Source organism: Microcebus murinus, chromosome 13 (assembly GCF_040939455.1).
Source record: "Microcebus murinus isolate Inina chromosome 13, M.murinus_Inina_mat1.0, whole genome shotgun sequence".
In the NCBI taxonomy this organism is placed as follows: Eukaryota; Metazoa; Chordata; class Mammalia; order Primates; family Cheirogaleidae; genus Microcebus; species Microcebus murinus.
In genome coordinates, this window is record NC_134116.1 from 27,840,096 (window position 1) to 27,984,274 (window position 144,179).

Consider the following 144,179-nt stretch of genomic DNA (forward strand, 5'->3'; position numbering starts at 1 on the left):
ATTTTAAATGTTATTTAAATGCTCAAAGAAATAGCTATCTCAAGTTTATGAATCAGTAAACTTATTTTTATTTTAAATAACAATGGTTTTATTTTTACATAATAAATAGCAATTCAAATTAAGAAATTTGTAATGAATAATTATAATAGGCTTTGGTATTAAGAAATGAGAGAAAATAAGAGAAAAAAGATCTTTCTGATCTTTCCTTCTGATTATAATAGTTATTAAATATTTTGAAAAGATGCTTAATATTTATTCCTCATTGTCCCACATAAGGATAATATACTTAATAAGGTAGAATTTATATTTATCATCAGATTTCCATTAAAATATTTTAATATTAATATCTTATGAAACAATATTACTATAGTTGTAGTTATCAAAGTGTCTATTTTACAAATATAAACACAATATCAACAGATCTTAATGTATTAACATCATATGTTTAATATATGATTTATTATTACTTTGGAAAGAAAATTACAAAAGTTTTTAAAGTAAAAAATAGCTAAGTATTTTAAATCCAAGGCCTTTTTTAGTAGTATTCCAATATTCTTAATGGGCATAAGTAGTGATTTAACAGAATTTTGAAACATCTGAATCTTAAATATAATGTTAAGGAATTCAAAGATGCAGCTACAAAGTCAAACAGTTTCACAATCTCAACTTATAAACTCTCCAAAATATTCAAAGTAATGACAGTAAGTAAATAACTCATCATCCATGAGCAGCTCATCAAGGTTAAAATAAAAAGGTTTGGAAGAAGAGAATGAAGAACCTATATTTTAGTACCAAAAAAGCCTAAAGAGTTCTAAAATTGTGCTGTTTGGGGTTCATAAGTGAAACTCAAAAGACATTTTTTACTGAAGCCTCCTGTTTTCTATCTCTAAGTTTAACAAAACATGCAAACTTCAAGGTAATAATTATTTTATTTTACCTCAAATATGAACAGCTAAAATTAGCACAATAAATAAAAGTTCCCAAATTATAAGTGATGTATAAAAAGCTTAGAAAAATATGTCAATATATATTCAAAAATACTGTATCCTATAGTCATGGTGCCTTATGACAAAATGCAACGATATCTTAAAATATTAAAACTCTCCCACTGAAATATACATGCAGTCAGCCCCAGAGAAAAATATGTCCCTGTGTAGGCAACTGCCCTGAGGAATGTATTATTCCTTCTAGATTACTATTTCCCTGGAGGTAACATTCTCATTAAAAAGATGAACTGATTTTCTCACACCCAGGGGAAAATACATAGTGCCCAGAAAAGCTTTCTAAATAGATAAACACCTCACCAGAATTAAAAATACCAGCTGCATATCTGTTAAAAATGTCTGAATATTTCACCAGCATCTCCATTAAGGCATGCCCTGAACTTTAAAAGAGTAATCCAAGTGCAGAATAGCAACAATTACTTTTCTTATTTTTTGTAATAAAACTGAGCCAATTATACTAACAAATAAAATAATTAAAATTAAAAATTGGCACAGGAGTTTTGTGCCCAAGTGTTCTAATTTTATTTCCATGTTCTCTTAATTATTTCAACTTTTGCTCTTGAAAACATAAATTAAAAGAAAGACATTCAGAAAATATTTTCAGTGTTTATTATAAATATATTTAAAATTCTCTAATAACATCCTCAATGGTTTTCTACAAATGTTCATGCCGAGGTATTATACAAGACTCACCTAATATTCTTATTGATATTTTAGTCATCCTTGCAATTTATGCCAAGGTAAATGGTGTGATGGAGCATTCAGGAAGATTATGATATTCACTAAATTCACCTTAGCTTGTATATATCTATAAATAAATATTTTTTAATTAATTAGGTCAATGCCTACTAAATGCCAGGCTAGGATCTGATGATAGATACAACCATTATCACAACTATCTCTCATTCCTACTATATTTTCACAGTAAATATTAATGAAAGTATTTCCAATTTTATTTAGATGATTTTTGGTCAGTTAATTAGAAAGAAAAAATTATGTTCAAAATAATTCTGTTAATTTTTTGCATGGCATAGAAACATTTATATAGAACAATGCAAATATTGTAAGTTGTAAGGTGATATTCACTAAAACCATTTTTTAGGTGTGAGGGTCAACTTGTTATACTTCCATACATTAGTTTTATGGTACTTGAGTTTCTGTTCATCAATAGAGAAGGTGATGATTTAGTATTATATTTACAGTGAAATTGTCATTGTTACCATTTTAAATTTTAATCATTAGAGTTCTCTGTTTATTATGCTCTATAAAGATTGCTTTAAGCATTTAATGAGGAACTCAGATTGTCACTGAGACTAGTAAAAAGTTGTAGTAATGACATTTGAAAATATTAGGGATAAAAATAATTTCATCATTAGATTAAAAGACAAATATCTGCCACAGAAAATAAAAGGAAATTAGAACTGTCCATATTATCAATCATTATGTAGGAGAACATCTGCCAAGTTTAGAATATTAAAATGTTGAACGATGTATCATGTATCTATTGTATCTTTTCCTACTACTCTGTAGAAATAGGCCAAATAACCTAAAATATTTTAAGCAGGCTCAGTGTTGTTTGAATTAAAACCAAAATAATAATTACCTCATACATAATTTCAAAGTGTCTTAAAGTCAAACAAAACAAGAAAATATAAGAAAAGCAAATTACTATCTAATTTAGAAATAGCTCTCAATTTTTTGATAAATACTGGTCACATATTTTTTTTAAATATACTGAAAGCTCAATGCTACCATTTCAAAGGGTAAGAATATGTGATAACGTTAACAAATCTACACTACTAATAGATTCTTTCCTTTTCAAGGAAGTCTTACCTTTAAATTTATGGATAATTGTCTACAAGTTAACCATTTAATTATTTAAAAAATGGAGAAAAAACCATTTTGAACTAATAATGTTTTACAAATATTATACACATACATTAAGAGAAAGATGTTTTCATCTGAAAGACATAATTATACCTTGTGTAGGTGCATAGTGTAGATAGGAATAATTATTTTCGTGTTGCTGATTTTATAATCAACAGTTGACATACACCGAATAGAGAAAATGTAAAATCTAAATTTCTTTAGCTATTCATAAACCAAGTTGATCGTATTCATATTTACAGATTGAAATTAAGGCAGAGACACAAGGAAAGTTGCCAAAAGACACATCACTAGTCTATGATGTCAAAAGCAACATATTTTAGAATAACAGAATTACTGTTTTAGCCATTGACTACCATTTAGTATAAAACAATAACAAATAATTTGAAACTATTTTTTGTTATTTCAGATACAACCTATTTCACCTTCAATGAAGCAAAAAGTTAAGATTACATGATTACTAAACCAAATCATCAGTAAAAAAGGAATCCAACTAAGAGTATATTTAGATAGCAAAACTAACATTTTGTTAGAAAATGATACAGAAGATAAAACCTAAAATTCTGTACATAGTTTGTCAGTTTTCAGTCTCAGAAAAATGCAAAACATATCCTTAAAAGAAAACAAGCATATTTGGGGAGTTTGAGCATTTCATTACATTATCTCATACTTCCTCCAGGTATACATCAATTTACAAACAGCTTGTCATGAACAAAGCAATAGCGAAGAATAAATTTCCACTACCCATTATTTTGTTCAAAAATATTTAAACAATAGTTTGGGCAAATCTTTTTTTACTCTTTTAAAAAAGTTTTGGTCCTAATTTTAATGGATCAGATTTTCCAAGTTATATCTTTCATCTTGGAAGTGACTGTCATAATATTTGATGTTTGACATATTTTGATTGGATTGATGTTTTGCACTCTTTTCAAGTACATGAGTAGTTAAAAATTTGGGGAAATGATGCTGGCATAAGCTGCAATTATAATTTTCCTTCTGTACTAATCTACTTCTTATGTTACTGCTGTCACTTCCCTTATGATGTCCAGGGGGTTGTAGAAATAGTACAGTTTACAAAATCACATAAATAGTAATAGTATCTTCTCTGGGAGACTCCATGCCACTGTAAATAGTTAACTTTAATATTCATAATCATAAGAGAATATTAATATACAACAAACCAGTTCCCCCTTTTAACATAAAATTATTCATTCTAATTTTTCTTATAAAATTTTAATTATTTAATTATAGAGAACTATAATATAAACCTACATAGAATCTGCTACCTCATAAATTAAAAGGAGCGTATTGAGCTCCCAAAGAACAATACCTGATAAACTCTGAGCTTCCAGATTATGATACACAAATTTTAATATTAGAAAGCAAAATTTTATTTAAACATGGTTAAAAGCTCAAATGCCCTCATGGTCTAGAAGATAATATAAAATTATATGAAGTTGCTAGGTTAAGACAATATAGAAAATGCTCATCCACCCTAAGGGCATATAAATTGAAATTTGTTTTGTTAACAAATAAAAGAAATAAACAAAACAGAAATAAATTTGTTCTGATCAGATTTTCCAGGAGTTAACATGTATGTCATCACATGGCAAGCACTGCCTTAGTGCTTATAAAACACACAATAGTGGCATTTTTGTAAACTGTATGAGCTATTGGTAACCAAAGGGTGTAATTTTAAATACATTGAAAAAGAAATTGTCACCTTGATTTTTCAGATGTTGCATATTTAGGATTATTAAGAAGTGACAAGTCTTTAGTGACAATTTAAAATTTGCATCCTCTTACGTTAAGTCCTGTTCACCATAGTATTTGATTGTTACATTAAGAATAATGTAGGGTAATCATATTTTTAATTTAACAGGATGGACATGTTTGAACCTCTGACTCGTACCCTCGTAATATGCTAAAATACAAAAATCATAATAATAGTAAGTTAACAGTAGGGGGAGATGTCATTAATTTGACTTAGGATTCATACTCTTAAAATTCATGTAAGTCAGGAAACTAGAGAAATAGAACAATTTTTGGGGGGGAATGATTCGAGTTGTGAGAATTAAACATAATTATAGAGACCATTTTCCATATGTCTAACCTTGGACATAGAGCTTCTAAATGAAGATCGAGCGTAGGCCAAATCCATAAAGGGACAACAGAGGATACAAGTGGATGCTATACAAAAATATCTTCCCTTGGGTAAAAATTCTTGAAGACAGAATTAGTTGTTAAAATAAAAGTCAAAGACTATATTTTAGCTATATGGAATTGGCAATTTTCATAAAATGTATAATTTTATCCAATGATTCTTTGTAAATGGTTTTCTGTATATACAATTTTATTCATTTTGGAAAAGGCATTTTGGATTTAGAATCCACTCACTCAATTTATCTTTACATTTAAAAAAATTCTAGTGAGATACTAAGTTTTCATCTAAGAATTGGGGATCTTTGATCATAACCAGGTAACAAAAATATCACTATACTGATTGAATAAGTTTAAATAAAAGTTTAATGAATGACTTTAAATGTTTTCTGAAATATGAGTTATTTCTGGATTTCAATGTTCTTATTTGGAAGCACCTATAGGCTCATAGTCACTGGCTTTAAAAATTTTTGGATAATTATAAAATTGAAGGATACTGTTTGAATGAAAACAAATTAATTACAATTTAGACAGTGCTAGTTCAAAACTGCATATTTTAATATTTGACACCCAAATGCCAACCAAACAGAAAGAATATGAAGAAATTATAATATGTGGATTTGTCTATTTTTAGAGGACTTTAGCAAGAGCAGAGTTCAGTAATATCAATTTAGAGTTGATTATTAAAGCACAGGATTTAAATAAAATTGATAGCTATAAATTTTCTATTATTAATAATATTTTCAGAATTGAAACACCCTTTTAAATTAGGACTTACATATAGCAAAAAGTATTCTATAGTTGTAATGCTAAAAAGCATGATTTTGCATGATAATTTATTTAAATATATCATTACAAGTGAGATATATTTATTGATCAAGTATTCATTTCTATAAATCGATTTTTATGTTTAATATTTAAAATTTTATTCTGCATGACTCTGATGACTCTTTCATGTATAAAACGTGGCCAAAGTATGACAGTATCTGGAAAAAATTTTGCTAATCAGTTTACAAGGGGTTACTGCCACCTTTTATATTTTATTTAAAAAGTCACATACCAAATTAAAAACATACAGCAATTTTGGTTTCCATATCCAATAATAAGCTTTGATTTTAATGAACTATACAATAATATTCTTAAAAACTGTGTTAGATAGTAACGCTAGAAATTATCACTGCTAATAGAAATGAAATGTGAGTAAAAATCTAAAGTATGCATATTCCACAGAACTAAAATGTAACAGAGCACATGATTATAAATATGATTCAATACTGAAGTATCACAATTAAGTTTGAAGTGAATTTATATGGCGATATGTTGAATACTTTCTTAAAATGTATGATTTACAAATAAATTGGTCTAATGTAGATCAAGATATTAATGATCCTTCAATATAAAGCCACAATTCTATCAGTGCATATGTTAAATTTTTAAGAAAATCAATAAACCAAAAATCTCCACTTTCAAAACAATGGTTCACAACTTCCACTTTTAGAAACATATGTAACTTTTAAAGATAAACATGTCATTTTGTAGGAGAAATATATAATGTCCCTTCATGTTTCCTAATAAAGATGCCTAATTTAAAAAACTCATTTTAAGATTTCTATTCAACATATCTCTATGAATATTACTTTCTTTTATAAAATGACTTTCCTAATATCTAATAAAAATGTTTCTGACTACTTAGCATTATGTAATATATCATTACATTTTTATTTTTAAATTAAACAGAAAATAAGAAAGTCAAAGTATTTCATATTTGCATTACATTAATTCTTTATGAAATATTTATATTTGAGTCTTCAAAAGTTTTTTGTAAGATATAATCTCATTTAAACTTAAAGTTAAATGTTGTTTTTTAAAAAAATGAGTACAAAAATTATTCATTTTATAATACTAGTAAAATTACCATGAGAAATATTTGACCTTTGTATTATAAGCCAAATGGTCTGCTAAAAACAGAGGAAGGAAAAAAAAGTATTATATTATTGTCACATTCAAAGATTATACTGCATCAAATTCTATTCTTTCCCCCAATATAACATTTCCAAAGCATGGAAATAAAAGTAAAATTTGAAATTTTTAAAAATATTAACATACAAAGAACCCTGGATAACATTTGTGTATGCAAATTGTATATGCAATGACTCTTTAATAACCTATCTGTTTTTGTATGTCATATATACGTTACATATACTCATGAAAATATTTATAAGTAGTCATAGAAAGGCATTCAATTGAATTAAAATGAAGGGTAAAAATGTACAGCTATCAAATGCAATATTAATGCATATAAGGTTTATCTGCATATTGATGTTAGATGATTATTTTTAGGCAGATGACTAATATCTAATCAACTAATTTAGTTTTATTATCCCACATAATTTTCTAAATAGTGGAGAATTTCAAAAGGTTTGAGGAACGTTTTCCATAAGTAAGATAGTTAATTTGATAACAGTTTAACTACCACTTTTGCAACATTTTAAAATTAATTAATTAACCGTGTCTGGCTTCTAGTGTTTAAATCTTTTCTTTTGCTGTTTCTAGTTCCTTTACTTAGTGTAATTTATCCTTGAAAGTAGCCATACCAAACATTTTGTCACACCTGGAAATATCTTAATTTGGAGCCATCTGAAAAGTGCAAGAAGAGCATATTTCCAAATGAATTGGACAGCATATTCGTGATTTGCTTTATTTTCCTTAATTTGGAGTCATTTGACTTTGGGAACCATCTATGGAGCTCTTGAAATTAAATAGCCAGTTTTTGGCATTACAAACAAGGACTGAACTATTTTCACTTTCCCTTGCCCTACTAAAAATAATGAAGAGAAAAGATAAGAGAGAAAAAAAGAGAGAAGGAGGAGATGCAAGGAAAAGGGAAGAGAGAAATAATACATAATACATTAGAAAAAGAAAATTATACCTATTCATTTGCATATTTTGCCAACAATACAAGGTATTAACAAGAATAGAATTAATGTAGAAAGCAACAAACTGCAATCTTAAATTCTTAAATTATAACTTTTTCAACATTATGTGTAGATGTTCTCATTATACACTATTTTGATTTTTGGGGGGTTGAGGAAACAGTGGTGAGGGACAGATATGGACACCCAGGACATTTGCCAAAATTTTCTACTTTTCATATGTAGAGATTCTAATTTTGCCTGAAAAAAAGATGTGCTCTGAGTGTGATATTTATGCTAAAGTTACTTAACCCACAACTTCAATCAATAGCTTAGCTGTAAATGATTTTGTATATTAGCATACAAATTATCTACATTTACATGGAATATATTTATTTTCTCTAAGATCATTTAAGTATTTACACTACAATCATATAGAGATAAAAATAATATTTTGTAATATCTACCTAGAAAATATTTATATGAAATTATGCAACACATTATATAGAACAAGCACAAAGAGTAAGATTAGTTTGCATCCAAATTTTAATTGATGCCTAAAACATTACATTCTGTTGCGCCCCAAAATTCTATGGAGAGAATTTGCAGGGTTCCTTAATCCAATCATATACCACTGATATGCCCAGTCTAATTTACTCAGTGAACAACCTGAGATACCGAAAATCAAATATTCAAAAACACACAAGCTGTGTTCTGTGTTAAATGTTAATGTATTGGCAGGAAACCATTTATAAGGACAAAAAAATTCATTTTTAACTCTATACATTTTCATGATTCTGACATGGTTAATTTTGTTCAAGTTTATTAGAGCCAGGATGAATTTACTTTTATTCTCTTAATACAATGAGAAAATACAATTTAAAAATTAGAAATAATTTTTGCAAATAAATCATATAATTGTCACTTTAGACATTAAAATATATGTTGAACACCTTAAGAAGAAAGAGTAAACGTAGAAATGAACCACCAAAAGAAAGTACACGTGACAGGATTATATGAATTAATGCTGGTTTGAAAAAAATAAAATTTTGTAAATCTTTGAAAGATACATCACTGAACTTTCTTTGGAAGTTACTCATATTGTCCAGAACTATATCTCGAATTTCATGTAATTCTTATCTTATTGTTTTATGCATCAATTAATAAATAAAACTTAGTTACATGGAGGACTCCACTTTACATTAATATCTTATAATTTCTGAAACACATATCTACATATAATAAGGTAGAGGAAGTGATACTGACATTGTTAAAAGTAAAAAAAATAACTGTCATTGTGAAGAATAATAACAATCCCAATTGTGAAGTCAAATGCTAGCATTTATTTTTTTCTTTTCTAATCCTGGATCTAATATAGAGGAGGTAGATGAAGAGCAAGAGATACATTTTTTTCTCATGATAATATCATGACATTATTAAGCTTATTCCTTCCCCCTTTGAAAGAAAATGGAAGGGAAAACGTTGCAAAGAATATTGATAGCTTACTGCACTTGGTCAATGTAGCATTGCATTTATTTATTTTTTTTAATCCTCTGGGAAACTGTTACCACCTGTTCAAACCGAATTCAAGTAGTTACTGTCAATTTACTCATGGGTGAATGCTGCCTCTTTGTGGCAGAATGCCATGGAAATTAAAGTTCATGAACAGCCCTTGATATTGTACACATTTCAGGTGAGATTACTGGGAGATCCACCAATAGCAATGACGCACATGGCCCTTTAAGATCAGCTCAAACATTTCTTATCCTTCAATACTAACCTAAGTTCAACGGGCAAACCTTATTCGGAGGCAAATAGCTCATATCCAACAACATTTTGAGTACTTAGGATATAGATCAACTTTAGATAAAATATCCATCGTAATTGTTGAAGGTAGTTTTACACAAGTTAAAATATGTAAACTATGGAAAATTGTAGACTAAATAAATAATACTGATATGACAAAATACATAATATTGAGAGAAAAATGAATATGCAATAGATTACTTACCATGCTCCATGTATTAGACGAATACTTCAGTAAGGAAACAATGTATATAATTGAAATATAATTAATAAACATATTAAGTGGCACATTCAGAAAAACATACTTCCCTGAACCAACAAAGGCATAAATTACATATGTATATATGTATATTTTAAAATTTTGACAATTAGGGGGAAAATGTTCTCTATTAAGAATAAAGTTTAGCTACTATTGTTAAATTGTTAACAATGGAGATTCCATCAAGCACACAGTTAAATCTTTTGCACTTTTAAGTAATCATTACTTCAATCCCTCATATTTGACATAGTTATCAAGTGTTTATTCAGAAACTATTTAAAAAAATTACATGTGCTGGGATACATATGAGACTGTAACAACAGTAGCCCCATCTTACAGAGATCCTGGTTGTGGTTATCATCATTGCTTGCTGCCCACAGGAATAAAGAAAGACATTGTATAGAGACTTGTTCAGTCCATCATTTGGTCTTCTGAGGTGCCAGTACATGTGGATCTGTACAAACGCAACTGGGTTTGGTTTAATAATGGAAAATTGGCTACAATAGTAGTCAAATCAATATATAATTTTGGTTCACTAATAAAAATACTGTTAAATCTTCGCTAATGAAACCAAAAACTTGCACACAATTCTCACTCACATGGCCCAATTAATTGCCCTATTTTTATACATTGGGATACTATCAGCTTTTTTTTTTTTTAAATTACAGATCCAATTGGGTGGGTTGCATCAACTTACAAAGATTTTGCCATTAAGTACTCCACATTTTTAATGATTTAAAATGTCTTCCTAATATCACTTCAGTTTTGGAAATGCAGCTCCTAATACAGTGCGACACCTCTGCGAAATCATAGGCTAAATAGTGAAGAAAGAGGAATGCTAAATGTGCATATAAAAATAGGTGCTACAATAAAATATTTGTATATTTCATCAATAAGTTATTTTGACTAATCAATTATGGATCATATAGCTCTGTAATTTTTAATGATTTGTCCACATCTATGGTGATCCTTTTCAAGATCACAATACTTTTTTTTTTTTTAATTCAAATGTCCAGAATGCATACAAACACATCCTTTAAAAACAAAGCAAAGGAATGAGAAGGGAGGAAGGGAGGGAAGCCAAGGGGGAGGGGAAGGGTGAAAGAGAACAAACTTCCTATTAAAGTTGGGGTGTGCTAGTCTCTCCACAAAAGCCATTTAGACGCACCCATGGCTTAAAGAAGGAGAAAGGGAGGTGGAAGGGAGTAAAATGAAGGAAGAATAGAATCTATGCGCTGCCATCTTTCACCATTCTTAGCACTTTCAACATCTACAAAAAATGACTGCGACCTTTAACAAGTCACCCGCGCAGCAAACTGCCCTCCGTAAAGCCCTTCTCCTCTCCTCCCCCACACGCAAGAAGAGAAAGTGATGTGCCCAGTTTACGCAAATGTTTCCCACGTGTAAAATTAAAAGGAAATTGCACACCCTTTCCGTATCTTCCGCCCGAAGCTGGGAAATCCCGTGCCAAGGCACTTCACCCTAAACGTTGAAACAACACAATTAATCAAGTGTGTTCACCGTGTGTGTTTGCTTGCTTGCTTGTTTTAAGTGCAAAAGCTCCAAGGGAGTTTCTTTGCTTTTAGAACTGGCTAAATGTGGTCTGTTTTTCCAGCACTTCGAGGTAGTCCGGCTCAACGTTTAGTTTTGCTTTTAACTCCAGATACTCGTTCCGGTTGGGTTCTACAAAGACAGCACTCGGGGGGCTGTAGAGCACCGGTTCCCGCAGCCTGCTGTCCCCTGCCCCCGGGTGCAAATACTGATGGGGGCGCCTCAGGTCATAGTTGGGGGAGAAAGTGTAAGCAGCGGGGCTGCACGGGAATTTGGGATATTCCGGGAGACTACTGCCGGCCGGGGTGGTGGAGCAGTGTTTGTCTGGTTCTAAAATGCCCCTGTAAAATCGGTCGGCGTCCTGCACCGGCGACAGCAGGTCCTCCCGGGGCTCGATGGTGCTGACGCTGTAGGCGGGGCTGCGCAAGTGGTGGCTTTCCCGCCTCTCCTCCTCCCCCTGCTGCAGCTGCAGCTGCGGCGGGGGCTGCTGCTGGGGCTGCGGCGGCGGCGGCGGCGGCGGCTGCTGCTGCTGCAGGTGGTGGTTGCTGCTGTAGGTGACCTTGAGCTCGTGAAGGTCTTTGTAATCCTCCACGGAGTTGCCCTCTCGGGAGCGGTAGATGGGGTTTTTGCACATGTGGCCCAGCGGATGGGGGATGTACTCGTATACGTGGCCCGCCGGCGTCTTCACCTTGGGCAGCGCGGGCCCGCGGTGGTGCACGTGCGCGTGCGGGTGGCCGCCTGCTCCGCCGCCGCCGCCGCCGCCGTACACGCTGTACTGCATGTTGAAGGAGCTCACGTCCGAGTTGTTGGCGCTGGTGTGGTCGCTCTGGTTCTTCTTCCTGCGCTTCATGACCAGCACGAAGAGCCCAGCGGCCACGAAGACGGACATGATAAAAACCAGCAGTAGGCTGAGGATTAACACCGACAAGGGCACCGACGACGCGCCTCCGCCTGCCCCCAAACCCGCAGGAGCCCCGGTGCTGTTCAACCTGACGGCAGGAGTCACGGCGCTGGTCCTCGCAGGAACCTGGATGGAGGAGGGCGTGGGCGTGGGAACCACCACATCCGAATAGTCTGGGCACAGCAGCTCGGACTTGATGGAGCGCATGTCGGTCTCAGCGAATTTCTTCGGCGCCTTGCAGATCACCTCGTCCACCAGGACGCCCACTTTGAGTTGCTCGACCCACAGCTTCATGCCCACCACGTCGCAGGTACAATCCCAAGGGTTGTCATGCAGGTCGATTTGGATGAGCGACTTCAGCTGGTCCAAAACTCCACTCACCGGCAAGGAGGCAAAGTGGTTACTCCTCAGGTTTAGCCTGAGAAGGGTCAGGCCAGAGAAAACACCTGAGGGCATGGCCTGCAGGAGGTTGTTATTCAAGAATAGCAGCTGGAGGTTTGGGACAGGGTCGAAAGTCCCAGACTGAATCTCCCGTATGAGATTGTACTGGAGGAAGAGATACTGCAGGCTCTGAAGGCCATAGAATAACTCTGGGCTCAGCCTCTCGATCCTATTGCCATTCAGGTAGAGGCGCCTCAGGTTGGTGAGATCCCCAAAAGCGCCGTCCTGGATCATGGAGATACGGTTGTTCCCCAGGTGCAGGAGGTCCAGCCCTGTGGCCTCCAGGAAGTCTGTCCTGCGGACGACAGCAATGTAGTTCTCCGTCAGATACATTTTCTTGGGATTGTAGGGCTTAGGCTGCAGCTCAGCGATGCTCTCAATCTTTCGCTCCTGGCAGTTTACGTTGAGGCCCAGATCAGAGATCTGCAGGTTGCAAGTGCACGCGGTGGGACACTCCAAAGGCACCGGGGATTTGGTCTGGTAGGCGATGCTGGGGCCATAGTTGCTGTAGCCCAAGTCCTTGGAGGGCTGCCGAGAGGTGGGGCGCACCCTGGGCTTGTTGGGTTGGCGAGTCCCCTTAGGGAGCTTCAAAGGGGGTTTGTAAACAGCAGAGGAAGAAGTAGCCACGGAGTTCACTGAGGCCGGGGTGGTGTGGGAATACCCCGTGGTGCTCAAAGGCGTCTGGGGCCTCATCTCATAGTCAGAAATAAGTTTCCTTGGGCAAAGTTCCTGCTTGGATATCTCATCTAAGTCCCTGCCGTGTAAGCGGAAGGGCGTTTCACAAACCACATCCCCCACCAGGGCAGAGTAGGAGATGCTATCCAACCAGTCCTTGAGAGAGATCAGCTCACAGGAACAATTCCAGGGGTTTTCCTCCAGCTGCAACTCCACAACTTTATCCATGTGCTGCAACAGCCCCACATAGGGCAGAAGTTTCAGCCGGTTCCCCCGGAGGTCCAAGTGCGTTAAGGGCACAAAACGGAAAAGATTGTTGGGTAAACTGGACAAGAGATTGTCATTGAGAATAAGCACCTGCAACAAATGCAGTTTCCCAAAAGCATTGGGTTCAATGACGCTGATGTAATTGTAATCGACCTGTAGGTACTCCAGGTTCTCCAAGCCAAGGAAGGTATCATCTCGCAGAAGTTCCAGTTTATTATTGTTCAGATGCAATCTCCTCAAACCCCGAAGTCCATGGAAAGCCCCAGTCTCAATGTCCTGGATAACATTGCTACCCAGATGCAAAATTGAAGCCCCAGTGTAATTGACAAACTCATTGGGATAGAGACGGCTCAGAAGGTTTCCAGACAACAAGAGGTGGTAGATTGGAAAACGAGGAGGGCTAATTTCAGAGAGACTGATGATCCCACGGTTCTCACAGCTCACAGTTAAAATGCCGTCCTTTTCCTCACAAGGACATGCATTGTCACAGATTTCCCCATAATAATCGATGGTTTCTGCACAGGAAAGGACGAGAGATGTTACAGCAAATGCTAGAGTCTGCAGCATCCAGCTATGCATTTTTCTGTGAAGGTCCTGTTCCAAAGTTACTGGGGGACAGCAAGTGTGCATTTTACCTCCTGTAAGGGAGAGAGGAAACAAGGAAACAACAGAATATGACAAAAATTTCAGGAATCAGTTAGATAATCTGTCTCTCTGCCTTAATACTATGACTCTGAAATCCAGAAGAAGGGGATATAAATGACACCCCCCCACACCAGTGGAACATTGACATTCTCCAGATTTTATTAAAATCTCATATTCATTTTGATTTAAAGGTTGATTTCATTTTATAATGAGCACACCACAAATATGCTGCTCTTTATAAGATAGGGGCAGGTTAAATAAAGTCCCATTTTCGTGTTCTTCTCTGCTCCCCCCTTTTCGAAATCAATCCATAAATATACATAAAATGGCTGTCAGTTTAGTTTCATGGTTCTAATTTAAGAGAAAAGAAGCACCATTTTACAAGGTTTCCCACCCTCACCTATACCCGGCCCCCCTTCCTTTCTGTCAGAACCTCTTCAGTTAACAGTTCACCATTAAGGACTCCCATTTTCACAGAAAGGCAAGGAGCTACAATACTTGGGCTATTTTAAACCCTCCCTAGAAATGTCAGGGTGGGAACCTAAAGAATACTTTCCAGAGGCAAAAAGGGTGTAAGATAATGCATCAAAAGGAGCCTGAAGAAGCTCTTAAATCACCAATTGTCTTTTGGTGCTTTGAGTGTGGAGAAAAAGGAGAGCGCGGTTGCTTTGATGGTGGACTTCACTAGCACGCTGCTAAGCACATCAGCGTCCTAATTGCATGCACGGTGCCACTTAGCAGCGCTTCCCTGAGAGCGCCCCGCGACTACTTCTCATTGATCATGTCAGCGACGCTACCAAACCGCATCTTTAAGCCACTGAAATAGTTCTGCACCATGGATTACAAAGAACTCAGCGAAGGCATCCGCAATCTCAGAGCACCTCCTGATACCTTGAGTTTGAAAAGGACGTTCCTGCCGCTTACTCGGAATCAGCCAAAAGTAAACCAAGGACCAGCGCCAAAGCCTCCCTTACCTTGGGTTCCGCGTCTACTTGCCACGGTATGCGAAACTAACCCTCCTAAATTAGCAAGGTTCGGATTCAACTACCACCACAACAGCATCCCCATCTTTGGAGTTGCTTATTATTACATTTAATTTTCAACGCTCTTTCCCCCCCCACCTTCTTTTTTATTTTCTCAGGGAAAGGGCACCTGAGCTGATTAAGGGGCAAAATAGACAGGCGGAAGGGAGGGAGGACAGCAAGTGACTTAGGTCAGTGCTTTAATATCCAAATTTCATTTTCTAAGGAATCAGTTCGACCCCCTCCCCCCTTTTCTTTCTTGCTTTCTTTTTGTCCCCCTGAAGGCTTCCTTCGACTTCCTACTTCTGGTCAACAGCAGCACTCTTAAAGGAAGGACAGAAATGGAATAAGTGTCTTAAAGGAAGGACATAAATGGAACGAGCGAGTGTGTGTGAGTGTGTGCTGCGTTGGTTAGCGGGGCGGCGGAGTGGGGGGTGGGCACTGGATATTAATGCTGGGCTCTGGGAACCTATGCCGTTTCTCTGGTCAACCTTGCATTTGCCTCACCACCGAAGTCTGATGTCGAAGCACAAGCCCAAACTAAAGCCAAGACGTTTCTGAGGCAACGGGTTCAAGCCTGGAGACCTCGCTCCTGATCCCCAAGTCGACTCCAGCCTGCGTTATTAAACGCCCCTGCAATCACACGCACATGTGTAAGCGTGCCTTGGAATCATTCACGTGTGGCCACCCAGACGTGTCGAGACGAATCGGAACCACAGCGTATAAACCTCGCCAAGTATCCTCGACCTCCCGATGCAACAGCAAATGTCTCCCAGCTTAAAAGCGTCAAAAACATCCCTTACTGAAAGCAAAAACGTTTACCTTGAAATTTCGGTTCTCCGCTGGATCAAATCTGCTCATCCATTCAGCGGGGTTGGGTCCCCTTCCCCTCCCTCCCTGTGCTTCCCCGCCCCCATTCGCTTCCCACCCCATCTGAGAGCCCATTGCAAATTGTGTCCAGCCAGTATTAAACTCGAGCGTTTACAACTTTAATTCAGTTCTGGTTAGCAAGGATTGAAGAGCTTCCTCTCACCCCACTCCCTTTCCCCTCCTCCTTGCCATCAAATGAGACCAAAAATTTGAGAAAATAAAGTTGAATGAGCCAGGGAAGGCTGACATTCTGACTGGGAAACGCACCTCCGATGCAAATGCGAGACTGCGCCGCACATTCTCAGATTATCAGATTTTTTTTTTTTTGGAGGGCGGGGGCGGGAGACTGTATTTGTTTTCCCCCAAAGAATTTAGACACTGGATCGCCTCCCTGAACATCCCTGCATTAAGCAGAATGGAGCCGCTGGGGCTGGAGCCCAGCACCCAGGCCGGACCCGCGGCTCCGGGCACAGCTGCTCCTCGAACGGCCGCCCAGGCAGAAGAAGCACCCGGAGTTCCAGGACGCGAGGCTTCCCCCTCCCCCAGCCCGCCCCAAAGAGAAGGAAGGGAAAAGCGAGGAAGAAGGGGAGGGAGGAGAGGGAAAGAAAGCCACCCCGTCACACACACATACACACACACGCGCGCGCACACACACGAACCTCTTTTGCAAAGTAAACGACAGACTTACCCCGTCTCACATCTCCAGGGCCCAGTCATCATAGCCACCCTTAAAAAAAAAATCTCTTTGGGGTGTGCACTGGGTTTCTGAAACCCAGGCGGGGCGAGCAGGCAGGGAACAGTGCGGTCCGAGCGGCTGGAGGAAAGAGGCGCCTGGACACCGCCAGCCCCCGGCCGCCGCGGCGGCGACCGCGGGTTCCGGGGCTCCCCACACGGCTCTCCCCGGCTCTCTCCGCGGGAGTCGGAGCGGGCAGCAGGGTTGGGGGGGCGGGGAGCGGGGGGCGAGGGAGAGCGGCGGGATGGGAGCGCAGGGGGAGGGGGCGGCGGAGGACCTGCTCCAGAGGCGCCTCGCGGTAGGGGCCCGGAGCAGGAGCCGGGCGGGGCGGAGAGGGGGAGCTGCTGGGAGGGGAGGCACGGAGCGGGAGGAGGGGGACGTGGAGAAGACTGCCTGGCACCGCCGGCCCCACCAACGTGACGGTCAGCCCCGCCGAGCGCTCGCACCCGCTCACACTCACGCCCGCTCGCACACTCGCTCCCATCCGTGCTACGGCGCGATCGCGGGGCCCCCGGCACCCTTCGCTGCAGCCCCCCCAGGCGGGTACTTACAGTTCCCATCTGCACAGGGGGCAACTTTCTCCGACCCAGCTGTGGCCGCCGCCCCCTCCAGCCACCTCCGGCTCCCCGCGCCCTCGGGCCTGGGTTCGCGCGGGCCGGCCGGCCCTCCCCTCCCCCCTCGGCTCTCCTCCTCGCCGTCTTCACCACATTCCCCCCTGGTCAGTGGCGCACGCCCGGGGACGAGCCGGAGGAAGCGGGTCGCGTGGGTGTGCATGGATCTCCCGCCTTCTTCTTGCAGCGCACACTGTACATGGTAGTGAGGGGGCGAGCGGAGGTGGCACCGGCCCCTCGACTGCTACGGCGGCGGCGGCTGCAGCTCCTGCACTGTCTTCGCCCCCAGTGCGGCGGCGACCACCGCGCCGGGATCCCGCCACCGCTGTCCCCGCGCCGAGCCCGCCGCCGCCGCGGCCCCTAATTAGTATTTGAAAGGCTCTCGCGTCCTCTGGCCGTTTCCTCCCTCACGGTCTTTGCAGGGTTTTTTCTCTATCCCTTCCCCAGATGCGGCGCACGATCGTCATTATTTGGAACTCTCTATCTCCGACATCCTTTGGGGAGTCTGGGGGGTAGGAACAGCGTTCTACGCCTGTGGCGTGTCCTGGCAGCCCGGTGGCTCAAAAAAAAAAAAAAAAAAAAAACTCAGAGAAAGTCGCGTCTTCCTCCCCGGCGCAGAGGAGGTGGCGACGCGGTAAGCATCACCCGGGTCTCTAGGGCGTCTGCTCCGGAGCGGGTGCAGGGCCCGGTCCGGGGCACTTGTTTATTGTCGCGCCGCTGGTGCGAGCCAAGCTGCAGCAGACATGATGGGCCCGGGGCGAAGCGGGCGCCCGGTGGCCGATAGATGGCAGCCGAGGGCGAAGATGTCCCTTGGCTAGGGCGGCGCAACCGGAGCCCCCCTTGGATGTTCACAGCCGTGGGAGACGGAGGAGTCTTGGACCTCGTGCGTAATACAAGCGTGGGACGGTGCAATCTTCGGACTGGGAAAGGGAGGAGTGGAAATAACCCCGACAGTGCCAGGCTTGGTGGTGGTCAGGGACGGATGATTCCAGCCCTGTGCTGCTCGCCTGCCGTCCTGCTGCCATTTAGAATAATAGAGCCCATGCTGCTGCTGCTGTCTCATGTACTTACTGTAAAGGACCCTGGAAGAGGGAGTGGTTCATCTTAGCTGCAAACAAGGGCTCTACTTTTTTTTTTTTTTTTTAAGAATTACGTTTTATAGGTATGTCTGGGCAATACAAGGGAATGTGAACGACTTTTTAGAGAGAATGTTTGTGAATACATTTGGTGTGTACTAAAAAGCTGGAAAACCCCCAAATAAATGCAGTTTCGGTAGCGAGTTTCTTGAAGAGTCACCTGCTAAACTCCACTAGCGTCATCTCTACAGTAAGTATTCCTGGTTCTTTCTGTGAAATCAGACACCTTCCTCCCCAAAAGGAGGTTTCTACCCCCATAAAACATGTTTTTAGTGTTTGTACTATTAAAACCTGCATTCTATCCCAGCTACAAAAAAGAAAAGTTGATCATAAGTGGCCCAATGCTGGCTGAGTGCACATGTGCCTGTTTCCTTGATAACTGGGTAGTTTCACAATGTAAACGTATTTTATCCATTTTGTTTTGGAATTAATTATGTCTTAAACATAATTGATATTGTCTTATTCTTAGTAATGTTTAGGATATTGTTGTGGTTATAATCTTCTGGTTAAACATATGGTTAATCTTAATATAGATTCTTATTTTATATATATATAAAATCTCAGTGTGTGTGTGTATAAGTATCTCCAAGAAATTCATCTTTCTACATAATCTATATATGTTAAATCAGAAGTATTTATCTAGAGGTGGTGTATATTGCAGTCTTCTGAGGTTTTGCAACATTTTTGGTATTTCCTCTGAATCTGCGGTGCAAATATTTTTTACTTATGCATAAATACTTTATTTAAGAATAATTGTTTAAGTTTTGGTCATGTACAAGGGGAAGGGAAAAAAGAAGTAATATGTAAGGTCAGATAATGGAAATTAAATTCTGTATTAAAAGTTTCTGTTACATTTAGAAGTGTCTGGCCTAGAAATGATATCCACTAGCTACAGGTACATTATATGAACAGAAATAACTAACTTCATCCATAAAAGATTTGTTACTGTATTTTTCATTTGTACATGACCTTCTAACATGATATAAACATTTTACAAAATTTACTTTTAAGTGTAAAATCACTTTTATTTCTTCAAAACGAAGTATAATATTTGAATTAAAAAGTACATATTAATTATACCTAGAAACCTTTGACATATAAATGTTGAGTCCTATAAGAAAGAAATTTTCAATGTTGGTTAACTGTATAGAAGTTCTAAAAGCTCATAAAATGTCTTAATCAATTTTTGGAATTCTCAAAATAGCTGAGACATCGTTATATTTCATTATTTTATTATTTTCCCAAATCTTCACAATTGCATTTAATATCAAAGTTTAATTTTGGGTTTTGTATTATTTATTTTAAATATTTATTGCCCTAATTAAAATAAACTTAATTAAAATAAGAATTATTAAATGTATTTGAAATTAACTTAGGTTATAGTTTTGTTAGAAACACTTATGCTAATATTCCAGATTATCTTTTGTGTTTCAAATAAATAAAAGATGAAAACTTTCTACCATTAACTCAACATTAAGGATGGCTTGAGAAGTCACTACCACTTTTTACCACTAGGTGTCTCTATAAGATGCTCTGCAGGAAAGTGAATTTTGAGAAAACACTGTGATAAGAGACCAGAACAGAACAACACAGGAGGAAAAACATCATAGAAATAAGAAAAAGCCTCATTTATTAATCTATAGCCTCTTATTTTCTTTGAATGTTGACTATAGCCTAAAAAATACATAAACAAATCATGTAATTGTGATAAAACTTGAGCCAAACCTTTTATCCACATGAGCAAACAGATTTCTGTTTTACTCTACTAAGCAACATATAGTCATATGTTGTATATACATGCTTTCATGCTGTACTCAAGTGCATGCACATCATTACATAAACACATTTGGGCACTAGAAAATTAAATTATTGATCAAACAGATCTTCCCAGAATTAAGGTTATTAGTACTAAATTAAACATTATTTGACTGAATTTGATATGAAGAGCTGAGAATCTTTGTCTAAATGTGTGTGAGTACATTTATGCATATCATAATTATCTCATATCATCCTAAATAAATATCATTTATGGAAATATATTTGGAAATAATTAGTCCAACTTATGGCCAAAATTTGATACCTACATATTAAAATTTAAATTTAAACCATAAGTAGCATACATGTCACTTGGAATTGACCATATATTTTTGTGAATTCATATTTATTATTGTCTTTAATTATTGTTTTAGTGCTTTAAGAACACTTGGAATGAATTTTTACATTAAATGCATTTCATAAAATATTATATCCTGTTTGTGTACCACTATGTGGTATGTTTAGAATATTAAAATTCTTAGTCAAGAATTAGAGGTCCTCATGAAGCAACCTACTGGGGATTATAAGGAAGGAAATTCTTTGATAATAATTGTCCAACTTCCTAGGTACCGATCAACTACATTGAAACCTAAATCCAATAGAGATTTTATTTCTTTTTGTTAGCCTATCCAGTGAGTTAAGATTATGGAACTCTAATGCTAGATTTAGAGATTCCTCTAAAATTAGATGCAATAAATTACTTTGGGGATGGCAATGTCTAAGAATTGTGTACAACTGATTTTATTTAATAAATGACACATTTTCAGATCTAAATTAAAGGGTATATGTTTTTAAAGTCTTTGAAATTGAAATTATACACATACACACAATGAAAGGGGAAAATGAGTCATCATTTATGATTGTTTTTCTATGCAATTGCTAAACTAAATAACTGTATACCATATGTCATTGACATTTGGTCTGATACATTTGGAATTTAAACAATCAAAAGTATCATGCAGTGATACTTATCAAATCCAAAATAGCCAGATAAACTGATTAATTTCACTGAAGTTATTTACTAACAGAATTACTTAACTGTCTTAGAAATATTCGCTCATGGGAATATTGTATGTGCATAAAATAGATAATTTTCTTCCTTGCCTCATGTAGTTCTTTGTAAATACACTTTGATTTTTTGATAGAATTATATATTGAATCATCCTCTTTGGGGAACCAATTGAAAATACTAAAATTTAAAATGCATTTATTTTTTGAGCAATTGCTTTTTCAGAATGTACACTGAAGGTGTATCAAAGTAAAATATGTAAAACTATAGGTAAGAAGATATTGTTTGTAACAGATCCTTGCATGTGAAAATAACTAAGACCAAGTTAAATGCCTCACTAAATGAAAAGTGGTACACATTCATCTATACATTGGAATACTCTTCTCTCTTAAGTAATAGTTTGTATAGAAATACTGTTTTGGCATTATTGATAGGGTATATAGTGTTACCTGTGTGTGTGTGTGAGAGAGAGAGAGAGAGAGAGAGAGAGAGAGAGAGAGAGAGAGAGAGAGAGAGAGGAGAAAGAGAGAGAGAGGAGAGAGAAATTATTTCTGGAAAGATGAACACATACAAATCCAGTAATAGTGGTTACCTCGTGGAAGATGACTGGAAGTCTTGAATAGAATGGAGGTTTATTTTTCATCATATACTCTTTATTCTACTTTAAATTTTCAATTTTTGTGCATATTTCCAATAAACATTTTTAAAACCCTGTACTTGAAATACAAGGATAGCATTTGAAAGGATAATGTGAGTGAGAGCTGATGAAAAGTTGAAGATGACATCCCTAAATTAATCTCTATCCCATAGTTCTCAAAACAGTTTTATTTTATTTTATTTTATTTTATTTTATTTTATTTTATTTTATTTTTTTGAGACAGAGTCTCGCTTGTTGCCTAGGCTAGAGTGAGTGCCGTGGCGTCAGCCTAGCTCACAGCAACCTCAAACTCCTGGGCTCAAGCAATCCTGCTGCCTCAGCCTCCCGAGTAGCTGGGACTACAGGCATGTGCCACCATGCCCGGCTAATTTTATATATATATTAGTTGGCCAATTAATTTCTTTCTATTTATAGTAGAGACGGGGTCTCGCTCTTGCTCAGGCTGGTTTCGAACTCCTGACCTCGAGCAATCCGCCTGCCTCAGCCTCCCAGAGTGCTAGGATTACAGGCGTGAGCCACCGCGCCCGGCTCAGTTTTATTTTTTATAAGACACATTAATATCAATGGAAACACTGAATATGTTGTTTCTAAACAGGAGTTTAAATTAGTTAAAATGATTTGTCTTCATAATTCATATATAATATTTAATTCTAGCTATCAGTATCAACTCATAGAATGGTAATTAATGGCAGCTAACTTCCATTATTTTCACGACTCAGAACCCTGCTGTGTACTGGGAACATTGGTTTTATTTGATACTCTAGTGAATGAAGGGGAAGATCAAAATGGTTCTGTAGGGAAGATAAGTTGTGCTTGAAATTGTCAGCAGCAGTTCTTTACTGCTGTCTACAGGAAGATGAGTGGGTGTGCAATTGTGACATATTTTAAATATACATACTATCATCAGACCTTGTTAGAACAAAGGCTGTTCCCATCTGGCTTATACTAACATTGAAATATGCACATTCCACTGGAAAAGAGGCAGTTTCATTATGTGGTCACGTTAGCTTTTTTGTGTATCTTTCTATTAGAGTTACGATTAGTCTCTTGGGACCCATTGGTTCTTGGTTCTCACATATCTCTAGTTGTTTTTTAAAAAGCAAGTCCAAACAGGCATTATGTAATGCCTATATTTTCTATGTTCCTTCTGTTTTTTTTTTTTCCAGAGCAAAACAGTTAATCATTCTAAAACAGTTTCATCACAAATATTTCAGAAGACTCAGTGCTTGTATGAGAATGTCTAAATTGACTGTACTCCATTCAACTTTGTCAACTAGAATACTTCATTCAACAGGAGATTCTGGTAATCTCTCTATTCCCTCAAAATAAATTAACCTTTTTCCCAACTCCAAAACTTTGGTTTGTACTGATCTTTTGAATATCAGGCTTTTCACTTTTTAAAAAATCTGTTATTTTAGAGAATTCACCTTAAGTCCTTTCCTCATGAGAAAAATCTTCCCTATTCCTTATAACTAACATTGAAGGCCTGTTTATCTAAATATTCTCTTGCATTTATTAGCAATTGATCCAGGACAATGTTCTATTTCTGGCTTAATGTATTTGTTTTCTTCCAGACAAGGTTATCATTTTTTTACTGAGAAAATAATTTTATTGTTTTTGTTATTCTCTGAATTGCAAGAAAAATGAACTCCAGAAATATGTTTGTATACACAAAAATACTTATACATTTATGCATTTATTGATTCAACAAATATTTATTTAGTAACTATCACGTGCTAGAACCTATCTCTGGTAGTTGAGATAAAAATAATTGGATGATTCATATCAGGATGATTATAGAGGTATTATGACTTTCTGTTGAATAATCTACATTTTCTAGTAAAAATTAAAGAAAAATAGTATACAGAAATACTATTGCATAAGTTATATTCATGAATAACATTTACTGTAGCATATATGTGCCAAGCTGCTACAAGGAGCTGTCCAACAGACAGCTGTGATGATGGAAATAATCTATATCTATGATATTTAATATGAGAGCCTTTAGTCACAAAGGGATATTGAACAATTGAAATATGGATGCTATGAGAGAGGAACTACATTTTAATGTTTTTTTGTTTTGTTTTGTTTTTGAGACAGAGTCTCACTCTGTTGCCCGGGCTAGAGTGCCATGGTGTCAGCCTAGCTCATAGCAACCTCAAACTCCTGGGCTCAAGCAATCCTCCTGCCTCAGGCTCCCAAGTAGCTGGGACTACAGGCACACGCCCCCATGCCCAGCTAATTTTTTCTATATATTTTTAGTTGGCCATTTAATTTGTTTCTATTTTTAGTAGAGACGTGGTCTCACTCTTGCTCAGGCTGGTTTTAAACTGCTGACCTTGAGTGATCCTCCCAACTCGGCCTCCCAGAGTGCTAGCATTACAGGCATGAGCCACCGTGCCTGGCCCTTTAATGTCATTTAAATTTAATTTATTTCCATTAAATTAGCCACCTGAGGCTAGTGGCTACCATATTGGACAGTGTCGGTCTAGAATATAAATTCCTAGAAAACCGAACCTGTGTTTCTTGTGCAATTTCTGGGGACACCTTGTAAATTCAATCAATATGAACAGCTGCACTCAAGTAATGATGGTGATTATGGCACCCTCAATAAATAAAGACAATTATGATTCACATTTGGCAAGAGACATGATTTGCATTCTCTTTAGGATCTCTACTCAATTCTTTCAAAATTGCATTCTATTGAGGGCTTTACCATTCTTTTCACAATTTCAAGGCATTTTAGAGGCATTTCAACATTCTTCATTACAGTCTCATTATACCACTTTAAAGAAGGAAACGTAGATTATTTTAAATCAATAGAATTTTATTAGAAGATAAGTGCCTTTTTATGCAAGGTGAAGTACTCTTTAAAGTACTTTTCTCCAGATCACACATTGGGATGTTAGTAGAATTGGAAAAGAAAGTCCTATATATATATTTTGCTTCAGGAATTATCTAGGATAGGTTCTGTGTGCAAAGAAGTCTGGCAGTCAGTAAAAGAAAAAAAAAACAAAACAAAACCTGTTTGCATGCTATCTATTTAAATACAAAAATTTGATTTTGAAGCTTTGTGGTATTTTGTGCAGAGTGGGTAAATTTTGAGTACCAAATTATAATTAATTTATATAATGTAAATATGGTCTCTAATTTTCATGGAAACCTGAGTATATCTCAGTTTAAATAAAATAATATTTATATATTTGATACAAAGATGTAATAATTTTGTAACCAGTCCCAGTCACACAAATTATTATGATACCTTAAGATTAAATTTTGTTTGTTTTTCATCACTCTATCTAAAATGTTAGTAATATAATTGACATATATTTCCAATATTATAGTTCTTCCATAGACAAAAATTAGTGTAACTTGAAGGAATCATTAATCGCTTAAGGGCTTAAGCACAAAATAAGTAGGAAGCCATCAGGTCCAGCACAGTAGTGTTTCTTAAAGATATGAAACCCATTCTTGACTCTGGCTTTGTATCAAGTGTGCATTTACATTTATGAAAACACTTCCTCTAGGCAGATGACAAAGTTATTGCACTATCTCCTTATTGGACCATATGGCTCGCACACTGGTGAATAAAATGATAGATATTAAAATGTAATCTCCTTGGGAAAATATTATATAATTATTATTCTCAAAATATAGATTTTAATTTATTCATTTTATCCTATTAGTTATCTTTATTTCAACAAATATTGGTAATCGCATGCTACCTTTTTGAAAAGTTACCTCTGTGAAAAACAAATACGTACCAGCTCAGCTTTTAATATTAAATGATAAATATTTTTATCCTGTGATTAAAAATATTGTATCAATCTAGTGAACATTTTATAGTGACATGAAATTCATAGTTACTGTCATATAAATTACAATGTATACACTACAATTTAAATTGATTCTAACATTCCAATGAACAAATAGTCAGTTTGGATTTGGATCACTAGTAGATAGATATACATTTCATTTTAATCAATCCAGGTCTTTAATCACTGTATTATAAGAGTAGTGAGTGTTCTGCAGACATATTTTATCAATGGCTACCACTATCACTGACTTATAAATTTGTTTAAGAATATTTCATTACATCATTGATATGGCAGTCTTTAGTAGTATTCTACTACATAGAGAAAGGGAGGCCTAAATTGATTTGTCTCAAAGAATAGGAATTCATTTGACTAGATATTTTACATATGTAATGTGATTTTGTGGCCACAATTAACACAAGTTTCCACAGGAAATTTGCATTTTATTTATAATTCAAAATCAAAGATAAATGAAACATACATACATACTTATATAATCATTTACTATTTGCTAATCATTTTATGTAGATTGTCTCATTTCTTATTTAATTATTAAAATGATTTCATGGGGTTTTCTCATTACATACAGATGAAAAAACAGAGTTTCAAGGTAGTTGGTGATATTCCATATTTCATAAAGACAGTAGAAAGCAGATCTAGGCTATGAATTACAAAGACTGTAGCTATTTATTTGACTGAACTATACTAATTCAAATTAATACCTTTGGTCTTTTACCTCAGTTTAAACAAAAATAAAAAATAATGTGTATTAATTTGCAGTAAGGAGCTTCAATAAGGACACTTTCTAAGTGATTCACCATTTCTATAATGTCAAATGTATTTTGAGAAATCAGTTAAAATATTTTCTAAAATACTAATACATCATATTGCTCTTTTAATTATTTAGAAAAATATATCTAAAACTGATCATGAAACATATATATATATATATATATAGTCTGTATATTGATCTAATTTAGGAATAATATCAAGATTAACTACCAGAAACTATTGTCACAGTACTCAAACACATAGAGTTAATAAAACAATGCTCATTGGCATACACACAGTATACTTTTTCCTTAAGTAGAAAATGTCACTAATGAAATATTTTATCGTCTTTGAATTTTTCACTAATTATTAATAATTATTTTACATTTAATAAACCAGGAACCAAAGAAAGCATTATATATCTTCTAAAACACTTTCAAAAAATCCCATAACTGATTAAATTTCTAAATAAGTGGAAAATTACTAATTTACAGAAATATTTATCACAAATGACAAATATATACTACAAATAGCTAATTTTATTTCTTATTTTTAAGCATCTGGCAATTTTATTGAATATACATGTCAAATAATCTAATTTAGTTATGAATGCAATGTGTTTATCTCAATGAAACTCAAAAAAAATTTGTGTGTTTGTGGATGTCAGTATTTCCTCAATGTAAATAAAATCATTCATGGAATGATTTGACATACATATTTGAAAGTTTATAAATATTAAATTCATCATTGACTATCACTTCATCTATTTATAGCTATGCTGAAATAAATATGTGTGTAGAAAAATACGAGTATCTGACCACCTTAGCAATTCATGACGTTTCTGACCACCTTCTCCTAATATGCACTCAGTGAGCTGCAGGGGCACTTGAGAATGCATCTTGGAGTTCTTCCAGAAACTCTGAGTCAAAGAGCAATGTCTGCATTCACAAAGAAGCATTCACAGCTGTCAGAAGTTAAATGTCCATGAGACTCATAGTACAGCTGCAGTCCTTCCAGTACACTGACAATATCTGTAGAAACTAGAATTTGATAACTATTTTTCCATAGAAAAAATATCACAGAATGATTAATCTTTGCCTGACCGATGATAAATAATTATGCATTCACAGCACATGAAGTGTCATTGTCCTAAAACATTACTTTGCCTGAAGTGCCTTTGGAGATAATTTCCACTGCCAGAGAAAGTACTCTTGCTGCAATAAACTGTCAATGAACTTCTTGTAGGCAAACACCTGCAGACACCTGCTGGCAGTTGGTGCATAATATTTAGGATTTTAGAAACTGCAGCATAAACCAAACGTGCAAACCAATACTGGGCGTGAGTGAGTGTGTGAAAGCATGCATGACTGAAGAAATGCATGCATGAACAGGTATTTTGTGTTTCCATTTATACTTGATGAAATGAATAGACTGAATCTTCTTCTGAAATGTGTAGTATAGCAGATCAGAATAATCCAAAAGCAATCTACATTTGCAAATAAGGTTTTCAATTTGAGATTATCTATCCCAATTTATTATCAGGTATTTTCAGGAAAAATGATTACTATGATAAAAATATTTACAGCCACATGCTTTTTATATGTCCACAGACATAACAAGTCATCCAGACTTTGAATTACTTTTTATTAAAAAATGTTTAATATACCTTTTGAAAATGTTTGAAAAATTCTAAATGAGATTTTAAAATCTCTGTTTCTTTAATAGTTTAGATGTGAGGTTCAAACGGATGTACATAGATTAGGTCATGTTGGATAACTATTCAACTTTATGGCTGAATGAAGGAACCCATTTGAAAATGTATTAGTTTTTAATTGTTATATCACTTAAAGGATCAATAGTCCCTGAATATAGAGATCAATTTCCTAAAACTTAGTGAAGTTTTGAAGAATTACATCAAGGAATTTTTTTTATCATGTCTTAAAGTAAAAATAATTAGCAGCCTTTTTAAATGTCAATTTTTCAGTATGTTTTGGAGTCATTGGTATGATAAATGAGGAAGAAAAATGGAAAGCCAGTTGCATTGAGTATTAGAAGTGGCAGGGCCCTTAGAGATCATGGAATTCTACACCCTAACTTAAAGGAACCAGACAGTATGAAGGTTTTAAACAAAATCCCACTGCTAATTATTGGAGAATTGGATGAATCTCCCAATTTTCTGACTCCTTGGTCAGTGTACATTGAACTGAAGGAAATGTGTAGATAAGTTAACTTGATAACTTATTCTGACAAGCACTATAATAAAAATAAAACATGAACTACATCAGGTCCCATGCTATTTTTGGAAGCATTCCATATCATTTGCATAAGACCTTCAGATACTGAATGGATTATCATAATAAATTCAGCTTAGGTTATTGAAGAATTTTCTTATACAAGGTGAACAATAAGTAAGCTGTTAAATTGTAGTCTTACCATGCATGTTCATTGACAGGATAAAATCAACCCAATAGGTTGGTTAACTTTGTGGAAATAAATAAAGTTTCCCTGTGATTAAAGTGCCCTACAAGTTTGTTTTCATGTACGTTAATTCATGCATGTTAGTTAGATCATGTTTAGGGTATCCTTATTTTTATTATTATACTCATGTGTATACATCTGATATTAACTAATGCACTATATGGACATTTTATTTTGGATTATTTTGGTGAATTTGACAATATTTTAACAGAAGACAATTAAGCAGACTCTTTCTTCCAAAAGGCATTCCAGAAAAGTACTTATATAAGGAGGTTGACTAAAAGTCTAAAATATATGGTGTTTTATTTTTCTTTCAAATCATTATTTAGGAAAAAATAGTTTAAACTAAGAAATATTTTCACTGCACTTTCTACTCAATAATTCTTTATCAAAATATATGTATGTAATGTTTTCAAACATAGTGGTATGAGTCATTTTTTATTTTGTTGTGGCTTTTTACTGTGCATGATGGACTTTTGCAGAGATAGTGCAATGATTAAAAATAGAAGTCTGAGTAAACATTCCCTAGGATCCCAACCTCATTTCTACCTTTTTGTAAATGTTTAAAATATTGGTTAATTTATTTAAATCAGTGCCTCTGTTTCCTCATCTATAATTTGTGTATAATAATAAAACCTAATTTTGTGTGAAGATTAGTTGAGATAATCCACACAAAATGCTTAGCATACTTCCCACCACACTGTAAGCACTAAATAAATGTTAGCTGCTATTTTTGTCTTGATGTTATACTGTTAGTTGTTACAGGCACCAATATAGTTTGAATCTATTTGGTAAAGAAAACAGTTGGAGAAGGCAACATGTGATCTCAGCAGAGGTTTTTTTTTTTTTTTTTTTTTTTTTTTTCCCCACCCAGAATAGAAATTATTCAGGATAAGTTGTATTCATTTTCAGCCGATCCTGATTAGTTATGGATTTATAGCACCAAGAGTCCTCAATAAGATTAAGTGCTTGCTGGCTTGCAGATTTCCAGAGCTCTTTTTGGCTACTGGAATAAAAAAATGGGAGTGCTTGCCAGACAGCACTTCCTAGTGATGAATTTTATGAAACTCATGCATTCACATTGTTCCAAAAGATCTGGAGGACAGAATAGAGGAGAAACTACATTTTATAATCTTGCATTTACAGTGTCATAAATAAAAATAAAAATATAAAAAATTATTGAAGTTGTATGGAAAATTAAGTCAAGTTTGGGTATGAAACATTTTGATACACTAAAGAAAAATTATAAAGCTATTCTGAAAAATGTCTTCATGATGAAGATATAATTTGGCTATATTTAAAATCAGTCTGCAACATCATAGTCAATATTTAGATATGAAAGTGAAGGCTACATTTATTGAAAAATAAAGGAGAGTAAATTCAAGTTCTTAAGGATATTAAGCTCCAGTGTAAAATACTTAATTTACCTTGCATGTAGAACATTATATGTGCATATACATTAATTCAAATTATACTCAGTTGTATTATTTATTAATTTTGTATATATACATTTATATATATCATAAATGTTGTAGATTATGTGCTGCTTTAAATTTAAGTGTGTAGATATATTTACACACTTTAAGTACGTTTATTTTAAGTACGTTTAAGTACATTTATTTTTGTTTAAGTACGTTTATTTTTGTTTTTATATTTTGAGTGATTCTGTAGCTTCTGAATTTGTATTTTAAACACACGATCTTACTATGTTTGAATTCTATTTAAGATACTTTTATTATTGTTATAAATGTCTCTATTGAAGAAATACTTTTGTTGAAGTATAATTTTGAAACCAAGATAATGACCTTGAATGTCAAATATAAGAAAAATATCTTATTTCTTCTGGAAGAAAATATTTTAACCCCTGAGTATTTTGTTTGATTCCACAAAGATTAATTTTGGTACATTTGAATTACATATGCTATTTTTCACATGACAAGAAGTTGTGTGGTAACTTCATTCTTACAGCCAGCTGTGGAGATGAATGGCCTAGTTTTCACACACACACACACACACACAACACACACATATACATGGAAAGAGTGAAAATGTATGTATATGCCATATGTGGAATATACAGTTTTGAAATATCAGAGCATAATAAAATGCACTCACCATGAATGTCACCCTGAAACTGTCTTTTTCTCTCGCTGTCAATTTCAAAAGACACTTGCCACATATATGAAAATAAACACTTCATGTCCTCTCTCTAATATGCAATTTCCTTGATGGTATCAACTGTATTGTACCAATATTTATATCTCCCAGTAGTTAAACCATTTTTGACAGTATTCACATGAAGATTGTGATTTTGCCATACCTGTACATTTTTTCAAATAAAAAATTTAGTATGTTCAAATATTAGTAGACACTTTCTATTGTAAGAATGTCCAATGATTCAAATTTTACTGCATTTGGGGAATTTAGATGTTTATATAGTATTTATTGTCTTGATTATATATACATCAAGGTCATGTTGTTCAGGTAGTATGTTTAGACATAGTTCCTAAGCCTATTTTATCCATTCCTTGCTATTAATATTTTCTGAAACCTAAGTGGAAAGATTCGTGTATTTGTTTTTATTTTTTAAATTTTATCCTCAATTCCATTCTCCCAGCCATATTCTTGTAGAATGCAGGATAATACATTCCTTGGAGCTTGATCACACCAAGGAGAAACAGCCTAGCAGTCACTGTACCTGTAGTTATTGAAACTCAAGACCTTTTCCAATCAAAAAGTGTTCCTGACAGGAAACACAAACAAACAAACAAAATAAAACAAAAAAGAAAAGAAAAAGAAAAAAAGCCTTTAGAAATACACATCATGTGCATGAATATCTTTGTAGTTGAGCATTTAAACCACTCTGTGCTAGCTTAATAGACTGCAGAAACATGGAAGCTGTTAGAGCAATTATTTTTATTTTCTTTACTATGAGCAATAGGTGACTCTAAAGTGCTTAGTGTTTTTTCCTCTGGAGATCCTTAATTTGCAGTGTGAAGTTTTAGGATAGTCTGTTGCATGCTTTCATAAAATAGAACACTTTGTAATCTGTTTTTTTATTTGTTCATTTGTTTTGTTTTATTTGTTTTAGATCTTTTCCAATTCTGATTGTATTATACAAAATAGGAGCTGGGTGTCTATGATGAGATGCAGACTATATAAAGATATTTACACTTAATAGAAAGCATGGTTAGTAGGCAAATTTTTATTATTATTAAAATTAAATTTTTGCTATTATTAAAAAACTATCTTATTCATATCAGCAAAAGATAATGTAAGTTTAAGAACAATAATCATCATAGAAGAAATATAAATTTAAATATAGATCCTTTGGGCAGCAAATGATCAATAGATTGAAGAGATAATCTATAAAATAGGAGAAAATATTTGCATTTAATACATCAAATAAGGTGTTAATATCCAAAATATATAAGGAACCCAAACAAATCAGTAGAAAGAAAACAACCAGATTTAAACACTGAGCAAAGGACCTGCACAGACTTTCTCAAAAGAAGACATACAAAGAGTTAGCAGATATATAAAAAAGATGTTCACCATCACTACACATTAGGGAAATGCAAATCAATCTACCATAAGATATTACCTCATTCCTGTTAAAATTGCTATTATTAAAAAGACAAGCGATAAAAAAATGTTGGTGAAGATATGAGAATGGTAACCCTTCCCTGGTGGGAATGTAAATTAGTACAGTTATTATGGGAAACTGTATGGATGTTCCCAGAAAACTATAAATAAAAATACCAGATGATCCAGCAATTCCACTACTGGTTATATATCCAAAGGCAATAAAATCAGGACATCAAAGAGATAACTGCACTGCTATGCTTATTGCATCACTATTCACAGTAGGTAACAAATGGAAGCAACCTAAGTGTCCACCAAGGAATGGATAAAGAAAATGTGGTAGATAAACACAATGGAATAATATTGAGCCCTAAAAAATGAAACACTGCCATTTTCAGCAACATGGGTGAATCTGGGAAACATTATGTTAAGCGAAATATGCCAGGCACAGAAAAAAAAAAAAAAAAAACATACTGCATAATCTCACTCACATATGGAATCAAAAGAAGTTGATCTCATAGGTATAGAGAGTAAAATAGTTATTACCAGAGGGTGGCATGATTAAAGACAAAGAGTTTTCAGGAGATGTTGGTCAATGAATACATATTTACAATTAGATAAAAGGAATAAGTTCAAGAGATCTATTGTACAACAGGGTAACTATAGTTGATGACAACATATTATATTTAGAAAAATATCAAGAGAGTGGATGTTAAGTGTTCCATCACAAAAACAATAACTATGTGAGGTAGAGCATTTGTTAGTTAGCTAGATTTATACATTTCACAATGTATGTATATGTCAAAACATCATGTTGTCCATAATAAATAAATACAATTTTATATGTCTAATTAAGAAATGAAGCGGATCTAGAAAAAATAATTCTAGGCCTCATATGGGACCAGAGAAGATCTCATATAGCCAAAGCAACCTTAACCAAAAAGAACAAATTAGTAGGCATCAATCTATCATACTTCAATGTATAATGCAAGGCTATTGCAACCAAAATAGCATGATACTAGCACAAGAACAGAGACACAGACCAATTGGAACAGGACTGAGAATCCAGATATATAACCATCTTCATATTGTCATCTGAGTTCTGACAAAGCACACAAAAACATACATGGGGCGGGGGAGAGGGGGAGAATCCCTATTCAATAAATGGTGCTGGGAAGATTGGGTAGCCACATGTAGAAGACTGAAACAGGATCTGCACCTCTAACCTATCACAAAAATCAACTCACTATGATTAACAGACTTAAACCTAAGACATGAAACCGTAAGAAATTTTGAAGAAAATGTTGAAAAATTCTTATAGGTGTCAGCCTAGGCAAAGAATTTATGAAGAAAACCCTGAAAACAATCACAGCAATGACAAAAATAAATAAATGGGACCTGGTCACATGAAAAAGCTCTGCACAGACATGAAAACTATCACTAGAGTGCACAGACAGTCTACAGAGTGGGAGAAAATATTGGAGTGCTACATGTCCAGCAAAGGGCTGATAACTAGAATCTGTATAGAACTCAGGAAAATCAACAAGAAAAAATCCAACAACCCCATTAAAAAGTGGGCAAAGGACATAAACAGAAAGTTTTAGAAAGAAGACAAATGGTCAATAAACATGAAAATTTGCTCAACATATGTAATCATTAGGGAAATGTAAATCAAAACCAAAATGAGATATCACTTAACTTCAGTGAGAATAGATTTTATTAAAAAGTCTCAAAACAATAAATGCTGGCATGAATGTGGAGAGATAGGAGCACTCATACACTGCTGCTGGGAATGCAAATTAGTATAACATCTAGAAATCTGGAAAGTAGTATGGAGATACCTCAAAGAACTAAAAGTAGAACTACCGTTTGATCCAGCAATCCCATTACTGGATATTTACCCAAAGGGGAAAAAAAAGACATTCTATAAAACAGACACCTGCACTCGAATATTTATAGTAGCACAATTCACAATTGTAAGATGTGGAAACAACCCAAGTGCACATCAATACATGAGTGGATTAATAAAATGTGGCATATGTATACCATGAAGTATCACTCAGCCATAAAAATAAATGTTGAACTAATACCTCTTGTATCATCCTGGATGGAATGGGAGCCCATTCTTCTCAATGAAGTATCGCAAGAATGGAGAAACAAGCACCACATGTACTCACCATTAAATTGGTACTAATTGATCAACACTTAGGTGCACATATGGAAGTAATATTTATCAGGTTTCAGGCAGGTGGGAGGTGGATGAGGGGGATGGGTAGATTCACACCTAATGGGTGCAATGCTCATTTTGTGGGGGGTGGGCACACTTGTAGCTTTGACTCAGGTGGTCCAAAGGCAATATGTGTAACCAAAGTATTTGTACCCCTGTAATATTCTGAAATGAAATAAAAAATAGAAATGAATAAATATGAAATAAATAAATAAATTTGGGTAAATTCCTTGGTCAAATTTAACATATAGTAAAAAATTAATTGCTTAAGGAATGATAAATATTAATCTTTTTAAACTGATATTGCTAAACTTCTGTATGTACTTTGCCTAACCTAGGACAGTGAGTATTGTAGAGATTTTATTTTTGGTTTCATCTGGTTTTAAGATGAATCTTTTAGGTTAATCCTTCAACCCCACAGTTCACCCTTAATCTGTCCTCATTTTTTACATTTGCTTTTGAGGGTAAATAATTCAGCATACTTTTCTAGCACCTGATGACATTGTACATGTCTCCTCCAAATATAACTAAGTACTTTATTATTGCATATTTAATTACTTCATTTTATTGATGTAATTTTATTATCTTTTAAATTAACCATTATGTGAATACTACAAACAGGTTTTATTTATAATTTTTTATAAAAACTATGTCAAATCCACATAATCAATGGTTCATGTACTATATTTTTGTAATTTTGTCTTCTTCTTCATTGTTGTATTTAATTAAAATTTGTGCAAGTATTAAAGCTTAATATTTTTGTATTTGATTACTACTTACATTTGAGTCAGACATCTTGAAATAGCTTCCAGATTAGGTTATTTGATTAGATGTATATACTGTTAACATGTTCATCGGTATTATTATTATTTAATGAGACAGAGTCTTGCTCTGTGGACAGGGCTAGTGTGCCATGGCATCAGCCTAGCTCACAGCAACCTCCAACTCCTGGGCTCAAGCAATCCTCCAGCCTCTGCCTCCCAAGTAGCTGGGACTACATGCACATGCCACCACATCCAGCTAATTTTTTTCTATTTTTATTAGAGATGGGGTCTTGCTTTTGCTCAGGCTGGTCTTGAACTCCTGACCTTAAGCAATCCTCCTGCCTCAGCCTCCCAGATTGTAGGGATTACAGGCATGAAACACTGTGCCCGGCTGGTATTATTTATGAAGTAAATAAAAATACTTTATTCCGTTTTGATTTATAAGTCTCTCAATTTCTGATATACACTTTATCAAGTAACACTGGTTATGTGTTTTTATATCTTCAGAAATTAAATTTTATAAATCATTTAAATACTTAACAATTATTTACTTTTATAAGTTTGGTGTCATTTTCATAAATAAATCAAGCCAACAAAGAAAATATCTCACCTTTAGGGAGCTCATGTTCTATTGGAGAGACCTACACAAAAATAAATATATAAAATGTAGTGAATTATATATGCGTAGTTCAACTAATATGGACAAAAACACTAATTTCATAAATACTGTGAGTTAAAAGTAAATCTTACTTAGACCTCCTCTAATCATTAAAATGTCTTCCAATAATTTTGGAACAGATAGAAACAGAACATGAATTTGTACATGTTTTTGTTTAAGTGTATTTCTGTGTGTGTGTATCTGTGAGAAAGATAGAATATATACGAAAATTCAAAAGTGATAATTAACATGAATCTTTAATTATCCTGGCTATGACAGAAGAAAATGAAATCAGAAAATTCTCTTCTGAAGGTTTAAAAATTTATAAGCACAGTACATGCTCTTTAAAATATATAATATAAAACAAAAATGTTGAAATAGAAAAATATTAATTAATTTTTTTTATTTCAGCATATTATGGGGGTACAAATTTTAAGGTTTCAAATAGTGCCCTTGCCCCCCTTCCCCCTGCAAGTCTGAGCTTCAAGCGTGCCCATCCCCAAGACGGTGGGCATCTCACTCATTATCATCTCACTCATTATTATGTATATACCTGCCTCCTCCCCCCTCCCGCTCACTCAATACCCAATTAATGTAGTTCCTATATGTCCACTTAGGTGCTGCTAAGTTAATACCAGTTTGCTGGTGAGTATATGTGGTGCTCATTTTTCTATTCTTGGGATACCTCGCTTAGTAGTATGGTTCCAAAAAATAGAAGATGTGCTATATCACCTTTGTTTCTTAGAGTTGAATAGTACTCCATGGTATACATATGTCATATTTTATTAATCCACTCATGAATTGATGGGCACTTGGGTTGTTTCCATAGCTTTGCAATTTGTGAATTGTGCTGCTATAAACATTTGAGTACAGGTGTCATTTTTGTAGAGTGTCATTGGATCTTTTGGGTATATGCCCAGTAGTGGGATTGCTGGATCAAATTGTAGATCTACTTGTATCACCTTAAGGTATCTCCATATTGCTTTCCATAGAGGTTGAACTAATTTGCAGTCCCACCAGCAGTGTAGGAGTGTTCCTATCTCTCCACATTCCCACCAACATTTATTGTTTGGGTACATTTTGATAAAGGCCATTCTTAGTTAAGTGATATCTCATTGTAGTTTTGAATTGCATTTCCCTAATGATTACAGATGAGCATTTTTTCATATGTTTGTTAGCCATTATTCTGTCTTCTTTATAAAAGTTTCTGTTCATGTCCTTTGCCCACTTTTTCATAGGGTTGTTTGACTTTTTCTTGCTGATTTTCATCAGTTCTAAGTAGATTCTAGTTATCAGCCCCTTATCAGATGTGTAGGATGCAAAATTTTCTCCCATTCTGTAGGTTGTCTGTTAATTTTCATGACAGTTTCTTTGGCTGTGTAGAAGCTTTTTAGTTTGATCATGTCCCATTTATTTATTTTTGTTGCTGCTGTGATTGCCTTTGGTGTCTTCTTCATAAATTCTTTGCCTAGGCCAATGTCTAGGAGAGTGTTTCCAACATTTTCCTCTAGAATTCTAATAGTTTCATACCTTAGATTATTATCTGTTGTTATCCAGTCTGTTATCCAGCATGAGTTGATTTTTTGAGAGGTGAAAGGTGTGGGTCCTGTTTCAGCCTTCTACAAGTAGCTATCCAGTTTTCCCTGCACCATTTATTGAAAAAGGATTCTTTTCCCCAGTGTATATTTTTGTCTGCTTTGTCAAAGATTAGATGGTTATATGAGGATGATTTTATATCAGGATTCTCATATCTGTTCCACTAGTCAATATTTCTATTTTTGTGACAATATCAGATTGATTTAATTACTACAACTTTGTAGTATAGTTTGATATCTGGCATATTAATACCTCCCATTTTGTTTTTGTTGCCTAGAATTGCTTTTGATATGCGGGGTCTTCTTTGGTTCCAAACAAAGCATAAAACTATTTTTTCTATATCTATGAAAAATGATGATGCGATTTTAATAGCTATTGCATTGAATGTGTAGATCAATTTGGGTAGTATAGACATTTTAATGATGTTGAGTATGCTGACCCATGAGCATGGTATGGATTTCCATCTGTTTACATCCTCTATTATTTCCTTCCTCAGTGTTTCATAGTTCTCCCTGTAGAGGTCTTTTACCTCCTTGGTTAAGTATATTCCTAGGTACTTTAATTTCTTTGTTGCTATTGTGAAGGGTATTGAGTCTTTGATTTGGTTCTCAATTTGATTGTTGTTAGCGTATATGAATGCCTCTGATTTCTGTGTATTGATTTTGTATTCTGAGACTTTACTAAATTCATTTATCAATTCCAGGGTTTTCTTGGTTGAATCCCTGGGGTTTTCTAAATATAATATCATATCATCAGCAAACAGTGAAAGTTTGATCTTTTCTGCCCCTATTTGGATACCTTTAATTCCACTTTCCTGTCTGATTGCTATAGCCAGGACTTCCAGCACTATGTTGAATAGAAGTGGAGATAGTGGGCAGCCTTGCTTGGTTCCCGTTCTAAGTGTGAATGCTTTCAATTTTTCCCCATTCAGTATGATGATGGCTATGGGTCTGTCATATATGGCTTGTACCATTTTTAGGTATGTCCCTTCTATGCCTATTTTATTAAGTGTTCTTATCAGGAAAGGGTGTTGAATTTTGTCAGAAGCTTTTTCTGCATCTATTGAAAGAATCATGTGGTCTTTGTTTTTGCTTCTGTTTATGTGGTGAATTGCATTTATAGATTTACGTATGTTGAACCATCCCTGCATCCCTGGGATGAAGTCCACTTGGTCGTGATGGATTATTTTTTTGATAAGTGTCTGGATTTGGTTAGCTAGGATTTTGTTGAAAATTTTTGCATCTATACTCATAAGGGATATTGGTCTGTAATTTTCTTTTTTTGTTGCATCCTTTCCTGGTTTGGGTATCAGAGTAATGTTCGCTTCATAAAAGGTGCCAGGGAGGTGTCCATTCTTCTCGGTGTTGTGGAATAATTTCTGCAAGATAGACACCAGTTCCTCTTTGTAAGTGTGGTAAAATTCGGGTTTGAAATCATCTCAGCTGGGACTTTCCTTTTTAGGAAGACTTTTAATTGCTGTTTCTATTTCAGCTCTTGAGATTGGTCCGTTCAGGAATTCTATTTCTTCCTGGTTGAGCCTAGGGCGGCTGTTTGTTTCTAGAAATTTGTCCATTTCCTCCACATTTTCCAGTTTGTGTGCATAGAGGTTTTTGTAGTATTCATAAATTATATCTTGTATCTCCATGGCATCAGTTGTAATTTCTCCTTTTTGCTCCTGATGGAGCTTATTAGAGATTTCTCTTTTCTGCTTTTTGTTAGCCTAGCCAAAGGTATGTCAATTTTGTTTATTTTTTCAAAGAACCAAATTTTTGTTTTATTAATCTTCTGTATAGCTTCCCTGTTGTCAATTTCCTTTAGTTCTGATTTGATCTTGTTAATTTCACTTCTTCTGCTGGGTTTGGGGTTGGTCTGTTCTTCTTTTTCCAGCTCTTTGAGTCGTTTCATTAAATTGTCAATTTGTGATCTTTTTGACTTTTGGTTATAGGCATTTATGGAGATAAACTTTCCTCTCAGTACTGCTTTAGCTGTGTCCTAGAGGATTTGATAGCTTGTCTCTTCATTATCATTTTGTTCATAGAATTTTTTTATTTCCATCTTGATTTCTTCATTTATGAAGTAAGCATTTAGTAGAAGGTTGTTTAATTTCCACTTTTTTTGTGTAGAAATGTGAGTGAGTTTCTGTTAGAGTTGATTTCTACTTTTATTCCACTGTGATCTGAGAAGATACATAGTGTGATTTCTATTTTTTTAAATTTCTTGAGGCTTACTTTGTGTCCTAGGGTATAGTCAATCTTAGAGAATGTCCCCTGAGAACTGATGAGAAGAACATATATTCAATGGATTTTGGGTAGAATGTTTTCTGTAAATGTCAGTCAGACCCAATTGTTCTAGAGTTTTGTTTAAGTCCATTATTTCTTTATTGATTTTCTGTTTGGAGGATCTCTCCTGTGCAGTCAGTGGGGTGTTGAAATCTCCAGTAATTACGGAGTTGGTGTTAATCAATTTGCTTAGATCCAGTAAGGTTTGCTTTATGAATCTGAGTGCACCTAAGGTGGGTGCATATATATTTAAAATTGTTATATCTTCTTGTTGAACTGTACCATTCACCATTATATAATGACCATGTTTGTCTTTCACTGCTTTTGTTGGTTTAAAAATTAAATCAACTGAGATTAGGACGACCATGCCAGCCTTCTTTTGGCTTCTGCTTTCTTGAAATACTCATCTCTACCCCTTTACTTTTAGTCTATATGCATCCTTGCGAGTTAGATGTGTTTCCTGAAGACAGCAGATACTTGGCCTGTATTTTCTTATCCATTCAGCCAGCCTATATCTCTTGAGTGGGAAGTTTAAACCATTCACATTTATTGAGAGAACTGATAAGTAAGGCAAATTACTGTTCATTCTGTTTGGTTGGATGTTGTTGCTTTGATTTCTCTCTTGAGTCATTGTGATCTACAGCCTTTTATCTTTAGGTTTTGGGTATTTTTATGTTCGTGAGCTTTTATTATGCTGTTCTGTGCTTCTTGTAGGGCTTGTCTTGTCTTGGTGAATTCCCTGAGACTTTGCTTATCTTACTTTCTCCTTCATATATAAAACTTAGTTCTGCAGGGTACAATATTCTAGGCTGGGCATTATTTTGTTTCAAAAGCATGAGAATGGGGCCCCAGTCTCTCCTTGCTTGTAGTGTTTCAGTTGAGAAATCTGGCGTTATCCTTCAGTTTTCCCTTGTATGTAAATTGCTTCTTACAGCTCGTAGAAGGGCCTCTTTAGTTGATATTTTGGTCAGTCTGATGACTGCATGTTGTGACATCTTCCTGTTTGCATTGAATCTCCCAAAAGTCCTTTGAACTTCTTGAACTTGTATCTGGAGATTTTTAGTAAGGCCTGGGAAATTTTCCTCTATTATATCTTTAAATAGCTTGTCCAACCCTTGAGTGTTTTCTTCTTCCCCCTCTGGTAACCCTATGACCCTCACATTAGGTTTCTTCACATAAGCCCTCATCTCTTGTAGACTTTGCTCTTTTCTCTTGTTTCTCTGCTCTATTTCTGTGACTTATTTAATTGGAAAGTGTTATCTTTAATCTTTGAGATTCTTTCTTCTGTTTGGTCCACCCTATTTTTGAGGCGTTCCACTGTGTTTTGTATTTCCCTGAATAAATTCCTCATTTCCATGAGATCAGATTGATTTTTAAGATCTCAATTTCCTTAGTGAATCTTTGTTCCAAGTCCTGAATCTTCTTCGTGGTTTCTTTGTGTTGGTTGTCCATTTTTTCTTGCATATCATTGATCTTTCTTACAATCCAATTTTGGAATTTCTTCCAAATTTCTTCAGACAATTTCTTCTGTCATTTTAGTGTTTTGGGTTTGTTCAGTCTCCAATTTTTGAGAGCTGGTGTATCTCCTAGGGTTTGATTTTTTGAAGTTCCAGAAATCTTACACTGAGCCCTCCTCATATGGATCAGCTGATGGCGCCCAGGCATCCTCTCTTCTGTAGTTTCTTGATCATCCACTGGGGAGAGCACTTCCACCACACTTGGAAGGTACCCCTGATGGGAGGGTTACTTGTGGAGCCTATAGTAGCTGCTTGTGGAGGATTTGTTCCTTGCCTGTCACTGACCGGGGAAGGAGATCTAGCCCCAGCATTTTGATCAACTGTGTGACCTAAACTGTTCTGGGAAGCAAAGTCTTTTATACTGCACACTTAAGCACTGCACACAAAGCCCAGTGGATTCTCCCTAGATGTGGGGGAGAGTGGGTGTTCTTGTATCATCCCACTTCCAGGGGTGGAGCCTACCACTTTTGGCAGGAGAGATGCGGGCTGGGGGAGGAAGTGGCTCCCCAGTCTGCCCTGCGCCCTGGTGCCCCAGTGGCTGTGGCTCCCATTGGTGTTAGTTTTCTCAGTAGTTCGTCCATCAAGCCAGGCCTGGCAAGCTGATCACAGATTGTGTAGGGGCAGAATTTGTCAGGAGAGTCTCTAGGCTGGGTGGAGGGGACCTGCCCTCCATGCCCTATCGCACTGCGGTGGCTGGGCTGTAGGCCCCCTCAATGGCAACAGCTTGCCCACTTGCAGGGCACCAGCACTGGGGGTGACTGTTTAGGTGGTGGCAGGTGCCGGGTTGGGGGTCTGGGTCATCAGGACGCCCTGTTGCCTTCTCTATGCCGCCTTCCCAACTGCCAGTTCAGCCATAGTTCTCACTCTTCCTGACGTGCTCTGAGCAGCAGTCTTATTTGCCCAAGGCAGTTCTACTTGGAGCTCCCAACTTAATGAACGGCTCTATAGGACTGGCCCCACTCGTTACCAGATGCAAGACATCTAACTGCCACCCCTATCAGCTCAGTTTGGTTTCCTCCCGTCTTGGAGCACTCTTAGCATGGGGCTGCAGGGAATTTCCACTAATGACCGTACTCTCCAGCACCCTCTTCTCCTGCCGCGATTTTGCACCAACAGACAGGTCCCTGGCTGGGTGGGTGTGGAGGTTGATAGGGAAGCAAGGAGTTTTCCTGTGGGTCTGATCCCACTTCACCCCCTGGCCCAGCATGCTGGCGCCCTCCCATGCACCCTATTGTTTGTTTTGCACTCTCCAGAGAATGCAATCTTATCTACCGATCATCTTGTTTTTTCCTTTTTTGAGAGTCTCGTGCTGAACCTCTGCAGATTCTCAGTGCTGTCCTTGTAGGGGGGAGACCCACTCGCGTGTAGGAGACCAAGATCTATGTCTCCTTCTCTGGGAGCAGGAATCCAGGGGGGTAGCTTTACTCTGCCATTTTTCCTCCCTCAGGAGAGGAATCCTCAAAAACATTGAATTAATTTACAGTAGATATAAATGGTTTTCTCTGAAAACATTCAGATCAAAACTTAAATATTTTTGAATACATTAATTTTTGAAAGCAAGTTATGTTTTTTCTGAAATGGCTAACATTTACTTAGCGATTGGTAGTATTTTGACTTTACAATTTACTCAAAAGACAAAGAGGCAACTTCCTTAACTGTGCAAATAATGGAGTAATATAATCTAGAAACTATGTTCCCAGAGTACTTCAATTTATAAGAAAAACTTTGGAAAAAAAGCTTTGAAAAAATAACAAATACTTGTGCTCTATAGACAGGTGGTAATATTTCAGATGGGAAATGAAAATAATACTTTTATATTATTTTTAATGGCAATAAATATTAGAAAAATTGATAGTTCTGATTTGAATGTAGTTCAGATTTAGGAGATATTTTATAGTACTATTAATATGGGCTGAAAGAAATTCTCATTGATGAATGCAAATATTATTATAGCATTTGTATTTGCTTTTTGTAAAGTTATGGATGCAAACAATACATAATATTAAAATGGATAAGCAAGTGTTATGAACTGAACTGTATCACCACCACCCCCTATTTCTATGTCAAACCATTAACACTCACTTTCATAAGGGTTGTAACATTAGCCTGGTTTGTCTTTTACAAATTAATACCCATGAGTTAATAATACATTTTTCAACATTGATATAATTAAGTCTTACCATTAATCTGAGCAATATTATTACTATAAAAATTATAAAATGGCCTGGCAAAGTGTTTCTGAAAATGCTATACTTTATTAGCTTTCTCAATTTTGGATGTTTTTTGCCTACTATATGACTTTTAAAAAATCAAAACAATCGTTTATTCAAAATTTAAAAATATATTACTGCCACAAACATGTGTAATCACCAAAACAAGTAATTCCTATCAGTGCACATTTTTGTTTATCAGCATTACATATTAATTCACATTTTTGTCAGTTTGTTTCATTTAAGAAATCATATGAAGATGAAACATATAAATAAGCTGTTAGTGAATCAGAAAAATAATAATTTAGAAAGTTTTTTGTAAAAGTGAAACTTTAATGTTTTTTTGTACATAGAAATGATTTATTTTCCTCTGAAAACATTTCTGAAAACTATGCAAGAATTTAAGTAATAGAAAGAAAACCAAGTTGGCATTTGTGTACTAGTAAATATCTAGGTCCCCAGGGAATCCCATGGATTTTTATTGAATGAATGTGAGTCAAAATAAAAATGTAACCTTTCTTGTTTTAGTTAAGTACACAGCTGTGATGCCAATTTATATCTTGAAGTATTGGTAGTTATATTCTAACTTTTAAAAAGTTATATTCTAACATTAAAAGTTATATAGTTATATTCTAACAGTATAATAAGGACCTTGGGTTTTTCAAAGCCAGAGTTAATTAAGTATAAATAGAGTAACAATGGAACAAATAAAGAAGACATGTGAAAGTGTGTTTGCTACATGATCAATGACATATAAAGTGCTCAAAATGGTAAAGATAAAATTTCAGGACCCTGTAAATTTGTCAAGGTGGAAGTTTAGTCCCAGAGACTGCATCTCATAACATGTGCAACTTCTGTTTCTTAGATTATAGATTAACTCTCTTCCTCATTATTCTTGTTCTGTAAATGATGAGAAGAGACCAGAAACCAGATCTCCCACTAATCTTTGTGGGGAGATCTCCCAGATCAGTCACTAATTTTTGTTATAGATTAAGTGCACCCTTTATTGTCCTGTACTTAGCTTTACTAGATGGTAAAAAGATCCCATCACTGTTACATCTTCAGTGTCGAACGTTAAATTTACCTTTACTTAAAGAAAAATACCACTTTGACTAATCCGATTATTATAACTATTCATGAAGCCTTATAAAGAAAAATGTTGAAGTTCCGTTAAGCTTCCCTAAAATTTATCTGTATAAATGACACCAAATTTTTACACTTGAGAATACTGACTTCCATTCTCTGGAATCTGTGCTTCCAAGCTACTATCCACAAACTTTGCACTTAAATAAGCTCTCTTTAAACCAGTTTCTAACACTTTTGACTATTTTGATTATTTTAATGTTGATGACTCTTGGCCTTTCATAACTTTCATAACTTTTATAAGTCCTTCTTTCATTTCCCTACCAATCCAACTGTCAGCTGTTTTTCAGGTAAATATCACACATCATTTCATTTTACCCACAAAGATTTCAGCATGGATCTCTAAAATAGAAATTCATTTTTAGAAGCATAACTATAAGATCACTTCACACTTAAAAATCAGCATTAATTCCTTAATGCTTTCAAGTGACCAAAGTTCTAATTTTCTTGATTGTCTCACATATTTGTATTTGTATTTCGAATTAAGATCCAAATAATGTCCGTATATAACAACCTATTGACATTCTTTTTAAGCATCTTTTAGTCAACATGTTCCTTAGCCTAGAGCTTTCTCTCTTTCTCTCTCCCTCTCTCATTTTCTCCCTCCCTTCCTGTCATCTCTCTTTCTCTTTTCCTAGCAGACTATCTGATGAAGAATCTGAATCATTCTTCTGATCTAGATTGTGCTGATTGCCCCCTGTGGTATCATTTAAGATGTTCCCTGTTTCTCTATTGTTTGTAGGTTGCTAGTTAAATTGAGAGTTCGGTCCAGACATTTTTTAATTTCACCAAAATAACGCAGGAAAGAAAGGAGAAGTACTGCAGATTCAAATAATTATCAAATGTAAATGGGATGATGCATAGTTCAATCATATTTTACAGATGATGAAACTGACATCCAGAGATACATCAAAAGTCATCAAGTTTGTCGACGGCATAGTTTCTGATAGAATCTAGGGGTCCTGAATAGAATGGATAGGAATAGAAATTTCAGTACACAGAAAATGCTCAGCACCTAATATAGAGCAGCAGGATATGTTATTAAGAGAGTAGCAATTAGTGTTTGAAGATTTGTGACTTCAATATCCTATACTGACCACGTGATATCATTAGGCAAGCTCTAGATTCTCTGAACCTATGGAAGGCACTAGAATGGTTATGAGTTTTTTTTCCATAGCAAAAACATAGAGATGCAAATATTTAATGGGATAACATTCAATTGACTGTTAAAGAATGCAGCGAGTTAATCTGGACTGCCAGGTTCCCAGATGGAATTTAACCACTATTCTTTGGAAGTGCAGCATTAAGTGTCTTGAAAAACAAGTAGGAACCAGAGGATCTTTTACAGTGGGTTCTTCTGAGAATCTGGAGATTCAACTATTTTTGGTTTTTGAGATGTACTCTGGGGAAAGCTTCTAGCTAAGTTTCTAGATACAGGTTTTATCCTGTCATTCCTCTCTTATTAAATATATTTGTAACAGGAAAGCATTTGTACTAAATAGTATGCTACAAAAACTGTCACTTAAAACTCATGGAATTTCTCCTTCTAGATTTCTTACTGGATAAATTTTCTTAGCTGGGTGGTTATCCAGAAAGTTGGCCATCCTAAGGACATATCCATTGTATGAAGCTCTCCCCTAAAGCCTCAGTTTCTTAATTTAGAAATGAGGTAAGAATGCAAACTGAACACAATATGAGACATCTAGTTGTTAAAATACCTCTGATTTTCATCAAGAGAAGAAAATCAGTCAAAAATTACAGAATGCAAAATAAGTCAATCAAGGACCATTGCTGTAAAGATGAACACTGGTATTTGTAAGGTCAAAGAGACCATTGTCTCCATATATTTCCCCAACCTTCTTAGATTGTAAGATCAAAAATTCAATGATTTATGTTAAGGTATTCCTTCCAGAAAACCTCTGTTATATAAAAAAAAATCACCTAGTGCTTCTTGCCACCCTTTATATCACATTAACATTATAGGATATAACAGATTAATTAAATATTATAACCTTAACCTCTGGAAATGCAGAAGGACAAAAATGACTAAAACATGAGCTAATCTTACAGCATGAGTTCTCCCTGTTTACAGGAGAGATGTTAGGGATGGCAATGGGAATGTGTAAAGTGGATTAGGTAGTGTTGCCAAATGGTTGGCAAAAATTTGCAAAGACAAGGAAAATATGTTATTTTAATCAAATTTGTCTACTTTAAACTAGCATTTATTATATATCCAGCCTTTGTCTTTCTAGGATCCCTCCAGTTAATCAGAGCTGACTTCATCGACAGCTTGCTCCCGTTAATTACCACAGTGTTTTGACTGAATGCCCCAAGGTATTGATGTAGTCAACAACCAATTCAAGCCTCAGAACGCTAGAAATCTTGGCAGAACTATGGAGACAGTTTATCAATATGTAAGGTATTTATTATTTTTGAAAAACTACACTAAGTCTATGGGTAATGGATAATGACAGAGCAGTATTTAAACAGTATGATTAACAGAAGATTTCTTAAAAACCAAAAGGAATTTCCTTGCTAATGCCCATTATATGTATTTTGAACAACAATTAACATATGCTTTTTACAAGATAAATCTCAAGTGACTATTTTATATAATAATATTTAGAATTTTAAGGTAAATGTGATACTTTAACAGTTATGGGTTTTGAATTGGGAATTAAAATTCCCATAGTATAGTAGGTAAATCCTTATTAGCCTGGGCATCAGGAAACATAAACTTGTATTTCCCAGTTGATTACCTGGGATTTATGTGACCTTGGTGAGATAGCCTGATCAGCATGAGAGGTTCCCCATCTGAGAGAGCAGTATGGTCCCCTTCCTGCCTATCCAGGTTCATCTCATCTCATGCCCCTGCCACCTGCCACCTACTGTCCTTTAGGCTATGGTTCTATAGTCTCATTGCAAGACTTGTAGTTGCCTGATCTGGTAATGCTATCTCTTGCTTTTAAGTCAGACAATGGATTCTCAATGGAAAGTTTTGAGGCAAGATCCTGAAACACAAACCATATATAGGAATTTCCTTAATAAGATCTTCAAGAACTATAACAGAAGAAATGCTTGAAAACTTTTTTCTTCTCTTTTGACCATCCTCCCCATTTTCACAGATCTAACTCATTTTATATCCTAAACACCAAATGGAACCATAAGGTATGCTACAAGGCATCCTAAGAATGCCTTGCTGGTTTGAGGGAAAGAAAATAGCATGTGCTATGGTTTGAATACATCCCCCAAGTTTGTCTGTCACAAACTTAATCCTCACTGCAATATTGTTGGGAGGTGGGCAGAATGAGAAAAGTTTAGTCAAGAGGGCTCCACCCTCCTAAATGGATTAATGCTGATTATAAAAGGGCTTGAGGCTGCTTGTTCAATCTCTTGCTCTCTTGCATATGCACTATATCTCTCAACCATGTGATATCTTCTGCTGTGTTATGACACAACAAGAAGGCCCTCACCAGATGCCAATGCCACGTTCTTGAACTCTCCAGCCTCCAGAACTCTGAGTTAAAAAAATTTCTGTCCATTATACATTAACCAGTCTCAGATTTTCTGCTATAGCAGCATAAGCATAAAACAGACTAAGACAGAGTAAATCATGTTTTTTTCCTCCTTTTGCAAGGTTTCCTGAAGTTTATTTTAGTCTGATTTTTCTCATGAGGAAAGGTTTTATTTATTATTTATGTACCCAATAAAATGGCAGTCTATGTCTTACTTCATTGGTGACTCACTTGCACTGAAGTCTGGACAGATGTCTATGTTATGAAAATTATGTCTCTGCCTTGATAGAGTAAGAGGTTGAATTTACATTGAGAAAAACATTGAGAGTTATCATCCAAAAATTTAAAAGTGAGGTGTTTGAACTTGAACAAATATTTTGCTAATCATTCTTAGTTGAGAAGTTTTTTTGTAATCCAGTAGTTTTCATAACTTCAATAGATAAAAATAAAGCCAAATTTAGTATAAATTAATTTAACAAATTATATTATCTTACTATTCATTAGGCTCTAGAGTCATAGAATAAATGTATTAAATGTTAAGTTTGTCCTAGAGAAACACATATTAACTTTAACTTAGTTAAAATTGAATTCTTTAATAACCCCAAACCTCACGTAAAGGTAATTTTCAAATACTAGATTTGTTAATACTGGCTACTCATTCAAGTTTCTAATTCACCTCAGCTGTATATAAACTAAATGTTAAATCATCACAGAGGTTCCATGAACCACCCTATCTAAATAACCTACTATATTCCTCCCACATCATTCTCTAATACGGCTTTGTAGGACTCCTCACTATTTTAAATTATTCGATTTCACTTTTTTAGATCTCATTACTAACTTAAACTATTCTATTTTTATATTTATCAAATACTATATTTTATCCTTTTACTAGAATATAAGTCAAATAAAAGGAGGAACTCTATTTTTTATGACTATAATCACATAAAAGGCACCAAATGTTCCTCAGTATGTTCACGTTAAATGGTAAATGAATGAATAGATGAATGATTAAAAATTATTTCAATGAGTTTGAAGTAATGGAAAAGATGGGATTTGAAATCAGATAAATCTAGATTTGGATTGTGGACAAATTAATCTCTCTGTAGCTCAATTATTAGGACAACAATAATGTATATAACAGAGATCAAATGAGGCCATTAAAGCATTGATATTTGCTTTCTAATGATAATGAGTATTTGTGGGTTTCTCTGCTTGCTTGTTTCCTTTAAAGACACAGTACAGAGTAAATAGTAAGAACATGTCTTGTTAGACTGCTTAGAATAAAATGTCTCCATTATGACTCAGAATGTCATTGCCCTTACATAATTTATCTAATTTCTGTATGCCTCCACTTTTTAATCTGTAATAAAGATATGTATTTCCTGTCTTATAATGTTTTAAAGGAAGAGTTTATTGTTCAATTATTAATTACTTTTAATTATAACTATTAATAATCTATTGTTTATTATTAGTGTATTACCCAGGAACTATGTCAGTGCTTATTAGTAGTAGTATTTTTATTTTCCTTTTCTCAATGAATTTCTTCAAGAAAGTAGTGAGTTCAATTGGAATTTGTTGGGTTTGCAGTGCTTATAGAAATCTCAAATAACTGCGCCTAGGGACAGACATTGTTATATGACTAAATGCTCAGGAGAGTGGTTTATTTCAAAAATCTTTATTTGAAGATGCTTAGTACATTCAGGCTACCATAACAAACACCATACACTAGGTGGCTTATAAACAATAGCAATTAATTTCTCAAACTTATGGAGGTTGAAAAGTCCAAGATTAAGACACTAGCAGATTTGGTGTCTGGTGAGGGCTGCTGTATGATTCATGGATTGCACTTTCTAGCTGTGTCCTCACAGAATTTAAGAGACAATCCAGCTCTCTGGAGCTATGTTTATAAGGGCACTAATCGTATCCATGAGAATTCTATCATCATCATTTAATCACCACCCCAAAACCCCAGCTCTTACTATCATTACATTGGTGATGAGCTCTCAACATAAGAGTTTGGGGGGTGGGACACAGACATTCAGATCATAGCATAGGGTGATAATCATAAAACTGTAGATACAAACATGGGTGGACATTAAATTTTATGTAAAAAGGACATCCAATGAGAACACAAAATCCTGACAGAATTGAAAAAGTAAGAATTTTGAAAGAGAGCAACAAGAATCTTGCACGAAACTGAAGAGTTTGAGAGTAGAAAGGAGAAACAACAAAGTGTGGAATCATGGAAACCAACAAGACAAGTTTAATGAGTGGAGAATTGTAGAAATTGGCAAAGAGAGGTCAAGTAAAGGATGCTTTGAAGTGTTCAGTGCCATGGACAGTAAGAAAATCAGGATTGTGTTGAAATTAGAAACTATAATATGAAGGGATGAAAAGTGAGGGTGATATTAATATGAATATATAGCAGCAGCAAGACAACAAAGGGGAGATGATAGGAAAATAATAAGGAAGTGAGGCTTGCTTGAGTAGAATGTTTAAAATTTTCTATTGTTTAAGATGCAGCACATATGAGCTCACTTCTACACTTATGGGAATGACTCAGCAGTGAAATTTCACATAATTGACTAAGCATAATTTGAGGGAGTGTTATCGAAAGTGCAATTAAATGTTTACCCTGATTGACCCTGATCAAATCAGAAAAGAGATCTTTTATCTTTTAGACAAGGGGCAAAGAAATAAGGATGGGAATAGATATTTTCATATATTGGCTAAAGGTGACTAAAAGTACATGTCTTGTAACATCTCACTCCTAACATATAGAAAAATCAGATGTAGTCTCTTAGTTTTTTAACTGCCTTCCTTTAAACATCAAGTGCAATAATTCTGTATTATGTTTCTTTCCCACTTCCTTTATTCTGCTTCCTCTTATTTTTAATCTTGTTTCTTCATTTTATTTTATTTTACCCTGAGAAAAAGGCCTTGAGGTAGATTACAGAGATAAATGAAGTGTTCAATATAGCAAAATAGGAAGAAGTGCAAAAGGCAGAACAGAATTGAGGATATAAAATGAAGATAGAAATGAGATTAACATTAACATGTACATGTAAAATTCCCATGCCATTATTAAGTCCAGACTCAAAATCTGGCATTAAATTTTCTTGCCACTAATTTGAAGGAAAAATAACCATATGGTAAATAATATTATAAAATTATAAACTGTTTCAAGATTTTAACTTTGTAAGAATAATAAGAATAATTATTCTAGTAATTATTAGATAGTAGAGCTAGTTTTCTTTGAAGGCCATTCAAATACCAAATTCTATAAAACAAGTTGTTTTGGTATCAGAATATGGTTGCTGTCTATTCTCTATAGCAGGAAATACAACTTCAGATAATTTTAAATTGTGTTAAAGAAAATAAGAAGTAGGCCACAGGCCTGAGGTTGTCTCCTTACTACACAACTTTTTACAAAAGCAAACTAAAACTTAATGTGTAGGAATTTCTTGTAACTGACTTAAAAAATAATCAAGCCTCATTTAATCATAAATAGACAACCAGCCAATTAGTTGTATAACTAGGGACTTCCCATCTTTCCATACCCAAATAAGACAAATTCCCAGCTGTAGCCAGTCAAGTAATTTCTTTGCTTTATTTCCACATTTAGCCTGTAAAAGTTCACTGTTCACACTGCTGGTGGGAGGCTCTCTGAACCTTTTTTCAGCTGTCCAATACATGAACTGTTGTTTTCTCAAATAAACTTAAATTTAATTTGTCTAAAGTTTTTTTTTAAATATTCATGATGAAAATAAAAAGCATGTTGATAAATCTAGAACATAGGCATGATTGGAGGTTAGTAACACATGCCTAAACTCCATTCATATCTATGTTCCTTTGATAGAGTGTTAAAAAGCTGGATCTGTATGTACCTCAATAACAGAGAGCTATCCTGTGTTTATCTGGTATATCTTCTTACTGCTTGTTCACAGCATTGGAGGCTTCAAAAAAGGCACTTTATCTACAAACAACCTTATTTATTCTTTTCATATTTCTTTGCAATCATAGATACTGGCACAATGTTCTATAATGCAGCAGCTTAACCTAAAGGCTGGCAGATCTTTGTATAAAATGTTAGCCTGAATAACATAAAATGGAAGTTTATCACACAGGAAGCTATCATCCCATTTGGGTAGAATGTCTGTAATTTGAAAAAGTCAGCTTTGTCTTTACAAATGAGGCAGGGTGATATAAACTATATCGTAAGTCAAAACAATCAGTTCATGTCTATTGCTTAACATGTAATCAAAGACAGGAACTCATAATTCAGAATGATCCTGGAATGGTTTTAAGACCATTATATGCCTTTGCTCATTTAATCTTCATTATGTTATGATCTTTTCAGAGATTTATAATTCTCATTATAATATGACCAAATTGAGAATAGGACACTAAGTAACATCCAAAATTACATATTATTTTTTTTAAATCTTGCTATATCACAGTGAGATTTGAAATTAACCTGAATGTAACTCTGGCTACAGAATCTATGCTCATAAGCACTAAACAGCAAATCTTTTCATATACAAAACTTATCTTGCACTGTCTATACTGTGTAATGCTGTAGGCATTAAAGTGACTATGAGGATTTGAAATGTGGCAAATCAGAATTGAGCTATGCTTTAAGTACAAAATAGTCATCCTATTCTGAAAGCAGTATAAAAAATAAAATTGTAAAATATTTCATTAGTGCCTTTTTATAATGATTAAATGTGAAAATAATATTTGGGATATATTGATTTAAATATGATATCATTAATATTATTAAAATTAATTTTACCTGTTTCACTTTCTCTCTTTTTATGATGTGTTAACTTTTTTAACATGATAAGTGGAAAGTCAAATTGTAGGATCCAAACAAATATTTGATAAATGAGTAAACTAATTGAGGGTTGATACATTATAACTACTCTTCTTATTAAACTATCAAAATTCTAGTTCAATGTAGATGTACCAATATTTTTGCTTTGGTGAGAGTCCCTGTCTGCAGAACAGGGATATTTAAAAAAAAAAAAATTTTAATACTTTTTAAAACCACTTTATTGAAGTATAATTGAAATACAAAAATTGTATATACTTAATATAAGACAAATCAATGTTTGAAGATAAACATACATCCATAAAACTATTACCACAATCTGTGCTATAAACATATTCATCAGTGGCAGTCTTAATGAAATAAAATAATATAATAACGGTTATGAATGCTTGCTCAGTGCCAGTCACTCTTCTAACCTTTTACCTATATTATTTCATTCAATATTTACAACTACATTATGTGGTTATTATTGATATCCTTACTTCACAAATGAGAAACTGGAGCCAACAGAGGTTAAATAAAATTCTGAAGGGTGAACTGGGGCCAACAGAGGTTAAATAAAATCCTGAAGGGCAAACAATTAGTAATTGATGGAAATGGATTTCAAACCTAGTCAGAGTGTTGGTATATGAGGATGGGGAATGAATAATGGACTGAATTTGTCATAGGGAGATCCATTTTCTAATGTTCTAATCTCATCCTTTAGCTTCTGGGGTAATTTTGGGCAAGGCAAGAAGCCATTTGAGTTAAGAGTTTGCTCATCAGTGAAATGAAAGGATCTAAACAACCTTTAACACATTTTTTTAACACCATCAAAGTTTGAAAATACAATATGGATGCACTTTTCTCTCTAGGTTTTTATCCCAGCATCCCCCATATAAATCGTACAGCATAGCCAAAGTGAACTATTTATTGGTTTTTGAACACACCAAATATCTTCTCTCTTACACCTCACCCATCCTTTCCTCCTTATCTGCATTTATTCTTGTTCATTTCTCATTGTGGAAACTATTTAATTTTCAATGCTCATATTAGTCTCTGTAACCCCCTTTGTTATTTTTTATTATTCAGCTGCACATAACTTCTTTGCCTTTTGAACAATCATTGTTTTTTAATTTTTTTTGGAACCTATCTCACTTCACATTATGCTTATTGGGTATTTGCCTAATTATTTCTCATTTATAAGCTATATCATGCTTTATTTCTGCGTGTATTTTTGACATTTCCAGTGATCATAAATGCTTTAATATATTTCTCAAGTTAAATGGCATCTTTACCTGACTACTAACAAATTCAAAGTGGTAATTTCTCTCTCAGGAGATAGAAATATAGATAGATAGATAGATAGGTATAAATAAAATTACTCTCACAAGAAGAGATGACAGTCAAACTTGTAAAATTCACTGTAACAATTTTGAGAAAAAAACATAATTATGGAGTTTATATATCTTCTTTTTTTTCCTAACCTGAAGAAACATTGAATACACACAAATATTTTTACAATATGCACATAATTTTTCTTCATTTAGCATCCAATAATATATTTCCAATGTCTAATCTTAATGCAATTGAAAGTAGTTACATATTTTCCATGTTCAGGGGTTTTCTGTATGATAAATTATACCATCAAATATTCATTTTAAACTTTTTTCTGTTCTATATATTAAGATATATCGGAAAATTTTCCAGAGTAAAAGTCTAGTAGATCCATATGTTAAGCAGTAAAATTATGAAGTGATTCAAAATGCAAAATTATTTAAGTGGAAAGAGTCATTTTGAAATTTTAACAGAGACTTACAATTCATATTCTAATAAAGAGACAGGGTACTTAAAAATAAATTAACAGTTAAATGTTCTGTGGAGAAGCATTGAAAAATTATACATAGCCTTGATGCTATGGTCAAATTTGATTATTAGGTAGAATACTGTTGTAGCAATGCCCAAAACAGATGAGATACCAGGAAAAATAGAGAAAACTAATTCAGAGTATGTTAAACTAATTCTCACAGTTAATAAAAGGGACTTGAACTGAGATAGATCTGGGAGTGCTTTGAATTAAATTGATTAGGGAACAATGACAAAGATAAAAATTTTAAAATTTCTAGCAGATATGAAAATGAAGGTTATAAAAGAAGAACTTCCAGATTTATGACAATGGCTATTTACCCCCATATGAAATACAAGAAAAGGGACAAATTTATCCATTTCAAGGAAAAACAATGAAATCAGTTTTGTGCATTTTAACTTATTTTGAATATAGTATATGCAAGAGGATATATGCTAAAAAATGTAAAAATACAGCAATATATAGGTTAGGCAAGGAGTTTAGAGCTATAAAAATAAAATTTAGTAATTATGATTCGGTCAAATTTAAACTTATGTTTTGTTTGAGATATAGTACTTAACCTCATCATGCTTCAGTTTCTTCATTTGTTATCTAGTAAAATCATAGAGAGAAATATTAATTTTATTTATACAATTAAAGTACTTAAAATAGTTGTTGGAATGTATTCAATGAATGTAGCTAAAACAAACAACAAAAAAGTGTTATCTCTATTTATGTTTTACTTGGGGTAACATTTGTTTTCTAATAAAGTTACTTTGAAACCAGATGATTTTGATGGAATGTACAGCTAGCACAGAGGAAAGAGAGAAATTATCATAAATTTAGGTGTTTTGCAAGAAGGCCAAGTTCTCTGCTTAATAGTTGGGAGAGAGTAAGAGTGGTTAATGAAATATATCTATAATTTGTTCAATCATTCAGTGAATTCAAGTCCAAAGATAGCGCATTTGATTGAAGATCTATTCTGATATACTTTAAAACTTTTTTTGATTATTTATTAATCCAACTATCTAACACTCATGAACCAGGAGATTTATGTGTACTAAATATTTCTGGACTCTATATTATGCTTTATTGATTTTTACATCTATCTTATGCCAATTCTACACTGATTTGATTGAATATTGTAGTTTTAGAGGTGTCTAGTATAAATTTTACTAAAAAATACAGAAAAAAGCAAAGATGTAATTTTATATGTACTCCACTCAATTTAAGTTATATTTAAAAATTATATACATGATAGAATCTCATTGTCATAAATAATACATTTTTTTAAATTTTGACCTATATAAATATATGGAGCCATGTGGCCACAAGGGAAAATTCTGAATTTTTTGTATCTTACTGTTAAGTCTGAGTAAGTTATTAACCTTACCAGGTGAGAGGACAAGGTGACAAATAGATGAGAAACAAAATACAAATTGTGTAAATCATGTTTGCTCCAATCAGTATTTATTTCACATATATTTTAACACTTAGCATGTGTCACACATGGCTTTGAGGAATATGCAGAGAATATAGGCAAACAATGTGTGGCTCATAGATGTTAAAATCTAGTAATTGAGCCAGATAATAAACACGTGGCTAAATGTAGTTAATTGCAATAGGAATAAGTGTTGTAAAGGAATAAAACTGTTACTGTCAAAGGTAAGAATACTAAGGGGAACAAATTTAAGTAAAATGATTAGAGGAATAGACAACAACAACAAAGTCCCTGAGTTTGAAGTAAATTAGATTGATTTGAAGAACATAAAGTTATCTTGTGGAATTGCAAAATAGTAAGAGATGGTGAATGCAGAAGGAAATGAGGTTGAAAATGTGGTCTGAGATGAAGAAGGACCTATTAGGTCCTTCTATTAAGTAATAGGTCCTTCTATTAAGTAATCTGAGCTTGTTTTTTTTTTCTAATTCATTGGGAAATCTTTGGAGGGTTAAAAGACAGGAATTTATGTATAATTGGAATTTGTATTATTTAACAGACTATCCCAAGCTTTTTGGTATAGAACAACAATATTATTTTTTTTGCTCATCTTTCTGAAATTTGGTGAAATGAAGGCTTATCTTTGCTACATAACATCACCTGGGTCAGCTCAACAGGGAATTGGAGGATCTATTTGAGAAATCTCTTTCATATGGGCGAAAATAAATGGTGGCAATTGGCTGGAAACTCAGTTGGTGCTGAAAGCCGGGAACCTCTCTTCCTTTCCATGTAAATTTCTTCAGAAACACTTCCTCACTGGGCTGCTTGGGCATCTTCACAACAAGGTGGCTGGGTATAAGGTGAGCATCTCAAGAGACAGAAAGTGGAAACTATTGATATCTTTGATACTTGTTCTGGAAACTGGTACATCATTTCTATTATGCACTCTTGGTTCTGTGTACAGAGTCCAGATTTCAGGGAGAGACACAGCCTGTATTCCTCAATGGGAGGAGCTTCAAAGAATTCTGGTGCCACATTCTTCTTTCTGGCTACCAATTATTTACATTTCTCCCACATGTAATATATAGGTACTCTGTTTTAGAAACCCCAGAATTTGTGTGACATTAAAGCATCAGAAAAAGATTAAATCCTAAGACCTCGTCATCTAAATCATGTATAAATATGGATGATACTCCTTATGTGCTTTTCTTTTGATATGTCTTCTCAAGTGCAGCTCTTCTTGGTATTAAGACCTGGGAAATAAAGAGGCAAGTTATCTGCCATCAACACATCAAACATTTATTTATTGAACAGGAATAAGACAATTACAATAGTCATTGAAGGAGGCGGGTGGATAGGAAGCACAATGCAGTCACTTATCTGTAATAATTATTAAATCCAGCTGAAAAATGTTGCTCGTTTTTCAATTGTGTCACAGTGCTGTTATAGGAATGATTATACTTCTCTCTTTTGGATTTTTGTTCTACCCTTCAAAAGATCCTTCATTTTCCATAAAACGTAACTCCTGTTTGCTGCAGAGTAGTTTTCTCAGCCTGTTTTCTGACCATAAAGGTTTAGGATTTTAAAGACCTGCTTTATATTTTGTATGCCCTCTGCTCCATTCAGTCTAATCCAGCAGGGCTTCAACCAGAATCATTTATAGGCATTCTGTGAATTTTATTGCTGTTCACTCCATTAGGTAGAAGCCACAACCACAAATCTCATTGAGATAAGTTTTGCTATAACTTGAGTTTCTTGTGAGGCTACTATAAGACAACAACAGCTATTTGAGCTTGGGGTTTATTATGCATGGGCAGTCATATATGGTTAGAGCTAAAGCAACAGATAAACAGGGGCTGGCCATTTCTTTCTTCTTAGTCTTAAGACCTCCTCACTCTGATATCTTCATGTGGGCTAGTTTGGGCTTTGTCACCTCATTGTGGCTGAGTTCTAAAAGTGAGTATCCCAGTAGAACCATGTGAAATCTGATGACCTATCCTTGTCAGTCACATAGAATTATTTCTTTCATAGACACAAGTTTTCCAAGATTAAAATGAAGGCAACATAGACCTCTATCTCTTGTTAAAAGGATTGCTAAAGTTGTATTGTAAGAAGAGCATGTGGAATAGGACATGGTATTGCAGTCATTTTTGAGAACATACAATAAGCCACAGTTAGAATTTAGACCAAACTACTTTAAAAAAGAAATCAAATATGCAATAGTTTTAAAATCTTAGATTTTTTTTTTTCTGATTGTATCAGTCCACAGATAAGTGTGCTTTCTCCGGTACCAAGACTCTGGAATTCTCAAAAAGTGTCTTCTATCTCTGGGCCACTCTGGAAGATACTTCCTCCCTGCCAGTGAATAAAGGCCAAGGGAATATATGTCTCATTCCTTCTAAGTGCAACCTGCCATAGCACACATCACTTCAGCTCCCCTGTAGTTGGGTGACACTTAGTTATATGTTATACTAAGCTGCAAGAAAAGATAGAACATGCGGTTCTTAGCTGGGCAGTGATGTGTTTAACAGAAACTGAATGGTTATATTATTAACAAAAATAAAATGAATGTTGTTGGAAAATTAGTAGCTTCTTCCAGAAGTGTCATAATCTAATTTTTTGTTTAAAGCTGTAAATTTGGTACTGTTGGAAGAATTGATTGGAAAGTGGTGAGTAAGAGCAGAAGCAGATCCCCATGTTAGAAGGTAAGTGCAGCAGTCTAGGAAACATTTGATGTTGGCTTGGGCAAGCTAGTAACTTTAGAGCCTGGGCTTAGATTTTTGGATGGACTAACTAGGTATATAGTGGTATGATTAAAGACAAGGAGAAAAGGTTTTATTGTAGGGTGGAATTGAAATCTAGATTTTTTATTTTCTGACATGTTAATGTTCTTTTGACTCCTTGATAGGTGGAATGGCAAGTTGAAAGTTGGCTAAATTAATTTAGAACTCAGGAAAAATCATGGATAGAATTTTTCATTTGGGGTCAACACAATATAATGCTATTAGTTGAACTACTTAAAACTATAAGCTTGCCTGGGAAATATCAGGATACCAGAAAATCACTGAATAAGAAAATGATGCAGAGAAGTGAAGAGCAGCAATGTGGCTGTTGGTTTAAAGAATATAAAAAGTCATCTGGGAGGGAGAAATTCTAAAGGATGAAAGATGGAAGGAAGACTGATGTTGAGCTTTTTTTTTTTCTTTTCTTAGACATTAAATTGTGATTACTAAGGTAAGTAATGCAAAGATATTATTTGGTTAAAATACTAGAAACTTCTTGATTAATTTTCTTCCCCATTTTGTGCTTCTCTTTCTCTGCTTAGTTTGCTGTTTAAATATCTCTCTCCAAGAAGACTGCTCAATGTAAAGAAGGTCTCCCTGTTATTTTCTCCCACCAAATATGCTTATTTCCTGTATAGTATTTACCACAAGTTTTAATTTGGTTCTAATTTGTACAAATGCTTTTTGTGTGCAAAATACATATCTTATTTGGGATGTAACATCCTAAGTATATAATTTGTACTTTGCATAAAATTGAAAATTTTCAAAAATTTGATTAATGACTAATGGATGCATTTTTTTAGAGTTCTCTCTTAGTGCACTTCTCTCTATGAACACATTACTGGCTGTTTAATACAACAAGGAAAGGACCCTACCCTAAGAAAGCTAGGAACATGGACTCAATCTGAGACTGTAGGCATTAGGAAAGTATTGATTTTCCCTTTTTTCTTTGGTGAGATTTTCTTTAGCAACAGTGCTCTTTGCTGCGTCTTCATCATTAAAGTCATAGTATTTGAAGAACCGTGATTAAAGGACTGTGAAATATGCACCAAGAAACCCATTAGTATAGCTTTTAGTGTTGTTCTTAAGCTTGCCAGTGATATAGGTAAAAGGAGTTCTGAAAACTTTATATAGAATAACCCAACTCATCTATCAATTGTGACTTGGATCAAAGCCATACCTACTAATAAAAATCTGTGCATTGGGCCAGGAGCAGTGGCTCATGCCTGTAATCCTAGCACTCTGAGAGGCCAAGGCAGGAAGATTGCTTGAGGTCAGTAGTTTCAGACCAGCCTGAGCAAGAGTGAGACCCTGTCTCTCCTAAAAATGAAAAAAAAAAATAGCTAGTCTACTAAAACCATAGAAACAAAAAATTAGCTGGGAGTGGTGGCGAGCACCTGTAGTCCCAGCTACTCTGGAAGCTGTGGTAGGAGGATCGCTTGAGCTCAGGAGTTTGAGGTTGCTGTGAGCTAAGCTGATGCCAAGGCACTCACTCTAGCCAGGGCAACAACGTGAAACTCTGTTTCAAATAAAATTAAATTAAATTTGTGCATTACGTGTCTGTTTCTTCTGGCTATCTCCTTTTTGATCACGTGGCTCTAGAAAATGAGTGGTTGAGGACTCAGATATATTCTATGTAGAAACCAAATACAGTTTCAGTGGTGAAATAACATGCAAATGTAAAAATTGCAACAACTAAAGAAAATGATTGTTATCTGTAACATCTGGATATCTTAACAGAGTATAATACATGTTCAGTGACATCTGTGAGGTTACAAGTCTAGTAAGTAAAAGAACAGGAATTAGATTCCAACTATGTTGGGATACAAAACTATGTGGCCTTCAAATTATATTAATTTGCTTGCATGGCAAATAATGATAGCATCCATAAAAGAGAGTATCCTTTTTATACTCCAAGTTTTTCACAATCTTACTAGACTTGAGAGAAAGAAGCATGCCCTGAGATATCAGAACTGGGGGGGATACATATTTGCAACATATGGGATTTATATATAAGTAGGAGAGAAAGATGAACTTTCAAGGTGCTGGAGGTATGAAAGGGCCAGTTAAAGCTTACAGTACTGAGTGAGAAAAGCCTTTTCCTCATCTACCACTGCAGCCAAGTAGTAGGTTGAGACTGAGTCAAGAATACAATAACCACATGCATTGAATTCCTCTGTCATTCTGTTTCTTTCCTGTTTTCATAATGTTATTGCAAAAATTTCACCTTTAATAATTAATAAACAACATGAATTCATTTTTTCTCATAGGCTGACTTGACATAAGACTGCCAGGGTTGCTATGGCACTTTTTTTTTTCTCTGAGGCAATAATTACTTATAATAAGTGTTCTTTTGAAGTTACATTTTAAGATATTCCTAAATCCATTTCTCACAAATTAAAAAGATATACATGCGGACTATTATGACAATAGAAAAACTGGATTCTGGTAGATTTAATTTTTTAGCCATTTGTTTCATTTTCAGACTTATTAAGATTTATGAGCTTTTCTCTTCTGAAGTGAACTCTATACCTGCCGTCACAAATCAAGTGCATGAAGAACGAGATTCACTGCAACTTGCCTAAAGTGTAATAAAATCGACCAAAAGAAAGCCAAAAGTTCTCTTTTGCAAAATATGAATAATGTTACAGGAGAGAATAACATTCATCCTAGCTCTCTTTTGTACAAATGCCCCTAAAAGAATTTATGACTTGAGTGAATGACTAGTCTAGTGGGATGCAGTTTTCTAGGCTAAGATGTAAAATATCCTAAGAACATTTATTACTGCTTGACTGAACCTGAACTTTTTTCAGACTATAGGACTGCAAATCAGAGATGTCATGCTGGAAAAAAAAAAAAAAGTTACTATTACATTTGGAGGATAATGCAAAATAAGATTAAGCCATTTGAATTATCATTTATTTTTTATCTGATCTACTTTATATCCTGTGAGAATTTATGAGTAGTGTCTAGCTAAATCATCAACAATGACATTAAACTGAGAATGATATTCATTTGGTTAGGCTGTTTTGTAACCAAGTTTTTTCAAAATAATTGTATTCACTAAATACATTAGCAACTTGATCATTTGTATCTTTTACATTTTTGTAACAGAGAGGCAAAACCATGAAATAAATTAAAAAGTATTTGGAGATTAAGACAACTTTAATATATTTCCTAAAGTTGGGTTGAAATAAATATTAAAACTCTCCATGATATGTGCAATAACCAGTTATAAAATTATTTGAGCTGAAAAATCCAGGTGATTTAACTTGAATTTTATTTTATTCACAAAGTGAATATTTGGACACATTTTATTTCCATACGAATTTTTGGAGCTTATTTTCTTATGTTTTTCTATTTAATTTTAGACTTAGATGAACCATTTCTATTTATTAAAATATGCATGATTCTTTTTCAATTCATAAAACAGACAAATATTTTTAATTCATAGGTCAAACAGAAGATTAGTAATATTAATTTATATATAACAGTTAAAATTTATAAGGAACATATGGATGTTCATGAAAAGGTGGTGTTTAAGACAGGAAAAGACAACTATGAAAGAAAAAATGCTATATAGCCAATACAATTGTCAATTTTAAAATAATAAAATATCATATATCATATTAGCTTTATTTAAAAAAGTATAAGATCCATTGTTGGAAAAGTCTATATTCCAAGCACTGTTGGTAAGAATCATATATATTTTGGTAGAAAGAACTAACATAGATGAATTTGTATCATTTCCTTTCTCTATATGCTTAAGCAAATAACCTATACAATTTAAGCCTCATTTCCTTATTCTGTTAAATGTGCTAATAATGTCTACTTAATGCAACTATAACATGAAGAAAATCAGGCACATGGTATTCTTTGTGTAATGACTTCATACAGGAAGTTATATAACTGTGGCCACTATGCTGATGGTACTTTATGATTATGTCTATTTTCTAGAAAGAATTTTGGTAATCATAATTAAGAAACTTTAATATATTCAGCTCTTTGGTTCAATAATTATATCAGTAGGAATTTATTCTAAGAAACAATCAGACACACACACATACACACACATGCAGGCATAATATCAGCTTTTATTATACAAATATACTGTTTATTAAAAATATCTACCAATAGACAAATATTAAATAATTCATAGTTATTTTATTTAAACTAATTTTGGGGGTCATTTGTTTTTTCTTGTTGATTTGAGTTCTTTGCAGATTCTAGATATTAATTAGCTCTTTTTTGTATGTATAGTTTGCAAATATTTTCTCCATTCTGTAGGTTGTCTATTTATTGATTATGTTCTTTGCTGTGCAGAAGCTTTTTAATTTAAATTTAATCAAGTCCCATACATTTATTTTTGTTGTTGCTGTATTTGCCTTTAGGGTCTTAGTCATAAATTCTTAGTCTAAGCTGATATCTAGAAGAGTTTTTCCCACATTTTCTCCTAGAATTTTTACAGTTCCATGCTTTACATTTAAGTCTTTAATCCAACTTGAATTAATTTTTGTACATAGTAATAGATAAGGGTCCTATTTTATTCTTTTGCATGTGCTTATCCAGTTTTCCCACCACCATTTATTGAACAGGGATTCCCTTCTCCAGTGTATGTTGTTGTCTGCTTTGTTGAAGATTAATTGGTTGTAGGTAAATAGTTTTATATCTGGATTCTCTATTCGGTTCCATTGGTCTATGCCTCTACTGTTATATCCGTACTATGCTGGTTTGGAAAAGATATGAACACAAGTTTTTCAGAGAAGACAGAAAAATGACAAAACAAAACAAAAAACATGAAGGAATACTCAACATCTCTAGGCATCAGGAAACTGTAAATTAATACCACAATGAGTTAATACCTTACCCCTGTCAGAATGGCCATTATTAAAAAGTTAAAAAAACAATGGGCGCTGGTGTGGATGGAGAGAAAAACTAATGCTTATACATTATTAGTGGGACTACAAATAGTAAAACCTCTATGGAAAATAGTATGGAGATTCCTCAAAGAAATAAATGTTGACTTATCATTCAATCCAGCAATCCCACTACTGGGTATCTACCCAAAGGAAAAAAAGTCATTTTATCAAAAAGATACCTGCACTCGAATGTTTACTGCAGCACAATTCACAATAGTCAATATGTGGAATAAACTTATGGTTCCATTAATTCATTATTGGATTAAGAAAATGTGGTATACATTAATATATATCATGGAGTAAAAAAGAATGAAAATAAATAGCCATAAAAAGAATGAAATAATGTCTTTTGCTCAGCCATAAAAAAGAATGAAATGATGTCTTTTGCAGCAACTTGGATGGAACCAGAGACCATTATTCTAAGTCCAGTATCTCAGGAATGGAAAAACAAACAGCACATATACTCTCTAACAATTGGGAATTAATCAATGGGCATACGTGGGCACGAAGAGCTATAAAGGTCATTGGAAATCAAGAAGAGGGGAGGCAGCAGAAGTGGAGGGGTAAAATCCTACCCATCAAGTACAATGAACACTATCTGGTTAATGGGAACAGCAAAAGTCCTGACTTAAGAATTATAAAAGGGGTCAAAAATGGCAGACTAGGGGTGACCTCCTTGCTCTTTGCTCTTGGAGTGGGAGGTGAAGAAGGAGGCCTGAATCACTCCAGTGGGTAGTTCTCCTACAGGCTTCGAGGGGCAATAGCGCCTTGAAAAGGAAGAAAATGACTCAGTGGATTTACTGTGAAGTTCCGAGAATCCGAGTGGTACTGAGGGGATTGGAGTGTAAACTGGCTGCACTTAGCGGCCAGCCAAATGGCTATGTGATCCTTCCTACAGGAGAACGACTTCTCCCTCACTGACCTCCACGCCCAGGCAAGCAGAGAAGTGCCTGAAGACAGCGTGAAGAGGTAACACAGATGGGCAGGCAGGTTGGAGAGGAGGCAGGAGCAGAAAGTAATTTGAAATCTCCAGGGCACCATGTAAGGTCGCCATTGCTGGGAGAACTATAAACACTAGAGGCTTATGCCTCGCTTGTGAAGGGACAGAAAAGTGAGACAGATTGCTCATTTGACTGAGTTGCCTGGTGGACTTGGGCGGAGGCCCAAGCGTTGAAAGGGAGGCAGCGGAAGAGTGGAGTGAGAGCCATCCTCTGGGAACCTCCTGGGGTCTCCAGAGGCCCAAGCCCTGCCACTGAGGGATGCGCTGATAGTTTTCGACCCTCGGCGGAACTTGCCCACGGGTCCCAGCCTCCACTCGTCCTCCGCAGGGATTTCCAGCTGCTTGGGCTGCGGGTACGCGGGGATAGTTTTCGCCCTTCAGTGGAACTTGTCCATGGCTCCCATCCCCTTGAACTCTGCCGGTGAAGGGACAGAGGGTGGGGTGAGAGTCATCCTCCGCGGATCCTCCACAGGGATCTCCAGCAGCTTGGACTGCAGGTACACACGGATCTCCAGCAGCTTGGACTGGGGGTACGCACCGATAGTTTTCGCCCCTCGGGGGAAGTTGCCTGGGATTCCAAGCCCCTTGAGCCCGGCCGGTGAAGGGACAGAAGGCGGGGTGAGAGCCATCCTCTGAGGACCCTCCTCAGGGGTCTCTAGCGACCCACGCCCCGCCATCGCGAGGACATAGAGATAGTTTTCACCCCTCCGAGGAACTTGTCCATGGTTCCCAGCTGCTTGAGCTCTGCCGGTGAAGGGACAGAGGCAGGGTGAGAGCCATCCTCTGCAGACCCTCCCCAGAGTTCCCCAGCAACCCAAACCCCGCCTCTGCGGGGACTTGCTGAGAGTTTTCGCCCCCTTGGCGAAACTTGTCCACGGTTCCCAGCCCCTTGAATTCTCCCGGTGAAGGGACAGAAGGTGGGGTGAGAGCCATTCTCTGTGAACCCTCCACAGGGGTCTCCAACGTGCCACGCCCTGCTGACACGGGGACACACAGATAGTTTTTGCCCTTCTGCGGAACTTGTCCATGGTTCCCAGCCACTTGAGCTCTGCTGGTGAAGGGACAGAAGGCAGAGTGAGAGCCATCCTCTGCAGACCCTCCCAGGGGTCTCCAGTGGCCCATGCCCCACTGCTGCAGGGACGCGCTGATAGTTTTCAATCCTCAGCGGAACTTGTCTGCGGACCCCAGCCGCCTGAGCTCTGCCAGTGAAGGGATAGAGCGGAGGGCGAGAGCCATCCTCTGCAGTCCCTCCCCAGGGGTCTCCAGCAGTACAAGCCCTGCCGCCAGGGACGGTGACGTGTGGATAATTTTCACCCCTCGGGGAAACTTGCCTGCAGACCCTAGCTACTTGAGCTCTGCCAGTGAAGGGGCAGAAGGGGGGGACAAGAACCATCATCCGTGGACCCTCCCCAAGGGTCTCCAGCGGCCCAAGAGCTGCCACCGGGGTGCAGAAAGTTTTCATCCCTCAGTGGAACTAGTCTATGGACTCCAGCTGCTTGAGCTCTGCCGGGGAAGGGGCATAAGAGTGGGCTAGCGCCATCCTTCGTGGATCCTCCCCAGGGGTCTGCAGTAGCTAAAGCTCCACTGGTGACACACGAAAAAGGGATAGTCGTCACCCCTCAGTGGAGATTCTCAGTGGTCCCTGGCAGCTCAAGCACCACTGATTTTAGCTCATAATCCATTCCCTGCATCTCCGATCCTCAATAAAGCATCCAGATGAGAAAGAACCAGCGAAAGTTTACAGGAAACATGAAGAACCAGAGAGAAAAGTCACCTCCAAAGCAAAATACTCATTTTCCATCGTCTGACACCAACTTACATGATATGAGTAAACTGACAGAGGAAGATTTCCGAATATGTATTGCTACAAAACTGAATGGAATTGAAGAAAAAATAGAATCATAACATAGAGAAACCACAAAAACAACACAAGAAATGAATGAAAGATTCTCCAAAGAAATTGAGACTATCAAGAAAAACCAAACAGAAATTCTGGCAATGAAGGAAACAATCAAGGATCTCCATAATTCAGTGGAAAGCCTAAAGAACAGGATGGATCATTCAGAAGAAAGAATCTCAGAACTTGAAGATTATGCCTATGCTCTAAACAAATCAGAGGAAGAAAGGGAACACAGAAACAAGAAACAAGACGAAAGTTTACAGGAAATGTGGGATTATATTAAAAAATCAAATATCAGATTGATTGGGATTCTGGAAGGGGAAGAGGAACATTCACAAGGGCTGGAAAACTTATTTCACGGAATACTGGAGAAAAATAGGCCAGGCCTGGCCAGAAATCTTGACATGTAGAAGAGCAAATCAGGATCCCTACCTCTCACCTCTCACAAAAATTCACTCAAGATGGATAACAGACTTAAACTTAAGGCATGAAACCTTAAGAATCCTAGAAGAAGATGTTGGGAAAACCCTATCAGACATTGGCCTAGGCCAAAATTTTTTGAGGAAGACCACCAAGGCAATCACTGCAGCATCAAAAATAAACAAATGGGATCTGATCAAATTAAAAAGTTTCTGCACAGCCAAGGAAACCATCAGTAGAGCAAATAGACAACCCACAGACTGGGAGAAAATATTTGCTCTCTACACCTCTGATAAAGGCCTAATAACAAGAATCTATCTAGAACTTAAAAAAATTAACAAGAAAAAAAATCAAACAATCCCATCAAGAAATGGGTGACGGAAATGAAAAGAAACTTATCCAAAGAAGACAGAATAATGGCATGCAAACATATAAAGAAATGCTCAACTTCTCTAATTATTAGAGAAATGCAAATCAAAACCACAATGAGATACCACCTAACCCCAGTAAGAATGGCCTATATCAAGAAATCCCAAAACAACAAATGCTGGCAAGGATGCGGAGAGACAGGAACACTCCTACACTGCTGGTGGGACTGCAAATTAGTGCAACCTTTGTGGAAAAGAATTTGGAGATACATCAAACAGCTAGAAATAGAAATACCATTTGACCCTGCAATAGCATTGTTGGGCATCTACCCAAAAGAGCATCAGACATTCTATTATAAAGACATCTGCACCCGAATGTTTATAGCAGCACAATTCACCATTGCACAGTCATGGAAACAACCCAAGTGCCCATCAATTCATGAGTGGATAATTAAAATGTGGTATATGCTCACAATGGAATATTACTCAATCCTAAGAAATGACAGTGAGCTAGCACCATTTATGCTATCCTAGATTAAGCTTAAGCCCGTTATCCAAAGTGAGGCGACACAAGACATGGAAAATGGGCTCTACATCTACTCGCCATCAAATTGGTACTGACTGATTTAAACTACGATTTTCAAATGGTGGCAATGCTCACCAGAGATTTGGTGGTGGTGGGGGGACCCAATCTTAGGGATGTGGTGAGCATTTTGGAGGGGAAGGGTATAACTCTAACCCTTCTTAGGGAGAGGCAAAGATATACAATGTAACCAAAATGTTAAAAAAAAAAAAAACTTTTTAGCAGGTGGTGGGCAGGCGGGAGTGAGGAGGAGGAAAGGGGTGTATACTTCCATAACGTGTGTGATGCACACCACCTGGGGATTGGACACATCGGGGGGAGGGAGGGAGCAGGGGCAATATTTGTAACCCTAACAATATTTGTACCTCCATAATATGATGAAATAAAAGGAAAAAAGAAAGGCAAAACACAAAAAAGAAAAAAAAAAAGGAATTATAAAAGGTATCCATGTTAAAAAAAAAAAAAACTTTGGTTGTGGGAATTTGATATTTCTATCACAAAGATTATAAAATTGATTTTTTTCTTCACAACCTATAACATAATAAAGTTTCCATAAAAATAAAAATCAGATAAAAACCAATTACTTTTTGCATATTTTTAATAGAGTAAAATATATTGGTGCAATTTTCAGAAAAAAAGTAGGATGCTAATCCATGAGAACATGCCCATCTTGATTCCATGGATAGCTGTACCATCCACCTTACCTTTGGTTGGAGAGGCATCTGAGGAACTCCTTTTCTGATATTTTAGTCTGGAGATGGGATATCGCTCTGACTTTCAGAAGCATCACATTTGTTAAGGAAACTTTAAAAATGTCTTTTCTGTTTGAAATCGGCTTGGGGTGCATATATTCCTACTTTATTATTTTTCTCTTATTTATTCAAATATTTTCTTGCTCTTCTATCTTTTTTACTACAAGCATAGGCATTATTACACATTCAGAAAAGTATAGACAATAGTACAATGATCAAATACCCCAAATATGCATTCAAAAATCATTAGTTTTTCTGTATTTACTTCAGTAGCAATATATTCTTGTGACATTTTAGTCTAAATTATAGATACCTTCACACTTGATTCTTAAATATCTCAAGCGTGCAGCTCCAAAAATAAATTAAAATTCTTCTATTTTACAATGCCATTATCATAGCTAAAAATTAAGACAAATCACCTAATATTACTAAATGCAAATTCTATATTTGAGTATATTAAAATATTCTAAAAGTGTCTTTTATAACTGTTTTGCTCCTGTCTGGAAACAATCCAGGAATCCCACATTGTATTTGGTTGTTTTATTCTTAAATTTCTTTTAATCTAGGAAAGACACAACTATTCTTTTTTCTTTTCTTTTATGACAGATAATCTATCACCAATAGTTGTATATCTTCAAACTCATGATTTAGAATTCATGTTCCTTTCTTCTCTGAAGCATATTGCATCGTTACATTACATAGCAGCTTCTTTCATTTATTCAATAAGTATTTACTGAATCCTAAGTGTGTGTTGGCCATTGAATACATGTAGTTATGGAAGTGAAAAGGACAGAAACTCTTATCTCTCCTTCATCTACATATTTTTCTCCTTTTTGAATGCTATTCACTCCCTCAAAATAGCTGCTTAGATACAGAACTTTTATGCACTATTTTATTTTTTTACTAAATTATATTGATGTACTTTTTCCCTCATCTTAAGAAGTGTGTGTCAATAAATGCTGGAGAAAAGAAAACATAATAGGTATATTTTTGAAATATTGAATTCAAGTTCCAAACACCTTCTTTTTTTTTTTTTTTTTTTTTTTTTTTTTTTTTTTTTTTTTTTACCAAAGAACAATTTTTGAGTGATGTTAAGACATAGGCATCTAAGGCCATCAAACCAGGACTGGTGATTGCTCATCCACTAATTATATATGGGGCAAGGAATGAGAATTTAGAAGGTTTATATCCAGACTTGTCATAGGTAAATAAAGAAGGCATCCATGAATCTTATCTAAATTGTATGAAGAAAGGTGTTTTTTTTTGTTTGTTTGTTTTTTTGCAGCATGACATTTCCAGGAACACAAAATTTGGTGGGATTTCTTAAACTTGTTTTCTCCAGAACATAGATTTATGTACAATAAAATTCAGCATTGTCAGAGGTAGCCATGGTAAGAAGATAACCTATACATAAGATTATCCTTAACAAAAATGTTGCCTGTGTCTAGAAGAAGTGACATCACCATAAAATTAAACTCTTGCCTTTAAAATATGATGCTTCCAAGTAGAAGCAATAGCAGGGCTCCGAAGATATAGTACTATTCAGAAGCTAAGTGTGATTGAAGCACATGATACCTGAATTGCCATTTATTTTTTACAATAAATACTGGTGTTAGTTTTTTGAACATATTTGTGAGCACATGGAGAGAGTCTTCTGAGTTATAAACAAAAGCAAAAACAAATATCAAACAGAAAGGAGATTTGCAAAGGTGTAGAGTTCTTGCAGATCTCCTGGAAATAAAAGCTAGTAAAAAAATGTGATGTAGTAATGTTATTACTACAAATGTGACTTCAGTTTTACACATAGTTTGGTATGACATATGGAAGTATTGTTATAGGCGCATAGAGAAAACTTACCCCTTGCCTAAAGCACGTTGAGCTTGAGATCAAGGGAAAAAAAAAGGACTAAATGTTCCTTCTTGGGATGCTGTGAGGTATAGTAACGGGATTGAGATAATGCTATCCATAGACAGCAGAATTTTTATTATAGCTATGGATATCTATGTTATGTTATGTTATATTTTTATAGTAAATATGTTTTACTTTAGATATTAAAAAAAAAACCGGAAGTATGTGAGGTGTCTAAAAGAGTAAATTTTCCCTAGTGATTTGAGGAAATAGCTAAGCACAAGATGGCATGAACTATTTCTCTTTTTTGGCTAAAATATGAATTCAATATTAGATAACAAGCTTCAGGCTAATTCTAGGAACATATAACTATCAAAGAAAAATGAGAGACTTAACTTTCTAAGTAAATTAGATATAATAAAAAAAAACTAGTAATATAAATATTTTAAGGCATCAATTGTAACCAGAGTCCTTTTTAGCATTTAGACAGAAGTTCTGCTTCTGTCTGCTGTAGTATCCTTCAATAATTAAATCTACTTTTCCTCAAGCACCTGCGTTAAACATTAATTTAAAAAATATCTAACAGACTATTACTCTCAAGCTTGTGTTTCTTACTATTATTGCAATACTTAGAGAAACTAGCATGAATGAATTTACATAATTAATATTCATATAGTGAAAATAAAATAGAGACTTTGATGAAGTAATTTCTACTGTCATTATTAAAAATAGGCTTCAGCTATATGAATTAACTTACATTATGTTGTACAGGTCTAGGTGTAAAACTGTAATTGTACCATTTTCTTCTAGAAAAAAATGAGTTCGCATTTCTAATTAATCAGCTTACAAATGTTTGGTGGTAAAAATAAAATGGTTCCTATCAAGTGCTTGTATGAAAAAATAGCACTTTCCCCCTGATGTCTACTACAGTACATACTGTTTCTCACACTTGCTACTGCAAACACTTAGAAGTTTATGGAAGAAATTTTTAGGTTCCAGAAGTTCTCTACTAGAGTTGTAATTTTATATTTCCATTTTGATAATAATTTATTGGCAACCTTATATAAGCATATTATCTATCATACGTATGACCAAAAACAGGTCTGTTTATTGCAGTGCTGTGTTTGCCTTTGGGGTCATGATTTTACTGATTTCAAGTCACCCTTTAATGATTACAAGTTAATGAAAAAATGAGATGGAAAAGATGTATATACAATGTATTTGTCCCAGGAGAAGTTGAAGTTATATGTATAGGATGCTATGAAAACAAAAGATTTTTAGTATATTAATGTGAGAAATGGAGAAATTGAGTCATTGCATGGCTTACGGATGGCTAGGCATGGGAAACTCAACAGAGAATTTATTATAGCAATCATATCATACTTAAATTGAGGGTGGAAATTTACTGTTAACAACACATGTTCTATCACCTCGAATTTATGTTGTTAATTTTAATTTTATGGGTTTTGTAATTTGCTTGTACTTAATTTGTAAATTCTCTTTGGTTGTATAGTTATAAATCTCAAGAATAACTTGAAATTTATCCCAAGATTTATGTTTTTAGATATTTATTTTATATCATAATATAATTTAGATTGATACTGGGATCAGCTAGAATAATTCTTTAACATGAAAAGGGTCCCATATATTTTTAAAGCTAGAGAAACTGATCACTGAATCAAATATCAGCTTTCCCTTTTATATTTGCAACATAAAGGAAGAAAAAAAAATGTTAAATTAGAAGACGTGTTTGCAAGCATATGGTTGGAACATTATGTCATTCTTTTATTCAACACATTTTTATGAGCTCCTATTATTCCAACATTCACCACTCAAGAAATTTATTAAACCTTGATAATAGAAAAACAAAAGCAAAAAATATATACACTCACACATGCTATAGAAAAACAGGAAAATATTCCTTTTAAGCCAAACATGTTATTGTCTCAAAAATGTAAGTAATTTACTGTCAATAAGAAATTATATGCTGCTCCTGGAAATTTTTTCAATGAAGACATAACCAAAGAGAAATGAATTCACCACTTTGAATTATTTTAATTTGTTGTCATGACAACAGGTAGACTTTTTCTTTTCTCATTTTCTGTTTTTTAACATGTGATCTTTATTCAACATCCAACATTTATTGAATCAAGCATTTTGCTGTATGCAGAAGGTATAAAACAGGACAGACTATCACTACTCTAAATGGTTTTGCTGTTTGGGGGCTAAGGAGAATCTTATATTAAATATTAGAGCCTCAATTGGTTACATCAAATGCTGGTTAAATTGTTTTGGTTAAATTGTTAAATTTCTGTTCATTATTTTCAGTAACTTTGTGGTGTCTCAGAATTGTATATGTATTTTTACCTTTTATTTTAGGGTGTGGTTAGGAGAAAAATATTAAGGAATAAGCAAACAAGTTTTCTCAGGTGAGGATATAACACATTCCTCTAAGAGCTCAAAAGCATGTAATCAAAAATGATGCCTCTGAGACTATATAATAAAAGAATGGGTCATAAAATATAAGAATGTGATTCTGCACTAACTCTTTCTAAGGGAAAGGAAAAAAATGGGCTAGGGAAAAAGTATCACTTTCAGTAATTCCTTTGTGCTCCCATTCATTTATTTATGAGATGCCATCTTCATGGCTCCAAAACCCCCTAGTCTTTCTCTTCCCTGTCAAGCTTCCCTGGCTCTGAAAGAAATCGTGTTCTTCCTGAGCACAATACAGTTGCCTGAAATATTATTGTTACAGACAAAGTTATTTGTACTCTCTCCCAGTCCTATAATTTCATATTTGGAAGTCATCTCCTTAAGAAATTATTTAATGTGATTTTTCTTCCTGACATATAAACTGTCAAATCATTTTAAAAGGTGGGATTTCAGGTTGGGCAATGGGTGGATAATATACTTCAATAAACTGTCATCCTTGTATAGATAACATTACTTTTGTATAAAGGTTGCCTTCTATGTATTATTACATTTATTTTTCTCTAAGAATATACCATATACTAAAAGCTTTCATTTACAGCCTTGACATCCTATTACTAGGATTAGAATTGTTGGGATCCTAAATAGAATTGCAAGTTAAATATATTGTGATATATACGTATTTATGTTTTACTCTGTGATTCACCTAGTTAGGATCTCAGAATTTAATTTTAATTGCAAATGTATTACTTCTTCACTCTCCTTATGTAGTCATTAAAAAAAAAGCACTACCTTTTTTCTGTCTTAATCTTCGATTGAGATGGATATTTCACTTTCATTTGATTTCTTGCTTTACTTCCCACATGCATATCTATTACATGTATATATGTTAAAGCTGACAGAATACAGTAGTATAAGACTTAATAAATAAATATAATATGAGACATTTTATTTGATATATAATTTTCATTTAATTAAAATGCATTGTTTATTTGAACAGAGCCTCCTAAACACTGTAACATTTAAACATTTAGCGCTATGTGAAATCTGAAATTTCTATTTTTTATTCCTGTGCACATAATTTATTGAAGTACTATTCTTCATGAAAAATGTTTTCTTTAAATTTAATTTTTAAATTCACAATAGACACATAATAATTTTACATATTAATATTTATGGGGTATAATGTGATATTTCAACACATGTATAGATAATACAATGACCGAATTAAGGTTATAACCACATTTATCATCTTAAACATTTCTCATTTCTATGTGGTGACAGCAATCAAAATTTTCTCTTCTAGCTATCTGGAAACATAAACTACATTGGAATGTGCTATTGTCATCTGACTGAAATTAATTTGTTTTCTATGAGTTTAGATTTTCAGAACAGAAAAAAATATATAGAAACCAAAAGTATTCATCAAATGGACAAAATGTTCTTATTAATAAAATACCAATTTCTATTTCTACTTGATACTGAAATATCTACTCTGAGTTGTAATCACTGGAAGTAAATATGCAAATAAAATAAACAAGTGGTAAAAGATCAGCTTTTTATGCTGCCTACTTCCTAAAAGGATCTCAACATCAATCCAAATGAAAAAGTGTAATATTGAAAATTTTAAGGCTGCAGCATCATTTTTGGGTAAAGTATTAACACTAAATTGTAGGAATTAGATTATGATATTAACTAAAATGAACAAGACTAGGAATTCAAAATATTTTTCTTATTTTTTCTTAAGCCCTATAACCTTCACAAATGTAAAATATGGAGATTATCATTTCTATTTATTTAAGCCCCAGCCATCTTTCTAGGCAGTGTCATTATAGTGAAAAATACTTAAATGTGCAGCTAAATTATTTCATAAATATAATAGCCACCATTTACTAAGCAATCATCATATACTAGACAGCACGTTAAGGATATATCATATATTATTTCCTATACTTCAGCAATAAGCCGTGTAGGTTTTGTCAGCTCCATTGAAATTTCCACCATTGCTTTTAAGTGAAGAGCTTAAATGATACTAATTAAAGTAGCCACGCTCATACAATTAATAGTTGATATAAATTCAAACCTAGGCTTGAAAAGCCCAATCTTTTTCTACCACGAAAACTGTCTTAGAGCACAAACAAACCAACACAAAACAATTTGACAACATTTATGCCTTTAAATGGTTATGAAAATTTATTCTGGTATCTCATATTCTTTATTTTCAAATTAGAAACAATGTTTATCTAACTCACAAGGTTAATGTGGATAGTCCCTGTCAAGAAAAATGAGTTTGAAGTTTTCCAAAATTTTTCATGAACACTTTTACAAACATAAGAATTAGCTATTCTTGAAATGTTGGTAGCAACACCCTTACCTCCAAGCACTGAGGTGATATATAGGGGTCCTTCTTGCTGTGTTTCTTATAAACCTCAGCAATTATTCATTAAGGGGATAATATCTCCAATCTCATGAGGCTGTTGAGAGGTTTAAATGATTGTATAATGGGTAAAGTTCTTAAAATATGGCTTTAACTCATAGGAAGTGTTCAACAGTGTTACCTAGTAATTCTACTATCATTTAATAGGCAGGCAGAAGATTAAGTGGGGATAAATTATTGCAGGCATGTAGCATATGTGGCACACATAAATCTTAATCCTCAAAGTTACTTTTGTGGAAATATATGAATATTATTTTCTATTGTTTTGCTGAATTTTCACATTTTTAACTTTTTTTTTTACTTCGGCATATTATGGGGGTACAGATTTTAAGGTTTCAATAAATGCCCTTCCCCCCTCCCCCCACAAGTCTGAGTTTCCAGCGTAAGCATCCCCCAGTTGAAGTATAGCATATATGAACAAAATGTGTAAAACACATTTGTTCAACACATTATCACAAAGCAACCACTTATACAACTATAGCATGTCAAGAAATAAAATATTGCCAAGACCTCAGAAGCTTACTCATGCCTTTTTCCAGTTGCTACTCTCTTACTTCCTTTGCATCAAAGATTTCTTTATTTTGACTCCTAACTCTGTACTCCAGTTTTGTCTGTTTTGAACTTCTTTTCTCTGAAAGAATGGGATGAAATATTAGTGTTCAGTAATAGTCAAAAAGAAGTGCGGGAAGTCATGACTCTGTTTTTGAAAATGTTCCTGGAAACCTCTTACCACATTCTCTTCTAATGTGCCCACTAAGGCACTCAAAAGAAAAGTTAGCTTTAATTTTTTTCTCATTCTCTTTTTGCGTAGTCTCCATTCTTCATGATAAATACTTAGCTATTGCTAGACATAAAGAAAAAAGTATGAAATTAAAGTTTCAATGATGGAATAGGAGCTAAGGAGTCTATGGATTCTTCTGCCAGATGACACTTGGCAAAGGAGCTGCCATGCTCAATTAACACTGGGAATCCCAGATCACCCGTCAGTAATGGGAGCTGCCCTGGAGTGCAGAAGCTCTCAGCACATGTTCTGGTGCAAGGGTAGTGTAGTCTCGGGCAAAGCAAGATGATTGATAATGCCAACCAAGCTCTCCAACATGGGCCTTAGTTTCTATACCTGGGGTGAAAATGAGTTACGGAGCTGGTTGCTCCTCCATAGGTGGACCTTTCAAGAAGAGGAAAAACAAGAGGAGCTTTTAGTGAGAAGATTGGAAACTTACAGAGTCCCTAAAGTAAACAAAATTCACCTGCACTATCCCAATTTTGCCTAGATTGAATTTCTATTTTAATCCCTTATTTTTCCAGGCTAATTTATTTTAGGAAACTCAGGATTTCTTTTCTTTATTTCCAGCACAGTTGCTATTTCTAAGAAATTTACATTATCCCAAAGGCATGGGAAATAGATGAAATTGCACAACTCATTATTACTTGTTGCATAGACACCATTTTTATATTAGCCTTGACCTCTGGATATTGATAGTTTTGGCTTTTGAAAATCCAAAGGCAGAGACTTGTAGATATTGTTGGATTCTTCCCCATCAGTTATCATCATAGTCATACCTAGGACAGAAAAAAACATTTAATATTTCAAAATCATTGTTCAAGTACATATGTTTAACAACTCATAATCTATTTTTCGAAGTAATTTTATCTATTTCCATCCACTTCATCCAAATAATCGTTAGATAACTATGAAGATTCATTGTGGCTCTCCTCTTACAAAGATAGGTCGTGTTAACTGCAGGGTCCTTATTTTAGCTGAGCAATATGATATGATGATGTAATTTTGGTTAAGGCAGGCCTTAAGGTACAGAAAAATATTTTACAAATATTGGCCATTTTTACTCCTATATTTTTGGAAGTTTGGTCTATAATTTTCTTCTCTTCATTCAACTGGCTCTTTAAATTATCCATCAATCACTTTTGAGAGTGTACATTTTACATATCTCTATGTATTTCACATGGTTTTGTACGGAGTGGGCTAATTTTTATAATTTTTGTATTTTGCTTTTGTAGTAGCTCCATTATGGAGCAGTATATATGGGTATATATGGATGGCATACTTAGTGCTTATTTTTCTCTTTTTATTAATAAATAAATTATTATCTATCTTTATCATATCTGTAGTCCTTGGTAATCTATAAAATCTATTGAATCATTTTTTGATGTTTTATAATTCCTCAATTGTATTTGCATATAAAATTATTCATACCTGAGGTCATGGTATGCACAGTTGTTCTTTTACTAAACATTGTAATATTTATAATCCAAAATATCCTGTCAAATATGTTTTTTTCTCCTCCATTTTATATCTTAGAGAAGGTTTCCCTCCTGAACTTAGCTATTAAACTAAAGAAATAAACTAGGAGTCCTTCTAGACTCTTTCTTTTTCCTCATTAGGTCATACTAGTTTTTTCTCCTCAATAGGTCTTTAATTCAGTCTTAAATGTTCTTTCCTACACTTGTGTTCAGTGTAGACCCTCATCATGTCTTACCTAAATTGCAGGGTCAACCTCTTGATTCTTTCCTTATCTCACATCTTGACAACTTCAAACCTGTCCTCCAACCTGTGACCAGACTGCTTCAACTGAACAAGTTATTTAATCTCTAAGATCACTTTTTAAAACCTATTCATGACTCTGCCTTCCTTCACCCATGCTTCATGAAAGCGTGACAGATATTCTCAGATACTGATGTCCTGCTTTCTCAGGGCCACAGCAAATGCACTATGGCTATGGCAGTGTCCCAGGCCAGGAAGAGTTCCATGCTTACCTTAGGATATCATGCAAGCACACTCATTTTTCTAAATACTGCTGGACATAAATCAGTGTGGATTCACTAAATCAGAACAATAAAAGTTCTTTCAATGATATATAAGATCTTTCACACACGGCTAGAATATATAATACTCTTGTGCAAACCTTTAAAAGCATATCCCTTAGCCCCCAGTAGATGATTTTTAAAAGATGCCCTAAGTAGACATCAGGTCTACTTGATAGCATCTTTGTGCTAAAAAAAATAAATTGTTCTTTTGGGGCAGATGCAGCACTGCATCATATTTCAGGACTTGGGCCAGTTGCAGAAACTGCATAATCATAAGTAGAAGTCCAACTCCCATTGCCTGATCTCTCAGTGTATCACCCATCTTTGTTTGAGCTTTTCATCATGCTGTTTCACAAATTATGCTTTCACTCTGCTTGTCATCACTGATTTAGAAAAGCCTTCCTACTCTCTTTCCTTAAATAATTCTTACCTACCCATAATTTCAACTCAGATATTACTTCCTTGAATCCATAGACTTGCTATTATTGAATTTATTGTGTATGCTAGCTTAGCCATTATCACATCATTTTCTGTATATAGTGTTTGTATTTACTAAGGGATTAAAACTCCATAAAGTTAAATTATTTCTGAACCTAACAATTTTACTCTTAAGTATCTAACCAAGAGAAATGAAAACAAAAAAGTAAAATTGTAGTTCTTAGCCCTGGATGCATATTAGAATCACATAGGGTGTTTTGTTGTTGTTGTTTTGTCTTGTTTTTTAAAGTATTGATAGCCACCCTCAACCTAAACCAGTTGAAACAATCTTTGGGGTGTGAAGTCCACGCATTGACATTTAAATTTTTCCTTTATTTGATCTAATGCATATATATGAAAAAGTTGAGAACTATTGCTTTAGGAAAATAAAATATTTTTCATATTCTTGATTTGCATATTTTTAACTAGAATTCAATATTTATTCTTATGTCCGAAAACTTAAGTCCATTTTGTTTGAAGTATATCTGAATTTTAGTCTCCTAGTTATAGCTTGAGTATTCATAAAGTTTAGACATGAGGCTTTATTCTAGTTTTGTCAAGATTATATATCATATTCTCCTTGGGGTAGTGTACAGAGAAGGACAGATTATAAATCCATTTGCATAATTTTCAGTAACCTATCTTTCTCTAGTGTAGTCTAACATGGAGGAGAGTATATTTTGAGTCATGTACAAACTATGATTATGTATAATGCCTTCCGGGAGGAATAGAAAGCACAATATTTTCTCAATGATCTATATTTGCATCATTTTAAAAAGATATATCCAATTAATTACAACATTGTTTCAGCAATGCTGCAAGATTTTAAATCTTTCCAGACTCAAATATTTCAATCATCATATAGGAAACTCCTATTTTTACTAAAAATTAAGTATCTGTTATTTGTTTCAAATTATACATTGCTTTTTAAATTAGTTATCACACTTTGACTGTAAAGCACTATTTAATAACCTACATTTAGTGAGTTAGAAGCATTCCACTGATCTAGCACCTCTTATATTGTCCTGGATAGAGTGGGAGCCCATTCTACTAAGTGAATTACCACAAGAATGGCAAAACAAGCACCACATGTACTCATTCTCAAATTGGTAGTAACTAATCAACACTTATGTGCACATATAGTATGTACAAATTTATTGGGTGTTGGTAGGTGGGAGGGGGATGGAGGGGTTGGGTATATTCACACCTAATGGGTGTGGTGCACACCATCTGGGAGATGGACACACTTGAATCTCTGACTCAGGTGGGGCAAAAACAATATATGTAACCTGAACATTTGTGCCCCCATAATATGCTGAAATAAAAAACAAAACAAAAAGAAACATTTCACTTATATTATCACTTTATTCATACTTATGATTTGAAAGTCTTGTGACCTAATATGAAGGATGGCATTTCAGAGTATGGGGTAAGAAAGAAATGAAAAGTTGAAATCATATCAAAGCATATAAAGCAATAAAATGGCAAGAATCAATACAAAAGAAAAGCGTAGTACATAAAGCAGGATAAAGTAATCAATAGCAATGGATTATAGTATACAATTGCAGATAATTACAGGAATATCCACTTGAGTTATGTAGTGATACTAAAGAGTTACAACAAATATCCACTGCAAATTTTCTTCTAATAAAGGATAAAGGGAATTCCAAACCATAAGAGCAATGTTTAAAAGAAAAGCATGGACAAAAATATATCCAGATTCTAAAACTTGCTGAAATATTTTAGAAAATAATATTTGAAAATAGGTTTGCTTTCATGCCACCAAAGAAGCAAAATTGTGTCTGGATCCTAGAACACATATTTATAGAGCTAAATTAGATATTACTAATTAGGTGTTACTTATTTTATAATAAATTAAAGTGGATTGTTCTACTTATTTATCAGTGCACTAAAAAGATTACTATGAAATTAGTGGATTAAATCAACAGTAACTGTTTTCCTCTTCTTTCTCACATTCCTGGGGGCTGACTGGTCTCAGTTGAATGGTTCTCCCTCAGAATCTTGCTTGTGGTTCGAGTCAAATGATGGCTGAGGCTGGAATGATTTCAAAAGCTTTCTCTCTCACATGTTACCATGTGACTTGGGCTTCTTCATGCTATGGTGTGTAAATTTCAAGAACAAACATCCCAAGAGGACCAGGTAGAAAATGTACCCCTTTTTAGGACCTAACTTTGGAATTCATATAATGTCACTTCCACTGCATTTCAGATATTGAAGACGAGAATATGTAGGGTCCATTTTTTATTCAATAGAAGGAGTGTAAATGTCACATTTAAAAGTAAGAAAGAGGGAACATCTTGTTGTCACTCTTGTGGAAGCACAATTTGCCACATGAATCTTAAATTTCCTTCTTTATTTTCCCTTCTTGTGGGCAAAAAATATTTACCAAGTTTTATAAGATGTATTCGTCACTATCTATCCCAAATGAGAATTTTAATACAGAGTCTGAAGTTTTGGATATTCATAGGATGTTAATTGGAGACATTCTCTTGAACATTTACCTCACTCACTGTTCAATGGTTAAAGGTATTAGAGAGGCAGTCGCCTGTATCTCAGACCCCTACATGTCTCTCTCTCTCTCTCTTTTTCTCTCTCATTACAATGCAGCTTTGGTCATTTAGTTGTTCTGAAATTTTAAGCTGGTCATCACCTCATGTTCTTTCTTTATATTGGTTCATTTTTTCCCCTGGATCTTTGCATAGTTGTCTTAGTCATCTTGGGCTGTCATAAGAAAACATAGATTGGGTGGCTTAAGCAATAGAAATGTATTTCCCACAGTTCTGGAGGCTGGAATTCTGAGATCATGGAGCAGGCATCTTTGGATTCTGTTGAAGGCTCTCTTTCTGGCTTTCGGAAAGCTGCCTGCTCCCTGTGTCTTCATAGAGTGCAGAAAATATGAGAGCAAGCTCCCTGGTGTCTCTTCTTATAAGGACAATAATTCCATCACTTGGGCCCCAATCTTTAATCTCATCTAAACATAATTAAAGTTCTCATCTTTAAATACCATCACATTGGGATCAGGGCTTCAACATGTGAATTTTGGGGGATGACACACTTCAGTCCAAAGCACATGGGTGGCTCCTTCTCATATTTTAGTTCTCAACTCATGGATCAGGCTTTCCCCAGACATCCTACATTTAATAGTTCCATCATCATCCAGGTACTTTTCTATCATATTACCTTATTTAGTTCATTGCATCTACTCTCTTGCCTCCTACCTTTACATTAGACTCAATTCTCAATGGAGGTAGCTTTTTGTGTTCATATTAGAACAATGCCTGCCACCAAGAAGGCTTCAGAAAATGGTCCATGTGTCAGTGAATAAATCAATTACCAGTTAAATTGATTCATATATGAGTGCCTTTGGCAGCTTCAATTTTAGGGAAGTAATTGTCTTTCTTAAATGGTTGTTAATCAGACAACACGCAGCTTTTATGCATTCATTTCTATTCTGTTATTCTGAGGCCACACAGACAATAATTATTTCCTTGACATAATAGACTGTACTTCAAAATTTGTAAACATCTATCCTGCCTCATTTATATTTTCACTTTAAAGGTTGTGTATGCTTTCAAGCACATTTAATATGACAGGTTTCTTATCCTCTTGTCATCATTGACATTTTTCTTTGGAAGTTTTCAGTTTTCAAATGACCCTTTGAAAATGTGTGCTCCCAGTAGAACATAATACTCTAGATAATGTTTCACTAAGCTGAGGATATAATAGGACATCACTTCCCTTATTAAGGGCTTTGTATTTTTATTGATGCAGAATAAAATATGTTGCCTTTTCTAAGGAAACATGATTCACAAACAATCAAATGTTTATTTCCATTTTTAATTGTGTAATTTTTGCCAAAGCTGAAGTCACTTTTGCCAAGTGTCAAGTATTATGGGTTTTAGGGCCTTTTAAAACTGACATTCAGAAACCAAGAAAACAAAAAGTTATTCTAAATAGGTTAAGATACCAAAATAAATCCAGAGGATTGACACAAAATGAGATCATGCTGTTTTCACAACTGAGATCAAAAGAAGCTTCCAAATAATTCATGAGACTTCTGATTTAATGCCATATGGCTGGCATCTTTGCAATAACTAGATTGAACTTCCTATTTAAAATATATAAAGATCTTCAAAGAAAGGGAGGAAAACAAAACCTAAAATTAACAACCAATGTTTAGACTCAATTAAATTTGCAACAATTATTTTCCTCTTTGGTTGGGTTAAAACTATTTTTTTCATATTTTTACCCATATTTAGACTCTAAATTCTGTAATCCCTAGAACTTTGTTAATAATATAAGCACAATAATCACAATTAATAGGTTCAAATCACAGGTAAACTACTTACTACCTTATTGATTTTGAGGCAAGATATTAATATCATCATGTCTCAGTTTTCTCATCTGTAATATAGGATTTTGATAGAATCAAATCAGAAATGCATATAAAATACTTAAAATATTATACATAGGACTCAGTATAAAACAAGAGCTCAATAAAAGTGGGCAATATAGGCTTGGCATGGTGGCATGAGCCTATAAAACCAGCACTTCGGGGGCCTGAGGTGGGAGGGTTGTTTGAGGCCAATTGTATGAGATCAGCCTGGGCAACAAAGTAAGATCCCATCTCTAAAAATAATCTAAAATTTAGCTGGGCATACTGGCATATGCCTGTAGTCCCAGCTACTCACTAGGCTGAGGCAGCAGGATTGCTTGAGGCCAGGAATTTGAGGTTGCTGTGAGCTATGATGATGCCACTGTACTCTAGCATGGGCAACAGAGCAAGATCTGGTCTCAAAAAAAAAAAAAAAAAGTGTGCAATTGATAGGTTATTATTATGGAATAGAACATTTCAGTTCGTGTAAAGATGTTAAGATACATGTAATCCCTCCTTCAATGGCTTCCCTGTTGGATAAGAAATCGTATTTTAGCACCGGAATACTGCAGCTTTGTTGCTCCAATGACAGGATTTTACTTTTAGAGGGATCTGGAACAGGATCTGTGCCATCCTCACCACCACTATTCATGAGTCTTAATTCTCTGATCTCTCCAGTAGACCCTTGCTACTTTGATTCATTTCTGCAGATGGTCCACATAAGTATCACTGAGAAAAACTTAGAAATTCAGGACCTCAGGTCCCATTATTGACCTACTAATTCAGAATCTGCATTTTCATAAGACCCCACGTTTATTAATAGGCTTATCAATATACAAGAAACTCCTATCTACATTCATTTAGAGGTTATAATGTCCAGGAAAAAAAAGACTAGTCAAAACAGTAGATCTGAGGATGTACCCTCTACCCTGGAAATTGTAGAGTCCACTAGTAATTCCAGATGTGCAGGTATGAGGCCAAAAGCAAGTGAAGTGGTGCACCATGAGGTTTAAAGTGCCTCATCCACTTTACCCATAATAAACAGTTCAATATTACATAGAGGAACTCAGGAGTGATTAATGGTACAGTATTTTGGGCTGGAATGTAATACATCAATTGACCTTCAGCTCCAGAACCAAAAAGAAGATTTGAACTGCATTTAATTAGATTGTAAATAGAGGGAAATGACTTTGACAAGTACTATTTGCAGTTTTTAAATGCTTGAGTAATGTTTTGCAACAAATAAAACACTTTATAAAAAGAAAGAATAAATGGAAGAGAGCCTGGTACACAGGAGACACCAAATAAATACATGCTGTCGTCAACCAAAAAGTGAAAATAGAGAGAAAATTACAAAAAGCAAACTGATCTTTTAGACTTTAGGAAGTTCTGCTTAGTGGCAAAAACACAATTAAAATAGGATGTCATAGTGTAGAAATAGGAGTAATAGGGCATATAAAAACTCTTATGGGTATCTCATCCAACTTGTGTGCATATGGGAGTGAGAGGAATGTTTGTAAATGAGAGCATTTCACTTCGGTTTGATAAGCACAATTGCTGTTTATAGGTAATAACATTCCAGGAAAATTGATGTAGCCTTTCCTGTGAGTCATGTATGATCAGCAAGCAGTAGGAAGTGTCTTTGGAGAAATAGCAGAATTCATGGCATAAAGTTTCTTGCATGATATGCTGAAGACCTTGTTTATAATAAGATGGGGGTGGAAGTAATCATACAGAAGACTTTGAATTTTTAAGGAGAAAAATGATAAGATCAGGTTTTTGTTTTATATGATGACAATATATAGTAGCACTATGTGCTGAGAATTTACTATATATATATAAATATATAAATAAATGTGTCTATGCATATCTATATAGTATTATTTAATCTTAATAAAACATAACCGCATGCAATTAGGACTTCAATTATCCTCATTTCAAAGGTGAGACAGTATGAACATAAAAGAAGTTAATTTTCTCAAAGTTGTGCATAATGGAGCCTTGTACATGGTAAGTGCTGGATATGCATTTTGTTGTTACTAGCAAACAAATAACAAATAGCAACTAAATAACAAGTCTTATCATAGTCTAAATATTGGGCAGGACTATTTTTGGGACTTGTTAAACGCCGTTCATGAATGAAAGAATATGATCAGTGAAAATGAGTTTCTCTGTATCTTTTTCCTCTATCTTCATGATGGCCTACCTTCAGCTTTCAGGAAAAGGAAAAGCATACACTTTTGGGTGATAAATGACCTCAACTGATCTAGGTAGTGGTGTAAAGAGAGAGATCAGGGCTTTATTAATGCATGGTCAGCACAAGCAAGGTGAAAAAAAACAATCTTGGTCTGCTAACCTAGCTATTTGGTCCTCAAGAGAAAAATGTGATGAAATAGCACTACAAATCGTAGTCTGAAAAGTAATGGTCTTCTGGATCACACTTGTCCAGTATGAACTGGCGGTCCTTCATATCTGGGGCAAATGTCTCAGGTTTGTGTCTCAATTCATTGTCCTCCTGGGAATTTTACTCACCTTTCTTTTATTCTTGATTTTTTTTTTTTTAACTTCATGCTGTTTTTTTCTCTTTCTTGGCTTACTCTCTTAGAGAACACATCTTCCAATAACAGATTTGAAATTGTTCATTGGGAGAAAAAAAATTTTTTTTAATTTAGGAGAAAAATTTATGGAGATTTTTTAATGTCTGAAAATATTCTTATTCGACTTGCATACCTAATTTTCTGAGTATGGATTTTGCGGGTTGGAAATTATTGTCCATCAGAATATTTTAGGTGCATTCTATTGTCTTTTTGCTTCCAGAGAGGCTGTTGAGAAATTTTACACCAGTCTGATATCCGATACTTTGTATGAGACCTTTAATATTTTCTCTAGAAGCTTCTTGATTTTTCTCATTTTATGTAGTGCTCTGATATTCCACAAACATGTGCTTTATGGAATGAAATTTGGCATGAATTTATTGTCATCAAATGTAATCACTTAGTGGTCTTCTTTAATGTGACTGTGCATTCTTTGCTTCTGTAAAGTTCATAATTTTCTTCATTGTATTTTCTTTGTAATCTTTATTTATGGAAGTGCTAAACCTTGTGTGCAGGATTTTCTATTCTGATCATCTAATTTAATTAATTTTTATCTTCTATTCTTACCCTCTTTTCCATCAATTTTCTTGAATATTCCAACTTTATTAATAATCTTTATATAGAGTTTTCTTTTCTATTATCAGGTTTTAAATCTTAAGTTCTTTTTAATTTTTGAAATATTCTTTACAGTATAAAATCAGGGTTGCAATATATTGTCTTATATTTCTAAAATATTAACAATAATTTTTAATCCCTTCATAATTTTTTTCAACAATTGGTTTCTATTCTATTTATGAAAATTTTTTTTTTCAGATTAGAGGCTGTCTTCAGATATCTGATAATTCTTGATTGTTGGCTTATATGTAAGAGTAAAAATATTTTAATATGGAGATACCTTAAAGCGATACAAGTGGATCTACCATTTGATCCAGCAATCCCATTACTGGGCATCTACCCAAAAGATCCAATGACACTCTACAAAAAAGACACCTGCACTCGAATGTTTATAACAGCACAATTCATAATTGCTAAGCTGTGGAAACAACCCAAGTGCCCATCAATTCATGAGTGGATTAATAAAATGTGATATATGTATACTATGGAGTACTATTCAGCTCTAAGAAATAATTGTGATATAGCACATCTTGTATTTTCCTGGTTAGAGCTGGAACCCATACTACTAAGTGAAGTATCCCAAGAATGGAAAAACAAGCACCACATATACTCACCAGCAAACTGGTATTAACTGAGTAGCACCTAAGTGGACACATAGGAACTACAGTAATTGAGTATTGGGCGGGTGGGAGGGGGATGGGGCGGGTATATACATACATAATGAGTGAGATGTGCACTGTCTGGGGGAAGGTCACGCTTGAAGCTCAGACTTGTGGGGGAGGGGGGACATGGGCATTATTTGAAACCTTAAAATTTGTACCCCCATGATATGCTGAAATAAAAAAAAGAAAAAGAAAAAAATATTTTAAAAGAAAAACTCTGACATCAAATTGTGAACCCAAGGTTTAACATGATGAACTTGGAATTCACTGTAGGCTGATCTGAATGGAATATTTAGTTGGTGATTTCTCATTCCAGAACTTTGGTTCTTCCTTCCTCACAAACCAAATTTTTCAAAGAAGAGTGTTCTAAACTCTTGTTCAGAGTTAAGTCTACCTTTCAGCATTCTGAAAGAACAGGGAGGTAGAAGGGGTGTGAGATTTCAGCATTTGGGACCCATTTTTCCCTTTGTTAATGGTTTGTGTATTTTCAATTATTCCAGGAATCTTCCAAACTCAAAACAATCTGTTCTACCCTTCCCAGTAACATTGAGTAGGATAGTGGATGTTGGCTTATAAATACTTCTTATACTTTTCCCCACTCATTTCTCCTTGTTTAGTGGTTTCCCTTCAGATGAACCATTGGGTGAGGTGTGTTGCATCTTTTACTAAAACTACACCTCCTAACACCAAATTTATTACTATTGATAGTAATAATATGTCCCCTTAGGGCTTACATTTAGTAGAAAAAGTATGTTTGGTTAATAGAAATCCATTTATGTGTATACATATATATTTAAATTTATAATAATTTCATAATTATGCTATAATTTTATTACTTTAGAGCAATCTTATAATTCTGAACATGTTTTATGAAAAATGAATATACAGAAAATAATATATTTGCTAAGCTATGACAAATAATAGAAATGTAGAGACATGCTGATTCCCTTGTGAATTAATGCAATTAGAACTATCAAGGACACTGACAAAAACCATATAAATAATATTCACTAAGCTGTGGAAACAATATTTCTTCTGTTAATAACAATGTCTTCTCTGTTATTAATGTAGAGAATTGTAAGAGTAAATTGGAAAAGTTTTATTTAAAGTACAAATATACTAAGAAATAGTGAATATTACAAAAATGTATAAGTTATGGGACATTTGTATTTAATGGAGTTTTTACTTTATGAAGCAAACTATAAATAAAGTAATGTAGAGGAGAAACTTTGAGGAAATGCATTAAAATTATTTTATATTGAGTTTTAAGGAACGCAAAATACTGATTAAACAGAAGACATCAAAGTAATCATTAGAAATAGCAGAAAATGTTCTCCTATAAGAAATATTTGTAACATTGTGCAAAGGAGCAGATGAATAAGGAGTAAAATTAAATGAGATTGCAGATCTCTCTATATGTTTAGAAAAATAGGCATTTTAAACTGGATCATAAAATGGATTGGGAGCTAAAAGGAAATCTGAGATAAATGAGAAGGCAAGTACGAGATTTAGGGTAATATGAATTCATACAAAAAGCTCCTGTACAATTTAGAAAATAGGAAGTTGAGGTCTGTTCATGTTACTACAGAGCAAACAAAATGTGAATTAAAGAAAATCAGAGTTAAGAGAAAAAAGTAAAGATTTCATAGTACTGGTAAAAGGTAGTCATGAGCATATTTATAAATACAAAATGATTGAAGACAAGCTGTTTTTCCTAAATGAAAGAGATCAGGAAAAAATGGTGACTTATCAAATATATGTAAATAAGATTATAAACCTGAGTTTGAAAATGTTCTATATCAAGAAGAAAGTTTTATTTTGAAATATCTAATGTATCTAAAATTATTTTAATGAACTATTAGTGCCATCCTAAAATTTACAGGGAGTGTGGCATCAATTAGACATGATTTTTTAAATAATTTATGCATTTCAGCAAAATGTTATAAATTGTCTAGACAAATTAACTGTCAGAGAAACAATGATAAAGCTACAGCAACAAAGCAATATAACTTCCCTATGTCCATGGTGTTAGGAAGAGATTTGGGGATACAATTACCAGAAATCTGAATTAAATTTTTTGAGTAAAAATTAGCTCATATAAGTAGTTTTAAAAGAGGTTGATTTAGCCTATGGCAAAGTTCTACCCTGAAATTAAGTAGATATTATAAAGGATGTGTCTTCCTTTCTCTTACTCAGCTTCTCAGTTTACTCTTACCTTTGTGTTGCCTTCATTTTCTAGAAAGTTTCCTCCATCTGGTGGAAATATACATCTACTTTCAGAATCAAGGCTTATCTCTAATGGTTCTTATACAAATAGATGCTAAAAATATTAACAACAAAAGTGACAAGTACCATCGTATATAATTAAGTAAGGAGGAATGATTTCCTGTCCTATGCTCTCCAGATAACCCAGTTCTATTACTTTTACCACTAGAGAGCGGTAGAAGCAGTTGGTGGCAAATATATCCACTAGCAGTTCAAAGGCTGCATGCAATCAATATTCAGTGAAGACCTACAATGAGCCAGACACTCTGCTTTGCACACATAGCCCAAAGGAAAGAAAAATATGTGTTAATTTACCTTATATTTTAGTTCAGGAAATAAGAATACAAATGTAAACATGTAAATAAGTATGTTATATGATATTTTAGAAGGTGATACAGACTTTGAAAAATATAATAAAGAGTATAGTAGAATAAAAAGGCTTGGGAGTGCTGAGACTTATGAAATGGGGCATGGGGTTGCTACTTTAGATATGGCACTTAGGATGGGACTTATAGAAGGTCATACTAGAGCAAGACTTGCATGCAGTGTGGGGTTAGTCATGCAGGTAGCTAGGAGAGTAGCATTCCTGCCAGGTTAATACAGGAATGCAGGACCTCTCTAATATGTTAGAGAGATAGCAGGAAGCCTAGTGTTGTTAAAATTGGAGAGTGAGGTGATGAAGTCAGAAACTGTAAATCACTACTGGTTTTGACTTTTATTATGAATGAAGTATGGAGACTTTGGAAAGTTTTGAGCAAAGGAATGACATAATCCAAATTATATTTTGAAAGGATTACTTTAACTATTCTGTTGACGCTAAATTGCAGCTAGATTAAGAAGAGGGGTGATGGTAGGAGGACATTAGGTAATTCAGAGGAATGTTGATGGCATTTTCGATGCAGATAAAGTCATGCATCACTATTAATGATACATGGGGATATGTTCTGAGAAATGTGTCATTATGTGAGTTCATTGTGTGAACATCATAGAATATGCTTATGCAAATCTACTACACACCTAGACTATGCAATATAGACTATTGTTCCTATGCTATGAATCTGTATAGCATGTTACTCTACAGAATGCTGTAGGCAATTTCAACACATTGGTAAGTATTTGTGTATGGAAACATATCTAAGCATGGAAAAAGTACAGTAAAAATACACTATTATAATCTTATGGGACCAGCATAGCATAGGTGGTCCATCGTTGTCGAAAAGGTTATTCTGTGGCTCATGACTGAACCTACAGAGCTGTCTGCTTCTTAAAGAGACACTGGATAGGCAAATGTCCACTAAAACAATTTAGATTACATTCTCTATTTAATTTGGATAATACATAATGGAGAGCGCAATGTAGTAATGTAATATTTTATTCCAAAGAATATAAGACTTTATTATATTGTAGCTAGTTATTAATAATGAAGTCAGTTATGAATATCATAATAAACGACTATATAATTGTTTAGAGGTCTCCTCTACCATTTATCTATATGATCATATTCTCCTGTTATTCTGTTAGGTAGATAATCCAAGTATTTTAGTGTCTTTTTATGAATAGAGAAATTAATAATTACTATAATTACTTGCTTTGCCCAACTCAAAAAGTCCTCAAGAATTCCAAGTGGCAAGCAGCCTTAAAAATGCACATATTTATCCTGTTTTCTCTAATTTAGTGTTTTTCTATTTAACTATCAATCTTTTGGGCAAAATTATTCCATGCAATTCTATTTTCTTCCTTCTCCTTTTAACACCTATGGATTCTGGATTCTGCCTTTAATGTTATGATTGCTCTTTGAAGGACAACTCCTTTGATTAGTTATCTGTAATACCTATTCTTTCTCTTTTCCCTTTATAGAATTTAGGTGAAGATTCTTTTATTCTTTTTTTTTTTTTTAATCATTTTTTGATCTTCAAACTCTCTCCCTGTCTTCTATCTTGCTTCGGCTTGCTTTTACATGTCTTACAACACTTTGGTTCTCTCAGTGTTCTTTTTTCCAATTTTGTCTTAGTAAAAAACCTTCTAACCTTGGTATTAGAGAAAAATGAGTTTCAGATTTTCCATTGAAAAACAGTGTGGCATACTTCATATAATTATAACCGTAAGATCTATAACAATTAAGTCTAGTTCATTTACATGCACACAAACATCCTTAGAAGATGTCCATTTGAATGTTTATTACAACCTTAGGAATTTTAACATGAATTTTATTAGGGGCTCCTAAAACTCACCACTTTTCCAATTTCTGGTTTCTGACTTTAACATTACTCATCTTCTTCTTGTTCCTGGCATCAAAATGTTGTTACTTTAACTCTAATAGGTTACTCAACCAATTCTATTAATCTTTACTTCCAAGGTATTCTTAGGGTAAAACATTCTCCTTTATTTTCATTTCCATCAATATAGACCTGATACTCTGTTGAAGCAGATTGACTTCAACAATATCAATGACAATTTACTGGCTTTTTGCATATGCTGATCTGTAATACCTATTTGCATGCTATATTTACAAATTCTATGTTCACTTTTTTTTATGTTTTCCTACAGCATCAAGTCTAAATAGTTCTGATTCTCAGTTACAGGCATAATCTACTTCTCGATTTACTTCTTGAAATTTGTTTTACCATACACCAGAATTTTCTGAATTTTTCACAGGAAGAGAGCAGGGAACTAATGTTTGTGAAATATCAACTATATGCTGATTATATAGAAAATAAAAGAAGATTATAATAAAAAGTCTTTTAAAAGAGTGCATAATACATGGCATAATTTCTTCAGAGAGATGTAATTGAAGAAGTTAACATGGTGATATGACATGCTTTAGAGAAATGAAAATCTATTCTGACAAATGCAATCAGATGGCAAATACTAGCACAATTAATTAATTATTCTGCCTCTGGTAACATAGAAGGATGTTTTAGAGACATGCATAAGAAATATAGGCACAGTTTCTCCTGTTTGGTTTTGGATCTTTAAAGTTGAAGACTGAAATTGTATTCACAAGCTTACAAGCTGAGAATAAACTAACATTGAAGAACAGACAGGCCCATAGGGGAACTCCTGGTCATTTACAAGATCAGTGGTTTTGTTAGGTTTAGAGAAGTTATTAGAAGTTCAAGAGAAAAGCATCTTCATTTCAAGGAGCTAATAGATTTAATGAGGATAGGAATTAGATTTTTCATTTTTGTTATGGAAAAACAAAGAAAAATTCTCAAGAGCTCTTGAACAAATATATCTATGATTTTTAGTATCTTTTTACTGCTCAGTATTTGGCATATGCTATTTGGTATTTCCTTTTTACATTCATTTCCTAATAAAAGTATGTAACAAATGTGGGTATAATATATGCTCATGAGTGTGTATATTTGTGTGTATGTGTGTAAAAGAGAAAGAGAATGACTCAGAGACTAGTGAGACAAAACCTTCAAATAGTTTGCTATCCACAAAAATGTTTTTTGGGAGATTGGAGAATTAGTTATAATATTACAAATCTAGGACAATTTTATGTTTGCCGGAGATGGTGAAAATATTAATAAACTTAAAAAAGTGAAGGCAGTATGGACCCATTTGTGACTAATAAAAAGGCCACTTCTCCTGGATACTTAATGAACATGGAAAACATGTGGTTCTCACCGTAAGTAGTATGGGATTTGAGTCAACTTCATTTGAATATGATTTTCAATGAATTCAGGCTACTCATCTAGAATATATATTCATAATTGAGTTTTTTTGTGCTGTCAGCCACTGCTTGCTGCTGGGCCATTTCAAGTCGAACTGGCTGCAGGAGCAGCTGCTAGCCAAACCCCATGTATCCAGGCACAATATATCTTATATCATGGGGGAATATGTTATTGTTCTCACCATTTTACCATGAGATAAAAAGAGCATCAGTGTTGAAAGCCAGCACTCCAATAGAATTTAAAAATTCTGTCATTAGAGTTAACTAAGAAAGTTAAAAACAAGACAAAAAGCAAGCAAGCAAACAAATTAAAACAGAACAGTTAACTTGGCATTTCTTAGGGAAGATATCAAGTTTATAATTTTATTTAAAACTTCTTAGTTGATATTAATGCTAGTTAAGGTCAAGAATCACTGTTGTAGATGGAATTAAAACCTTTTGTATATTTCAATAACATCTAATGCATACTCTTTTCATAGTAGTTAATAACATGAATTGAAATACATATTCTTTGCTTCATTTTTAATAGACCAAAGATACCTTAAGAGCTGAAGCTAGTGGTATTTTTTTGGTTTTTATTTTGTTTGTTTTTTAATGCTGTTATATCCTCCATGCCTAGCACATCTCCTGGCACATACTAAGTTCTCAGAAATATTAATTTTATGAATTTTCATAGTTTAATGCATGACTCTGCAATCCTGTAACTTATTTTTTGATCCCACCGATGTCAGCAGTGATTTTTTTTTTTTTTTTTGAGTCACTCTATCATCCTGGCTAGAGTGCCGTGGCATCATCCTAGCTCATAGCAACCTCAAACTCCTGGGCTCAAGTGATCCTCCTGCCTCAGCCTCCTGAGTAGTGGGGACTACAGGCACATGCCATCACACCTGACAATTCTTTTCCTTCTTTTCTTTTCTTTTCTTTTCTTTTCTTTTCTTTTCTTTTCTTTTCTTTTCTTTTCTTTTCTTTTCTTTTCTTTTCGTTTCGTTTCGTTTCGTTTCGTTTCGTTTCTTTTCTTTTCTTTTCTTTCCTTTTCTTTTCTTCTTTCTTTTCTTTTCTTTTTTTTTTTTTTTTCCTTGTAGACACAGGATCTCGCCCTTATTCAGGCTGGTCTCAAACTTCTGACCTCAAGGAGTCCTCCCGCCTGGGCTTCCCAGAATGCTAGGATTACAGGCATGAGCCACTGCCCTGGGCCAAGATGGCATTTATTGGCAGGCTATGTGTTTTCTTTGCTTGTCCACAACTGGATCCCTTTCTATTATACTCTGGCCAGATAAGTTTTCATAGTAACTCAAATAAAACAGTGCTAGAGTGTCTGTTGTGAGGTTACTTTCCAATGTAATTCATATCAAATGTATTAGTTTCCTAGTGCTGCCATAGCAAAGTACCAACAACTCAGTATTTTAAAACAACAAAATTTGTTGCCTCACAGACCAGAAGGCTAGAAGTCGGAAATGAAGATGTCAGCACAGCCATGCTACTGCTGACGGCTCTAGGGAAGAATCCTCCCTTGCCTCTGCTGTTGGCCACTGGCATCCCTTGGCTTATGGCAACATAACTTCAATCTGTTTCCATCTTCACGTGGCCTTCTTCCCTCTGAGTATCCGTGTCTTCTCTTTTTGTACAGATATCTGTCATTGGATTTAGGGCCGATTCTAAATCCAAGGTGACTTATTCTGAGATTTTTAACAAATTATTATAAAGACTCTATGTCAAATAACATTGTATTCTGAGGTTCCATGTGAATGTGAATTTGGAGGGGAAGGGAAAATATTCAATCCACTACACTATGATGGTCAAAGAACTAATATAGAAATTGTTCTTACGGAATGATTATGGTTGGTTTAGTCCCATGACAATTATCCAAAAGGACAACTTTGCAAGGTAATCAGGGAGTTTCCATTTTGAATCATAAATTGCATTTCAAGAGCCAATAAAAAATGAGACAGCATACAAATAGTTTGTCTTAATATTTCTTTAATTCTTTGTCTTGCTTCAAGCAAAACTTAAAATTGTTTGTTAAATATTATCATTGAATATATGCATTATTTCCATATATGTATAAAAATTGCATTAAGTAGATCCTAGATTTATGCTAATGACTCATAATACAACTTTAGTTATAAAAATCACTTTTACTATGGAAATGAAAACATATTCTTATATAAGGGAAGTATTTTTAAAACATATTCTAGAATTAAATATTTGGAAAACTTCAGCTTTGCAGACTGTGTTACTTACGCTGGTAAAAATACATACTTTATCATTAAGAATTCTAGAACATAGTATTTTTCTCAGAAATAAAATAAAATAAAAATTAGAAATAATAATACACAAGGACTCTCTCTTAACTTGTAAAATATATTCATGAATTAAGAATAACTGGAAACTCAAGAAACAAATGCTCTGTAATTCATTGTATATCATTATAAATACATATATATGTTAAAATACAAACTTTGAGACTTCTTTTTTTAAATCTAATGTTACTGTAGTAATAACACTTAACATGAGACCTATTCTCTTAAGAAAATTTTAAGTGAACCTTGCAGTATCGTTCACTATAGGTACAATGTTGGCCGCAGATCTCCAGAATTAATTTATTTAGTCAATTGATGTTACATCTATTTCCCCTGCACTCCAGCCCCTGGTAACCAATATTTCACTCTTTGATTCTATTAATTTGGTTATTTTAGAGAGCTTATATATGTGTAATCTTGCAGTATTTGTCCTTCTGTGACTATTTTATTTCATTTATGATGTCCTCAAAGTTCATCTATGTTGCCATATATTGCAAAATATCAATTTTTAAAATTAAGAAAATGACTTCAAGGAATGACATATGTAATTTTAAAGAATGACAAATTTCATTTTTAAGAAATGACATCATGTTGTCACACACTGCTGTACAATATCCCATTGTATGTATATACCACATTTTCTTTATCCATTCATTCCTTGATGGACATTTAGGTTGTTCTCACATCTTGGCTATTGTGACTAGTGCTGCAATGAACATGAGAGTGCTAATATCTCTTTAAGCTCCTGATTTGAATTTTTTGCATAAATATTAGGGAGTTGAATGGCTAGATGCTATAGTAGTCCTAAGTTTAATTATTTGAGGAACCATCATATTGTTTTCTATAATAGATATATCATTTTTTATTCCCACTAACTGTACAGTATTCTAATTTTTCCACATCCTTTTTTTCTTTGGTTTTTATGATATTAGCTACCTGACAAGTGTGAAGTGCTGTTTCAACATGGTTTTGATTTGCATTTTCCTGATAATAAGTGACACTGAGCATCTATTTATGTAACTTTTAGTCACTTGTATGTCTTGTTTTAATAAATTTCTACTCAAGTCTTTAGCTCAATTTTTAATCTAGTTATAGTTGTATTTTTTTTTCTTTTTTGCTATTGAGTTGTAGAACTCCCTTTATATTTTGGAAATTAATTGCATATTTAATACATGGTTTTCAAATGTTTTCTCCCATTCTGTGGGATGCCTTTTCATTTTGTTGATTGTTTCATTTGCTCTAAGAAGACTTTTAGTTTGATGTAGTTTGTATGATATCTTTGTAATGTATTTTGAAATCATGAAGTATGGTGTCTCCAGTTTTATTCTTTCTACAGATTGCTTTAGCTAGTCATGGGGATTTTTTTTGTGGTTACATATGAATTTTAGGATTTTTTTCTATTTTTGAAAAAATGGCATTGGGATTTTGGCAGGGATTTCACTGAATTTTCAGATTGCTTTGGATAGTATGAACATTTAACAGTATTAATTTTTCCAATCCATGAATATAGAATGTCTTTCAATCTTTTTATGTCTTCTTTAATTTCTTTCATTAACATTTTATAGTTTTTATTGTATAAGCTTTTCACCTCCATCGTTAACTTTATTCTTAAATATTTTTTATTTTGATGAGATTATAAATGGTATTGTTTTCCTATTGTTCTTTTCAGATATTGTATTTTTAGTGTTAGAAATACACATTATTATTATAAGTTGAATTTTTATCATACAACTTTAGTGAATTATTTATTAGTTCTAACATTTAGAAAAATTTATGGAGTCTTTAAAGTTTACTACGTGCATGTGATCTGCAAACACAGAAAATCTAACTTCTTCCTTTCCTTTCCTTTTTTTTTTCTAAGAGACAATGTGTTACTCTGTCACCCAAGCTGAAGTGCAGTGGCATGATCGTAACTCACTGCAGCCTCAAATGCCTGAGCTCACGCCATCCCAATGCCTTAGCCTCACAACTACTCAGACTACAGGTGTGTGCAACCACACTCAGCTAATGTTTGTTTGTTTGTTTGTTTGTTTGTTTGTTTATTGTAGAGATGAGGCATTGCTATCTTGCCCAGGCTAGTTTAAACTCCTGGCCTCAAGAGATTTTTCCCACCTCAGCCTGTCAATGTGCTGGGATTATAGGCAGGAACCACTGTGCCTGGCCCTTCTTCCTTTTTGATTTAGATGCTTTTATTTCTTTTTCTTACCTAATTGTTACAGCTAAGACATTAAGTACTACGTTGAATAAAAGAGTCAAATGTGGGCATCCTTGCCTCATTTCCTGATCTTCAAAGACAAGCTGTCAGATTTTTACCCTCGAGTATGATGTTAGCTATGAGCTTTCATGCAGACTTGATTGTGCTGAGATACTTTTCTTCTATTTATAGTTTGTAGAGAGTTTTTATCATGAAAATGTGTTGAATTAAATAAAATGCTTTTTCTGAATTTATTGGGATAATCATGCAATTTTTATTCTTTATTATATTAACATGGTTAACAAATTAATTGATTTTCATATGTTGAACCATCCTTGCATCCCAGGAATAAATCTACTTGATCATGGTGTATGATCTTTTTACTGTGCTCTTGAATTCAATTTCTTGGGTTTTATAGAAGATTTTTGCATGTATTTTTCAGGGATACTTTCTTATAGTATTCTTGTCTCCTTATGTCTGGGTCTGACTTTGCTATCAGGATAATGTTAGTTTCATAAAATGAGTTTAGAAGTCTTCCCCTCACTTTAATTTTCTGGAAGAATTTGAGAAGAATAAAGTTAATTCTTCTTTAAATGTTTGTTGCAATTTACCACTTCTTACTGACCTCACTCCTACTTTGAAACTTGTTAAGTCTAGAAATTTTCTTCTATTTATTGTTTTCTATAGTATTTATAAGTAAAACGAATGAAAATATTGACTCTGAAATGGTATATACATATATTTTCACAATCTTCTCATGAATATATTAGTACAATTAAGCAGCTACTTTTCTCGTGTGTAAATATGGGTGTTTTGTGTGCAAAATAGAATGTGAATATTTTTTACATGTTATGATATAGTCTGAATATCTGTAACTCCCCAAAATTCATATGTTGAAATCCAACATAGTAGTATTGTGTGGTGAGGCATCTGGGAGGTAAGGGATTAGTATCCCTATAAAAGAGGCCGGAGAGAGCTGGTTTGTCTGTTTCATCATGTTAGGACACAGAAACAAGGCACCATTCTTGAAACAGAGAGTAAACCTTCCTTAGACACTAGATTTGCTGGCATCTTGATCTTAAACTTTCTAGTCTCCATAACTATGAGCAATAAATTTTTGTTGTTTATAAGTTACCTAGCCTCCGATATTTTGTTGTAGCAGAATGAAAAGACTAAGACATGTTTCTAATTATCATCATCGTCAAGTAATGCATAAAAATAATAGTGAAAAATTAATATTATAATACAGGCTTATAGAAAATACTAATAAGAATACTAAAGTGAAGCATATTTAAATGTTTGTTTTAATGTGTGATTTAGAATATTACATCATGTTCTAACTTCAACTTAAGTATATTACATTTGTAGAGATATACATTAAGAATTTCAATACATAGGTTAATTAGATAAATCCAAATGGTAAATTCTGAGTAGACCTTCTTTCCAATGCATGCCATTAGGCTTAGTTTATTCCTTGTTGTTTATTCTAACAAGAAAAAAATAGCTGATGGATTATAAAGCAAATTCAATATGCTTTAACATTTGCCTAAGAGCATTTGATTAGGAATAACAAGGCATTTTGTTTCTAACTCTTTCAGTCTAAACTTTGCTATAAATATCTAGGCAATATTCATCAAAGGAAACTAACAAAATTAAATGTTGACATTACAGGAAGTCATAAAATAGTAAGATTGTATAAATTGCAATATATAAGATAAAGTTGCTTAACTTACTTGCTTAACATACTTGCTTAGTCTTGCCCTGGAGTACAAAACAATTTGTAGAGACAGCTCAATAACTTATTTGCTAATGATCACAGAGAAGAAATAACTAGCAGATGAAACCTGAGAATGTTACCATTTTTGAAAAAAAAACTAGGAAAATAAGAGAATTTTATCAGTAAAAGTAAAAGATTCAAGAAAGTATGAGCAAAGGATAAAATCAAACTTTAAACTAAAATTGTACAGTTAAAAAAGGAAATAAAATTGTATAGTGAAAAAATTCACAACATGTTTGCTCATTGCCAGATTCAAGTCAACATGAAAATTAATTCTTAATAACTTCATAAATATTATCTAACAACACAGAAGAAACAATTAAATAAGACTGGTTTCTTTCTTCCTTTTATTTTTTGTTTAGTTAAATCTATTTTCTCATTTATAGGTTTATTTGCTTTTCATTTCTCTTTCTACATATGTAGTATTTCAATTTGCCTTTAGGATTTAAACTTTAGTTCTACTTCATTACTTCCTTTTTTCTCCCCTAGCTAGGATAAGCCAACTAATTTTCTTCCTATTTTTTCCTCAGTTTAAGATCTGTTCCCAGAAGTAGTAATTGCCTGATGAGATTATGAAAGAATAGAATAGAACAGAATATCTATTTCTCCATTGCAAAAGTCAGGTAGAATATAAATGAGTGCATGCTACATAATAAATATCCTTTAAAAGTAGATTATAGACTATTTCAAGCTTGCACATGGAAGAAATCTAGCTAGAGTCTCTGAACTATACAAATGCCCATTTCCCTCCTTCTTAAGCTTTTAAAATCCAAATATTAGGTTTCAATGTAATTTTAATTAGTTGAAGACAACTTTAATCCACATCTTTTGATATACACATATAAACACAAAATACACTATAATTTTTTAAAAATGAATTGTGATGAAGAGATTCTCCTTCTTTATGGGATGGAGTAACTTGCATCAGGTGAGCATTCCAACCAAACAAAACTAGAAAAGCCAGATAAAATAGAGAAATTACCTCTTTGGAGGTACCAGAGACCTGCAGTGGCAACAAGACCTGAAGGAGCTGAAACTCCAGAGATGAAAGAACTTCAGAAAAGGGAGCTTATCTGCCTTCACTTTTATTCTGGAAGACTTTGTTAATTCTGTGTATGAACAAGTGTCTGAGAACTGAGCCTTTGTATTAGCAGAGAACTAATGACACTCATTTTAACACCACAGTGTTTGAAACAATTTTTCTTAAGTTACTATTTAAAGAGAATATCTTCTCATCACTGGTTATAGATTTAATGTAAAGTTTCTTGCCATTTACTTGTTTTTTTATTCTTTAATACACTGAATATTGATAAGAGAATTCAAAGAACAGTAATAATACTGATTTTTAAAATAATTTGTAAAGGAATTCAAAAAGCAATACCAAAAGCGTAGACAGTACATTAATGTAGTGAAGTATCACAAGAATGGAAAAACAAGCACCCCACATGTACTCACCATCAAATTTCTATTAACTGACCAACACTTAAGTGCACACATAGTAGTAACATTCATTGGGTGTTGGGCAGGTGAGAGGAGGGAGGAGGGGAGGGTATATTCACACCTAATGTGTGTGGTGTGCACCATCTGGGGAATGGACATGCTTGAAGCTCTGACTCGGGTAGGGCAAAGGCAATATATGTAACCTAAATATTTGTACCCCTAAATATGCTAAAATAAAAAAATATATAAAAATTAAAAAATAATAACTAGTTTTCTTTTCAGACAGCATTGGGATACTTATAAATGTAAAACAAAAGCAACTCAGACTATCATATGACATTCACAAGGAAAAGTGAGGAGAGGATGAAATAATTGATCTTACTCATGTGGCTTGCCATGGCAATTCTGTTGATGTAACCTAGACAGCAGGACATTTTATTTACAATTGCTGCTTTACTCAGATATGACCACACAGCTGTCATAAATATGATTTTTTAAAAAAGTAAGTTGACATGCCAGTTTTTAGCTGAACATAAGCACAAAATGTGCAATGTCAATAGCTTTACCATTTCCTGTTCTTATCTGTTCAAAATTATGCTCAAACGAAAGCACGTAGAAATTGATTGTGAAAGTATATGCTTCTTAGCATATTCAAGTGCAGATTTCTGATGTCTTTGTTAAATTTATGATTGCTACATTCAAACTTTAAGAACATGTATAAGTCCTAAAATACCTGACCTTTCAGTCTGTCATTGTTTTTGGAATTTCCGGCATGTATATCATTGATTATTTAACTTATTTTTATTCATCTTGACAACAGACCTGAATTTTGCCCATAAGGCAGTTTCAGCTTGCATTTGATCATCAGTCAAGCTGGTGTTAGAATCATCATTTTAGATCTTAACCTAGATTGTAATTTGATGTAAATTTCTATATAACAGTCTAGTGATCAGAAGTCTGATATTTCTCCGCAGGAAAACATCATTTATGTGCTGGTCTTTTTGTGTGTTTTTGGTTTTATCCCCACCCCCTAACCCTTGTTCTTGGTGAAGCTCATGTCTTGGTGCCAGCACGCTATTTGCAGGTCTTTTTGTAAGAACCACCTATTGGCATTCCTTTTGGTGCTACCAACCAAGGTATGAGACATAAGTCAGTTCTGCAGCTGGGACTGTGATTCTTCTCCCAACCTTGCTAATTGAATATTTTTGAGCCACAGAAACAAAAGAGATTCTGAGTTATACGTTCAAACTTGGCCCTCTATTTTCCATACTCACCCGAACAATATTAGGGTTGGAAGAGGCCCTAATATTGTCCCCTGAGCATTTCCTTTGAAGCCATTGTCATTTTCTTGAAAAGATGAGTAATTTGATGATCCTTGTACACTTTCCTTTAGTCTGATGGGATCTGTGCTTACTGCTGTATTTGTTGAGCTAACATCCTTTTCTGCTTTTCTACTTAAGAATAGGTTTCACTTCTTTTTTTCACTGGATATAGGTTGGCGGTAAATTGTTTACATGCCTTGAAATAAAGTAGTTGTAAAAAGCTAAGTATTCAGTATTATAATACAAAATTAGTGACTTTAAATCAGAGAATCTCAGTTCAAATCCTGGCCCTGTCACTTTCTGCCTGTATGAAATTGGAGAATTTATATCAATACTCTGAGTTTTACTTTCTTCTGTATAATAGAATTTATTTCTTAGGTTTGTTTTAGAGATTAAACAAGAGGATTAATGTATAGCACTTGGAAGAGTATCTGATATTAATAGATATTACACACTTCATTAAGGTTAGTTATTGTTATTATTACAAAAGTTCTTTAACTATTTTCTTTAATATAGAACTTTCTTGTGCAGAATTTCAAGGTTTAACTTCTAGTTTTATTGATAATCTGTGTCATTCAATAATGAATAACATAAATTGTTGGTTTATTATAAAACTATAATCGAGGCAAAGAAGATAAATACATTTGAATCAGGAGCTAATATTTCAAAGTAACAACCATTCATCTATTACACATCTATTTTATACCAACAGAGTTGTAAAAATTTAAATGTAATTCTGTTCTTCAAGGACTTTAAAGTCTGGTGGTGTCAACATTCTAGTAAAAACGGGAAAGACAGACAGAATGTGAGGGTGAGAGCAAGAGCAAGAGAGAGAGAAAGAGCTTGAGAGCACGCTAGAAAAAAATGGGAGTGTCTGAAAGTATCACATGTTGTTAGTTAAGATATGGTACATAACTGCATTGAATTATATTCAATGTATTTAGTTATATATTTATTTACTTATTCACTGTCTCAATCATTCATTCATTACTCTATGAATTTAAATTACATTGATTTTCCCAGGTATATTTACACCTAGGAAATACTTTTCATAAAAGTTAAAAACCCTGTAAATACACTACCTCTCTTTAACAATAGTACACTATTTTTTAACCTTGCCCAATCCCATCCCCCAACAAATCTAAATCTAAAAAAAGAAAAACTCTAGGTATTCTGGGATATAGAAGGAAAGTGTATTTTTCCAAACAGTGGGTTTGCTACAAATACTGTCTGTAGAGAATATAGGTTATTTATATTGTCAGAGAAAAATTTGCACTACAGAGAGCTAACAGGTAAGGAAAACTTTATTCAAGACTATAACAACAGGGTTCAAGACAATAGCAATAGGGAGAGAGATTGAACTCAATGCCACAAAAACCAAAGGAGGGAGGGCTTTTGAGGGCTAGGGTGAGTGGAAAAGTGGGGAGGTTAGTCAATGTCAGTAGGTGGTCTGTGTTCCCTATGGTGCTTATGAAAGTTAGGTTCCTACCCTCCCACAAAGACTGGGAGATAGGGGCAGTCTTCCTTGATGAGTACATTTCAAAGGAATGACTTCCAGGTCCATAAGAAAGACATTCTTGGATATAAAACTGACAAGAGGCTGGGATAAGATTTACATTTCAAAGCCACAGAGAAAGAATTTTCACTTGGAATTTTTCTAAAGTAAAATCTCTAAGAAAATGGATATCAGAGGTCTGTTGTCAGGAAGAATCTCTCTAAAGTTCAGAAAAGCTGGGGAAAACATTAAGGCTTACCTTGGTCAATATCCTACTTCAATATACATATTTATGGTTATCTCTTATGTTTGTAGGATACTCATAATTAGACTAGAAAACAAAACAAAATAAAACCAAAACTACCCAAATCTCTACAATAAAAACACAGCCAAGCAAGTTTCAATATATGAACATGTTTGCTAATCTAGTTTTGCAATTTAATGTTTAACAAGATTCGCGAATACTGATAATGAGACTTATCAAAAAAAAAAACCAGAGAGATATGGGTTTAACATAAAACTGTGTCTTATAATGAAAATTGCACACATACCACTGTTTTTGGATCTTGAACTTGAACCTATTACTGCTATGTTAATGCACAATGATTCAAAGGTTTCACCTATTTGCCAGATTATATTTCATTCAATGTGAACAAATGGTCTCCTATTTAGACAAATTGCACCTCAAAACAAAAGATTCAATACCTTGATTTATAGAAAACACATAGTTTGCTAGCTTTTTTTCAAGTAAACATGATATTAAATAAATTTAAAAAATTATAATTATGATGAAATTACCTATAAGTACTGGTGAATTCCTATAGATTACATTTTCACTAATGGTCTTGTAAGTAAGGATATACTTTGATTTCTATTTTATAGACAAAATATATTTTGAATGCCAATGACATTGACATTTCCAATTTTAAATTAATATTGCTGAGTTACAGGGATTTGCAATTGAATGATAAAATGGTACCAGAGAACTATATAAAAGCACCACTTATTAACTTCCTAGCTCTAGAATATTTTAAAATACAATTGTCTTTAATTTTTGAACAATTGTTGGTAATTATTTAGTGGAGGTGGAGGAAAAGGACAAGATGCTCTCAAGAGGGATAAAATGAGAGTTTGATGTAGACTATATGCAGTATTTTTATTTAAATAAGAAAAATTGTCATGTCAATATATGAACAATTACATAATCACACTTTATCATCACCATCATTATACTCATCATCACTGTCATAGCACCAGCCTCATACATGAACCTCAGAGGAAACAAAACAAACTAAAAACACTTCCCTCAGCTCCAATTTAAACCACACTTACAAATTATCTATAATAAAGTGTGAGAACTGTGGTACAGGCCTTGCTAAAAATAAGGCACAGGCCCAGCTAAAATAATAATAATTAGCCACTTTCCCCTTGTTTGCTTCTCCATAATTGCCAGTCTAGAGTCACATAGCTAGTACTCATAAAGATTCTTAGCTTTTTCTGTAGATAACGTAACCCTTTTGGAATGCAAAGGCAGTTTTTGAGATATCTTTCAGGTCCTGCATTCCAGTGGATTGGCTTACTGACCCAGACCCAGACCAGTGGCCCATACCAAGGAGCTAATAATTTCAACCTGAACCCAGCCAATTAGCAAATCTAATTGCCTAATCCTTGGCCCATCAAACTATCCTTAAAAACCCTGTCTCTCATATTCTAGGGCAGATGGATTTGAGAAATTTCCCCAGGCTCCCTTCTTAATGCAATGTGGAATTATACTTTTTCTCTTCTGTAATCCCTGCTGTCTCAGTGTGTTGGCTTCCTCTTGGGTAGCAGGCAAATGGACCTGGTTGGATGGTAACACAAACACTCCAACCACTGAGTTATTTCAGCCCTCAATCAATTTAACAGCCTTCTATCTCTTTCCACTCTGTCCATCATAATTTGCTAGTATCCTCCACAGAAAATGCTTGTTAGAAGTATTAAACATATACTTTTGCATTGGCAAACCCAATGTTTTCTATTCTTCTTAACCTTTTAACATCATCAATTGTCCTTATTTCTGTAAATGGTACCATAATAATTTAGTTGCCAAGCCAAAACATTGAGGTTATACTTGGCTATTTGTTCTCCATTCCTCTATATACAATCTCTAGAGCAGTTATATAAATTTGTAGTTATATCTATCTACTTCTCTGCATTCCCCACTGCCACTTACCTTGTATAAGTCAGTCAATATTGCCTTGATTGTTGCAGTTTTTCCATACCTTGTCATCCTTCTTCTTGTGTCACTTTCAAATCCATTCTCTCACATGGTATATGGAATTACTTTTAAACAACAGGTTTATATCACTCCACTTAAAAAAGTTTCAGTGAATTTCCAGTATAATTTTATTAAAATTAAAACTCATTTTAGTGTTGCTTCCTGTTAAAGCCTCTACTTATCTACAAAACTTACAGTTTCACCATTTTTCTCTGTGTCCATTAAGTTCTAGCTGACCTGGCTACCATTTATTTTCTCAAACATAGCTACTGTTTCCATGTCTCAGACCTTCAAAACTGAGATTATTTCTTTCTTGTAAGTTATTTTCCCAGATTTTTCCGTTGTTATTTTCTAGCTTTTAAGAATGAGTTTTAAAGTTACCTCTTCAGAAATACTTTCTTTTCTCAGTCTCAATTTTTTCCTCTTTACTTTTTCTCTATTTCTTTACCCTATTAATTTTGTTCATATCCCATTTTTCAATTTGTAGCTGAAGATTTGCTTGATTTCTTTTTGTTGTAATCATGGTGAAATTACTGATCAGCTCTGGCAAGTTCCTGTAGACCACATGTTTCTATGCTGCTGTAAGTCAGAACATTTTTTTAAAATTCTCTTACCTAAATCAGAAAATTTTTAAATGATGTCTTCCAGTGGCATACTGACTATAGTACCACTTTGGGATGACAGAGACCATGCAGTATTGTTCATTGTTTTATATTCAGTGTATGTCACAACACTTGACATAAAGGCTCTAAGTTTCATATAAATATATTGAATCATTTAATGAATAGGGAAGTAAGATAAATGCTTATTCTTTCTCCATACAAAAACTTTTGTAAATTTCCACCTCTTGATTAACCATAGTCTAGGATATTTTCTTTTATGGTTTTCTTACCACAAAGAGGGGAAATATTTTAAACTGAAGCCACCTGCATTTCATTATGCCACATATAATAAAAAACCTGAATGGGGCAATCCATATCAATGTCTATTTATGATGACATTCTGTTGACAAACACATTCTTTGGTAGGTTAGATTGTTAGCCTAACCTAATGAAGAGAAAATGTAAGTTATAAAATTAAAACAAAAAGTTCACATTCATTATTTCTTGGGCTGCTACACTGATTTCATACATACTAAATTCTGTTACAGGTTTAGAAGGAATATGGCGCAAATGAAGCCTATTGTAGGAAATTTCTGAATATATGTAGTTACATATTATCAAGAGTCCTTTTCCTTTGAAAAATAGGAGAACAAATAAATAAAAGAATTTTGAAAAAAGGTTTGCATTTTTAGTCCTCATCTGAAGGAAGAGGAGTATCTACCACACTCTACTTGAGCACAGTTAGACGTCTTAATGAATAAGGACATTGAGTTCTCCTTCAAGCAAGGTTAATTTAGAGATTTTTCTGCCTTCAGAATCATCCATAAATTAATTTCTACAACCTATAACATATTTATTAGGTCTTTCAGGAGATAATGTGAATGTAATGTGCATAAAAACCTTATACTCTCACATTTCCTGCTTAAGACTCAGAAAAAATACCATATAGAAATATTTTTGTGCTGTATTTTATGTGTATCAATTAGCAATGTTAACAAAATACATGAATTTCATGAATACATTAAAATATTAAATTATGTGCTGATTATACATTTCTTTTCTGTTTGGATATTTTTTTCAATGTATCTTCTAGTGTCTATTTTTAATACAAAGTTCTTTTCTTGCTTATCAACTTTGTTATCATTTATTGTGAATTACTTGTTGAAGACACCTATTTTTTTTCATTTCTTGTTTTCTAGTGCGTGATTACATGAACTTTATCACTTATTTAACCACTTATCCTAAATTAACCAGATTTCCTAAGCAACAAAATGGATTTTGGACTAAAAATGATTACTGACAGATACTAACTATCATTAATAAATTCAGATTGACCTAATTGATTCTTAAAAGATGACTAGCTTTATTAGCCTTATCAAATTATTCAGTGGTATTGAGCCAAAAAGGCATTCCTTTTATGGAACTGGTTTAGAATATACTTCAAGCTCCTCAAATTGCTTCACTAGTGATTCTAATTTCTAAATTGGGATAGAATGTGAAATTATATCCCAAAAGAGTAAATATCAAGTTGTATTATCTAATACTCAAAACATTCAAGGAATTCTGATAGGAACTTATACAACTTTGTTTTTAATATATTTATTTTAACATATTTAGATATGTACACATTCAAAATGCATAATTTGTGTACATGTGTATATATACACACTAATTTTACTAACATTCTTTAATATGTATATAAAATATGTATGTTAATAAAATGTTACATTTATAACATATTTATTAGTACATATTACTAAAAAAATTCAACCCACACCCAATTAAAAAATAAAACATTAAACATAATTTAGAAACTTTCTCCTTAACAGGAATAACACTTCCCTTTTTCCCTTCCAGGGTCAAACATTCTACTGAATTTTATGATAAACATTTTATTGCTTTTCCTTCATATACATATATCCCTAGGTAATATAATGTTTAATTTTGTTAATTTTATACTTAATTAGAATAAAATTGTACTATACCTGCATTTCTGAAAGTATGCTTCTTGTGCTTAAGATTATGATGAACAGAATTACTCACATTGAAGTCTTGCCTGTAATTTCCTTTGTTTTTGCTGCATAGTAATCCATTTCATGGATATGAAACAATATGTTTATACTTTGTACCATAGATATAGTCAATGCTTGATTTATGCAAATATTATGCTATTAACATTATTATGCCTACTTCTCGGGTATAATTGATTTTATATGTTACCTGGGATGGAGATTTCTGTGCCATAGGGTTTGTCTATACTCAAATTTGTTAAATAAGATTAAATAATTTTGAAATTGGTTTTACCAATAAATATATACTTGTACAGGAATATGCAACAGAATTTTTTCTTATCTACAAAATTGGAAACATTTGTTGTTGTACATTTTAGCTGTTTTTCAATTCATTGGATATGGAATAATATTTTAATTTACATGGCCCTAATTATTTTTAAATTTGGCATTTTTTTCCTTACATTCATGGAACACTTGTATTTTCATTTCTGTGAACTATTTGGCAGATTTTGCTTATGTTTATACTTGGCTAATTCTCCTTTTTCTTATACCTTTGTAGGCATTCCATATATTTTTTCAATTATAGTCATTTGTCAAATAATTGTTCAGATAAAATATTTCCCAGTCTATGACTCTTTTTGTTCCTCTCATACTTTTTATGTGTTTTTAGAAATAAACTTCTTAAATTTAATATAGTTCTATTTACCAATTCTTCCTTCCATGATAAATTATTTTAGTCTTATTAAAAATATTTTTCCCTATATATAGAAACATACAAATCTATAGAACAATTTACATTATTCACTAATTCATATTCTAAAAAGTACTTGAAACTCTGTATGATAATATATATTATTTATCAAATCATATTCACTAATTTATATTAACTAACCTGTAACACCATAAATTGTAGCAATAAATCTGGGTGGGATTTGGTGGATTTCCAAAAGGGTAATTTAATTTCTAATATCCTTAATAGTTTTACTTAGCTTCTACTACTAGGTTTTGTGTATTTCATACCACTGGACACATTATTGATATATATACATGTATACAATTTACGGTTCTTCTACTATTCTGTTAGGGAATAGACAATTTTATTTAAGATAGGTTTAAAGGCTTAATTGAAAACATGAGCCTAAAAATGGTGTGAAAAATATTCAGAGGAATGCAAAAAGGACTTTAAATAGCGCTTATCATGCACAATAAAATTAGGAAATAATTTATTAAAGGTGGACACAACAAGAAAAATGGCCTTCTTTTGACAAAAATTTTAGTTGAGAAATAATAAAAATATAGAATTACAATGTGTATAAAGTGTAGAAGTAATGAAAGCCTGAGGAATAACATATATTTAACTTTTTAAAACAGAGAAGAGTAACTTTAGCAAGAACATGATATAATGAAAAGTAGAATCCAGGATATATTAAACTGAAATAAATGCCACGTTAAAAAAACTATGAGCAAACACAGACATCTAGGCACAGGATGATTATAATATTCTATAGTGGTAGAAGAATAACAAATGATTTGACAAAAAATCATACATGAGTTTATGGTCCTAATTTTATTATAAAGTTCACAAAAATGCAAGAATATTACCAAATTGGAATGTGGTAAAATTAGTTTTCCTCTATCTTCTCAGTCTCACAAATTCTACTCACTTGGGGAAAAATAAAGTACACTAATATGTCTGCCTGGTATGATTTGAAGTTCAAAATGTGATTTTTGTATCTCAAAAATAAAATTAGCAAGTAAAATAAATGCATATTTAATGGAACTTTAGAGATATAATAGCCCACAATGGAATAAAATAATAACTGATTTTCTTGAATATTTTATGTTCTTATATCTATTTAGAGTCCTATTAGAATAATTAGGTTTCATTTTCATGTTATTGGGGTATTCCTACTCAATAGTATAATAATGTGAATAAATTCCATTATTTTACTGGTTTTATCAAAAAGTAGAACACAGCATTTACCCTTCACATCTGGATTAAAAATAGACAACTTAGTATATGCAAAAACTTAAAAGATTTGAGAAAAGAAATACAATAAAACACAGGAAACTAGTGATGAAATAAATGCATTTTTTGGTCTTAGGACAGATACTTGCTATTCAATTATTCATATTTTATAAAAGATTAAAGCTTCTAGATATTGTGTATAACTAGTGAAAATATCATCAAAAACCTAGGTAGAGTTGTTAAATTTTATTTGCCCATCAGAAAATATTAATTAATCATATATATTATGGTATTAAATAGAGTTTTTAAAAAAATCTGATATGCAAAAAGATTAAACATATAAACACAAAATAATTACAAGTGTGTATGCAAAATTCATTATCTGCATATTCTCTGATACTAATTAGTTCATGTTTGTCAATTGAGGGATAAGTTTGTTTGCAATACATAGCTAAATGTATATATATATATGAATGTATATATATATACATATATACATAACCAAATTAATATGTGACTCTACATAGATTTTAAAATGTAGAATGAAAATTGATATTTGTTCCAATGCTATATATGACCTATCATAGTCCCACAGAATAGATATTTTAATTTATAATTAGATTCAGAGTATATGTCTTAGTTATCATAGAGCTATTAATTGGGAGAGTTGAAATATGAATGCAAGTATGCATGCTATACATTTTGGTATAAACATTATTATAAAAATAAATTCATTATTTTATATTTATTAAAATTAAATACCATTTTCGTGCAAATTATTTTTAAGTGGTTTTAAAAAATCAATTTATTCATTTTAGCTATATCTCAATTCCAGTAGAAATATCTTTACTTTTATGAAGCCACCTTCATAATCAGAAAATATTGAATAGTTTTTTTTAAAACATTGTCACACTAGAAAAAAAATTTTCTTGGGGGTTATGGTGTTTTCTTACAAAATTAAAATACAAACTTCAAAAACAAAATGATCCTTTCTGATTTAATGAAAAATTTGTTATTTTTAAATATTTTTCTGTGTGTGAGTTATATTCAACTTAAAAAATAGTTCTCCTGGCTCCCAAGGTGAAGAGATGTTACATATGCTTCATGAGGCCCTAGGCTCAAAACTAGTGTGAGTTAAATACAACTCATGTGGCAGTTATATATTACAATATCCTCTTATTTTACCCCTTAAAAACCTCTTATTGATATTCCCTATTCCCTGAAATACTTATTTTTTTTCTCCCTATCACTTGTTATCATTTGAAGTAAGATTTATTTTTAATCTTTTTCTCCCTGTCACAAAATAAACCTCTACGAATAGAAATTGTTCTTCATCAATGCATATTCATCAGGTTATCTAAAGTCAATGTGACAAAATGAATTCTAAGACAAGTGAGACAAAAAATCAAGTAAGTTAAATAGGAAAATTCATTAAACTAATTGACTAACAGTAGACTTCTCAGCGGAAATGTCACATGCCAAAAGGGATTGGGATCCTACCTTTAGTCTTCATAAACAGAAAAGCTGTCAGTAAAGTACTATGTATCTTGTAAAACTAAGTTTCATAAATAAAGGAGAAATAAAGTCTTTCCCAGACAAGCTAATTCTGAGGGAATTTGTCACCACTAGACCAGCCCTGGAAGAAATGCTCAAAGGAATTCTAAACATCAAAATGAAAGGTTGATAATCACTAGTAGAAAAGCAATTGAGAGTATAAAACTCTCCAGACTTACAAATTATAACATAATAGAGAATATAAAGCAACTAGGTAAACAATGAACATGATGACTAAAACAATATCTCACATATCAATATTTACTTTGAATGTAAAAGGTCTAAGTGCCACAATTAAAAGATATAGATTGGCAGAATGTATTAAAAAAACGCAGTCCAAGTATCTACTGCTTTCAGGAGATGCACTTAACTGGTAAATATTCTTATAGACTCAAGGTAAATAGGTGGAAAAATATTCCATGTAAATGGAAACTCAAAGTGGGCAGGACTGGCTATTCCCATATCAGATAAAATAGACTTTAAATCAACAGCATTACAAAACACTAAAAAGGCCATTACATAATGCAAAAGGAATCAATGTAATGATAAAATATAACAATTCTAAATATGTATGCACCTAAAACTGCAGCTCCCAGATTCATAAAATAAATACTACTAGATCTGAGAAAAGAATTAGACAGCAATACAATGATTTTGGAGGAATTCAACACTTCACTGACAGCACTAGACAGATCACCAAAGGAGAATGTCAACAAAGAAAACATTGAATTTAACTGCAATCTAGAACAAATGAGCTTAACAGACATTTACAGAATATTCTATCTCCAAACTTCAGAATATATATTCTTATCATTAGCATATAAAACATTTTCAGGGATAGACCATATGGAGGTCACAATTTAGTAAATTTAAATTATATCAACTATATTCTCAGATCACAGTAGAAATAAAACTAAAAATCAATTCCAAAAGGAACTCTCAAAACTGTACAAATACATGGAAATTAAACAGCTTGCTCTAAAATGATCTTTGGGTAAATGATAAAATTAAGATGGAAATTTAAAAAAAAACTTTTAAATGAATGATAATAGTCACACAAGTTATCTAAATGATAAAATTATGATGGAAATTTAAAAAAATTAGATGAATGATAATAGTCACACAAGTTATCAAAATCTATGGGATACATAAAAATGGTGCTAAGAGGGAAATATATAGTATTAAATGCCTACATCAAAAAGACAGAAACTTCACAAATTTACATCCTATTGCTGCACTTCTAGGAACTACAAAAACAAGAACAAACCAAAACAAAAGCCATCAGAATAAAATAAATAGCAAAAATCACAGCAGAACTGAACAAAATTGAAACAAAACAAAACAAAAAAGGATCTATGAAATGAAAAGTTGTTTATTTGAAAGATATACAAAATTGATAAACCACTAGCAAGATTAACCAAGAAAAGAGAGAGGATACAAAGAAGCTCAATCAGAAATGAAAATGGAGGTACTATGATGCAGCAAAAATACAAAACATCATGTGAGACACAAAATAGAAAATCTAGAGGAAATTTTCAACTTCCTGGAAACCTCCAAGCTGGAATCAAGAAGAAATAGAGATCCTGAACAGACCAATAACAAGTAGTGAGATGGATTCAGTAATAAACAATCTTCAGACAAAAAGGCCCAAGACAAATTGGATTCACAATCAAATTTTACTAAAGTCAAGAAAAGACACAACAAAAAAAAGGAAACTACAAACAAATATCCATGATGAACGTAGACACCAAAATCCTCAACAAAATACAAACAAACAGGATCTAAACGTACATCAAAAAGGTAATTCACCCTGATCAAGTTGCTTTCATCCCAGGGATGGAAGGATGGTTCAACATATGCAAGTCAATAAATGTGATTTACCACAGAGAAAGAATTAAAAACAAAACCCATATAATCATTTCAATAAATGCAGGGAAAAATTTCTCTTTGTTAATGATATGCTCTTATATTTAGAAAATTCTGAAGACTCCTCCAAAAGTCTCCTAGATTTGATAAATGAATTTAATAAAATTTCAAGTTATAAATCAAAACATGCAAATTAGTAACATTTCTACACACCAATAATGACCAAGCTGAGACTCAAAACAAGAACTCAATTCCATTTATAATAGCTGTGAAAAAATAAAATAAAATACCTAGGAATAGACTTAATCAAGGAGGTGAAAGATCTCTATATGGAGTACTACAAAACATTGATGAAAGGAATCATAAGTTACATAAACAAATGGAAAAACTTCCCATGCTCATGTACTAGAAGAATCAATATTGTGAAAACGACCATACACTCAGTTACAGATTCAATGCAATTCCTATTAAAATACCAATGTAATTTTTTACAGAATTGGATAAAATAATCCTAAAATTCATATAGAACCAAAAAGAGTCCAAATAGCCAAAGCAATTCCAAGCAAAAAGAACAAATCTGGAGACATTACATTACTTGACTTCAAATTACACAACAAGGCTATTGTAATCAAAACAGCATCATATTGGTATAAAAATAGACACATAGACAAATGGAATAGAGTAGATAACGCAAAAATAAAGCCAAATTCTTACTTCTGCTTTGATTTTCCAGAAAGCTGACAAAAATGTACACTGTGGAAAGGATACCCTCTTCAATAAATGGTGATGGGAATACTGGATAGCCATATGTAGATGAATGAAACTATGTTTCTATCTCTCACCATATACAAAAATTAATTCAAGATAAATTGAAGACTTAAATATAAAACCTGAAATAGTAAATTTTTTTTTTAAACTCAGGAAAAACTCTTCTGGACATTGGCTTAGGCAAAGAATTTATGAGTAAGATCCCAAAAGCAAATGCAACAAAAACAAACATAAATAAATGGGACTTAAATTGAAAAGCTCTGCACAGAAGAAGTAATAACATAATAAATAGATATCATACAGAATATGAAAAAAATATTCATAAACTATATTTCCAACAAAGTTGTAACAACCAGAATTCATAAGAAAAGCAAATCAACAAAAAGAAAACAAATAATTTCCTAAAACATGGGAAAACAACATAAATAAACATTTTTCAAAAGAAGCAAAGACATACAATGTAAAGAAAATGTTTGTACCCTCATAATATCCTGAAATAAAAATAAGAAGATATACAAATAGCCACCAAACATATAAAAAAAAAAATGCTCAACATCGTTAATCATCAGGTAAATGCAAATTATCACCACAATAAGATATCACTTTCTCCGTGTCAGAGTGGTCATTAATTAGAAAGCCAAAAAACAATAGGTGTTGGCATGGTTGCAATAAAAAGGAAACATTAGTACATTGTTGGTGAGAATACAAATTAGTACAACTTTTATGGATGAAAATATAGAGCTTTCTGAAAGAACTAAAAATAGATCTACCATTTGATCCAGGAATTTCACTACTGGGTATCTACCCAAAGGGAAGGAACTCATTATATCAAAAAGCCACCTGTACTCATAGGTTTATTGCAGCAGAATTCACAATTGCAAAGATGCAGAATCAATTTATACATCTATCAGTCAATGGGTTGATAAAGAAAATGTGATATATATATATAATATTTATACATACTATGGAATATTAGTCATAAAAAAGAAATAATGTCTTTTGCACCAATTAGGATGGAATGGGGATGGGCATTTTCCTAAGTGAAGTAAGTCAGGAATGGAAATCCAAGCACCATATGTTGTCACTTACAAGTGGGAGCTAATCTATGGGTATGCAGTGGCATAAGAGCAGTATAATGGACACTGGAGACTCAGAATTGGGGAGGTTGACAGGGGTTAAAGGATTAAAAATTGCCTATTGGATACAATATACATTATTCAGGTGATGGGTACACCAAAACTCCAGACTTCACCATTATATAATTCACCCATGTACCCAAAAACCACTTGTACCTCTAAATCTATCGAAATTTTTTAAAAAGTAGGAAAAAAGGAAAATAAAGAAAAACAAAAAAAGAACAAAGTGAAGTTTTTTTTACTGCAATTTGTATTTTAATATATATGCTATATACTCAGCACATGGAGCTTTACCTGGCATTTGTTAATGCTAATGATAACATTTTATTACCACAATGACTACTTCTACTTCTTTTACTAATACTAATAGCACAGATTGAACATCCCTAATCTGAAAACCCAAAATCTAAACTGCCTTAGAATATGGAAGTTTTTGAATGCTGACAAGACATGACAGTGGAAAATTTCTTACCTGATCTTATGTGATAAGACTCAGTCTCAACACTACCAAAATTTGTTTCATGCACAAAATTACCAAAAAGAATTTTTTTTCATAAAGTTACTTTCATGCTATGTATATAAGGTATGTATGAGTACTATCCCCAAGATATCTCATTATGTATATGCAAATACTCCAAAATCTAAAAAAATCCAAAATCTTAAGCACTTCTGGACCCAAGCGTTTTGCATGTAGATTACTTATCCTGTGTTACTACTAAAGCTAACATCTCTGTTGGGTTTAACATGTTCCACGAACTATTCTTAGTTTATTATGTATAATGCATTTAATCCTCAAAATTACCCTATGTTGTAGGAAGCATAATTATTCTCATGTTACAGGAGGGGAAACTGGGGTATAGAAAGGCTAAGCAAGATCTTACCCAATTTCACACACTAGTGAAAGTTGTAGCCTATATTTAGTCCTTAACTATTCTATATTCTATAGAATTCTGTTTTATACTCACAATTCTATACTCCCCCTCCAGATGTTATTTTAAATTAAACAATATTGATGTTGATTCTGGATACAGACAATTAAGAACATTATAGATAAGAAAACCAATTATCAGTGACTTTTTGATCACTTACAGTTTATCAATAAAATTTCTCAAGTCATTTTCCTCTTGGAAATATTTAATATGTGTTGGAAGTAAAGATCAGGTAGGACATTTTTCCCTTTTCTCTTAAAAAGCATTATTCTAATGACTCCTTAACAAATGACCTGGAAAATTTTTAATAAGTCTTTTTATTACCCTCTCAAAAGAAATTTATTTCTTGGTAGCTAATTTGAAAATGACTGTGGGATTGGCTTTGGCAGTAATTTTATTGCTTAATGTAATTTGTAAAGTATGTCTTAAAAAAAGAGTTTTTGAAGATGATTTTAATATACGTATTGTAGTCTAATTGTAACATCAATTATAGAAGATATTTAAAATAACCTTATTATTAAGGATGCATTAATAAAGAAGTTGAAATTATCTCAGCTCATTGTTTCATTGCATAGAATTTGATTTTTAGCCAAAAAGCATCTCTTGTCATCTTGTTGGTTTAATATTTTTGAAATTATTATGGACTCTCAAAAAAGAAATGCAACTCACAAATATGCAATAATGTGCGTGTGCCTCAAAGATGCAAACATGTGAATCCCCATTGCTGTTCATGAGTTGCTACACAGGAATATACAACTATTCCATAAAAGCCATATTATTTATAAATCATGTTTAGGTTCTCAGGAGAAACAGAAGAGGCCTGTTTTCTTGAATTAATTAATTCATTCATTTATTCAACCATCTTTAATTGACAGCTTACTGTGTCCTAGGCATGAATCCAGAAACTATCAAAACAGCATGGAACCAGGTAAAGAAGATTTATATCTTTTCTTTTGTCTTTTATCTTTTCATTTGAGGAGACAAGAAAGAAAAGAAATTACTTAGTATATACATGGATTAAAATATTCCAAAAATAATTGATAAAGAGACAATTAAAATGATAATATGAGTAAAACAAATGTTTATGAGGGAGTCTTTCTCTAATGAAGTCATACTTTGGGCTGAGACCTGAGTAATGAGAAATTGCTATACAGGGTCCCTAATAATGTGGATAGGGGGAAGAGCATTCCAAATAGATAAAACGGATAATAAAACTCAGGACAGTCTGACATATTCAAAGGAAAGAAAGAAATGCACTGCATTTATCCAAAGGTGATAAAGGGCTCAAGTTGAGGTGAACAGCCTGGGATTTTGCACACTGTGGGAGGAAGTTTGAATTATATTCTAATTGCAATGACAAATTTTGGAAGATTTTAAAGCAGAAAGGGACATAATTAGATTTATATTAAAAGGAGAGGAGTGAGAAAAATATCAGCCAAGCTCAATGAGGTATATTAATCAAGTTCTATTTTGTGGACTTTATCTCATTCAAACAAGCCAACTAATAAGGCAACTAAAATTTTATGAAACAATTGGAATTTTTAACATTGATGGGGTATTTAAGGATATTAAAAAGGATTTTTTTCTTGTGATTATTTTATTTTAATATTGTGGCATTTTAAAGTCACAGAAAAGTGAAAAGATTAATTAACCAGCAATCATATCTTTACCACAAAAATTTATGCTAAAACTTTTTTTCATGTTTGCTTCTAATCATTTTATTTTGTAAGAAAGAAACATTTCAGATAGAACAAAGTGCCTGTATATTCAAGCCAAAATTTTATTCTTCTGTTTGTGCATGTAGCTTTCTTTTTTAAAGTAATTTTAAGGTAGAACAGTTTTATGTTTAAAGAAAAATTGAGCAGAAATGTACAGGGGTTTCCTGTATGTCCTCTGCCTCCACACATGCATAACCTCCCGTATTATAACATCCCTCACCACAGTAATACATTCGTTATAATTGATGAATCTACATCATCATCATCAAAGTCCATAATTCACATTATGCATCAATCTTGGCGTTTTACATTCTATGTGTTTGGGCAAAAGTATAATGGCATGTATCCACCACTATACACAAAGTATTTTGACTGCCCTAAATGCCATCTGTGCTCCTCCTATTCATAACTCCTTTTCCCCCAAATCCCTGGAAACTAGTGATACTTTTACTGTCTCTATAGTTTTTTTTTTTTCCTTTTCCTGAAGGTCTTATAGTTGGAAACGTATAGTATATAGCCTGTTCTGATCGGCATATTTCACTTAGTAATATGCAATCAAATTTCCACCATGTCTTTTTATGTCTGACTAACTCAAACTCAATTCTTATTAGTGCTGAATAACATCCCATTGTCTGAAAATACCACAGTTTATTTATTCATTCATCTCTAAAAGGGCACCTTTAAAAGGGATATCGGTTGCTTCCAAGTTTTGGAAATTATCCCTTAAACTTATATTAACATCCACGTGCAGGTTTTTGTGTGAACATAAGTTTTCAACTCCTTTGGGAGTGATTTTTTTTCAGTGTGTTAAAGACACTGCAGCTACATTTCAATAAGAGCTCTTATCCTTTATAGATGCATATTGAAATATAAATCAAAAGATGTAGTTACTGATGTTTTCATACTATAGGTGTAGGGTAAGTGAGAGATAGATAAAAATTTGTTCAGGGATTTATATATTTTAAAATTGCTTTATGCATACGTGAAGATTCATCTCAACTGAAGAGGGCGTATCACTCTCTAAAGTGTTAGTTGATCTATTCTTTTTTGCACCCACAATTCTCTCATATTCTCAAAAGTAATATGTACACAAGGTATGTGTTTTTGTTTCCAGTTAGTACAATGGGATTGATGGCATGCCTCTATCTACTGTATTTTACTTGGATGTGGACACCTCCTATTCAACACTTCTAATTCTGCTTCTTCTATGTACACCTTCCAGAGATGTCAGAAGAAGGTGAATGACTTCACTTGTACATCAGTACATTTCCAGGAGGTTTATAATTCCAGAAGGTTGAAGGAGCTGATACAATAAGTGATGTAATAATTGTTAATGGGAAAAGTCATATGAAGCAGGTCCTCTAAATAAGAATATGGACTGGATTTTTTCCACAGATTCAGGTAATATAGATTTATTTTTTTTCTTTTAAAATTTTTCCCAGCATATTATGGGGGTACAAATGTTAAGGTTATATATTTCCCTTGCCCCACTCCCCCCTCAAGTCAGAGCTTCAAGTGTGTCCATCCCCCAGTTGGTGCACAATCATATTCATTATGTGTGTATATACCCATTCCCCCCCACCTGCCTGACACCCAGTATATATTATTCCTATATGTTCACTTATGTGTTGATCAGTTAATACCAATTTGCTGGTGAGTACATGTGGTGCTTATTTTTCCATTCTTGGGATACTTCACTTAATAGAATGGGTTCCAGCTATAGCCAGGAATATACAAGAGGTGCTATATTACCGCTATTTCATATAGCTGAATAGTACTCCATGGTATACATACCACATTTTATTAATCCACTTATGTATTGATGGGCACTCCAGTTGTTTCCACATCTTTGCAATTGTGTATTGTGCTGCTATAAACATTCGAGTGCTAGTGTCTTTTCCATAAAGTGACTTTTGTTCTTTTGAGTAGATGCCCAATAATGTGATTGCTGGATCAAATGGCAGACCCACTTGCATCGTTTTGAGGTATCTCCATATTGCTTTCCACAGAGGTTGAACTAGTTTGCAGTCCCACCAGCAATGTAGGAGTGTTCTTATCTCTCCACATCCATGCCAACATTTATTGTTTTGGGACTTGTTAATAAAGGCCATTCTCACTGGAGATAAGTGATATCTCATTGTGGTTTTGATTTGCATTTCCCTGATGATTAGAGATGTTGAGCATTTTTTCATATGTTTCTTGGCCATTATTCTGTCTTCTTTCGAAAAGTTTCTGTTCATGTCCTTTGACCACTTTTTGATAGGGTTGTTTGATTTTTTTCTTGCTGATTTTCCTGAGTTCTAAATAGATTCTAGTTATCAGCCCTTTATCGGATGGGTAGCTTGCAAAAATTTTCTCCCATTTTGTGAGGTGCCTGTTTGCTCTCTTGACAGTCTCTTTGGCTGTGCAGAAGCTTTTAGTTTGACCAGATTCCATTTATTTATTTTTGTTCATGCTGTAATTGCCTTTGGTATCTTCACAAATTCTTTGACTAGGCCAATATCTAGAAGAGTATTTCCAACATTTTCCTCTAGAATTCTAATAGTTTCACAACTAAGGTTCAAGTCTGTTACCCAGCATGAGTTGATTTTTGTGAGAGGTGAAAGGTGTGGGTCTTGTTTCAGTCTTCCACATGTGGCTATCCAGTTTTCCCAACACCATTTATTGAATAAGGATTCTTTTCCCCAGTGTATATTTTTGTCTGCTTTGTCTAAGATTAGATGGCTATATGAGGATGGTTTTATATCTGGGTTCTCTGTTCTGTTCCACTGGCCAATGTCTCTGTTCTTGTGCCAATCACAGGCTTTTTTAATTATTGTAGCCTTGTAGTATAATTTGAAGTCTGGTAAATTGATACCTCCTATTTTGTTTTTATTGCCTAGGATTGATTTTGCTATACAAGGTCTTCTCTGGTTCCATAGCATAAAACTATTTTTTCTATATTGTGAAAAATGATGATGGTATTTTAATAGGGATTGCATTGACTCTGTAGGTTACTTTGGGTAGTATAGACATTTTAACAATGTTGATTCTGCCGACCCACGAGCATGGTGTGGTCTTCCACCTGTTTACATCCTGTGCTATTTCCTTCTTTAGTGTTTCATAGTTCTCCCTGTAGAGGTCTTTTACCTCCTTAGTTAACTATATTCCTAGGTACTTTATTTTCTTTGTTGCTATTTTGAAGGGAATTGAGTCTATGATTTAGTTCTCACTTTAACTGTTGTTGGCATATATGAATGTCTCAGATTTGTGTGTATTGATTTTGTATCCTGAGACTTTACTAAATTCATTTATCAATTCAAAGGGTCTCTTGGTTGAATCCTTGGGGTTTTCTAGGTATAATATCATGTCATCAGCAAAGAGTGAGAGTTTGATTTCCTCTCCTCCCATTTGGATGCCCTTAATTCTGCTCTCTTGTCTGATTGCTATAGCAAGGACTTCCAGCACTATGTTGAATAGAAGAGGAGATAGTGGGCAACCTTGCCTTGTTCCAGTTCTAAGTGGAAATGCTTTCAGTTTTTCCCCATTCAATATAATGTTGGCTGTGGGTTTGTCATATATGGCTTGTATCATTTTTAGGTAAGCCCCATCTGTGCCTATTTTGTTGAGCGTTCTTATCATAAAAGGGTGTTGAATTTTGTCAAATGCTTTTTCTGTATCTATTGAGAGGATCATATGGTCTTTGTTTTTGCTTCCGTTTATATGATGAATTACACTTATAGATTTGTGTATATTGAACCATCGCTGCATTCATGGGATGAAGCTCACTTGATTGTGATGGATTATTTTCTTAATAAGCACCTGGATTTGATTAGCTAGAATTTTGTTGAGAATTTTTGCATCTATATTCATAAGGGATATTGGTCTATAGTTTTCTTTTTTTGTTGCATCTATTCCTGGTTTTGGTATGAGGGTTATGTTCACTTCATAAAATGTGTTGGGGAAGTTTCCATCCTTCTCAATGTTGTGGAATAATTTCTGCAGGATAGGTACCAGATCTTCTTTGTAGGTAAAATTCAGATGTAAAATCATCTGGTCTGGGACTTTTCCTTTTAGGAAGGTTTTTTATTGCTGTCAATTTCAGTACTTGATATTGGTCTGTTCAGGAATTCTAGTTCTTCCTGGTTGAGCCTAGAGAGGCTGTGTATTTCTGTCCATTTCCTCCACATTTTCCAGTTTGTGTCCATAGAAGTTTTTGTAGTATTCATAAATTATATCTTGTATCTCCATGGTATCAGTTGTAATTTCTCCTTTATTTTCCTGATTGAGCTTATTAGAGATTTTTCTTTTCTGATTTTTGTTATTCTAGCCAAAGGTGTGTCAATTTTGTTAATTTTTTCAAAGAACCAACTTTTTGTTTTATTAATCTTCCATATAGTTTCCCTGTTGTCAATTTCATTTAGTTTCGATTTGATCTTAATGATTTCACTTCTTCTGCTGGGTTTGGGGTCAGTCTGTTCTTTTACAGCTCTTTGAGTAGATTCATTAGGTTTTCTATTTGTGATCTTTTCCACTTTTGGATATAGGCATTTATGGAAATAAACTTTCCTCTCAGGACTGGTTTAGCTGTTTTCCACAGGTTTTGAGAACTTGTGTCTCCTTTGTCATTTAGTTCAAAGAATCTTTTGATTTCCATCTTGATTTCCTCATTTATGAAGTGATCATATGTTTAGTTTCCATGACTTTGTGTAGAAATTAGAGTTCCTGTTAGGGTTGATTTCTATTTTTATTCCATTGTGGTCTGAAAAGATACATGGTATAATTTCTATTTTTAAAAAATTTTTTGAGACATGCTTTGTGTCCTGGGATATAGTCAATCTTAGAGAATGTCCCATGAGCTGATGAGAAGAATGTATATTCAGTGCTTTTTGGGTAGAATGTCCTGTAAATGTCAGTCAGACCCATTTGTTCTAGAGCTTTGTTTAAGTCCATTATTTCTTTGTTAATTTTATCTTTGGAGGGTCTGCCTTGTGCCGTCAGCAGGGTGTTGAAGCCTCCAGCTATTATGGTCTTGTTGTTTATGCATTTGATTAGATCAAGTAGAGTTTGCTTTATGAATCTGGGTGCACCTAAGTTGGGTGCATACATATTTATAATTGTTATGTCTTCTTGTTGAACTGTGCCCTTCACCATTATATAGTGACCCTCTTTGCCTTTTATCACTTTTGTTGATTTAAAAACTAAGTTATCTGAAATCAAAACTGCCACACCAGCCTTATTTTGGCTTCTATTTGCTTGAAATATTTTTCTACACCCCTTTACCTTTAGTCTAAATGCATTCTTGCAGGTAAGACATGTTTCCTGAAGGCAGCAGATACTTGGCTTGTATTTTTTTTATCCATTCGGTCAGCATATGTCTCTTGAGTGAGGAGTTCAAGCCTCCTGAGCCATTGTGGTATCTGGCCTTTGATCTTTAGTTTTTGAGTGGATGTATATTCATGAGTGTTTATTATACTGATCCATGGGTAACACTGTTTTGAGTACTTATTGGAGGGCTGGATTTATAGACTTAAGATTTCATTGAGACAAGGAAAAACTCCCTTGCCTGAAGGAAGTGGGCAGCTATCACTACTGTGTCCCTAACAAGTAAGTGCCACAAACATTTGCTCTCTGGATGCCTTCCCTTCCATGTTGGATACTTCTTATGCTAATTTGACCTATTGTGATGCCATAATAGGTGATAATTTGACCTATTGTCATGCCACCAAATGCCATGGGTTATCCATTTCCCATTTCCTCTATCAGAGAAGTTATTCCAGTAATCCATAATGTATAAGCTACCAGATCCCAGATTTTCCACTTTGTGAGTCTACTTTTCAGATGTTAATACTTTCTACATATCAATTACTTCATCAATGACTTATCAAGGAACAGATGACACTATCAAATTAAGATAACTCCATAATGATTAGGAGCAGAGAGCTTTGGTAAAAGAAAATTCCTCAATAAGGAAACAAAGGATATGAATATCAAATTTACATTTATCTTTTTCTTCTGTTTTCTTCTGGAGCTCCTCTTTGGAAAATAAAAGTCAAGAGAATCTGTTGATGGAGGGCATACTTGTCAGCCTCTCAAGGTAGAAACCCAGGTGGGATAGAGTGGAGTGTATCTCTCTTGTAAAATAAGGAATACTTGGGAAAGAGAGAGCTTTTGTTTTTTTAAGTTAGAAAATACTAAGTCATTTTAAAATATTGATAAGAATGACAGAGTAAGATATGGGATTTGATGACAAAATAGAGGGGAAAAGGTAATTTTCAGGGTCAAGTCCCTAAGTTGGCAAGACAACAGCAAAAATGTAGGGGCTGTTTTCTGATAAGGGTAGGAATAATTCATCCATTTTAACAGTGTAAAGCCAGTTTTCATGTTACTGATATGGGATAATTGATAGCTGACCTGGTCTTTGCATCGAAAATGGGTTGAAGAAAATACTGTAATGAGAGAGAGAGAGAGAGAGAGAGAGAGAAGAGAGAGAGAGAATGCAAGAGGGAGAAATCTTCCAAAGAATAATACAAGAAATAAATATTAGCAACGAAAAAGTTAAAGAGAGAATATATTTGTACAAAAAAAAGATTTTTGTGAGTTGTAATTGCCTGAGGTGTGTGTTGTGAAAGAATAGTGAGAAAAGGGAAGTTTTTGCATGATTTTCTTAAAATGAAGAATATACACTGAAAAGAAGAGATGTTGGATTATATAGTTCTCTGTTCTGGAAAATAAAAAATATTAACAGCCTTAGGATCAGTAATTAATAGGCTATTTTTGGAATTCAATTAACAGGAAGATGATATAGTCTCAGAAATGATCACTGAAATACATTTAAAATCTATAACCTAAAATCATTGAATTATTACTTACCTCAAACATGACCATATTAAAAAAAGATTGAGAGTTAGCTTGGAATCAATACATATAAAACCATATATTTTATAATATTAGTATATAGTAATATTTCAGACTTACTATTATAATTGGCTTACTCTACTAGACTTAGTGTAACTAAAAGACATGGGTATTTATTTGCTAAAGAATATGCTGTTATTACAGGTAAGAGTGCACAGCACTGACAGTTTGAAGGTATAAAGTCTGGGTTCAAACACTCACTGTGATCTCAGGCAAGTTACATCAGCTGTCTGTGCATCAGTTCCCTCATACATAAAATTAAGTAATAATTGGCACTTGGTTTTGGTTCATTGTTTTTGGTTCAATGTTTGGTTCATTGTAATTTGGTTTGATTCAATGTTACATAGTCTCTGAAAATGAAACTTACTTCCCTTGCAATTGGAGGAGTATAATTTTATTATCAAGAACTATTGTTCTGATCATTAAAAAGTAAAGTACAGTGACATTTAGATTCATAAATGAGTCAGTAGGTATATTCCAACTTTTTCATTTTAAAAAAACCTGGTGAGCTCCAGGTGTCCTAATCAATTGACATTGAGAAATTAGAACTAGATCTTTGATTGTAATGATATCACCGAGAAATAGCCCTATCTATCTATCTCCCTTGAACATCTTCCTTCCTTTTAAATTCAACTATGCTTGCTGTATAGGTTTTTGTTTAATAAGATTTTTTCATTTGGTTAACAATGATCAGATAACACTAGGATAATATGAATGTGAGTAGATTATTTTCATCTGAAACATACACCAAATAGAGAAAGAAGAGTCATCAGGGAAAAATCAAACAGAACTAAATCCAAACACACACAACAATAACAAAAATCAATGCATAAAACAAAAATAAACCAATGCAATTTATCATGTATTATTTACTGTATGTCTTCAGCTACTGGTGAATCAACTTTCACAAAGCCATAAATAGAAATAAAAATTATTATACCTCTTACCCTTATTCTTTTAAAAAAAATAAATTTTGTTGTGTATGTTTGAAGTTTACAACATGATTTTATAGGATACATATAGATAATAAAATGCTTACTATAGTGAAGCAGATAAACATATCTATCATCTTGCATAGTTATTTTTGTGACAAGAGCAGCTCAAATCTAATTATTTAACAAAAATTCCTAATATAATATAATTTTATTAACTTTAGACATGTTTTATATTGTATCTCTAGACTTGTTCATCCTACATATGTGTTATTTGGTATCATTTCATCTACATCCCCATATTTCTTCTTATTTCCTCTCCCCCACCACTTGTCCCCACTCAAGCTAACCACTGTTTTGTCCTCTATGGTTGTATATTTGAGCTCTTTTTTTTTTATTCCACATGTACATAAGATAATGTTATATTTTTCTTGTTCTATCTGACTTATTTCACTTAGCATAATGTCCTCCTGTTCCATCCATGTTGTGTAAATGGCAGTATCTTTTTATTTTTTAAGGTTGAATAATATTTCATTATACATACACGCCTTATTTTCCTTATCCATTTGTTCATCCATGGCATTTAGATGGTTTCCTTATCTTGGCTATTGTGAATAGTGCTGTAATGATCATAGAAATGCAGATATCTTTACTAGGTGGTTATTTTATTTCTTTCAGCTTTGTACCCAAAAGATAAATTGCTGGGTCATATGGTAGTTTTATTTTTAATTTCTTTAGGAACTTCCATATTGGTTTTCATAATGACTATACCAATCTACATTCCCACTAACTGTGTATGAGGGTTTCTTCTTCTCTACAACCCCATGTTGGTCCTTGAAATAGATTTAATTCTAAAGTTTGAAAGTTTACCAAATTGAAACATAATTAGTATTAATGTATCAGATATTATCTAAAACTTACAATTTTTAACTCAAAGTTTCTTTATAATTAAACCATTTAATTTGGAAAAATATATAATTAAGACATAAAATTAGAATTGTGAAGGTTATTTAGTCTATATAAATTTAAAATATTATTTGAGAGTCAGCATAGGAATACTTCATCTCATGAATTGTAATAAATTGCAATGTGGCTTAAACTCACATTTACAGAATATATAGATGAATAGAATTCTTTCAGATGCATGAAAAACATCAATGAGATACTTTTAAAAGCATGCATAATTTTTAACAATAGAATTAACTTGTGTTATAGATGTTTGAGTAATACACAAATAATTTTTCAGAATTATTCTTTTGAATCCACATCCCTATTTCATCTTGCTTCTGTGAATTAAGTCACTTGAGAATCCCAATATCATCTACCTTCCTCTCTTCCACTCCTCTCTTCTACTCCTATGACAAGTTCTATTGAATGAATCAAATAGTGGCATTTACATTATTACTTGTTTATACTGTCAATTCCACTAAGCCTTCTTCACTTGTGCTTGTATAGTGATCAAGTCCTACCTGGTCCCTTTGTATTCAGTATTTATCTACAAATATATCATTCACTTTGTTACAAGATATATTTTCCAATGTACAAGTCTGATGATTTTGTTCCCTTCCAAAAGAGGTAATATTTTCCCTATGCTAATAAAATGATATTATTTAGTTTAAAAAACTAGCTATAAAAGATACTATTTAATTCTTCCTATGTGTAATTTAACTCCAACTATACTGGAGTATAATGTCAGCCATTACTTCTATTTTCCTTGCCTTGGGTCTTCAAACTTTACACTAATTTAAGGCTACACAGTATTTCTCTATTATAGGGACTTAAGATTATAGATCTGGACATAAAGGAAAGACTACAGATTTTAATTTGAGTTTGCAGTGCCAGGACATTGTTTTTTTACCTGAAGTACTGGCTTTGTATTAGCAAAAATAGGAATTTTATAGGAGACACTTTTATTCACATTATATATAACAAAGAGAAATCAGCATATCATATTAAAAAAACATGGTAGGTATGAGGAGTGAGATGGATGCTAAGGCTTCCTAAACCAACATTTATTTGTATACAATTATATGTAATTTGCAGATAATCTATTGGTGTTAAAGGTATGTTTCTACTCAATACCTCAGTCAGTGCTAATTAAGGCAGGAAGTCCTAATTCAGTGCCACCACCTGTTGAGAGTTACTTCAACTTACAAGTGATTTAAATGCAGCCAATGCAAAATTTAGAGAGGATATAGATCAGAATATTTTGTACAAAATAACTTAGGACTTATTTCCATAAGGAATGAAACAAATAATTTCTATTTAGCTATTTTTTCACAAATGGAAGTCCTAACCTTATTTAATATTTCCAAAAATGAACACTGAAAGCCAGTCTAAAAATAATTGTTCCACTATCTCCATCTGTTACAATTCTCTGTTACATTGTAGGATCCATACTTCTGTATCATAAATTGGCTACAGTAAGCACATGCTGTAATGTAACTTTATAATATTCTGCAAATAATTTATCAATTGTCATATGATCATCATGATGTTATAGCTTCTTTGGATGATAGTATGGTTTAAATGTGTCCCCCAAAAAACATGTGTAGGAAATTTATTCCTAAAGCAATTGTGCTGGAAAGTGAAACCGAATGGGAGGTGATTAGGGCATGAAGGCTTCACCCTCATGAATGGATAAATGCCAATTAAAAAAGAGCTTGAGGCTCTGAGTTTGATCTCTTGCTCTCTCACCCTGTCTTTGACTATCTTGCCATGAGATGACTTGGCAAGAAGGCTCTTCCGGATGCTGCCTCCTCAATCTTGAACTTTCCAGCCTCTAGAACAATGAGCCAAGAAGTTTCCGTTCATTATAAATTACCTAGTCTGTGGCATTGTTGTAGCGGCACAAAACAGAGTAAGAAGGGTCAAATCAGTAAAACATTATTTTCAATAATATGTAAATTAATTCCTTAAAACAATTATCATAATGTATTTTTCATCACAGTACATTCTTTAAGGGAAATGTTATGACCACAAAAACGACTCTGTTTATTCCTAATTAAAGATAGTAAGACATAACAAAATAAATACTTATTAAAGAGTTTAATTTTGGAGTTCTTAAATATTACCCTAGTTTTATCATTAAATATTAATATATTACATTTCATGGAGAAAAGGAAATCTTTGCTATGTTAAATCATCTATTGACACAATAATGCTATGTAACAAACCACCCTAAGACTGAGGAGTTTATATTGAAAATGTTTATTTTTCTTGCATTCTGTCTGCAGTTCCCTTGGAGCAGCTTTGCTTCAGGCTGTGATTTAGCTGGGCTTGGCTGGGCTTGGCTGGGCTTTGCTCCAGTTGATAGGGATTCAGGCCTTTTTCAAGTGTGTTCAGGCTTAAGGGGCCAAAGCTACACGGAGCATGCTCTTTTTATGGGAGATCAGTGGAGCAAAAGACAGCAAGCCAAATTGCAAGCTTCATTTAAAACCTCTGTTCATGCCACTTCTACACATGATTCATTAGACAAATCAAATTACCTGGTTAAGTGGAAAATCATGCTTTCTGAGAAATAGATTTTTCCTGAAGAGGGAGGGGAGTGACTATTTACTCAAGAGTAATTTGCTCTGTTACAGCCCGACCTCTTGTTCACAAATATCCACTTTCTTCCTGTAAACAAAATACATACATGCCTTTCCTATGCCTCATTAAAGGTCTCAGCTATTTATAGCCTTAGGCTGGAATTCCAGGATTTGGTGGTCATATTAAGTGCAAATTTGGCTCTTTTTGGTCTACAGATCAATAAACTAAAAAGTAAATTGTAACATTTTAGAAGTGGAAACAATTTGAGCTGTATAGAATCCAGTGGTATATGGCGACTCAGAAATATTACTGGACAAATATTTCCACATTTTTCTATCCTGTGTTTAGTTGGTGTACTGGTTTAAGCTTCTTTTTCGTGTTTAAAAGCAGTTTCCCTAATAAATATTATCCACAGTGTTTAGCTCCACTTTCTAGGAGGTCTTTTCTTTCCTATAATGCTCCTTGACCACAACTGAGGAGGTAATTGGAGAATAGTCCCACCCTGGGAACTGAGAAACTCTTTCATTCCACTTACTACCAATATGATATTGGTGGCACATGAATTTTGCTTTTTCATCTCAGATAGTTGCAGTTTCTTTTAATCCAGGGTGTGAGTGCTTTCATTAGCACAGCTGTCTGGAATGCATTGTGAGTCTTCTATGTGTGATTTCAGGCAATTCTATATACCAAAGAACACACCCACACTTTTCAGGTTGAGATTTTGCCAATCTACCTACCTGCCCACCTTCTTTTTCCTTCTAGATTTGAACACATGTAATTAGGGTAAAAAGATATTCTTTATGACAATTTGCCTGTTGAAACCACCTTAACCCTCTTACATTTCTATGATTTTATCTTTCGTTTAATGGCTTATTTGGAATGTGGTGTTAGATGCAGGTTTTCCTCTACTCCTCCCTCCACTGCTACATGGTCTGTGGTTTCCCTCTGGCCTCGGCCAGCAGGCAGGCACTCACACTAGCCGAGGTCCTCCATGATGGTATTGTAGGCTAGGAGCTTCTCTGTCCAGGATCCCACCCTGGGCAGACAGTGTGGCCTTCCTGTGGGGGGAAGGAGTGTTTCCCAAGTATGCTTTGGCTGGGTCCCACACTGCACTCTGTTTTCAGTTCTGCCAAAGCAGATTCCCTGCTTTCTGAGATTAGTTCACAAATCTCCCTTCTGTGTCCCCAAGCAATACAATCAAGTCCTGGAGTTACGGGATCTGGCCTGCAGGCCTGTCCCTAGATCCTGGAAGATCAATCCCTGACTGTGCCAGGGAGAAGCATGTTGGTCCCAAGTTGCCTGTGGGTTGCTCAAGCAGGTTTGATGTCTCTGTGCTTCAGCATGTGCCCTGCTCTGATGGAGCAGCCCTATGAGCAGCACTGGGGAGGGCCTGCGTGCAGGGAGCTCACAGTCTATGCACCTTTAGTCTGCTACAGGTATTTAAGAGGAAAGTTTTGAGCCCTACTCTCTTTAGAAGCCATATGGTGGATGTACCAACAGAAGGGAAGCAGCCACTCCTGAGAGCCCTGGCTCTGTGGTCTCTGGGCAGCCGTGGGTTGGAGAGGGGGAGGGGACAAAAATTTTCTGAATGGAGGAAAGCTGGCATTCTGGTCATCTCTGTCCCTCTCTCCAGAAGGCAGCACACTCAGAATGTCCAGGCTCTGACGTCACACAGATACCCTAGGACCCACCAGCTGTTCTGGTTCCTGCAATCTGGGATGGAGTAGTTGGGAGATGTTTGTGTGGGAACAAGCAAGATGAAAACTGAAGCAATTAATGAAGCCCCATGGGGAGTGCAAAGACACACAGTGTATAGAGAAGCAATATGGAGCCTGCCATCTTGGCTCAGGTCTGATGATGAGAAGCACCTCCAAGGGGCCTGGCAACCTGAGGCTTTGTCCTCAAGAAGCTCCCAGTTCATTGGCGGCAGCAGCTTTTGGGCTTATGATGGTAGAAAGGCTCTCCAGCAGTTCAGAAGCCTGATAACTGCCAGAGGTGTGAGTGAGGGAGAAGCAAACCACCACACCTACCCTTTTCACCACACTCTAAGCCTCTTGGTGGTTGATCTCTGCTGATATCTTGCTCCTTCATGTTCTGCTCTGTAACTTCTTCTTGTGGAATCTCTGGTAGGTTCTGGCACTTTTCCCTCAGAATTACACCCAATCTATGTTTGTTTCTAAAACTTTTCCTTCTTTCTGAGATGATCTGGTAGCTGGTGTCTCTGGTCAGCCATGTTGTTTATGCTCTCATGGGTCTTTAAACATCTTTAATGAAAAGGAAACCAGAAGTTTGTAAGATACATTTGTAAAACCTTCACATTAGTGAAATGACAATTTTATCAGTTTAATCTCTATATAAGATGAGCCATTTTTTCAGCCTCCATAAAGATTTTCCTTATCATGCACTACTGTCACCATCCTATGTCTGGTATCTATTTCTATATTTGTCAGCTCGTCTCAAAAACATACATCATTCAAAGCTGATTTGTTTAAACAATGAGCATTTAGTTTTCAACTCATTGGTGTGGACCTTGGTTGAGGCTCCTCAGTGTCAGTCTTTCCCTTAGCTGGCCTGTGCTGGGATTGGCTGAATCTGTTTTCAGGCAGAGAATCCCAGCTTAGTTCCAGCTACCTCCATGTATGTTTGTTCTAGTGCTCTAGCTGAGATGGAGTGGATATATGGAGTGGATATTTGCTGATCAGTAATGGAATCAATCACAATTCTCTACTTCTCAATGCTGTCATCTATGAACTGAAGATGATACTTCTGATACCTAATATTACTCTGAAACTGAATAGTTAATGAAAAATATTTTTCATAGTAGACATATTTGGTCAATTTCCATTCATATATACTTATTTCAGTAACTTCATGCAATTTGGTGAAATTTAATTTTTAGAATAGGCACAGTTTCTATTTCTTTCTGAATAACTAGTGAAATGGAAGTAATGACTAGTCAGGATGATTAAAGTATTGACTTTATTTTCTTCTATAGTGATTCAAATTAAATGATTGAGTGATAATAGTGCTGGTATACTTTTCCTGTCTTTTACTAAGGAAAGTATGTGTTCTTGATGCATTTCCTTTTATACTTGGTAAAGTGGTTTGATTACTTGCTAACTATTTACTGAAATAATTTATGATATTTAATTAAATGGTTGGTCATAAAAGAAAAATGTTTAACTATATATTTTGGCAAAGTGATTATATTTTATAATCTTTTCTATATTTTCGCAAAGATTTTCACAAAGGACTATTGAATATATCTGATACATTTAATAGTCTCCTAATTACAAAATAATTTTTATAATTTCACTTCATTAGTATCTGTATAATTTTGTAATATCATGGCTATGATCTGTAAATTTCACTATATATATTGTAGAATTTCACTACATGTATATGTAGAATATGAAATATATGTATGAAGTCATATGAAAGACATGTGATATCAAATAGTAAATTTTATAAGAAGATTGATTTTTAATCTGTTATCAAGTTGAAGAAACCATTATATTTTGCAAAAGTCTTCTTTCTTTTCTAACTCAGGGAGAATGTTGAATATTTTCCAAAAATAGCTTATTTGCATTCTTCATCAAGGCCACCTTAATATCTCTTAAGTGTCCACATTAGAAACTAATATAATTTTGCAAGAATGTTTCCAAATGTTTAATGTCTTGTGATTAAAGCATATGCAAATGGAAATTGCTTATGATTATAAATAATACAAAAGTAGAATAATGCTCTTGTCATTATTATATACATTTTTATTATTGTAATTAGTTATAGCATATGTTTTAAAATTAGTTTATTTTCTGCTATCTCAAAATGGTCTCAATAGAATACAGACAACTTAACTCAATTAGCCAGTCATAAGGGCTGTTAATTAATCGTAGCAGTTAAAATAATCAGCATATTAACTCAAACAGATTTTTAAGAATAATTTATCAGTTATTAAAAAATTGATTCAAATTTCTGTAGAAGCATGATTTATCAATCTCTACAATGTAGTTTAGCAATTGCACATGGTGTTTTGCATTGGCACATATCAAATTGTAACTCCTCAAAAAAATAAATAAATCATGATACAAATTTGTTAATAAGCCCAAATAGTGTAAGTTTTAAAGTTATAGCCAAGTGATGCTTTGTTATGAAATGGTCTACACAATAAGTGTACAAATGGAAAAAACAGGCAAAAGTGAGTTTTAACCAATTTGTTGCAAGATATTAAGATTAATCAACTAAATAAATGCATTTTTGTCCTTATGGACCAGTTACTTTCTACAGGATAAAAAAGTGGATAAGTAATAACTAAGACATATAATACTATGTTTTAAAATTTTTCTGATGTTTCAAGCTGGATATCTGTCTATCTATTTATAGAACATATCAGTTAAGTAGTTAGTTTTATTTATTTTGCTGCAAGTAACAGAAAAGCCTAACAAAAATGACTTTAATAAATCAATAAGTCAGGGATTATTTGTTTCACAAGCGAAGTAGTTATCCCTGCAGTTCAGGGATAGTGGGAAGATCACAGAAGTTATCCAGTGCCTAGACTACTTGCCTCTGTCTTAGTTTATGGTTTTTATTCTCATTGTAGAAATATGAGTGATGATGTTTAGAATAACGAACAACCTTCTACTATCAGTGGCTATAACATGGCCACTTAATGAAATAAGAAATTTCATTTCTTATTCAAAGTCTCATGTACTACCTTACATTTTAAGAAAACTTGGTTAAATATTCAGTTAAGGTTTGAGTTCCATAAGGGAAAGAATTGGGCTTTATTTATCTCCTTAGATCATTGTTTATCATGGTGCCTAGAAAAATTCAGATGTTCAAGAATGGGATTTGGACTAAACCAGCATGATTCCATCTACTCATTTATATATTTACTGGCATCATTGATTTTCTATGCACAGCATAAAGCATATGGGACATAGTACTGAATGCAATCTTTTTGTGACCTATTAATATTTCTAGATTCTTTGAAAAATCTATTTCCTGTTACCTGTAATGGGAGTGGACTTAGCAGAGTGGTGGAGGTGGGGTGGAGGTAAAGATTTGAGAGGAGACGGGGACGCAGAGGGAAAGAATTAGTTTCTGGTTTGTATGAATGTCAGACTATTCCTTGTCAGTCTTCAATTTATTTCTTACAAAATTCAAACTTAAAAAAATTTCAAACTTAAATATTAGGTGAAAAATGTAAAAGAGCATCTATGAAGTAAAGAACATGTATGTAAGTAAAAAACTGAATACATTTGTTGGTTTGGGACTGTTTGATAAAGCCGTTCTCACTGAAGTTAAGTGATATCTCATTGTGGTTTTGATTTGCTTTTCCCTGATGATTAGAGGTGTTGAGCATTTTTTCATATGTTTTTTGGCCATTGGTCTGTCTTCTTTGGAAAAATTTGTGTTCATGTCCTTTGTCCACTTTTTAATGGGGTTGTTTGATTTTTTTCTTGCTGATTTTCTTGAGTTCTATATAGATTCAGGTTATCAGCCCTTTATTGGACGTGTAGCATGTTAATATTTTCTCCCATTCTGTAGAGTTGTCCTGTTTCCTGTCATGATAGTTTCCTTGGATACACAGAGCTTTTTAATTTGATCAGGTCCCATTTATTTATTTTTGTAGTTGCTGTGATTGCCTTTGGGGTCTTCTTCATAATTTTTTTCCCTAGGCTGGCCAATGTCTATAAGAGTTTTCAAACATTTTCTTCATAGTAACATTCATCCATCTGGTGTCTGGGAGGTGGGAGAGGGGGAGAGGGGATGGGTATAGTCCCACCTAATGGGCGCGGTGCGCACTGTCTGGGGGATAGGCAAGCGTGTAGCTCTGACTCTGGTGGGGCAAAGGTGATATATGTAACCTAAACATTTGTACTCCCATAATATTCTGAAATTATACATATATATATATATATAAAATATTGAATACAAATTAAACATTTTTAACAAATTAACCTAATGATATGTATGTATTTCATATGCTTATATGTGTGTGTGCAGCTAATTATACAGTTTCCCTTGCAATTGATGTTGAAAAATAGTTCAGATTACTACTTATAATGCTTCATTTTATCACTCAATATTGAGAGCAAAAACTCTGCGACATTGCAGAAATTACTTGTTTGCATTGCTAAATTATTATGTACTAACTGTGGTGGGTAAAACTTAAAGCACACTTATGTTACACTTTTCTTGTTCTAGGATATGAAAACTATATAACTATGATTTTTTTATTTCATGTCAGACATTTTTCTCATGGGCATTGATAAAGTACAAACTCTAATCCTTTTCCAATGTTCTCAACTAGTTCCATCTTTTTTTTTTTTCATGGAATTATTAAGCAATGTTAAAGAATGCCTTTCTTCTCTGTAGAGATTAAAATTCCTGAGGATTTCTACTGTGACACTGATGTGAACAGCAATAATAGAGTTCCTTGCATGTCATTTGTGTGAATATAAAATATTGTAAAGTCACATTTCTCAAATTTTTATGTCTGTGAAGAAGTAATCCTCATATGATTTTCACTTTGATCACAAATGACTAGTATATATATTTGAATATGCTGATGAGAAAAAAAGAATACATTTAGTGTATTTTTCAACTCTGTTTTTTCACTACTAACACTATATGTTGTGTCCTTTAATACTGGAAATAAATTTTTTGTGTGTAGTATTTTTATTAATTAAAATAGAAATTTAAGACATATCTTCTGGGAAGCTTTTATTTTCAAAGGAATATTTCAACATGATTAACTGATACTTAGCACATATAAAAATAATTACAAGTGTTGAATGTTAACTTTAGGGTTTGTATGATTTTCAATAGTATTACATTCTACTTATAGATATTACCCCATAAGGTTCTCTAGGGCAGATAATGTATCCCAATATTTTTTATTTTGTTTTTAATACCTTAGAATAAAAAAACATGAGATTTCAAGGCTTTCAAAAATTAACAGCTTTAATCACTTGAGTTGGAAATAAAATTGTAAATATATCAATAAGGCAAAAAAAAAACCATATCACAAACTGTGTTGGAAAAAAATGATTTCCAAAGTAAATAAATACATTAAAAGATAATAAATTTAAAAGTTAACCTAAATTGAAAATTAATGAAATTAAGAAATTTTCACCATTTTGCTAGTGGTTCTATTTTGAAATAAATGAGTTATTCACACAACTTTTAATCCAGTATACAAAAAAAATTACAAAATAAGTACAAACTTACATATATAACATATGTATATGTAAATGTCAGGGTTCAACTGGAATTAAAAGGAAAAGATTGAACATATTTGTCTTATGAACTATATTTATTTTATAGAGACTCTGTATAGTAATATAAAAATCAAAGGAATATTTCTTTAGGATCAGAATAATTACTCTCATTTTATGTTCACAGTTTTGTTAAGGATATCTTCTTGACAAATCCATTTTCTCAACTTGTTATTCAGGGAATTCATAATTTTATCAAACTTATTTTAGAAACACATTCATTTGCATGAAACTGGTACACTGATATCAATTTTCAGAACATAAGCTTTGATCATGATGAAGTCATAGGGTTTGCTAAGGATTTGGCTACTTGCAGTATGCATTTATTTGTACAGGAATGATATATGGATTATTTATTCAACATACAAATATTGAGGATGTTCATTTCTGCTACACAGCCATTCTAATCTTTAGAAAGCAGGGAGAAAGATTTTTGTTATCCTTTCTTTACTGACACCCATGGAATGTAAAGTTCCAAATGCTGTGAGAGTTTATAAAGTAGAAAGCAACTACTCAAGGCCAGGGAGTTGCCTAATTGGTTAAAAATAATGAGGAGTTTGGTCTATAGATCCAAATATGAGTCTTAATGCGACAACTATAGTTGTTACATGCTTTTTACAAATGCATTTACCTCTTTAAATTCCAATTTCTTCATTTTGAAGGGCAGATAACTGTTGTAATATTATTTGTGTGTCAGTTCATCTACTACATTATGCTACTTTACACTTTTAATAAATCCAAGGTGTATACACCATTATTTTCAGAGGAGGATCTATAGACTATGATATATAAACATTCTAAGCATGGAGTTATCTAAGTTGTAAATGGCAGAGCAGTAAAACAGTTTTAAACAATATGATTCTAGAGCCCAAACATGTAATCAGCACAATATATTACTTTTTCATAGAGCTTTTATGAAGATTAAATTAGAATTTGTGTGTAAAATGCAAATAACATTCCTGATACATAGTAACATTTGGAGTTATCAATTATTATTGCTATTAATATGCTATTAGTTTCCTTTAATAAAATAAGTCTGTATAATGTTGGTATAAATCCACTTAATCTGCTTAATTGAGAAGAACAAATAGATATCAATTAAAGCAAGGAAATATAAAGCTTTCCTTACACATAATGTTTTAAATTATAAAATATTATCATAAATTTTTTAAAAACATCTTTATGTAGAATTATAAACTTTTCATTCATCCATTCCTCTATTTTTATTGTCTTACTTGTATTTTCCTATTGTATTTACTATTGTAATAGAGTCATCAGATCATGACATTCCGATATTTAAGACACTCCATGGGATTTCCATGAATTTACAGAAAATCTAAAGCCCTAACCTGACCTCACAGGAGGAGCTGCACAATGTTTCCCAGCATCTCCCAGCATACCTTACTCCTTCATCAGCAGCCTGCTTGCTCCTCTTCAAATATACCTGACAAGGATGCTTCCTTCAATATATTCTCTGCCAGAAATAATCTCTCCACACTCAGTAATTCAGGTCACATAATTCAGATTTGGGCTAAAGTATCATCACAGAAGAGATGCCATTCCAGGACAATCTATTTAAAATGGTTCCTTCTCATTTACACCCCTTAGGTAGCTTTATTTTTCTTTATATCACTTTAAAGTATGTAACATTCTATGATGTTTTGTCTGGTCAACAACATAATTTTAATAATGACATAATTTTGTATTATTCATCACAGTATACCTGGCACCTAAAAGAGAGCCCAAAACATAGCATAAAATAACAATACTGTTGTATTAATAAACTAGTAAAGCAATATATGAGCTAACATAGGAGTTGGAGAATTGGAATTCCTTGCTGTTTTGAATAAAATACACCCTTGATAAAGTCTGTGACATTTCTAGGTTCTGTTTCTTTAAACTGGTGTTAGAACATGAGAATACATGTGAAATGATCTGAATGCATTAACTCTTAGATCAATGCTTACAGTTTTCCCCCCCAACTTTCATGTTTCCTTACACGAATTAATTTGATAACATAGTTTAAAAATGGTATTAGAGAGTTCCAAATTTCCAAAACACAAATCTCTTTCTTTTCATATTCATATCCCATCAGTTTATATAATCTTTAACTGAGTTATATAATTTTAATAACAAGAATGAATGATATAACAGATTTGAGAAAAAGTCTTCTGTGGTGATTAACAGTGAAAATTCAGGGGAATTTAGGTTCATGGGCTTTCTGACAAAGAGCCTATTGTTTCTTAATATTCAGAAGGTCAAACTCATATGAAGGATAAATTTATCAGGGAGCAATGGAGACTCTCTGTTTGTCAGGCTAGTCAAATAAAGACAAAAATAAGATAGCCTCTAGTATACATTCATATTCCATATGAACTTTACAACAACCTCCTGAAGCAAGTAAGGAACAAGTTTATTATTTATATAATATTTAAAACATTCAGGAAATGGTGCTTCCTCTTAAATGATTTGAAATCCCTGATAATGATAACCTCTAAATTTCATTACTGACATATTATTGTTTTGATATAATCTTGAAAAAATTCCTAGTCTTTTTCTTTTTTTCCATTAAAATGTATTTTCCTCTTATGGCTGCTATTCTGTGTGTTGAAGCAACATCTATCTTTATTTTCAAATACAAACAGCCTATCATATTCACATGAGTAACTATGCAGAGAAGTTTTAATTAATAGTCTAAAAATCTTCAATTTACTTCATTCTTATGTTTTAGAAATGGCACCCCCTAAATAACAAAGATTGATATTTTCTTAACATTTCCTCAATATTTCCACTTATTCATATATTAATTTCTCTGTTTGTATGTAAAATCATTCAAGTGCTATCCTAATTTGATTCAGAGCTAAATAAATACATGCATTGAAAGCAATACCTAGTAGTGACGGTACCACCAAAGAGAGAAGGAACATCATGGACTACATGTTAATTACTGCAACAAACTTATTATGCCAAGTGCTTGAGTATAAGCAAAAGTTATCTACCAGCCTCTCTCCTTGTAATCATCTGTCTTTCCTTATCTGTGTTCTTTTTTTCTCTCTCTGCATTTGGTGACATGCTCATTTTTCAATCACTTTACCTTGGCATCATTAACAAACCTTACTTTTTTTTTTTTTCTCCCACATCCAGGCTGTTCATCCAACACATTTCAGAATTCTGTTATTTCTTCCTGTTCCTGTTCTTAAAAGCTGTCACTTCCTCTCTGTTCCTGAAGCCAAAAACCTCATTCTAATATCTTTGTCTACAGCAACATGTTCACCTCTTCTACTCAAAATTTATTTTGTGGTTTATTTTTTAAGCCACATAAAAGAGCGAAGATACTGTTTTCCATTCAAGGTGATTACCCATTTTACATAAAATTACTTCTGACTCCACTGGAGCTGAGTCCCTTCAGACTCACCTTGGGACTCCCCATTCACACTGTGCAAATGGAGCCTCCTCCTGTACATTTTGCTTTCTCCACATTGTTTCCAGGGCCAGACATGCTCTGTTTTTAATTGCTTTCATCCATGTCTCTGGGATAAGAAATCTCAAACCTTGTACTTCAGAATCAATCAGGATAGACTTAAGAGGGTCTGAAACCAATTAAGAAAAGTAAGACTAGCTGTAGCCAAGCCCCCAGTATTGTAAGAAATGAGGATCCAATTTCTTAATGAAAAGATATCATTTGCAAGAATTCAGTTCTCACTTGAAACCTTCCAGGGCTGGGGAACCTGTGGCATTGGGGCCACATGTGGCCTTCTGGATCCTTGAGTGCAGTCTTTTGACTGAATCCAAATTTTACAGAGCATGGATTCAGTTGAGGGGCCAAACTTGGGGATCTGGAAGTTCCTTGTGGCCTTAAGGCTGCAGGTACGATGTGGTAACAAGCAGGCCTTGAATCTCAGTGGCTCACAACAACACAGAACAATTTTTGCTCAACACCTTTCTCAGGGTGACTACTGCCTGTGTAGCAGTTACATGGTGTCTTTACTTTAGGTCCAAGGTGGACAGAGTAGTGTCTGGTTACAACATTACACGTTTGTGGCAGAGGGACGTGGAAGCTATGTGCCGGCTCTTAAAATGTCTGCTTAAAACCGACTAAAGTCACTTCTGTTTACATATTGTGAAATTTAGTCACTTGACAATGCTCAAACTCATTGTGGTAAGGATACACCTTTTTTGAAGATTCACTGAAAGCAAGATCACCGTCCTATTTGTTCAGCAGAAATATAACCTTTCACATCTTCCTGGTCTCTACCGCCACCACCAAAACTTCTGTATGCATTGTGACAAAGGAGATTCAGTTGATCTGGAAATATGAAAGGTATAATCTATCATCATCCCTCTGAAATGAGGTTGTCAATTTGAAGCAAGGCTCTGGCAGACTGTAAGTCTGAGTGGCAGAGGAAGGACAAAATCTATCTTGGAAATGTGAGTTCCAGGAGGACAGATAAGAATGATGACTAGAGGCTGCTGCAGCTTCTTCAGTACAGTTGTATACAGGGGCATAATTGTCAATCATTTTTCCTTCAAATATAAGGGGCATTGATATAGTATATGAATGTCATCTGCTTAAGAGAATGAATAGATAAAAAGAATCAATTAGCAAATGTGTTAGGCAGGATACCATTGTAGGAGAAAATGTTGACTAAATTCAGGATGCTTCTCTGAAATGCAAGAGAGAGAATTGATGTGACATTCAATGATTTGCCATTCTCAACTGAATTTGAACACTGTCAAGGAGAGATTCTTTTAAATAAACAATTAATACATTTAAATTGACTAACTGATTTTCACTGCCGTGAAAACTTTTCATCTACAGATAATTGTTAAAAATAAATTATAAAAATATTTTTTAATTAGTATAGAGTCTACAAAATATTAAGTTCATCAAATATGTCAGTTAGTTGATTTTAAAGCTTATCAGTTTAGATCCTTTTGTAGTTCATAAGCGTGATAATTGGGTTTTCACATGCATGAATGAGATGTGCTTCCCTCAAACCTTATTACAACGTCGGTACATTACCCAACTGATAAGAAAAAGAAAAAACAAAAAAGTTCATAGGTTTAGTAAATTATAATAATTCTAATTTATCGTTTTGCTTTAAATAATAATATCAACTGATCATAAAATCTCAGTTCTGTAGGTGATCTTAGAAAAAAAATCAACAAAGTCCAATCAATCTAAAGAAAATAAAGAAGTAAAATTTTTTTAGAATGAAGGAATACCTATTCTTTCTCTGCTTAAATCTCTATTTGGGAGCTTGGTACATCACTTGACAACCTATTGGATTATAAATGCTTCTAATTTTTAGGAAAGCCTTTCTTCAAGTGTACCTGAAATCTATCTTTCTGAAACTTTTAGTTTTTTTTTTGTTTTTGTTTTTGTTTTTATCACAGTTCTGCTCACAGGAAGAAACAAAAACAGATCCATCTCATGTTTTACTTGGAAATTGCTATGAATTTTTTCTTACCTTTTCTTTATCTTTTCCAAAATGAATTACTTAATATCTCCAATGTTTTTTAATTTGACAAAAGTTATCGATCCTTTAACAATCGGATCCAATTCTCTAGCACCAATTCTTCATTCATGTATGAAACAGTTATTGTCTGCATATGCTGTACCATCAGGAACTGTACAGATAGATATAATGTAGAACACCAAAATGCAGTTCTTGTTCTTATGAAGCTTATAATTGAGGTGGGATACAGATATTTAGGAAAAAAACCACATAAATTCATATATAGTAACATGGCATGATGCACGATCTGAAGGTAAATTACAGTGTGCTTTAGCACATGGTACATAGAACAAAGTGCCCTATACCAAATGTTACACCAGCATGTTTAATCAATTTAGCTTGCATACTACATTAATATCTCCTCTATCTCATCCTAAGTAGCATTATCTTTATTTGCAGAGCATTAAAATTGTGACAAGCTTCTGGTCAATAATATATGATTTCAGTTCTTTCATATGCTTAACATCATACAGAGCATGTCAAGAACTTTCAATAAACTTTTAATACTACCTTTCAATTCACATTTTGCTACATATCTCCTATTAAAAAATCCTAAATAAAAACAAAAAAAGTCCCCCAAACAAATCAAGAAACAAACAAAAACTCAAGCAGTTTTTTTCTGAGTTTTTATGCATTTATTTGGAAGCATTTAGATGGAATTTAAGTTAAATTTCAGGCTGAGATATGATGGATTATGAAAAGGGAAT

General features: G+C 33.8%; 1 protein-coding gene, 1 long non-coding RNA gene and 1 other non-coding gene across 4 annotated transcripts; 2 read left to right on the forward strand and 1 right to left on the reverse strand.

Moving 5' to 3' along the window:
* Positions 1–9,523: 9,523 nt before the first annotated feature.
* On the reverse strand, positions 9,524–18,615 carry SLITRK5 (SLIT and NTRK like family member 5). Of its 2 annotated transcripts, none has more exons than XM_012748387.3 (2): positions 17,685–18,615; positions 9,524–14,501 (listed from the first exon to the last, which is right to left on the reverse strand). In XM_012748387.3, exon 2 carries the CDS (start codon positions 14,491–14,493, stop codon positions 11,611–11,613), a length of 2,883 nt encoding a protein of 960 aa, XP_012603841.1. In that variant the 5' UTR covers positions 14,494–14,501; positions 17,685–18,615; the 3' UTR covers positions 9,524–11,610. The 2 variants fall into 2 exon arrangements, with proteins under 2 accessions (XP_012603841.1, XP_012603843.1); XM_012748389.3 differs by lacking the exon at positions 17,685–18,615 and adding an exon at positions 16,353–17,304.
* On the forward strand, positions 18,297–121,454 carry LOC105862214 (uncharacterized). Its single transcript, XR_012922428.1, has 4 exons — positions 18,297–19,070; positions 98,133–98,255; positions 118,468–118,520; positions 120,533–121,454. It is a non-coding gene; the product is annotated as an uncharacterized LOC105862214 (long non-coding RNA).
* Positions 121,455–142,882: 21,428 nt separating this feature from the next.
* On the forward strand, positions 142,883–142,986 carry LOC142875356 (small nucleolar RNA U13). The gene has a single exon (XR_012922737.1). It is a non-coding gene; the product is annotated as a small nucleolar RNA U13 (small nucleolar RNA).
* Positions 142,987–144,179: the final 1,193 nt, after the last annotated feature.

What these genes read in the sequence shown, in the direction of transcription:
- SLITRK5 (XM_012748387.3), bottom strand. Translation starts at nt 14,493, where the DNA reads ATGCACACTTGCTGTCCCCCAGTAACTTTGGAACAGGACCTTCACAGA.